The sequence below is a fragment of the Solanum dulcamara genome, chromosome 8, assembly GCF_947179165.1.
Source record: "Solanum dulcamara chromosome 8, daSolDulc1.2, whole genome shotgun sequence".
In the NCBI taxonomy this organism is placed as follows: Eukaryota; Viridiplantae; Streptophyta; class Magnoliopsida; order Solanales; family Solanaceae; genus Solanum; species Solanum dulcamara.
The window spans coordinates 70,352,954-70,478,509 of NC_077244.1; the positions used below are offsets into that span (position 1 = coordinate 70,352,954).

General features: G+C 33.0%; 12 protein-coding genes across 21 annotated transcripts; 9 read left to right on the forward strand and 3 right to left on the reverse strand.

Annotated features, from left to right (window-relative positions):
• Positions 1–277: 277 nt before the first annotated feature.
• LOC129901527 (phosphoethanolamine N-methyltransferase 1-like) lies at positions 278–5,030 on the forward strand. The gene is made up of 12 exons (XM_055976732.1): positions 278–455; positions 799–920; positions 1,606–1,743; positions 1,918–2,055; positions 2,457–2,600; positions 2,981–3,091; positions 3,181–3,322; positions 3,563–3,843; positions 4,012–4,173; positions 4,269–4,322; positions 4,546–4,620; positions 4,730–5,030. The coding sequence occupies exons 1-12, from the start codon at positions 446–448 to the stop codon at positions 4,826–4,828; spliced, it is 1,476 nt and encodes a 491-aa protein (XP_055832707.1). The 5' UTR covers positions 278–445; the 3' UTR covers positions 4,829–5,030.
• A 2,144-nt stretch (positions 5,031–7,174) lies between these two features.
• Positions 7,175–7,905, forward strand: LOC129899412 (calcium-binding allergen Ole e 8-like). The gene has a single exon (XM_055974373.1). It carries the CDS (start codon positions 7,285–7,287, stop codon positions 7,744–7,746), a length of 462 nt encoding a protein of 153 aa, XP_055830348.1. The 5' UTR covers positions 7,175–7,284; the 3' UTR covers positions 7,747–7,905.
• Positions 7,906–15,612: 7,707 nt separating this feature from the next.
• Positions 15,613–20,934, reverse strand: LOC129901121 (uncharacterized). Of its 5 annotated transcripts, none has more exons than XR_008769762.1 (11): positions 20,764–20,934; positions 20,594–20,663; positions 20,429–20,496; positions 19,978–20,039; positions 19,550–19,631; positions 19,198–19,431; positions 17,974–18,102; positions 17,829–17,890; positions 17,630–17,746; positions 16,559–16,670; positions 15,613–15,763 (listed from the first exon to the last, which is right to left on the reverse strand). XR_008769762.1 is itself a non-coding variant. In XM_055976241.1 (10 exons), exons 1-9 carry the CDS (start codon positions 20,812–20,814, stop codon positions 17,641–17,643), a joined length of 864 nt encoding a protein of 287 aa, XP_055832216.1. In that variant the 5' UTR covers positions 20,815–20,934; the 3' UTR covers positions 16,373–16,670; positions 17,630–17,640. The 5 variants fall into 5 exon arrangements, 1 of the variants encoding a protein (XP_055832216.1); XR_008769760.1 differs by having other exon boundaries at positions 15,613–15,770; XR_008769761.1 differs by having other exon boundaries at positions 16,554–16,670.
• A 373-nt stretch (positions 20,935–21,307) lies between these two features.
• LOC129898632 (probable serine/threonine-protein kinase SIS8) lies at positions 21,308–32,334 on the reverse strand. Of its 2 annotated transcripts, none has more exons than XM_055973254.1 (14): positions 31,083–32,334; positions 29,536–29,973; positions 27,959–28,059; positions 25,866–26,842; positions 25,539–25,757; positions 25,401–25,441; positions 24,373–24,441; positions 24,047–24,147; positions 23,809–23,887; positions 23,614–23,712; positions 23,453–23,521; positions 22,377–22,426; positions 22,022–22,198; positions 21,308–21,740 (listed from the first exon to the last, which is right to left on the reverse strand). In XM_055973254.1, the coding sequence occupies exons 1-14, from the start codon at positions 31,560–31,562 to the stop codon at positions 21,590–21,592; spliced, it is 3,051 nt and encodes a 1,016-aa protein (XP_055829229.1). In that variant the 5' UTR covers positions 31,563–32,334; the 3' UTR covers positions 21,308–21,589. The 2 variants fall into 2 exon arrangements, with proteins under 2 accessions (XP_055829229.1, XP_055829230.1); XM_055973255.1 differs by having other exon boundaries at positions 29,536–29,992; positions 31,083–31,169.
• A 4,780-nt stretch (positions 32,335–37,114) lies between these two features.
• LOC129901119 (mitogen-activated protein kinase 9-like) lies at positions 37,115–43,477 on the forward strand. The gene is made up of 11 exons (XM_055976239.1): positions 37,115–37,612; positions 38,437–38,845; positions 38,931–39,058; positions 39,155–39,214; positions 40,719–40,868; positions 41,085–41,240; positions 41,352–41,489; positions 41,573–41,649; positions 42,057–42,158; positions 42,486–42,726; positions 42,996–43,477. Exons 1-11 carry the CDS (start codon positions 37,328–37,330, stop codon positions 43,035–43,037), a joined length of 1,788 nt encoding a protein of 595 aa, XP_055832214.1. The 5' UTR covers positions 37,115–37,327; the 3' UTR covers positions 43,038–43,477.
• Positions 43,478–45,412: 1,935 nt separating this feature from the next.
• LOC129898655 (nuclear/nucleolar GTPase 2-like) lies at positions 45,413–53,480 on the forward strand. Its single transcript, XM_055973280.1, has 11 exons — positions 45,413–45,780; positions 47,574–47,707; positions 47,927–48,056; positions 48,175–48,332; positions 48,841–48,942; positions 49,102–49,206; positions 49,367–49,495; positions 50,019–50,159; positions 51,731–51,831; positions 52,110–52,167; positions 52,909–53,480. The coding sequence occupies exons 1-11, from the start codon at positions 45,549–45,551 to the stop codon at positions 53,179–53,181; spliced, it is 1,563 nt and encodes a 520-aa protein (XP_055829255.1). The 5' UTR covers positions 45,413–45,548; the 3' UTR covers positions 53,182–53,480.
• Positions 53,481–55,514: 2,034 nt separating this feature from the next.
• On the forward strand, positions 55,515–58,329 carry LOC129898656 (uncharacterized GPI-anchored protein At4g28100-like). The gene is made up of 2 exons (XM_055973281.1): positions 55,515–56,387; positions 57,780–58,329. Exons 1-2 carry the CDS (start codon positions 55,722–55,724, stop codon positions 58,128–58,130), a joined length of 1,017 nt encoding a protein of 338 aa, XP_055829256.1. The 5' UTR covers positions 55,515–55,721; the 3' UTR covers positions 58,131–58,329.
• Positions 58,330–66,881: 8,552 nt separating this feature from the next.
• On the forward strand, positions 66,882–69,338 carry LOC129899071 (guanine nucleotide-binding protein subunit beta-like protein). Its single transcript, XM_055973861.1, has 2 exons — positions 66,882–67,872; positions 69,064–69,338. Exons 1-2 carry the CDS (start codon positions 66,994–66,996, stop codon positions 69,163–69,165), a joined length of 981 nt encoding a protein of 326 aa, XP_055829836.1. The 5' UTR covers positions 66,882–66,993; the 3' UTR covers positions 69,166–69,338.
• Positions 69,339–70,900: 1,562 nt separating this feature from the next.
• LOC129898837 (uncharacterized) lies at positions 70,901–84,846 on the forward strand. 5 transcript variants are annotated; one of them, XM_055973529.1, is made up of 19 exons: positions 70,901–71,006; positions 72,214–72,255; positions 72,431–72,505; positions 73,468–73,533; positions 74,582–74,734; positions 75,424–75,535; positions 77,443–77,488; positions 77,612–77,683; positions 78,994–79,056; positions 79,267–79,421; positions 79,507–79,571; positions 80,380–80,530; positions 80,954–81,059; positions 81,144–81,279; positions 83,264–83,328; positions 83,434–83,598; positions 84,001–84,073; positions 84,166–84,246; positions 84,456–84,846. In XM_055973529.1, exons 1-18 carry the CDS (start codon positions 71,003–71,005, stop codon positions 84,222–84,224), a joined length of 1,608 nt encoding a protein of 535 aa, XP_055829504.1. In that variant the 5' UTR covers positions 70,901–71,002; the 3' UTR covers positions 84,225–84,246; positions 84,456–84,846. The 5 variants fall into 5 exon arrangements, with proteins under 5 accessions (XP_055829504.1, XP_055829505.1, XP_055829506.1 ...); XM_055973530.1 differs by having other exon boundaries at positions 84,166–84,233; XM_055973531.1 differs by having other exon boundaries at positions 72,434–72,505.
• Positions 84,847–85,420: 574 nt separating this feature from the next.
• LOC129898840 (uncharacterized) lies at positions 85,421–87,529 on the forward strand. The gene is made up of 4 exons (XM_055973536.1): positions 85,421–85,710; positions 85,973–86,155; positions 86,257–86,316; positions 87,068–87,529. Exons 1-4 carry the CDS (start codon positions 85,501–85,503, stop codon positions 87,362–87,364), a joined length of 750 nt encoding a protein of 249 aa, XP_055829511.1. The 5' UTR covers positions 85,421–85,500; the 3' UTR covers positions 87,365–87,529.
• Positions 87,530–87,790: 261 nt separating this feature from the next.
• Positions 87,791–88,936, reverse strand: LOC129898839 (probable glutathione S-transferase). The gene is made up of 2 exons (XM_055973534.1): positions 88,521–88,936; positions 87,791–88,316 (listed from the first exon to the last, which is right to left on the reverse strand). The coding sequence occupies exons 1-2, from the start codon at positions 88,908–88,910 to the stop codon at positions 87,951–87,953; spliced, it is 756 nt and encodes a 251-aa protein (XP_055829509.1). The 5' UTR covers positions 88,911–88,936; the 3' UTR covers positions 87,791–87,950.
• A 26,859-nt stretch (positions 88,937–115,795) lies between these two features.
• Positions 115,796–116,408, forward strand: LOC129899613 (non-specific lipid-transfer protein 2-like). Its single transcript, XM_055974625.1, has one exon. It carries the CDS (start codon positions 115,899–115,901, stop codon positions 116,181–116,183), a length of 285 nt encoding a protein of 94 aa, XP_055830600.1. The 5' UTR covers positions 115,796–115,898; the 3' UTR covers positions 116,184–116,408.
• The last annotated feature ends 9,148 nt before the right edge of the window (positions 116,409–125,556 follow it).

Below are 125,556 nucleotides of genomic sequence, written 5' to 3' on the forward strand. Positions count from 1 at the left end.
TTGCTTATGATTCATGGAAGCTGAATTTTACCCATTTTCAACCGTACTAACGAAATTAGGATTATAAAAGATATTTAAAATTTAATATATATTTATAAAATATTATTTTAATTTTAATTTATATGATGATACTAGATTGAATACAAAAATAAAAACTGAAAAAAAAATAATTAAAAATTCAATAAGTTGTAACTAATTTACAAACAACAAAAACTATCAGCAGGGTTGTCTTTTCAATGCTTTTGTCGTGGTCTATAAAGTGGGAAAGCCACTGCGAAGCAAATTGCTTAACATATTTTGGTTTATTATTTGATGCATCAGAGAGGTAGAATTAGTAATTGTAAATCAAGGTCCTTTTCTAGATCTCGCCTTGCTGTTGAAGGCTGTTAATTGAAACATCCATTTCTGCAAATTGAAACATCACTAGCTTCTATCAAATATATATATGGCTCCAGGTAATAATAACTTCTGCACGACACAATACACGCACTTCAACATGATATCAGAATGTTTAAAAGTTCTTGAGTTCCGACGTGGAAAGCACAAAAATTGCAATAAATAGTATATATTAATTAAAAATCTTAAAAATTAAATTCATAAAACTTAAATGCTGGATCCGCTTCTGTTTTGCTAGTGAAATAGTCATATCGTGCATAAAGGAAGTGTTGTGAATCGAAATAAAGTAAATGTGTCATCTATCTAATTGAATGTTTTTAGATGAGAGAGTGCACACAATTTAACTTGTTTGTTTGAATTGGAAATTTGCTGATGTTTTGAATATGAATGTGTTGTGTGTAGAGGTAGGAAAAGAACGTGAGATTCAAAAGAATTATTGGATGGAGCAAACTGCTGAACTCAATTTGGAGGCAATGATGCTTGATTCTGAAGCATCAGATCTTGATAAACAGGATAGGCCTGAGGTATATGTTTCTGCTTTTTCTGTATAATTGTTTCCATATTCCTTGTTAATGTTATAATTTCATATACGTAATTTGAGTATGAAACCTTATTAATAGCAATTATTTGGTACACTAAGTGTGGGGGTGCACTAAGCTTCTGCTATGCTTGGGGTTTGGGGAAGGCCTAATCATAAGTGTCTATTGTACATAGTCTTATCCTGAATTTCTCGCTTATCCTGAATTTCTGCGAGAGGCAAGTGTTTATCCTCTATGCTAGACATAAATCCTGGATCAAGATTGACTATCTATTACTTTCTCATGCCTGTAACTAGGGAGCTTCTTTTTCATTCGATAAACTGTTGTAGAATAGCGATGGTTAACTAGCCAGCAAATAAAGAAGAAGAAATAACACAAGGATTTAAGGAAGTTCTGTCAAGCCTACATCCTCGAGGCAGAAGTAGCAAGAGTTTTCCGCTATGAAAAAAAAGAAACAGTATATCAGATCCCCAATTACAATCCACTTTAAATACCCCAAGTGTTTCCTAAACCTGCAGGGTTCCAAAAAATAGATGAAAACATAATAGGTTCCGGATTCAAGTCATGTGACAGGGCTCACATTTTATTATAGTTCATTTTGTGAATTCATAAGATTTGCCGTCAGAAAATGTATAGGCCAATTCACTCAAATATTGAGATTTGTCATTAGGTGCTTTCACTGCTTCCATCGTATGAAGGGAAATCGGTGTTGGAATTGGGTGCTGGTATTGGCCGTTTCACAGGGGACTTAGCCGAGAAGGCTGGGGAGCTTGTAGCAGTGGACTTTATTGAAGAAGTGATTAAGAAGGTTTGTAGCATATTTCCTTTGGAACGTTTGAATTTTCTGTTTATGTTATATGAACCTGTAAATGAGTTGGTTCTAAAAGATTCACTTGTTGTTGCTTCATGTTCAATAAATGGTGACAAATCTAGTGAATGGATTTTCATATACTTGCTTATCTATTTATTTGCTTCCTTGTAGAATGAGAGCATCAACGGGCACCACAAGAATGTCAAGTTTATGTGTGCTGATGTGACTTTACCAGATTTGACCTTTTTACCTGAATCGATGGATTTGATATTTTCTAACTGGCTACTGATGTATCTTTCTGACGAAGAGGTAATTTTTCCTGCTTCCGATAACTTCTGTCGCAGTGTCTGCATCTAACAGTGACATGCATATATCATCATCAAAATGCAGCCTCTATGCCAGATCATGCTTGCGGTAAGATAGCTGAAAATAAATAATGTGCAATAGGTTATAACGTGCAATAATCCACCACCATCCAAAAGTTTTTGGAACTGGAAGTATCATCCCTTTAGAAAACTGGAGAATTTGTATGAAAATTTTCCGAACAAGCCTACATTCTTAGACTACTTTCCAAATGTAGATAGGAGCATCTATTATGGATGATGATTATGGTAAAATGAATTTCTTACTTGCTCTTCAAACATTTGACTGTGTTGTTGTGGTTGTTGTACTAATTAACATTTTAAACTACTTTATTCCATTTTTTGCAGGTTCAGGACCTTGCGGAGAGAATGGTCAAATGGTTGAAAGTTGGTGGCTATATATTTTTTAGAGAGACATGCTTTCATCAATCAGGAGATCACAAGGGAAAGAACAATTCAATCCACTATCGAGAGCCTAGATTTTATACAAAGGTCATCCTAAAAAGATTTTTTTTTTCTTTCACACTCAAAAATTAACGCATGAGTGACTAGGGCTTTACATTAATTCTGTGTGAATTGTGATCTTCTTTTTTTCTAGTAAATTTGCCTGAAAAGAAAACATTTTTCGGGGAAATCCTTGATAAACAAATTTATTTATGCAAATATATGAAGAATTTCACATTAAGTTTCTAGCTGTATAGTGCATTGAAAGTTAAGGATGAAAACTCAATTACCAGTTTGTCTAGTAATGTTTCCATTCAATTCCTTGCTTTAAGACAACATAAAAGATCACTCCAAAGTAGTCACAAGAGTTTTCTTTGCTCAGCTTAAACTACTCGAGTCTGTTGTTTGATTATCTTCTTGACCATTAGGTTTTCCAAGAATGTAATTTAAAGGATGATGCTGGAAAATCATATGAACTTTCTCTCATCGGTTACAAGTGCATTGAAACTTATGTAAAAAACAAATGGAATCAAAATGAGGTATGACTTTGCAATCGTCCTTACTCTTCTGTTAGTTATTATTCACCTAACAATTAAATCAATGTGTTCTTGCTGCTTGCAACTTTCAGATTTGCTGGATATGGCAGAAGGTTCGTTCTGAGGATGACAGGGGATTCCAGCATTTCTTGGACACTATTCAGTACAAGTCTAATGGCATACTGCGATATGAACGTGTCTTCGGGCCAGGCTTTGTGAGCACAGGAGGAATTGGTATGGCTCTTTCCCTATTCAAGTCCCTAACTGCATTTATGTCACTTCATGTAATATGCTATAGGATCTTTAATTTGTTTCTCTGGATTATCAATCATTGTGGTGAGGACTTGTGCACCTGGTTCTCTGAACAAATCTATTTGCAAGTATTGTTCTTGTTATGGTTCCGTCCTTCCACAAACATTAATTTAGTACAGCATTTATCTGCTATTCGGTTATTCTGTATTTGTTCTTGAACAGACACCACCAAAGAATTCGTTGCCATGTTGGATCTTCAGCCTGGCGAAAAAGTCCTTGATGTTGGTTGTGGTATCGGCGGAGGTGACTTTTACATGGCTGAGAAGTATGATGTTCATGTTGTCGGCATTGATCTCTCAGTTAACATGATCTCATTGGCTTTTGAACGTGCTATTGGTCGCAAATGTGCGGTTGAATTTGAGGTTGCTGATTGCACAGTGAAAACATATCCTGAAGGATCATTCGATGTGATATACAGCCGGGACACTATCCTTCACATCCAGGTAACTAGCAGTCTTTTCTATACAACATCTCATTTCCTTTACTTGGTTATTCTGTATCTGCTCTAAAGTTATATGTTTTACTCATCTTATTTTGATAGCCATCTTCAACATTACATTGCCACATTTCTTTTTTGCCCTAACGGTTGAATAATTATCGAGTGCTTTCAGGACAAACCTGCATTATTCAGATCTTTCTATAAGTGGCTGAAGCCTGGAGGCAGAGTCCTCATAAGTGATTATTGTAAAAAGGCAGGACCAGCATCCGAAGAATTTGCAGGTTATATCAAACAAAGAAGTTACGATTTACATGATGTTGAAGCATATGGACAGGTAAACATTTATCCCATACAATTAATGTGTCTCAATCCTCCTTTTTGCTAGTGTTTTTTTGAATGACAATGCTACTCTATAATTTCACAATACAGATGCTCAGAGATGCTGGTTTCAACGAAGTTATTGCTGAGGATCGAACTGAACAGGTATGTTTTTCTTTCTTTGTTTTGGATTTAAGTTATACACACTGACAGTATAAAGATTTGTTACACTATCATCATAGTTTTCGTTAGGTTATTAATTACTTATATAGACCTGATTGTGTAAATAGTTTTACATCACATTTGAGCTTAAAACTCTTAATTCCATTGCGTGCTTCGCTTGGAAGACACTGATATGAACCTAAAATGTCTATTACTTGCCTTGCAGTTCATGGAAGTTCTCCAGAAAGAGTTAGATACTGTCGAGAATGAAAGAGAGTCATTTATCCAGGAATTTTCTGAAGTGAGTGCAATGTCATAGAGTATTATACACCTAATTTAATGAAATGTCTAATGATTGGTGATGTATGATTAATTCATCTCATTTTATTTTTGATTTTTTGCCTATACAGCAAGACTACAATGATATAGTTGGAGGTTGGAAGGCCAAGCTAATCAGGAGTTCATCTGGTGAGCAAACATGGGGTTTGTTCTTTGCCAAGAAAAATTGATTTGTGTTCATTGTTGAGTTGTTTGATTGAAGCTAATAAAAATCATTTAAGTTAGATGTTGTAATGATTCCTACACTCGAGATCCCACTTGTGGGATTATCTGGGTATGTTGTTGTAATGATTAATATATTGTCAGTTTAACTTAATCTGGGAGTTACTTTAAATTGTATTAGAGATTAATAATACCATCATTCATGCCTTTTCCAGTACTATTCAATAGTATTCATATATAAGCATTGGGAACCCCAATTTTTTTCTTAGAGCTTGGCGTTGTTGTTGGAGGCCAAAAACACTTATTTTGAGACAAAAACACTTTTTTTTAAAAAATAAAATATTTAACTAATCAATAAAACTGTTTTTAATTGGAAGCAGAAGCAAATTCTTTTCTTTTGGGGAAGAAGCTAAAAAATTCTGCTTCTTAAAAAAAAGCAGAAGTAGAAAATTATTTTTTCAAGACCAAACTATTCTTGTCATATATACATATTTACCAATATATCTCTTACATTTATTTATTATTGTGGTGAATTTTTGTATGTGATGATTTTAATATTATATCAATATTTAATTTATTTTTATATTTACAACAACAACAACAACCCAGTGAAATTTCAGAATATGGGGTCTTGGGAGGGTAAAATGTATGCAGACCTTACTCCTACCAAGGCATTTATTTTTATGTTTATCTATATATAATATTGATTGAAAATTTGAATATGTACATTTTAATTTAATAAAAATAAAATAAAATTAAAAAATTTATAAAATATATTTAAATAATTTATTTTTATAAAAAATAATCTTAATATTAGAAGTGCATTGATACTTCTATTTTTTCATAATTTGACTCTCAAGAGTACTTTTTAAAAAAATTAACCAAACATAATATGCTTATTAAAAGCAATGAATTAACCAAACACAAATACTTATTTTTTCAAAAACACTTTTCTAAAAAGCCATTTTAAAAAAAAACATTTCTAAGAATAAACATTTTTTAACAGCAATGCCAAACGAGCTCTAAATCTGCCTGTCTATACTATGGATCTAATCTATCACAATTTAAAAATTAATTCAAGGGGTGAGCAATCTTTTTATAAAGAAAGAAATAATTTGTTCCTCTATCAATATTATATGCAATTCTTAATATATTTTTTGCACGCTCAAAACTAAATATTTAAAACATGAACAATATAAACATGACAACACAATATTGAGCAAATCAAGAATATGAATAAGTCTAATTCTAATATAATGAGAACAAATTAATTTTCAAAAGTTTATCTCAGAAAACAAAAAATATCTAAAATTATAAGAAGATAACAAATTTCCTTCACATGAAGTATGATATTTTCTCTAGTACTGCGTGAATACGGTAGTGAACTGCTTCACTTTTAATTAAAGATCTTAAATTTAAATTTTAAGTATAAAAAATTTTTCTTTCCAAACATCATACTGCTAATTTAAATTTGCGAAGTTCAACAAACTTTAAACACCAAATAAAAAATCAAAAAAAATTATGAAATCGTCGAAAGTTAGTCGGTTTCGTCAAAACAAAAAAGGCCACAGCCCACAACACGTCCTACACGCGCCTCACTAGCTCCGTACACGCCTTTCACTCGCTTCCAACTTTATCACATAGAGCCCGTTTGGATGGGCTTAAAAAAAATAACTTTTATGTATGAAGTGCTTTTAGAACTTTAAATGTTGAAAGTTATTTTTATAAATAAGCAATTGAGTGTTTGGATAAAAGTGCTTAAATGAGGAAAATTATATGAATTTTAGGGTTAAAAAAATAAAAAGGGTAGTTTGGGAATTTAATTAAAATATAAGGGATATAAAAGTAATTTCCATGGTCAAAGAAAATGACTTTAAGCACTTAGGAAAAAAAAGTTAGAAATCCTAACTTTTCATTTTTGACTTAAGAACTTCCTGGCTTAAAGTTAACATTAGGCAAACACGTCCAAAAGCTGAAAAGGGGTTTTAAGTTGATTTTGACCAACTTAAAGTCAATTCAAACGGACTCATAGCCCCACCCTCTCCCATCCCACAATTGCGGGAAATTAAAATAAATTTATAAAAATAATAATATATTTAATATAATTTCACAAATAACTTTAAATAAAATAGGATGTTCTGATATTTTATTCTAAATTTTATGGAATAAAAATGTTTTTTACAGTTTCTCAGCAAAAAAATAATGTAATCAAAACACTAAAATAAGATTTAAAAAGCAACATGTAATAAAAAATTTAATAAAAAAAATACTACTATTAAATTAAATAGCAAATTTAATCCGTTGGCTTCAACTGGTCACGAGTAATCAGCTCTCTCTCTCTAACCCTGCACCTCTCATTCTCTCTCTATATCACTCGCTATATAAATCCTCCTCGTAAATCTCCCTCCATTCGTGTAACGTCTTCTCTCAATTTTATTCATTTTTTCATATACAATAGGAAAAAATGGCTACCGAAGGTACTCCCTGTGTTTACCTTCAAGACATGGAAGAAGTGAAAAAAGTATTTGAGCGTTTCGACGCCAACGGCGACGGCCTGATCTCCGGGGACGAACTTTCCGGTGTACTGAAAGCGCTAGGATCTGACACTTCGCCGGACGAAGTTGCGCGTATGATGGACGAAATTGATACCGACAAGGACGGTTGCATTAACATAGATGAATTTGCAGAGTTTTGCAAAAACGACGATTCCGTCGACGGCGGCGCTAAGGAACTGAAGGAGGCGTTTGATCTTTACGATCAGGACCATAACGGAAGGATTTCAGCTACTGAGCTTCATCAGATCCTGAACCGTTTGGGCCAGAATTGTACCATTGAGGATTGTACCAAAATGATCACGTCTGTTGATGCTAACGGTGACGGTTACGTTTGCTTTGAAGAGTTTAAGAAGATGATGGGTAATAAATAAACCTTCTTCTTTATGTTAAGTTTTTTAGTTATTTAAATGGCTGATAACGGTGAGGTACACCGGATTTTGGTGGGGCCTCTTGTAGTGTATAAATTTTTGGTCTAATAAATGGTAAGACCTTAGCTTTCGATCGGTTTTAATCCATTATATTTTCTATTCTATTCGTTTCAATTTACGAGATATTTTCGTTTCCAATTATTAATCGGTGAGCTTTTATTGAACAACTTGAAGCTTGAAAAAATGATACTATCTTCGCCTGCCTAGATTAATATTTTACTAAAAATGTTTGTCTCATATTACTTGATTACTTACTAAATTAAAGTGGAATTAATTAAAGTTTTCTTATTTTACCCTTATAATTAATATGACATTTTGAATATATGCAATTTTTAATACTAATTATTATTATACTCTATGTATATTGCATTGATATAGATAAAGAGCAAAATGATAAATTTTTTTAATATATTAATAATTTTTTAATCACCATGTAAAGTTGAAAGTGTCCATTAGATGATCAAGCCTCTCACGCTCCATTAATATATCATTATGCTAAGTCAACTAAAAATATTTAAATGATACAAAATTTAGATCATTTATTTCATTCGATGTTTGATATTTATATTTAAAAAATTGATTAATTTGAAAGCGTACATTGTAGGATTCATTTCAAAGAATAATGTTCCTAACCAAAAAAAAATTTATATCCAAATTTTAAATCCAAAATTACCTTAACTTATATCGGTGAAGTTCACTTACTTTTTAAAATAAAATCATGAAAGATACTTCATATCAAATTAGAAACTATTACAAGTCACAAGTGGATTATTACAATAACCACAAGTTGAGTTAGAAGCTATAGACACCAATGGCGTAAAATAGTAGTAAAAGCTAACACTATATTATTGCTATTAAAGTATTAATAGTAGCAAGTTGAGGCTGAATAAGTCGTTGCTTGACCACCTTCATTGTTCAAGTATTATATAATTTTTTAGTTTAATATCATGGAAAACTTTCAAAAATAGCAAAAATTTGAAAGATAATTAGGCTCATTAGCTATAGCTTATCTAATTCCATTTCATAGCTATAGTTTCAGTTGCTATGTCAATTTTCGTTTGTATATCTTGCTGCATTATACAAATTGGATTTTTTCCGTTTGTATATCTCGCTATACATTATACAAATTGAATTTTCAGGAAGATTGTATATTCAAATACAAATTTGCTTTAGAGATTTATATATCAGCCCCTAAATTCGCTTTTATACCAATACAAACCTTTAGAGATTAGTATATGTGCCTCCACAGATTTGTATATGAGCTTCGAAATATACAAATATAAAAAATAATACAAATTTATTTTAGAGATTTGTATATTCGTTTTCAAATTTGTATATGAGCCCCAAATTTGTCTAATAGCAAATTTTATTAAACTGTAGCCAATTTACGTAATTTTTTGAAACTATAATTATATTAAATAATATATTAGTAATGTTTGCCAATTCACGTAATTTTCCCTACATACATAAAATATCTCTTTTATTTTTTCTAATAAGTTTTTATAATTGCAGGCAAAAAATGAATGACCTTTTGCTTACAAACCCTTTTTATGAATTTTTGTGACACTTCAATAAAATTGATTGATTGTACCAAAATAATTATAACCTCAAAATTACAAGAAAGGCTTCAATTTAACCAAAGATCAACGAAGCATTCACCAACTCACGAAGCAAAAACGGAAATCATAAATTATTTCCTCCGGCTCATTTTAACTATGTTTTAGCTCCAAAAAATAACTATAACCTCAAAATTACAAAAGTATTTACCTTTATTAAATCGGGGCAACTTAAAGAGCAGCTAAAATAGGACGAACAGCTACTAAATTTCCTTGTTTACACTTTGAGTAATTCATACTAAATTTTTTTGTGGTCCAATTATTTCCTTATTCATACTTTCCTTCTAATTAATTTATGCGTTTAACACATACCCTTAAGGTAAATATCGATTCCATCTTTTTCATTCAAAAAATGAATCTTCAGCATAAGAATCAAAAACTTGTTCTTACACCTAGAAAAAGTCTTAGAGTTGTCGAGGATAAAACATTAGTCAAGATAGAGCCACCAAATTTTCACATTTTAACTCAAACACCGATAAAAAAGAATGTCTATCCAGTAAAGAAAAATGTCTCTCCTTTAAAGAAGAATTAAAATCCAGCCAAAAAAATTCAAACATTTGTCATGAAGATTGTGTCGATGGTGAAGAAAATCTCAACTTCTTCAAACCAAACGGGGCTAAAACGGAAGAGCTATTAAAATTTTGATTTCAATTTTGTAGATCAATAAAACAAAAAAAGCCAAAGAATGTTTTGAGGGAATAGTCTTCAAAACCATCGAGAAAAAGATCTAGTTCAATATTGAAAGAGGATTCTAAAAATTCCAAGTCAAAAAAGGTCGAACGTATTGTGAAGTATTTTTAATAAATTATTTTTAAAAAAATATTTCTTTTTTTATGTATACAATGATATGAAATTGGCATGAAATTGATACGAAATTAATAGACTTTATTTATTGACTGTGATTTCTGTATTAACATGAAAATGACTTTATTTTGGTGTACTGTGTGTATATGCAAAAAGATACTAGTATGAAATTATTATAATGTGTGTATTATTTGGTACGAAATTAGTATGAAATTATTATAATGTGTGTATTACTTGGATGAAATTGTTATAACTTGTGTGTATTATTTATTATGAAATTGATATGAAACAGCATCGAAAGTCTTTATTATGAAATTGGTGTATACTATGTGTTTGTAATTAGCATGAAGTTGGTATAAATTTCATACTATGTATACTATTATCATGTGTATATTTTTTAGTATGAAATTGTTACAACATGTGTAATTGGTATGAAATTGAAGATTCATATTCTGCATACTGTTATAATGTATGTATTATTTGGTATGAAATTGACATGAATGAGATTTACATTGATGCAAAATACCAAGGTACGGCACAATGCTCTGGCAATATGGAACATACAAGATCAGTGAGAGCGCAATTAGTGAGAGCGAAGTAACCGATACTGTTGCTAGAAAATTTGATGGACCACGCTTAACAAAACAACAGGCTCCGAATACCACTAATTATCCTACATCAAGACCCTTGAAATCATTTGCCAGATAAAGGATCGGCTCATATCTTCCTTCTTTTTTTCTTTAAAAATTTAGAATGCTATAAATTTTTTGCTTCAGTTTTTGACATTAAATAACATATATTATGTTTTTGTTTTATTAGTATTACTATGCAGTATACTAAATATTTTAGTGTCATTTGATTTATGTATAATATTTGGAATAAAGCTTAGCAATTAATTTTATAAAATTGAAATTCAATTACATATAAAATACACCTACAATTCTAACTGGATATCAATTGCATACAATTGCGCAGACTTTTGTACAGTGAGAAAAGACAAAAAAAAATATCACATTTATATCAATTTCATACCAAATTAAAATACACCGTGAACAGACTATAAATAACACAATGTACCAATTTCATATCAAATTCGTATAATATTTTAATGAACGATTCTTCCAAACAAATCACATTTGATAGACCACGCATGTCAAAAGAACATGCTCCGAACACCACTAATTATCTTACACCAAGACCCTTGAAATCATTTGTCAGATAGATGATCAGCTCAAAGAAAAATTCTTTCAAAAATGATAAGAACGAAATCAGAAAAAATGATCGAGAGAGAAGACAACCAAGACGATTGAAAAAAAATTTATTTCATAAAAGCAAATAACAAATTGAGTAAACTGATTTAAGTAATTTAAGGAATACAAATATCTAATTAGTTATAGTCTCCTTATTAGATGTCAATTACTATAAATTATCTTTTCCATTTATAATTGGTTAGAGTGATTTAAGGAAGATAAATAATTAATACATTTATTACTTTGTTATTTTCTAATACGTTTTTTCATTATTTTATTATATTAAAAAATTGTTATAAATTGTTAGTATTTTACTATTAGTACTTGAAAGATAAAAAATTATATTATAGCTAGTAATAAACTATCTTATAAATGTCATTTATGAAATTTTCACTTCGTTTATTGGTACTTTAGGATTCTATGTAGTTTGTTTTATTTTAGCTAGCATTCAAATTATGGAAGAATTGCAACTAGTTTGTTTTCTTGCAAGTTGAAGTTTCGAGAGTATCAAATATACGTATACATGTTGATTTTAATTTCTTTTCCAATCAAGTCATAGAATTAATTAATTTTAATTTGTGAATTATTAAACGTATAATTAAGGATCAAAGGTCTAGTCATCATCTATTTCCTTGTTTTCATACCTTATTAGTTTAATGTACGTAATTTACATGTATGTATCACACTAATTAATAAAAATATATAAATGAAGAATGAAATTATTAAAACATAGGACGTTAAAATAAATGTTACATATATTTAAATAAATATTATATCTCAAATATATTATTATTTATTGTACTTCAACTGATCTTCTTTTATAAATGATTTGTTGATTCTGTTATTTTTCATAATATATATAAAATTAAATTTTAATTAATTTGAAATTCTTAAATATTAGAATAACGAACATTGTTTAAAAGATCTAAATCTAAAAGTTTAAAATTACCACATAAATAAAAGGGAAGGCGACACCTTCCTCTAGAAAAGACAACTTCATGTCGAATAGAAAGGAGATCATTTACATGTAGAAAAATGTTAATTGGATAGAGTCCACAATTAATATCGTCGTAAATAACAAATATATTTATAAATAGCATCATAAATAAATAATTAAAATGAGATCTAACAACCACTCCCCCTCTCCAACATGGTAAGGTCCCACAAAATTGTTTTTTGCTTTTAGTAAAAAAGAAAAAGACAAGCAATTTTCTGAATAGTTCCATAAATATTTTGAAGTTTGACTATTTAAATTAAGGAAAAATTATCTAAAATATATATTTTATTTTATTATATTCTTTAAAAAAAATTATCATTTAAATAAATTTAAAATAAATCACTCATCTTTCACTGATACATCCCTATCTCCCTCTCGAATACATACCTCTCCTCTCTGCTACATCCCCTTCTCAAATACACCCCTCCCCTATATATCCAGATGTCCTATCTCCTGATACATTCCTCCTCTCACAGATACATCTCTTTCATGTGTATCCGAAAGTTCAGCAATGTATTCGAAATCCATAAATTTTAAGGAATTTTTGTAATTTGGAAAAGAGTAGGGAAATAATGTAATTAAGAGCCCGTTGGATTGGCTTATAAGTTGCTGAAAATAACTTTTTTTTAGTGTTTGACTGGCCAGCTTAGAACCATTTTGTGTTTAAAATAAGTCTAAGGCATGTTTGGCGTAATTTATCTAAAGCAGCTTATAGGCTGAAAGAAACCTATAAGCCAAAAAAAGAAGAAGTTGAACTACCCTTTATAATTTACTACAAATTTACCCTTAATTTTGACGGAGAAACACAAATCAAATGCACGATAAAAATATATTCAAATAGAGATATATTTAAACTACTTGTAATAATCCCGTAAATATAATACTGGATGTGCCAAGTCGAAGAGCCCATCTTCATGCGTAAAGTCCGTTAAGAGGATCCTAATTTTCTTAGAACTCAGGAGAGTTTGATCTTAGGATAAAATCAGCTGTGAGTACCATTATCCTATATTGTAAATTTTAATTATTGGAAGTGTCAATCTATGTTTATTTATAAAACTAAATTATCACAGGTTGGTTAGTATTAGAGTAACCTTCATATGGATGTGTTTTTAATGTATTCAGATTTAGAACAAGCTTTAAGGGTGACATTTTCATCTAAGAAAAAAAGTGAAGTTGCGTTTTAGCTTTTAAGTTGTAGGCCTAATTTAGAAGATGTTTTCTCTTTTATTGTATATTGGAATACTTCCAAGTGACTTTTGCTATCAGTTTTACTTTCAGTGCTTAGTTGTCCGTGCATCGAGTTCGTTTTATCAAATGTGAAGGAATGGTAAATTATAAATCACCTTGATATTAAGTAAAAGAAATATCAGATGAAGTATCACAGTAATTGCCTTCTAACTCTTTGACCAGCACTTCAGATTTCAGGCCTTATTTTGGGAAGAACGGCAGGCTCTGCAGTTTTTGAGATCCTCTGTTTGCTAATAACAGTAAGCTTCTTTTAATCCTTTAGATAGAACTTAGTCTAAAGGATTACTTCTTTAATAAGGAAGGGCTTACATAGTGAATCTTGTGAATTTTTTAAGAAAGATTTTGGATTAAGAGAAGACATGTTTAATTCAATCATAATTTGGATCAGTTAATGTAATTGCATTCCATCTCATTTTGTATAGCTTTATTCTACACATACTCTTTGTTCCAAAAAATTATAGTTACATCCATACTAGGTAGAAACTTGTAAATAAGGTAGGAAAACATTAGAAGTATGTTTAGTCTGATTTGATTTATAGAATAGAAATTTTGTTGGGTGTGGAGGCAAATGGGAGAACAGTTTGATAAACAGCTATGAGCCTTTTAAGAACGCCTTGTCAATTATATGACAACAACTAACAAGTTGAATCACTTCTCATTGGATACTCTTATGCCAACTGTATGAGAATGCCATGGATGTGTATTTATGTTACAAGGGTGGAACTTGTTAAGAATATTTTGACACGTAGAGGTTTAATAGTCTTTGCATACAAAAGAGATTATAGGAAAGTTTAGATGCTGTTAGTGACTTACTATTATCTTTACCTCTTTTAACGTTTCATATTTTTTATTTGTTGTCTACATATTTTGACTATTTTCATCAAAATAGTTTTCAGTGGGAGGTAATATATTGAGAGTACACACTTGAGATGGACTTCCATCATTTCCAAAAAGCAGACATTATATTGTAAGTTTAAATGAAAGATAATTTGAGACTGTCTAAAATAGACTTTTATTAACTTATTGAAGAACCTATAATTGACATGTTGGTACACTTTCTACTAATTTTTATCCATACATAGATTTCTTTTTTTCATTTGAAATTGATTGTCAATTTGTCGTCTTCTTTTTCTTTTTTCCCAAGAAAGAGGCTGTCAATTTGTCACTAACTATACGAGGGTCTATTCGTTAAATTTTCTCCAACAAAATTTATGTGCAATAGTGGAAACAGATGTATGTTTGTACTTTATAACTTCTCTTACATTCATTTTCACCCTTAGCTCAATCTATACTACTTTAGTTGATTGTTTTATTTTTTTGGTCTTTGAAGGTACTTCAAAACTCTTCCTTTAGAGATTTGGTTTGTGGAATAGTTATCATTGGCTATTGAGATGGAGAGTATGTCTCCAGCTCATTTGTATTGATCAATCAAGATGATTCAAATAATCTATATCTTTTTCAGATACTATGTGTATGGTATTTAAATATGATTCTATTGGACAATGTATTTTATGTTTTCTACACATTATGGATAATAGTGTCCTATTAAGCACAATAATAATGTAAATAGAAGTCTTTTTCGTAGGTATTTATTTGTCACGTCACAAATCAGACCTTCCTATAATGGTAGTATAACTTACAATAATGGTTCCAACAACCTGAGAGTTGTATTTTCAATTTCATATTAGTATTGACAGTTATATTGCAACAATTTGAAAAGAGCTAGCCCAAATGTTGGGCACGGGCAATGGTCTATCTAGTAATAATAATAAGTTTCTGAAGGGTATAAAAGTGGATGAAATAAATCCCTAGTGCTCTTAACAATTAATTATTAGCAGAATGGCGCAGAGAGATATAGAAGGTGTAGCAGTTCGCTGTGTATTGGTTTGCCAGCATGCCTTTGTAGAAATATTTGTATTCGTATTCATGTGATACCTTGCATTCAATCCACCACCAACTTGTTTATCTCATAACTTAAATTTATGCGTCAAAATAGCTGCAATTGCAAATCTGGTGCGAAACGGCCTCATCTTCCTTTGGCAGTGCTGCAGACTGAGAAAGTATGAATGGAAGATCAATTATTTTGCTTTAACTTTTTTGTTGGTTTAATTGATTTTTATATAATAGTTTATCTCTTTTATTTTGTTTCAGTCTTTAAATTGTGCAAGAGTTACAATTTAATTAGGTTTTGTCCTTGTTCTTAATTTCTTGAACGCACCCCTTTGGCAATGATAAACCAGTGCAATCACTAACTACTTATGCAGTAGTCTAGTTATAAGGGTGTGTTTGGCATCGAGGAAAAAAAAATATTATTTTTTTTCATATTTGGTTAGTCAAAATGTTATGATTTTTTTTAGAGGAAAACATTTACTTTCATACCAAATACATCCCAAATATTTATTAGAGTGAGTTTGATGATGGCCTCATAGCCTCGTGTGACGGGAGAAGGGGTACCCTCGTCTGGCACTCTTGAGTTCATTTAAGCATAATGTTCAAATTCTAGATCCGCCTCTATTCTTAGGAGATGTTAATATAATTACTTTGGACATCAACCTCGTCAATAAGCCAAGTTTGTGCACTAAAATTGAGTTATTATTGTACTAGGCAGTAGGACAAGAAGAGGGAAAATTATCAAATTAAATAACACTAAAAAGCACATGAATTTTTTAAAGATTCTTGCTAAGTATTTGTTGATCAAAACACACAAGAATAAACAATATGAACTAAAAAGATGAAATCAAAAAGAACTAAACTGTTGTGTGTAGTTGAGAATCCAATTGTAACTCAAGAGTGTAGTTGAGAATTCAATTGTAACTCAGTGGACAGAGTTGTTACCTTACCAGTACACACGCGTTGAGCAAGGTGATACAATATTACACGGGCCAGATACTGAAAAATTAACCAGTCGTCATCCTCATTTTCCATTCAGTATTGCCTCATCGCTGGCCAGTTCTGTACCTCGCAAAGGATATTCAATTTTCATAAGGAGGTCATCTACATAATGGTGAATGTAGCAAATAATTAAGCAAAATCAGATGTACAGGCACCAGATTACTGAGTTCAATGGATGCATGTTCAAGTTGAAACAAGATAAAGTATATCAAAGGATCAAGAGTTCTCTTCTCAAGATATTGAAAAGAGAAAATAAACAGGATTTTGGATTTTGTAGAAGACATATTAAGAGAGAATCTCCATTAGTTAGACTTAGATCCCTTTTGTATGGTTGGCATATCCTAATGAATAAGAAAAAACCAAGAACGACAATTGAACCTCACTCTACTACAAGCCAATTTGCCTCGACCACATTTCTCACGGCCTCACCTCTTTATGCAACCATAAAAACGAAATCTAAGAAGCAAATTATGCATGAAAGATAGAGCAAGGTAAAGGAGAGAAAGGGGGCAAAGAGGCAAGTGGCACAAGAAAAGAGGGAGGAGATGAATGGGGTGATAGGTCGTTGAAGCCGCCTTTTATGGCTGAATAGACTGATAGATGTTCTTGCCACTATTTCCCTACCCTTTTTCTGCTAGAACAGATATGTGCAACAGCAAAACTAGTTCAGGAAAATATTCTGTCTTGTCAACACTCATTAGCTTTCTGTTTCTTTCAATCTCTATCATGTGATATGCTTTCTGAACTTATCCCAGTGTAAGACAAAGACCAAATATATTGCGGAAAAAAAAATTATCAGTCATTGGCAACTCAAGAATATTTAGGTTGAATCTAATGACTATAAAATTTGAGGATCTTTCCTCAAATTGTAAAGCACTTGAAGTCACCTTTCCTCAAGTTCAAAATGAATGCTTTCCCTTAAGTGAACAATAAAAACCTTAAGAATCATATAACAAATAAAGTTGCGGAAAAATTGAGATAGATGAAAAAATTTATTTAGTAGGAGATTGAAATTTTACCAGCTTAGCTCTTATTGGGAAAGATTGCGACTGTACAGAGGAAACTCAAAAAGGAATAGAGTTTTGAACCATGAAGGAAGCTTTCCATATAATCCAGGGGGCAGCAGAATGAGAGGGCTGAAACAATCATTCTTAAAAGTCATTGTTACCATCTTTAATCTACAATCAGGGAAACTCCAGTGAGAAATTATGAGCTGACCTTGTTTTATCCTTGTATATTATATATTCAGCCACATTTCCATATTTCTTGTCTGCTGATTCCTATTAAAAGTACACTTAAAATGATATAAGGTCATGCTAGAACGGGTATGTAAGAGATAGAAGCAACAAGTCAATGATAGCACCTCAAGCAAGGGAATGCCACTAACGAAGAGCAGCAACAATGTTAAGAATACTGGTCCAAGCACAACAAGCCATTCAGCACCCTTCAGCACTGGTGTTGATGCCACAAATATTCCCCACCATAGAAAGATCTGAAGAAAATATAACCAAGAAATAAAGATCTCAAGAATCCAAATAAGCATTCCATACTTCTCATGTGAAACACAAGACTTGTCATGTGGAAAACCTGAATTACATTGATAGCCAAAATTGAAAAATCTTACTATTGATTTGCCTCCCTCTAACCAAACCAAAAATACTCTATCCTCTCGACTTCTGTGCATATAAGAACATAGGTAGAGTGATGCATGCAACCACCATTTAATATGAATATTTATTCAAGAAATGCACCAGCAACCTACCGATTCACCAAGATATATTTGGAACTCCTGTTAACTTTTGTCTTATTTATTTTCTCTCCTGCCTCGGATCATTTTGCATAATAAGACTCCTTACCCATCCCCTGCTCACCAAAAGAAGTGGTATATCAACACTCAAGGGAATAAACACATCACGAAAAGGTAATCAAAAGTTGTGTGATGGAAACCGATGAGCTGTAAGCTTCATAATTTTACTTGTGCACAGCACTGTGTAATATGACAACTTGTTTCTATGAATTCGTATTACTCCTATCGTCCCCCATTACTAGTCCTATGTTGATACTTGATTGGGTAGAAACTTGAAATATATAGTACTCCAAAGAATGTAATATATAGTAGAGCTGAAAATTACTATACAGGAAGATTTAGATGTAGCATGTAATTTTAATCTAAAGCATAAAAGGGGCAGCTCGATGCACAAAGCATCCCGCGGTAGCAGGGTCTGGAGAAGGGCCGCACCCCAAAGAGTGTGGCGTAAACAGTCTACCCTAATGCAAGTGCATCTAAATCTAAAGCATATGAAGGGAAAATACTTCTATTTAACAAAAATGGACATCATATTGCTACTAACCAGAAAGGGAAATAGCACCTCAACTTTTGAGTGACGGGAATATGTTTTTATGAAGACAAGTAGGATTATATAGGGATCAAAACCTCCTATGTACCAATGTAATGCTTGTGCATGCACTGATCCTCAACACAGAAGCAAATGACTTTTCTATCAAGCATGTTCAGTCCCCAGGATATCAAATTCAGAATACTTTCTATATATCACAGCAATATAAAAGAGAGGATTGAAAGTATAACCTCGCCAAAATAGTTTGGATGACGTGAATACTTCCAAAGTCCAACATTGCACCACTTTCCTCTGTTCTCTGGGGAGTTTTTGAATGCCAACTTTTGTTGGTCAGCTGTAATCTCAACTAAAATTCCAATAGACCACATAATCCAACCAATGATGTCTACCGCCTGAAGATATGGCTGGTGGTCACTTGCATTAACAACTGTTACCGGTAAACTCACAGTCCATACCCAGATTGCCTGTAATGTAAATTAAACTGTGATTCACATTAAGTGAGAAAAATCTTATCTTGCTGTAAGCAAAAGCTCACGATATGCAAGATAATTTGGTATATTGGTTTGGAAAAGGAAAATGAACCTGAAATATCCAAAATATTGCCAGTTTCCAAAGATTATCACGCTTATCATCAAAACGTCTATCCTCGCCCCATTGTAATATCCTGATTAGAACAAAAAAGGAAAACCGCTGTAAGATATGTTAAAAACATTCCCCTCTAGCTTTTCTACTGAACACAATAATTTTGTCATCAAGCAAACTGAAATATCATATCACTTTTGCAAGATTGAACCTTCTTATTGTCTCTAAGCATAGTGTTGTTTCAAAATTGTACAGAGTGCAACATTAATGTTACAAGAAGAGAACGATACACATAGAACTAGAGCATGAAAACAATGTCTTTTATGAGTCTGGAATTATAAGAAAGAACAAGAATCTATTATGGGAAGACAATTGTCCCCTATCTCGAACATACTAACACATGACATGCTATAGATGGATAGTTTTACCTCATTAATAGAAATAGCCCCAGTCGAAGGCCCCATATCACGACAAACACAGACAAGACCACCTGAAAGAAGAAGCAAAATTGGCTTTAAATTTTGCATCCGCCTCTTTAACTCAACAATAAACTTTGGGCATGCTTTATTATCTAATTAAGTTCATTCTTAATCCAAACATGCACACCAATACGTGCAGCAAAAACTTAAAAACTCGAACAATTGACTTCTTTAGAACAAGAAAATTCTCAAAGTGAAGCATGGAAATGCTAGTTGAAAGCAAAATTCCTATCTTAACTGATTGAAAGGTACATGGGACAAAGAAGAAAGGGAGGCTTCTTTTTATTCTCTTGAAAGAGCAAGTAGTGGCAAAGTCCTTTCTGGAATTACTTAACACACACCAAAAGTAACTTGAACCAAATTCAACACTGTGAAATCAGAAAGTGAGGAAAAAACTTACCTGTCGAAAATTCCATGAACCCTTTAGTATCAAAGTTAATAATGCAAGCACAATGAAATTTGTACCTCCTGTGTGCACATGAAAAAATATGACATACAGTACTATTAGTAATTACTGTTAATTTGATTTGAGAAGAATTGGAGGGAAATAAGAGGTTGTTGTTACCGGCGAAGTCGGTAACTTTATCAAACTTGAGGAGTGCTGTGATTATAAAAAAGATTAATTGGTAAACCACCTGACAACACACAACAACAACAACAACAAAAGAGCTGATTAATAATTTGTTTGTGAGGAAGAAAGAAAGCAAAACAAAAAAAAGAGCTGATTTTGCTTACTGTAACAATGGCGGTTAGTCCCAAAAAATGGGAGTCGATAACTGTCCCCATTCACACACAATTCCTTTCTCTTTGCTTTTTTTTTTTATCATACTATATTTGACCATGTTCTGAATATGTACTACGTCATCACTAGTATTGTCCTCTGGTTTGTGTGGTTTAGAATTTTGTTGTGGAATTTTTCAACCTTTTGACTCACATTTATTATTCCTTTTCTTGTTTATCTATCCATCTAGTACATCAATTTTGAATCCTTCCTTCAAATTATATATATATATATGCTACAAGTCATAGGGCGGCTATGGATGTAGTTGTATGAGTAGAAGGGTTAACTGAATTCCGCATTTTCATCGTCAAAGTATAATTCTGTATAACAATTATATTAAGACGCTTAAAATTGAATTCATAAAGTTTAGATCCTGAATTCATCCTTGAATAATCTAATGTTTTGTCCATCTCAAGAGTTATATTTGAGGTTTCAATAACAGTTACAAAATCTAAATGATGACCTAAAAGTTAAAAACATAAATCAGATATGCCAGAGTTACTGTTGAAGAAAAGAACTTGAACTTCTATTAAGCAACTCTCTCTTTTTTTTAATTACAAAAGAGAGAATCAACATGAATACACAAAGATACACAATTTTGAGGGCTGGGGAAACACTGCCAATAATACTAAAAGGATGAAACAAAAGAATCACAATTGGCTTAAATATGAAGTATTATGTGATTTGTCAGGTTCTTTGAGGTCTTCCTTCAGCTTCTTGTGCTCAAATTTGAACCTGTCTTATCCAACGAAAAATACACGTCTATTTACGCTTTCAATACTAACCCTGCTCTGCGGTTGGATCTTCTAAGATTCGCGATGGCTGACTTCTGGCAACCGGTGGTTTTGGTGCATGAGAACTAGTAATAGGCTTTTGTAGTGGTTTCAAAGCAGCCATTATATCGGCAAATGAAGGCCGTAACTTTGGATCTCTGCACGTACAAAAAATACAATCAATCATTCAACCAACTATGCCTCAATAACAAATTAGTTGAGGTCGGCTATATGAACCATTCTGTTGTATTATAACCAGCAGGAGGCCTGACCAAAATTTAGAAGTAGAGAACAAAAGATAATGAAGAATCTATCTACAAGTCATCTATGTTGCTCGGACCCTCCAAAAATGCATAACTTTAATTTTGAGGATCCAACACACATTCGATAGTATATTTGAAGAATCTGAGCAACATAGAAAGTAAGTGACTTCACTCACGTTTGCCAGCATTTCCTGATAATGTCTGCAATAGCCGGATCCATGTCCTCTGGTATGTCAAGACGGCGGTGCTGAAACCCCACAGCACCAACGACTTGCATCGGGTTCATTCCTCCCCACGGTTGCTGTAAAGTACAAAGCTCCCAGAGTATGACACCGAAGCTATATACATCACATCTGCAGGGGACAATTGATAATCCAATGTCATCAATCATATACATCACACACTCAATGAATCTTTTTGTGAAACTGTCGCCCTATATTGACTGGAAAGTTTTAATTTTTGGCTTTCTATAATCACACTACTGCATCATTATTCAACATTTTCAGTTGGGTATTACGCTTTTGGACATACTTTTCATTTGAAGGTTCATTTCTCAGCACTTCTGGAGCCATCCACTCTGCCTGAGAAACAAAATGACTAGAAGAATTATGAGATCGGATGTGGAGAAGTGGAAAACCACTACATATGGCAAGCATAGAAAACAACCAAACATTTCACACTTCAAAAGTAAACAAAACACTTAAAAGATCTGTAAACAAGCATAAAAAAGACGAACAGTGCCCAAACTGCACTAATAACCAAAAATTTTATACCTTGCGTGTAAACTTAACTCAGAAAGAAAAAAATATCACTATGCTACACCTCCACATATCTAATGGAAAATGGTCTACTACTGCTACTGTTAACTTTCTATCCTCAATATTGCAATCATTTTGTGTGCACAAAGCTTAATTACACAGGTCCTCCATGTTAACACCAAATAGTACTGCTTTGTTTCTCATCAAAATTGGCACATTCACCAATCACTAAGATGAGCAAATATATTCCAGTAAAGAAGCTAATTCCCTTGAAATATCTGAAGAATGAATAACTTTCAACTCTATTGCAATGATCAATAAAACAGCATAAACAATATCAAAACAGAAACTAGTATTGTTCTAGGAGAATGCACCATGTGCATAACCAAGGTCTTTTTTTGGGCAAATCTGAAATCAAGTTTTAAAAGAAAACTACAACATAGAATTGGAAGCCGAGATACTCTTCCCTGAAAAGGTAAACACCTCATGAAGTTATTTTTTCGAACCATAGATCATAGCAACAACATTTTTGAAGGAGAAACATGGCAATCAAAACATCTTCAAAGGACAGCGAGTATTAGGACCAATAAGCAATAGCATTGACCATATCTTCTCCAAGGGACAATAAAAAATGACGTACGGCGGATTAGCCAGTATGCAGGACAGAAGCATTACAAATTACATTGACCAAGGTTCCACAAAGAAATATCCAGCAAGGTTGGAACAAAATATCAACCATCATTAGATGTCAAACTATATTGGCAAGACCAATAGATCTAAGAATGTAAGGAGCATGCTTATATTGACGATCGTACAGAAAAAGAATTAGACTTCAACCATCCTGCTTACCGTCCCAGCAGTTGACCTGGAAGAAAGAAATGTGCTGTGCTTCATTCTTGACAGTCCAAAATCACATACCTAGAGTCAGAAAAATCAAAACACATCACATGGATCCTTAGTGAAAAGCAAGAAGCAAAATTCCCTAGATTTAAGAGTAAAAGGAAGTCCACCTTCACAACCCAGTTCTTATCTACTAGGAGATTTGGAGACTTCAAATCTCGGTGAACTATCATTGGAGTGCAGTTGTGTAGATAGTTCATCCCTCGAGCCTGTTAGTTTAGTACAGCATATTCACCAGAAAGTCACAAACTAATACAGAAGGCTTGAACATATGGAGAAAATAAAAATGAAAAAGTCGAGCATACAGCATCAAGAGCCATCCTCAATCTTCTGCGTTCATCTAACTGATTGTTGGGTCGATGGATTAATCTGTACAAACTACCTCTGCAGATCAAAAAATATTTTGAATTCAAGTAATCATTACCAAGTTTTAGTTCAGATTTCCAAGATAACATACAACAGCCACTTCATATTAACTGACGACCATAAAAGTGAAGTATATCTTAGTTATCTATAAATTTCAGCCCATAGCTTTTAACATACCTATGAAGAAACTCAGTAACAATTGAAAGATGTGGAGAACGAGTGACAGCTCCCATGAATAGAACAACATTTGGATGCCTGAGCCTTTTCATGATCCGCACCTTGCAAGCCACAGATGAAAAAAAGTGACAAGCTGTTTATTTTTCTGATAACTTGAAATTTTGATAATTATGCATTTGATGAAAACAATAACTTCATTCAAGATTTTTCCATCAGCTTTTAAAATTTGGTCAAGAGTAAGATCTCTGAGGACATGATAATAGTTTCAGAGATTGTAATATTTAAGAACACTGATAGTGGCCTATGTTAGTCAAGAAGGGCAATACCTCACTTCTAAACTCTTCAAGGGATTCACCAGTTATATCTTGATCCAGGAACTTCTTTACAGCAACTTCCTGAAAATAAGAAGGCTTAATCTATTTGTCTTAATTCAAGTTGAAGAAAATAAGGAATTCTTAAGTGCAATTTATTTGTTTCCATTTATAGTTGATTGCAGTAAGTAATGAATGAATATAAGAAGCTAGGGTAAAAGATTACGTGTATGCAACAAATGTTTTGACCCAGAACCAGACATGTTCAGCAAATAACTCAGCAGTTAAATTAGCAGAGACATCATCATACCAGATTTGAAGTACGGAAATTTAGGCCAATCCTCAAGTGTAAACAGTGTCTAGAATGTAATGGAAAAGTGATTCACAAGGGAGTTTTCAAAAGAGGCATGAGACTCCCTAGAATTTATGAAAAAGAAGAGGGAAAACAAGCAAATGATACAGATTGTATATTCACTGCAAACAAGTATACAACATATTCTAACAAATGTGCATTATACATATTAAACCAAGATTACAAAGTATACCTATAACACACTCATCCTTCTTTTTCCATATATAAACATAAACAACCAAGCCTAATTTCACAAGTGGATCTGGGGAGAGTAGTGTGTACACAAACCATACCTACCTTGGAAGGTAGAGAGGCTGCTTTCAATAGACCTTCAGCTCAAGGATAAGCATTTCAAAGTAGTTCAATAAAAGAAAATAACGGGAGTGAAGAAGCCATGGCAATAAACAGACTCATTCTTCTTTTCCATTTTAGCAAATTATGCGAAATAATCACATACATTAATAAGTTTACAAAAAGAACAAGGAATCTTCGTATTATTAAGTTCTTGAATATTTGACCGACAAATCGAATCAGTTAGATTTAAGTTGCAATCGATCTAGTTATTTAGCTAGATAAAAAAGAAAGCTCGGCTTTTTATGCATGAAGGAAAAAGATACCACTTAAAACTTCTTTAGAACAAACCCAAGATAAATAAAAAGAAACCCAACTGGCACAAGGATAATGAACTCACAGTTCCATGCCACTCTCCACGATAGACCTCTCCATAAGATCCTAAAACATAGAAATTATGAGAAGTGTCAGATTATGGAGTCTAAATCACCTACACCAAAGAACCTTCAGGTCTGGTAAAATGCAATGCAGGTTATACCAAGTCCGATACGCTCACCCAAGGCGATATCCTCCCACAGAATCTCACAATCTGCTACATCATCAAGTATCACATCTGATTTAGCACTATCATTACTGGTTGACCTATCTGATATTCTTTCACCCTCTGAAGTTGCTCCTGCTACCTCATGCTCTTGATGACCACATCCCTGTTGCTCAGAAACAGCAGTATCTGCATCTCCATCAACTCTTTCACAGTCTAAATGATTAAGGAATACATCAGATTAACTGGACAAGGGCACATGTCTCCAAGCTTTCATTTTATTGCCAAGAAGGAACAACCAATTCGTTAACAAGTTGGACATACCTCCTTGTGCCTCACATTGCTTACTGACTGCTGCAGTTGTTGCTACCACTGCTGCAGCTGTGGCTGTGGCAGCAGCTGCTAGAGGGAGGTCCGCATGAGGGTTAGTCTTGACAGCAGCAACTACCATCGAAGAGGCAACAGCAGCTGCAGCGGCGGCGGCAGCAGCAGCAACAGGCACTTTTTTCATATGTTTTGGTGTAGCTACTTCAGACTGTCCAGAAACTTGTTGTTCACCAACTTCTCTCACATCTGGCTGAGGTTCCAATGATCCACGTGCATTGCCCTTAGAGTATGGACCGTGATAAGGCAGAGGGGGTAAGAAGCGAGCTCGATTCTTATCAGATTGACCCCTCATTTTCTGGAACTCATCTCTTTCCTCTAGCCTGGATTTTCCCTCTAATTGTTCTGGATAGATCTCAGCAAACAGGTTTGGTGGTGCAATAACTCCACTCTCAAGTAAAACAGTGTGCAGTTTTTGAGCTAGCTGTGGATTTTCTTTGGCAGCATCAATCATGTATTGCGAAGCATCCTTTACTTTCATTCTGTGTGCAGCTGGGGAGCTAACACCTTCCGTCCAGGAAGGAGATCTTGCATGTGTAAAAGCAGACCTTGCATGCCCAGCTCTAGAAGAAGTTTCCTGTCCTTGCTCCTTAGTACTGAGAGCCTTCGTAAAATCATGGAAGGTATTATAAGATTCTTTCTCCACTTTTACCTGCAGTTCTGAATTACCAGAAGTGGGAGATTCATTTCCTGAAATAGTGCTTTCCGCAAACCTTGATCTCTTGTCTGCCGTTCCACAGTCTGAATGATCTTCCAATGAAGAAGCAACCCCACTACTATAGGAACCTGGATGAGAATCAACATCTTTGGAGGATGGACTGATGGAGGGAATAGATTCTTCATAGTCTCCATGCACTCCAGATGTGTCGGATGGAATAAGTGTTCCGGGGGCTGCCATCAAATCGACAATATACTCCCTGCAAATGTATCATCTACTTTGAATTACAACAACAACAACAACATACCCAGTGAAATCCCACAAGTGGGGTCTGGGGAGGGTAGGCTGTTTCCAAAAGACCATCGGCTCATCATCTACTTTGAATTGAAAACAGAAAAAGATAATTCCAGCAGAAGAAATTATTCCTGCAACAACTTATCTCAAACAATGTATCAACAAATCTCTGCAGCATACAAACAGCAGACTAATTTAAGACCATAAAATGCTGCAAATTGTGAACGAAATACGAAAAATAAATTCACATTCCAAATTAATTACTATACATATTTTCTTGAAATGTTTTATCAACATCTTAAAATTTGAACAGTATGATTGTCATTGTTGTCAAAGACATGCTTCAGGGGTGCTTAAGCCCTTTAGTGATGCAGGACAAGCTGCACACAATGCCTGGCGGGTGATGGTTTAGTGAAAGCGCTAAGGTGTGCGCCTTAAACCAGCCAACCAACAGCTTTTTTAAAGTTTAGGTTAATTTATGAGCCTCAGAGGCCTGGCGCAAAACAGTAGATGTAGCTTGTGAGACAATATATTAGTAATTATTAAGGAAACTTTAATGAGCACTTTAGCAATTGTGAATAGGAACTCCAGAATTATCTATAAGAAAACTAGTCGCTAGTGAGAAACTTTAAAAAGTATCTTGCATGTGATCAGAAACTTAAGATCGATATAAATATTTTGATTGACATGTTTTTTACTTCATATAATTCACTTCATTGCACTTCCTTATCAAGTTACCTACTAATATTATTGGTGTTTGTATTTATAGTTTTTCTTTTCAATAATGTATATCTTCTTTTATTGCAGTCTGTGCGTTTTTTTGGTTAAAGCATGTGTGATGTGCCTTAAGTAGCTCCTACCTTGGCCCTTTGCTACTACGTTTCATGTTTGATAAGGCCAATGCTTTCTCTGACTAAGCCACAAGATGTAATTGTGCAATGCAAACCAACCAAGGAAGAATATCCAAGAAAAGTGCAAATTCTGACCAAGTTTCAATATGTATACCCCACAGAGAGAACATAAAAGAAAAAGATTGCATCTATAGCATGAAGAAAAGAAGGTAAAGTGAAATAGCAGCAACCTTCCGTCGATCTTTGTATAGTTCATTGCAACATCATCTGAACCTGTATACTGCTTTCCTTTTACTAATCGGCAAGGGATCCCCACACTATCAGCTAAAACCTAAATAATTTTCAGAAGCAAAAAAACAAATGAACATTATAATCAAAGCATAGCAAATGAAAGGGTAAGGTTAATCATTAGCAAGCGAAAGAGCAAGTGCTCAAAATAAAATAAGAGTAGTGATTAGAAGATTACAGTGGACAAAGAAAAGCTCCATTGAAATGACTAATGCTTTAAACCAAAATAAAGACTATGGACAAGTAACACCATACAGAGAGAATTAATTGACATCTACAAAAAGGATCAAAGAGAACAATAAGGAGTTGTTTGGTTTGAATACAAGTTATGCTAGGATAAATTATGTTGGGATTAGTTATGCAAGGATTAGTTATCCTTGAATTATTTCTTATTGACTGATTGGTTTGTTGTACTAAAAATAATATCCATTGCATACTTCCTAAAAATAAGTTGTTGCTTATAAAAATACCCTCTACCTTATTTAACTTTTTGTATATATTTTTTTTGGTAGAGCTTTAGTTATTCATTCTTAAAAAAAAAAAAAAACTCCACTTTGTTTAACTTAATTATTTTTATGTATGAATTCTCATGAATTTTCTTTGAGTTCAACTATGTGCTAATTTTGGAGGTGTCAATATTCCACTCTAAAAAGAACATATGGCGTGATCACAAAACTTTTTTACATATCACATTTACTATAAAACTATGGAAATCAAAATATACAAATTAATTACTTCATCAGTTCTTAACGTAACTTCAGCCTTAAGAAAGTAGGGGTTAGTAAAATCATCTAATTAAAAAATCAATTAATTGGCTATACTTTTCCTTCTTTCTCCTATTTATTTGGAGTAGTGAATTTAAAAATGAATAAATTTGTACAATTATAGGTGGAGAATATTTTGGTGATTGGACACAGCTTTTGTGGAGGGTAATTTTGTCATTTAATAAGTTTATCCCATGACAAATTATGATGGGATTATTATACCACCCAAGGGGAGGGATAACTTATCCTGGTACTAATTATTAATCCCTGGATAAGCTATCCAGGACTTGCCAACCAAACAACAACAAATTAAGTGGCACCATAATTTTATCCCATGACTATTTATTGTTATCCTTCACACCAACGACCCCTAAGGTACAAACACAGAAGCAATGGATGCAGAATACTCACAAGTAGTTGGAAAGATCAATAACTTGGGGACAAATACTGGAGTTAATTCAGACTAGAACTGAACCATCCCTCCGCTGACGTTCTGCCAAAATGAGTTTACAGTTTTATATGACATTCCCCATCCACAGAATTTCCCTTATTTAAATAGTCATACACATTCCGAGTCTTAGCCAACTATACAAGTAAATGAGGCTTTGGAAGTGAGATGAGGATAATAAGGTATCTCATGCATTTTCATTGTCAACAAGCAAGATATAGTACATTATGAGAAAGCTAAAACATCCATCACAATCTAATTATAATCAAATACTGCTGTAGGTTTTGAAGTCCAAAATGCTTAGTACCTTGAATAACAGTGCACGGTGACGAGCCAATCCAATGGTCAAAGAACCAAGAGGCAAAACCATACTCCCTAGAGTTGCCTTTAGATTATAACTAAGACTTCTCCATGCAAGCAACATGCTGTCCGGATCCACAACTGGGCCCCCCATGTGGTCGGAAACTAGCACAGCAAGCTTATGTACCAAACTGCTGGCTGAAAAATCCATGAGTTTTGACCTCTCCTCAACAGCAATCTCTAGAGCTCTCTGTTCAAGTTTCAACAACTTGGAGTCTGCAGCTTTACTGACAAGGATAGCTTCCCAACTGATATAATCTGATACTTCCGTTCTTTGCAGATCAATGAGGGAGGGCATTTTTGAGGAATTGGACTCCATGAGGACACCGTACAGATCATAAAATCCATCCAGGATCTTGTCATCATAGCTTAGAGCATTGTAATTCTGTGAAGCATTGATAAATCTATAATATGAGATATGTCATGTGTTAGAAATGAATAAAGACTAGAAAAGGGAAATATTTGCACAAAGAGAAACTAATCTGATGAAGCAATATAGCAACTTATAAAACCACAAAGTCAATCCCTCTATATTTGAGATAATGTATCTGTCTAATATACCTTCTTTCTGATTGTTTAAGACGGATGGCCTATTGATACCTCTTTAACACCAGACAGGAATATTTTAAAAAATAGAAACCGGAAAATATGTGCATTGCAATGAGCCAATGACTATGATATCTAGATGGCAAAATATATATCATCATTGCCAGTGTTTCCTCTCCCGCAATTTTAAGCTTATCCCATTCTAATTATTTCACAATTTCTAGACCAATAATGTCAGTAGAGGTTGTACTTGACATCTCTCTCTCCTAAACTATATCCATCGCATCTTATACTCATTGATCACTTAATTCCTCAGTCAAGCTAAAATTGGATTTTTCCCACTATCTTCAGCACAGCATTTTGGGTTCTCACATTTCCAGTGACTTCTACCTCCCACCAAGACAAGCAGCGGGTAACTCTCCCTACCAAGGCTTAGGTAGATGAGAAGAAATCACCTAGTGTTTTTTTGTCTTTGTTGGGATTTGAACCTGATCATGTAAAAGTTCATCCCCCAATCAGCTTGAGGCCATCCCCGGACTTAGAAGATGAAATCTGACAATCTAAGTGCTTAATTCAGCATTAGGATTAATGAATCTAATAACTAACACCTTGAGGAAAGGCAAATACAATCAACAGCAAGACACAACTACCAGTACCATTATACTACAATGCTGGAATTCTAAACGCTGAATTTGATAAACAACTAAATCAGTAGATGCCTGTTCAGCAGTGGTCAACCAAAATCCATAAAAAGATACAAACTTCAAAATGCACACGTGACTTATCTCAGCAAGGTAAGTCAGATCTATAAAGGATTAAATGACATGGCCATTTTTATTTTTTTTGGTGAAATAAAATCCATTACAATAAATACCTAAAAGATAACCGAGCTGCAAAGTAAGCTAAGAGTTGTGATATGGATGGAATCAAATAGACAGACGAACATACCCAATACCGATATGCTACAACTTCTGCTGGAGCATTCTCTGCGGCAGAAGAGCCTAAACTAATCTGCTTAACAGCCTCAATTTGAACTGCCTCAGGGTCTTCCTTCGCGCTCAACTCTAGAGCTAACTGAATTTGATACTCCTCTGCTACACCAGGATCCCTAGAGCTGCTAGACTCTGAATCACACTGTACAGCATCCGTGCCACCAATACTCACAGAGTCAGAATGTTCCATTCTATTCCCTCTACTCACGTTTGAGGAAGGCGGGGGACTAGGACTATGCCTATTTGTAACTGAATTTAACCATCCTGAAATTGATGAAAAAGGTTTATTATCAGACCCATGATAGCTTCTGGAGCTTGAATGCCTTTCAGGTGATGAAACATCACTCATTCTCTTGTTCCTTGAGGAGGATGTTGACCCTTCTAAATCATCTGATTGATTGGACCCAATATGAAGTTTCTTGAGAAAATTTTTCATTGTTGTATTTCACTAAACCACAATACTTAGCAGTAATAAAGAAATAAAAACACACTTTTAAAAGAAATGGATCTCGAGCTAACTAACTCCAAAAACTAGCTCAGGATAGGAGTGTAGACCAAGTCCATATACGGAGACCACCCATCTCATTAAGGACGTGGAACTTTTTCATTCTCCAACACTCTCCATTGTCGCTCTCCAATCATGAATCACAGTTACAAATCACATACCTTAAGACCTGTAATAACAAGAACTGCAGTGTTTAAGCTCTTCCCAAAAAGTTGACCAAATCAAATCCAAGAACCTAAGTTTGCTTCATTTCTGAAGAGACTCTAGTTGTCACTTCCCTCCTGAACAGCAAAAAAAACACAATCTTGAAGACAAATCAAGAATTCAGCCTAAAAATACCCAGGAAACACAAAACCAAACTACAATCTTTTTCAAGATTGTTCCTTTATCCCTTAAACAACTAGAACAAACCAAGAAAAGGGTACCAAAATGCAATGAAGATGTAGAAAATGGACAAAAAGAAGAACGACTAAATGTGCATAGTCGAAATAAATGTGTCCATTAAAGTGAAAAGGGGTTCAGTGGTCGGTTTTGGAAAGGGTGGGGTGAGGAGCAAAAACCAACAAGTGGGAGTGGGGAAATAGGACCTCAATAATCAAAAAATGACCCACTTGGGTTTTCTGAGGTACTAGCTTAAAGTTGCTGCCATGAGACATTATATCACGAGTTCAAGTTTTAAAAATATTTTTTGATAAAAATATAAAATAAGATTGTGTATAATAGATTTTGTGGTAGGACTGCATGAGTTTTAGTATATCGAACTGTCTTTTCTGTTATCACTACACCTACCAATATTCCCAGGAATTTCATGGTCTCAGAAAAACAAAGAAATGGGTACAAGGAAGAGTATTTTGCTGGAAAAAAAATGGAAAAAATAAAATAAAATTGGCTGCTTTGGATCTCTATCTTTTACACACAGACTACTCGATGGTGAATGGCTATTGGTCTGTTTTTGGCTCCCGACAAAGTACTAGAAGTTTGCAATTATGAGAATGGCTATAAGTGGTTAATTTGCTGTAAGCCTGTAACTACATGGAGTAGAATATTTGAAAAAAGAAACTTTCTTTTTTCTTGACTAAACATAATTTATTTATTTCTTACTTGTTCATTTCAGTTAAATTAATTTAATAAAATACGTCTTTAAAATTATGTTAAATCAAGATATATAGACCAAGTCATATAAAACGGGAGTAGTAGGACAATCTCATTACGTTTTCTATAAATGAATGGGCAAAATTGGACGAACCTCCTTTTAGGGATAGTGCAACAACACTTTTTGTTAGTATAATTATTTCCAGCTAGATAATTAGTGGTTAGGAGAATACAAATAACCTAGTTGAATTTTTTATGTTTCCCTGAAAATTAATTGTGTGTTACAATATTTGATTGTACGTCATTTTTTTATAAAGAAAATGAAAAAGTTTTAACAATATATTCAGTGAATTCCACTTAATGAGTCCGGAGAGAATAGAGTGTATGCAAATTTTATTATTACTTCGTGAATGTAAATGTAGAGAGATTATTTTCGAAAGACTTTCCAATCAATTGCATCAAATCAGAAAATAATGCAATCTTCTTTATGTTCCTATGTTGTCTATTTCTTCTCATAATTTAATTTCTTGAAATGATATAAATGATAAGTAGAAACTTAGGAAAGACAATATGAAAGTGACATCTTCTTAATTAATTTACCACAAATAAAGATGTTCTATTTATTTATTTTTCTATTAAGATGAGCTGTAATTGTGAAAGTAGTGTGTGTGGTTTGTAAATGCCCAAAAAATATTAAAGAAACAAAACTTCTTGAAATATATATATGAGAATGATTTATTTTTTTCTGTGGTATATATGTGGTTTTGTGGAGCTTTCTTCTTGTAGTTCACTTGCTACTTTGAACAGACTTTTCCCTAAAAAGCTTATAAGGCTGAATAAGCTTTGTCCCGTTTGTTTTTTTAATCCAAAACTTAGGATATGAGGAAAAAAGTGCCTTATCTGGATAACAACCAGAGTCTGATACTCTCTTTTCCTTCTATAATCCTACTATACTTGTAAGAACCTTTAATCCAATGATTAAAAAGAATCAATCACCGAAGAAAAATATTCAGTGATTATTCTTACAGTTCCATACATTTTTTCTAGTGGTCAATTAATTCAGTGAAAAAATCATATTTTATAGCATAAATCTCCTACTGATTCGCGATTGAATTCACCAGACTACACCTTTGATGTCTTTTATTTTTTTTTATGGTTCTCATGCGCATTATAGTGTCTGATACTCATATTGAAATACGACTAGACAACACACATGCGATTAATTTTTATTATTATTATTGAAAAAAGAATAAATAAGTCTTGTTCTTATTAACCTAGGGAGATAGAATTAAAGATATGATTCATCACATATATTTATACATCTTTTTATTTATTCTTATCGAAAAAATTTATTATACATATAATAAAAAAATACTTTTTAAAAATAATTTATATTTAAAATTCGAACTCGAAATTACAACGAATGAACAACCCAAATTCAAACATAATAATTGTTTCCTCGTGAAGTATTAAATTACACTTTAGGACCTATTATTTGGACGGCTGAAGTTTGTGTCAATTGGGACACAGTTACCTACTTCATCCATTTAAGTCCATGCGACGACATTTTCATTTTATTGTTTATTCCAAAAGGTTTTTTGATAACTTTTTAAATTTAAAAATAATTTAGTTTGACTTTTCTATTTTATCTTTAACGACAAAAATGTTATAATATGCTTAAGATTAAAAAATTTATAATCACATAAATGTAATGACATAATTAAGATTCATTGAGTTCCCATACTAATTAGGAAAGAGAATTATTCATCTTCATACTATATTGATTAAATCTCATTTACTGAGTTAATCTTTTATGATGAGTTAGATTTACGTGGTTAGTTTCTTTATCATGATATTAAAGTCAAACTCATTTCAATTCATAATTTATTTGATTGGACCCCATCTTATATTGTTCACGCTCCAGGAGTTCAATTCCAGATATACTAAAAGTGTTGAGTTCTCATATCTACTAGAAATTAAAGGATATTATTAATCTCCTCATGTAATAATATAATATATACTTAAAGATAAGCATTCGTGGTGATGGAACATTATATTGTTGGAAGGTGTATCATATTTTTGAGGAGATAAGATTCATGCATGGTGCGACTGAAACAAATTAAAGAGAGAATATTAGAGAGGGAAATAATTGTATACAAGGAAATGTTTGGTTCCCAAAAGGCAAAAGTAAAGTTATGGTGACCCTCTAAAAAAAAAGGAAATAAGGTATTGAGATGAAGATGCACCCCAATATTCCAAAAGAGAGATGCACTCAAGAATGAGAAGATTGAATATACATATATACCGTTTTAAGGAATAAGAAATCGTTCATGGTGAAACAACAGATCTTAATACTTCCTCAGTTTAAATTTGTTTGACCTATTTTAATTTGGCATGAAATTTAAGAAAATAGAGAAAAATTTTGAATCTTGTGATCTTAAAAATACTAACATGTTATTTTCATCTTGTGGTATTAAACATATCATGTGGAAAATTGGAAATAAAGAATTGTTAAAAAGGGAAAAAGTCATTATTTTTAACCGATTTTAAAAAGAAAGTAAGTCAAACAAATTAAAACAAACGGAATATATATCTCATGGTTGGGAATATAGTTATACTATTTAAATTTCTATCTTGATATGAATTTCATATTAATTTTGAAGTGTTTGCACTGATTGGTCCTGTTTGAGGTGATTTTTATTTTTTGTTCTTAAATATGATGGTCTTTAAATTTTGTCTCTGTCGCTCATTTAGTGAACATTTGTGGATCAAAGTACTCTTACTCATGACCTAATTAATTTGACATAAATTTAGAGCTCTAATTTGCATGCTCGACATAAGTTTTGTGGGAATGAAGTTATGCGACATAAGTTGTGTAGTATTGCTGACCTAATTCGCTTGACATAAGTTTAGAGAATTTTTTCTTCTTGCGATATAAGTTGTGTAGGAATTAAGTTATGTTTCTTACCACACAACTCATGAATTCTGAAATTGATCTTTTACATATTACAACATAAGTTCTATAAGAATTAAATTATGCAATACGACATAACGTGATATGCATTATAAAACATAACATGTTGGTATATTATGATATGAAAATATAAACTAATGGCCAACGAACAACTATTTGCCATTTCTATGTCAAGAGTATTTTCAGCCATTTTCCTTTATCTTTTACTTAAATGATTGTAGGACAAAATTAAAGATCACCTCAAAATAGGACATTTGTGCAAGTGACCCATTAAACTTTACGTGTGAACAAGTTCAAACGGATCTTTTGGGCTTCAAATATTGCCATTGTGGTATAGGTCCAAGAAAGGGCCCATGCTAGAAAAGGAAAGAGAGAAAAAAAGTACAGCAATATAACCTTACATTTTAGTTTCAACAAATCTAAGCACACATTATTTAACTTTTTAGGAAAATTTATAAAGAGAAGACTGTCACATAAATTAGGACGAAGAGTAATGGATTTCGACTTTTGTTTTGACATTATATTGCCAGGCAGAAAACATAATGCATAGTTCACAAACTATTATGTTAGCTATAAAATGAGCTATGTTTGCAAATGATTGACACTTGACACTCGTATATTTTAATTTTATATAGACAAGTGGATAAACTAAACAACATCGTGCTTAATTAATCATGATTAAAAAATGTGACATTAATCAATATGTAAGTAACATGAACTAGAGAATGTGCCATGACATGACTATGTTATTATCAATGTTTAATGATCGGATTTGGGAACCTAAGGAGAAATATTTATTAGTAACATATTCTCTTTATTTTAATTTATGTGATATAGTTAAAATTTTGAGATTCAAACGTCTAAACTTTAACCGTTAATTTAAACATAGAAGCTTTAAACTTTTTTTTTTATATATTTTAAAATTATGAAAAGAAATTATGAATCACAATAATTAACAACTTAAAATATTTAAACGACATATAAAAAAAGTTTCAATCGGTAAAAAAACCCTGATCGATCAAAATCACGCTGAGATAGAAAAAATATTAATATTATATGCGTATTATGTACACACCTCTTAAATCTTAATCTTAAATACAATAATTACTAGTCAAACTTATGTACCATTTTCAATTAAGCAACTATTTTTTATGTGACTTTTAAATTTTTAGTCTATTTAAGAAAATAAATAAATTTAACTAACTCTTTAATTTCAATTTTTTCATATATATTTAAATATCACAATATTTCTGGCGAGATATATAAAGTTACACCAACAAGAATTGTGATAAAGTGAATTTCCCCTGTACGTAGGACTTTCCGATTTGAATTCTAATTTAGTCAAATTTCAATAGGTCCGGAATATCGAATTAAAAAAAATATATATATAATACCTAGCCTTTTTTTACTCTTTCCTTTGTTTACTACTACGCTGTCTCCTCCCCCACTATCTTTGCACAACACCAAGAATTTCGGAAGAAACCGCTGTACCTTGTGGTGGCAAGAGAGAGAAAAAGACATATTAGCGTGGAATGCTGAGATCTTGTGGTGGGAAATCAAGAATCAACACGACAGATTAGGGGAACTCAAAAAAAAAAAGAAAAAAAAAGAGAAGAGGTAGTAGTAGTATATGGGGGGTGGTAGTACATTTGTGGACGGAGTTCGTCGTTTGTTTCATCGTCGTTCCAGTACTACTACTACTATTACTACTAATGTTCATAGCAATGCAGAACCGATCTTGAATAATCTTGAAAAACCCATCAAGATTTTTGACTCACAATACCAAGAAGAAGAAGAAGAAGGACGTACGATTATTGAAGACTTTGGCATTTCGGGTCTTAAGCTTATAAGAGTTCCCAAAAGGGTTGATTTCCCTTTTTCATCTGCTTCTTATCCAATGGATCCTCACGAAAAGGTCTCATTTTTGCATCCTCTTTATTGATTTTTTGCTGCTTCTTTTTTTTGCTTTTTGATGTTGCATGGAGTTGATTAAGTTTAGCCGTCATTTTACTGCTCAAGCTGATGCAGAATGATCTTGTTGATGTCTGTTTTTCATGTATGTGTAAACATATTCGTTTCCCAGTTGAGAATTTGGTTGATATCTGTAGAAAATATCCCTAAAAAGGATGAGGGAATGTAAAGCTTACAACTTTACTCATTTGGATGTCTGTGTCTGTGTTAAATTATAGTCTTTGCTATCTTTCAAATTAAATCTCAGAGAAAAATGAGTTCTTTTTTCAGACTATTTGGAAAAGCTTTATTTAAGCTGAGTTTCTATTGGAAACCACCTTTCTATCTTTAAGAGTTAGGCGTAAGGTGTGCGCATACTCTACCCTCCCTAGACAAGTGGGATTACACCGGGTATGTCATATGTTGTTGTTGTTGGAAAAATGAGTTCTTGCTACCAATGGCCAGTGTTTTAAAGACTTGGATCTGTTAGATTTTTTCTAGAGACCAACCGGATTTGTTTTGCTTATATGAGGTTTATGTTCTCAGCATCAGTTCTGTGGTGTATATTGTTCTTTCTATATTGTATATTTATTTCCTAGCACATAAAGTGGCCTTAGATAAATACAATACGAGTAATATTTTGCAGAGTACTGTTCCATCGCATATTAGTGCCTTGTAATCTTTTAATCTCTATGTAGACTTACATGGGTAGGGAGAGGGGAAGATGCAGCCGTTTCATACTGCAGATATCAATTATGTATTTGTTTTGACTTGGATATTGTTATTCAGAACTCACAGGAGGCAGAGTTCTTCACAGAATATGGAGAAGCAAGCAGATACCAAATTCAGGAAGTTATTGGCAAGGGTAGCTATGGGGTTGTGGCCTCTGCTGTTGATACCAAAACTGGAGAAAGAGTTGCTATCAAGAAGATTAATGACGTGTTTGAGCATGTCTCTGATGCCACTAGAATTTTAAGAGAAATCAAGCTTCTTCGGCTACTACGCCATCCTGATATCGTAGAAATAAAGCACATAATGTTACCCCCTTCTCGGCGAGAGTTTAAAGATATTTATGTCGTCTTTGAATTGATGGAGTCTGACCTTCACCAGGTTATTAAGGCCAATGATGATCTTACACCTGAGCATTATCAGTTTTTCCTATACCAGCTTATGCGTGGATTAAAATATATTCACACTGGTTTGTTTTTTATACAAGTTAAAACCTTCTCTTTGACATCTCTATATAATGGAGAAGCTAACTTTTCCTCGGGACCTCTTAACAGCAAACGTTTTCCATCGAGATTTAAAGCCGAAGAATATCCTTGCTAACGCTGACTGTAAATTGAAGATTTGTGACTTTGGGCTTGCTCGTGTATCATTTAATGACACACCGTCAGCTATTTTCTGGACTGTATGTTTGATCTCTACAGGACTTCTCTTTTCTCGTTTCTTTTGTACTCAAATTTGCGAGTGATTTCTGATATACTTGTGGGTTGATGTATTTAAGGACTATGTTGCTACCCGATGGTATCGTGCTCCTGAGCTATGTGGCTCTTTTTTCTCTAAGGTAACTTAGCTTTATCATTGACATCCACAGTTTAATTGTTAATTCCAGTCTCCAAACATGCAATTACTGCAACGGCACTTATGTTACGCATAAGTATAATGCATTGTGGTCAATGATACTCTTTATACTCTCTTTTCTCCTGTATTGGTTTTGTCTGAGAATTTCTTGGTTGTATGTCACTCTGTTTCTGTCTTGAGAGAATACTGGAACAATTATAGATTGAACAATATTTTCATTTACATAGTTTTGTGGCTGATACAGAATGATGTCATAATCTGTTTTCGTATAAGTGTCTGCTGGGCGTTTATTGACTTATCAGCCTTCTTCAGAATTTACTCGCAAACTAGTATTGTTTGATTACAAGGTTCATGATCAGGTGATGGATCACTTGATTTCAAATACTTAGAGGTTGGTGGCTTGAGAGGGAGAGGAAGCATGTCTAGGTACACAAAAAGATCGATCTTGACAAGATGTAAAAACCACACTATTGTGAGATTGATAACGTCACTTGTTCTCCCTATTCGGTACTTCATTTGGCTGGGAGAATGTTCAAGTTGAGGATTTAAATTGTTTGTTGTATTCAAGTTCTATCTGTATGGAGTCATAGTTTCATTAGAAGTGGAAGGCAATTGGATTGGTGGGGAGCTTATTGTTGGAAAAAGTAATCACCGCTGGCCGACAATTTGGCTTCAAGAGCTTAATAGTAGATTTATGCTTTAAATTGGATGAAAGATGAGAGTTCCTTGTTTACAGTATCCCAGTACCTAGACATTCAACTTGCAGTTATGAGAAAGTGGGAGGGTTACTAGTTCATCTCAAGTAATCAATGAAAGTAAAAGGACTGTCATGAGCATCAATCTCTCAATCTAGTTCAATACTCAGTAACTTTGTGATGTGAACATGCTGTGCAGCTTTCTCTCTTCAAAGGTCCCGCAACAGCAAATGAACATATTCGGGCTGGTGGTTGTAAATATGTCAGGTTTCAATGTTAGAATACAAACATATATATCTTTTTTATTGTGGGGGCAGAGAAAAATCTCTTGGAACAGAACCTGCTTGCAAAACAGATAGTTAGGGCAGTGTTTTGAGGGGGTTTCCCAGTTTCTAGCGCAAGAAATATTTTATTCCTTTATGTGTGGGAACATTTAGCCTAAGACCGTTAATGTTCCGAGTATGCAAATGTATTTTCGGTGATCGCAGTGTCTTAAAAAGTTTTGATAATCTGGGAAGTGCTCTTTTGCTTTATACACTTGAAAAATGATGTGGATTTTGTTTTCCCACTATTTCAAAATCAAGGGTTTGTTACTTGAGAACAAAAAGAAACGAGGCGTTTCTTTCCAGTACAATGATGTCTAAACCGTTAAATTTGATGACATGATTTCACTGTGAAGCAACTATATCATATAATATATGTTGAGAGTTTACTTGTGTTCTTGACATATCTGTATAGATTGATTTACTTATGATGTTACATGTACTATCACTGAGAGTTCTCTATTTGCAGTACACTCCTGCTATTGATATTTGGAGCATAGGATGCATATTTGCAGAAATGCTCACTGGAAAACCATTATTTCCTGGAAAGAATGTAGTGCATCAATTAGACCTTATGACTGATTTGCTAGGAACACCTCCTCCTGAAACCGTTGCAAAGGTTAATTCTCTCATTACATACTTCTCTTTCTCTGTTAATGTTCAATCGGATTAGCATCATTTGGATAATAAGATGTCTTTGTTACTTGCTAGTAAGAACATCAGAGAACAAAGGTTAAGACAAAAGGAGTAGTGGCTGAGAGGTCTCAGTAAATCACGTTTTACGTCCCACTCTAGTTTTTCCTGTTTTACTAAAGAAATTCTACTGAACTGGCAGATTAGAAATGAAAAGGCAAGACGATACCTCAGTAACATGCGGAAAAAACCACCGGTTCCATATTCACAAAAATTTCCGTTCGCTGATCCTTTGGCTTTGCGCCTACTTGAACGCATGCTTGCATTTGACCCTAAAGATCGACCATCTGCAGAGGAGGTAATAAAGTAAACTGAAGAAATTTTCATATTGTTTTATCTACCAAAGAAAATCTTGACTCTGATAATGTGACAAGACTTCATCTCATGCATTTGTGATTTTGTTTTCAAGGCGTTGGCTGATCCTTATTTCCGTAATTTGTCGAATGTGGACCGTGAACCGTCTACTCACCCAATATCAAAGCTTGAGTTTGAATTTGAGAGGAGAAAGTTGGCAAAAGAAGATGTTAGAGAACTCATTTATCGGGAGGTACAGTTTTCTCCATTTTGGTGGCTCCCTTTTACATGGAACGAAGTAACTGATTAATTTCTAAACTTGTTCTGTGCAAACAGATTTTAGAATATCATCCTCAGATGCTTCAGGAGTATCTTCGTGGCGGAGATCAGACTAGTGGGTTTATGTACCCAAGGTTAGGAGCCACCTAAATCTTGCTCCACATAATTTATGTTCTTTTCTAATACAGTAACTTTTTTCTGCCTCATTTCCTTGCATTAAAAGCTGATTATTTAGTTTAGTTAGAAAAAAGAACTGCTTGTCTTTTGGTTTCTTCCAGTGGTCAAAAACTATAATGTATCCTTGGAGGGCATTGACAACTCTTTTCAAAATGGAAGAAACCTCAAGATAATATACAAAAGAATTTTCTTTCCTTCAAGGCCTGCGCCAGCTAATTCACAATATATATGTTGTGTTTGTGTGTTGTGTATATGTATGTATCTGCTTCTACTATGTGTACATATTGCACTAAATATTTTGTAAGACTCTTTGAGAAATACTTTTTGATTGTCAATTGATGGTCTTTCTTTTGTGTCAATTTAGTGGTGTGGATCGGTTCAAGCGACAATTTGCACATCTTGAGGAGCATTATGGTAAAGGTGAACGAAGCACTCCACTTCAGAGGCAGCATGCTTCCTTGCCTAGGTGTGAACTCTATACTGTTCTTTTTCTCTGGGTGGTAAAGGTTGTTCTTCTAAATTAGAAGTCATTTTTCTGGAGAAAATATGGACATTTGAATACTCGTCCGATTTAAGCAGGCCTTATTTTTGTGCACTTATTTAATAAACGATTGGTTCTAAACAGAAAGTGTTGTAGGTTGATGCGATTTACTTTAAAAGCTGTGTGTGTTCCCTGAACAAGGTTAATTTTGAGTGTATAGCAAGTGCTTTAGCAAATCTGATTTTGTGGTTATACGCATACAACTTTAGTCAAGGTACTAACTTGGTCTCTTTTCGAATACTCTCATCTTAGAGAGCGAGTTCCTGCACCAAAAGATGAAGCCTCTTCCCAAAACATTGATTTTGAAAAACGAACTTCAGCATCTGTTGCTTCGACTCTAGACAGCCCACCAGGGCAGTCTGAGGGATCAGAGAACTCAGATGCTAATGTACAAAATGGACCAAACAAAGCAAATTATAGTGCTCGTAGCTTGCTGAAGAGTGCTAGTATCAGTGCTTCAAAGTGCGTGGTAGTTAAAAGAAGAAATACAGAGGTATCTTTTATCCCTTTTCTCTCGCTTACTTTTTGGTGACTGCTTCTATACTATTTGTTGAATATAATGACATTCAGTCAGTCAACCATGAAGAATTGTTTTCATTGTAAAAGGAATAAAAGGAAAAAGGTGATGCTCGTTCCAATAATGACGACTCAATAGAACGCCTGCAAATATCCTTGCTTAAAACCAAAAGGCCATTGTTCCTGCATTTTTTTGTCATTTTATTGATCTAAAAGGTTGACACATTATTCGTAATGTTCTGATAGGAAGAGCCAATTAAAGAGCAAAGCGAGGACGTTGATGGTTAGCTCAAAAAGTTGCTGCTCTTTATGCCTAATTTATCACCAGCATACTCTGTAGATCTGATCACCAGCCATTGACCCTTCCATCGGGGTAATATGCTTCCATCACACCCACTTCATGCACGGGGCTGCCCTTCAGTAGATTTGACGTTCTTGATCATGTACTCTATTATGTATCTCCTTGTCCTGTAAATCATAAGCTTTTTTGGACTTCAAATATTTGAAGTTTACTACTGCATTTCAGGCAGAATGCTAACAGTTAGGTTTTCAGTTGCTATTTGTACTGTGAATTTTATTTCACATAGAAGGAAAAGAAAATGTTCTCCAGCTATTTGCGGATTGGAGATTATATTTTTATATTTTTTGTATACTATAGTTACTTGTGACAAGTTGAAGTTTGTAATGACTTGACATGGAAAATACAATGCCTAAGTTCTATCCCTTGAGGGATATCCTCTTTTTATGATCTTTTGTTCATTTCATCGTCAAATACACTATGCCTATATCCTAGTTGAACTGATTTCGAAGGCAATTTGTGCAGGGAAAAACTCATAAATCTTCCCTAGAAATGTAACTTTTTATCCTCTTTTTGAGACAAATAGTTGAAGAAGGAATGTGGATTTTCAGATGAAGTGGGGCAGATATAGGTGATAAAGAGGCTCGTGAGGATCTCCAATTATTGAGTTCATTGCTCTCCCAAAGGACTATGTGATCTGCTTAAAAATCTATGTCATGTCATTTTCCACGTTATACGACAAAGACATTTTTTGTACAAACTTATTAATATGGTAAACGGAATGTTGTAACTAGTATGAAATTTATGACCAGCAAATGTTGTAGTTGCGTGTTAAGTATCTGGCTGGATAAATAAATGTTTGGATTTTTGCGATTATTTTTTAAGACGGGTCGTAAAGTTTCGTTCTTCGTTCCGTCGTCGACCCTATCTATGTTTCTATGATGGCCCAAGAACACGCCCATTCTTCAGTCGTAGAGAGACTTTCAGTTGACAAAAAGCTCGAACGTAATTGACTTTTTTCTTAACAACTGCAGGAAAAAAAAAATCCGATCCAATTTATCGTAATCGATTAGTTAACATGTTGGTTAACCGTATTCTGAAACACGGAAAAAAATCTTTGATATTTTCAGTATGAAGTGCTTGCATTGGGGAGTCCACAAGTTCAAGTACTAGGAATGGAGCCACCCTTGGTATAGAAAGCTTTTTACCAATGTAAATTCGGAATAGAACGCTTCACTCTTCACAGTAAGACTTCCTAACCTGAAACTAAATTAATCCGGTCTTAAAAAAATGAATCACCTCCTCAAAATATTAGATTAAAAGTTACAAAAGGATTTGAGTTTTCGAAAAATATGTATTGGTTAGATAATCAGTGACATAAACTGATGGGTGTTGAGAGCACATTGATGTATAAGAGAAGTATATATATCTACTAATTAAATAGTAGGTCATAATCATATTATTACTAGTTTACTATACAAAATCACTGAACCTCTCCTAGATCGCCGACTTGGCATTACTGCCTCTTCTTCTTTGTGGAGTGTCTACTCCAATCCGGTCGAGACCCTAAGTTTGTTCTTCATACATCAAACGGAGATGGCGAAGAGGAAAGAAAGATTGGTGAATCTATTGGAAAAGCCAAAGCATTCCTTGGACAGCAATAGGGATGTTAGCGCAGCCAAAAATGACCGTAGTGCCGCCACTGTGCGGCGGCTCGCGATGTATAATATTAGGCTGAAGCGAAATCCTTAGGGTCACATAATAAAGCATGACTTACAATCAAAGGAACTGCCATCAACAAGGATACAATCAGATCGTCGTTGGTTTGGTATGTTCCAAAAAGTTTCACACTTTTCACTTCTATGTTCTAACTAATTACAAAATATAATCTTTTTCTTCCCAACAAAGATAATTTGTAGTACGTCTTGTAGTTTGTGTTTCTGAAGATTAATTTAACAAAATAACTTAATTTGGTTTTTGAAATGTAGTAGCATTTTATAGTAGTATATTTATTCGTATTTATGGTTTGCTATCTTCAATTATTTAAGAAAAACAATCAAAACAGCTCACTATTATTTGACAAAAAATGAATATTATAGCTATTATTCTAGAAAAAGATATTAAAAAGCTAATATAAATTATATTCATTAATCAAAATAATATTAAACTTGTACTAATTGTACCACCCTTAAACAAATATATTAACCTTGAGACAAAAACAAAGTATAATCCCAAAAGCAGGATTTGAGGAAATATATTGTACTATTTTGTGAAACTCAATCATAGTATACCAAAAGCATAAATAAGCTAAAGTTAGAGTACTTAACTGTAATTTTCGAAACCAACAATTTTACCCATTGAAAACCTAGGTTTTAGCTCATAAGCGAGCTCTGTCAAGATCCCTAGATCGCCGACTTGGCATTACTGCCTCTTCTTCTTTGTGGAGTGTCTACTCCAAACCGGCGGAGACCCTAAGTTTGTTCTTCGTACATCAAACGGAGATGGCGAAGAAGAAAGAAAGATCGGTGAATGTATCGGGAAAGCCAAAGCATTCCTTGGACAGCAATAGGGATGTTAGCGCAGCCAAAAATGGCCGTAGTGCCGCCACTGTGCGGCGGCTCAAGATGTACAATACTAGGCCGAAGCGAAATCCTCAGGGTCACATAATAAAGCATGACTTACAATCAAAGGAACTGCCATCAACAAGGATACAACCAGATCGTCGTTGGTTTGGTATGTTCCGAAAAGTTTCACACTTTTCACTTCTATGTTCTAACTAATTACAAAATATAATCTTTTGCTTGCCAGCAAAGATAATTTGTAGTACGTCTTGTAGTTTGTGTTTCTGAAGATTAATTTAACAAAATGACTTAATTTGGCTGCTGAAATGTAGTAGCATTGGCACTGGTTTTTTCTTAGATCATGTACTCTATTATGTATCTCCTTGTACTGTAAATCATAAGCTTTTTTGGACTTCAAATATTTGAAGTTTACTACTGCATTTCAGGCAGAATGCTAACAGTTAGGTTTTCAGTTGCTATTTGTACTGTGAATTTTATTTCACATAGCAGGAAAAGAAAATGTTCTCCAGCTATTTGCGGATTGGAGATTATATTTTTATATTTTTTGTATACTATAGTTACTTGTGACAAGTTGAAGTTTGTAATGACTTGACATGGAAAATACAATGCCTAAGTTCTATCCCTTGAGGGATATCCTCTTTTTATGATCTTTTGTTCATTTCATCGTCAAATACACTATGCCTATATCCTAGTTGAACTGATTTCGAAGGCAATTGTTTCCCCCTCTTTTGTTTTCGTTTTTCCAAAAACGATTTGGTGTGGGGAGGGAAAGTGTCACATAAGTTTCCCCATTCCCGAGTGACCTTCCCGGGCCGAGGCCCCCCTCAATGGGTTCTAATTCTAAGAAGGGGGGCAGTGCCCTGAATCTTTGTGCAGGGAAAAACTCATAAATCTCCCCTAGAAATGTAACTTTTTATCCTCTTTTTGAGACAAATAGTTGAAGAAGGAATGTGGATTTTCAGATGAAGTGGGGCAGATATAGGTGATAAAGAGGCTCGTGAGGATCTCCAATTATTGAGTTCATTGCTCTCCCAAAGGACCATGTGATCTGCTTAAAAATCTATGTCATGTCATTTTCCACCTTACACGACAAGGCATTTTTTGTACAAACTTATTAATATGGTAAACAGAATGTTGTAACTAGTATGAAATTTATGACCAGCAAATGTTGTAGTTGGGTGTTAAGTATCTCAAGTTCAAGTCCTAGGAATGGAGCCACCCTTGGTATAGAAAGCTTTTTACCAATGTAAATTCGGAATAGAACGCTTCACTCTTCAAAGTAGGACTTCCTAACCTGAAACTAAATTAATCCGGCCTTAAAGAAATGAATCTCCTCCTCAAAATATTAGATTAAAAGTTACAAAAGGATTTGAGTTTTCGAAAAATATGTATTGCTTAGATAATCAGTGACATAAACTGATAGACAGTGGTGGGTGTTGAGAGCACATTGATGTATAAGGGAAGTATATATATCTACCAATTAAATAGCAGGTCATAATCATAATATTACTAGTTTACTACACAAAACATGTTGTTTCTTTGTCCCCTTCACTTGTTTTTTCATTCAGTCATAAACTTGTACATGCCAAAGATAGGCGCCATCACTAGTAAATGTTTCAAATAGAAAAATAAAAATCAATTCCCTCTCGTGTTTTAAAAATTCATACTAGTACTGTAGTTCTTGTAGTTTGTGTTTCTGAAGATTAATTTAACAAAATGACTTAATTTGGTTGCTGAAATGTAGTAGCATTGGCACTGGTTTAGGGGGGAAGTGTTAATACCGTTATAGATTGAGTATTATTGTTGAAATTCAGCTGAAATTTTGGATTTTTACTGTTAAAAATATCATCTCTGGTCAGTTAATGCTTCTTTTGTGTATGGACAAATTGTGGCTGAACTATGTTCAAAATAATTGAATCTGGAATTGATTTTCCGACTTCACAGGTAATACTCGTGTGGTCAACCAGAAGGAACTGGAGTTCTTTAGAGAAGAGCTCCAAACTCGGCTTTCCAGTAACTACAATGTTATATTAAAAGAAAGGAAGTTGCCAATGTCCCTTTTAAATGATCATCAGAAGGTATGGAGGGTACTTTTCCCTTGGCCTTAACATTTAACTACTTGTTCTTTTGTTCCTGCTGAATCAAGCTGAATCTCCTAACTCAGCTCACTGTTAATGCGCACACATTTTTGTATGACTTGTGTTTTTAGTATAACTTGGCAAATTGAGGCTAAATCTTGCTGCTTTTTGCTTGATTCTGTTTGCTAATTTTGTTCTCTTTTTCTCTTTTAATGAAAGCAAGTAAAAGTTCATCTTCTTGACAATGAGCCTTTCGTTGATGCCTTTGGACCAAAAACAAAGAGGAAACGCCCCAAACTTATGGCATTAGATTATGAAGCTCTAGCTAAGAAGGCTGATGTGTCTCAAGGTATGTATTGAGAAGTATCTCCTCACTGCTAAAAATTCATGTAAAAGTTGCTCTTTGTTTGCTTAAGCACTTAAGTAGCTGTTTACTTCAACAAAACTTGGTTTTGAATTTTTGGCAGATGATTTTGAAGACAAACATGGTGCTAGCACCTCCATGGATGAAAATGTAGATGGATTCAGAGATCTTGTCAGGCACACAATGTTTGAGAAAGGACAAAGTAAACGAATTTGGAGCGAGCTTTACAAAGTCATAGACTCTTCTGATGTCGTTGTTCAGGTTTGTTTCGTGGCTTTAAACTCCTGTTATTTCTAATATCTAAAATGGAGGATGTTATTTGTCGTTGATGTTCTTCGAACTAAAAGCTTTTCTGGTGAAAAATGCAAATTTCACTTGTAGCCAAGTGTAAAACAACCACATCGTACCAGGCTCAACTTGTCTGCACTGATTTTTTCCTTGTTGGTTATTTGGTGGACCCATGAAGTTCCAGTTAGTGTAGAAGATTGAATGTCGTTCTTAGAGAATCGTGTTATGTTGTAGATTCTATACTTCGTGGTCTGCTGCTTAATTACAAGATAGTTCCCCAGTATTAAGAAAATTGTTGACCTTATTCAAAACAACATAATAGATGGGATATTTTAGATGAAAGGGATAATGCTGGCAACAACCAGAGTGTAACGTTCTGATGTAGTTTTCTCTGTCTGACTAAGGCGGAGAGTATAGGATATTTTAGATGAAAGGGATAATGCTGGCAGTCGTAGCTTACTGTGGTTAACCTGGATTGCAGGTTCTTGATGCCAGAGACCCCTGTGGTACAAGGTGCTACCATTTGGAGAAACATTTGAAAGAAAATTGCAAGCATAAACATATGGTCCTTTTGCTTAATAAGGTTTGCTATTTTTATCAACATAATAGACAGTTTTTCTTAATTATATATTTCCGTTTCCCCCTTCGGCCTCTCCCTCTTCAAGCCGTATTTGCTTCTTTTTTGGGCGTCAGTTTTAACTTCAGGACTTGTCCCAATTGATAATTTCTTCTGCCTATATAGTGTGATTTGGTCCCTGCTTGGACAACAAAGGGATGGCTTAGAGTGCTCTCCAAGGAATATCCAACTTTGGCATTTCATGCGAGTGTCACCAAGTCCTTTGGAAAGGTATCTTGTAGTATTTCTGGTCTTGCCCCACCTCTGAATACAGACATACACTCAAGCACCATAGTGGTGTGTAAAATTATGGCTAATTGTGCATCCATGTGCTTTTGCCTCTTGTGGGTAACTTTTTTATGTTACTTATTTTGTTTTCTTCTGTGTTCAGGGTTCTCTTTTGTCAGTGCTGAGACAATTTGCTCGATTAAAGAGCGATAAGCAAGCAATCTCTGTTGGTTTTGTAGGCTATCCCAATGTTGGCAAGTCATCAGTTATTAATACATTGCGCACAAAGAATGTAAGTTTTTCCATATATTCTTCTACCTTTTCCAGGCTATTGTAATCTTCTTTGCTCTTTTATTTCTGTACTGAGACAGTTTGCAATTTGTCTCCTTGAGAATCGTTTTTTCCGTCATACTTCTTTGTTAGACATGATTGGTAAATTGCACAATTTGTAACTTCACTTTTTGCTCTATCTTAATTTGATTCTTTGCCTGATATAATTCTTCATTGTGATAAATTGTGATTGTCATTCAAGCTGTTCCCAAATTTGATTTTAGCTTATCAAGTGATGCTGCTTTTAAAAAGATCATGCTGGATGAGTAAACTTTATGTTCCAGAATCCAGACTAAATTCTCGAGTATCAGATATTTATACAGCTCTAGAACTTGATGGCAGTTGCTTTTTCTTGTCACCTGTACTTGGCTTCTAAAAAGTCAAATCTTGTGAAATGAAATCTCACTTTGAGTACTATGCTCAGACAACCACATACATTTTGATTTGGTAGTGGAACTAACCTTTGCTCCTTTCCTTTGGAATAGGTTTGCAAGGTGGCTCCTATCCCAGGAGAGACTAAAGTGTGGCAGTACATTACACTCACAAAGAGGATCTTCTTGATTGACTGTCCTGGTGTAGTCTATCAGAATCATGACTCCGAAACAGATATAGTCTTGAAGGGCGTGGTATGTTTCTTCTTCTTTACTTTATTGGGCTTGTGCTTGTAACTTGTCAAAGTCGAGCTATAATTCTTGGTTTCTTTTTTTTTTAGGGAAAAGGGTCAAATATGCCTCTGAACTTTGCAAAAATGTCTAGATATACCCTCCGTTTGTAGTTTAGCTCACTCACGCCCTCGCTGTCTACATTTTAGCACATATATACCCTTTCCAGCGTTAGTTGCTTTGTTGGAAAATAACTAGCTCTTATTTTTATATTACACTTGCAATTGCCAAATCCTCATTTAGTTGACACATGACATTTATATTAAATAATAAATGCAACCAGTTTAATATTTTAGAATATCCAACCCATCATTTTAAATTCGACCCAAAATATTCCCTTTAACCCATTATCTTCAAAAGCCCTAAATTGGGTCATTTCTTCTCCACCAAATCCTCCAATCCTCTTCATTTCTCCATAAAAAATGAAGAGGATTGGAGGATTTGGTGGGGAAGAAATGACCCAATTTAGGGCTTTTGATGATAATGGGTTAAAAGAATTTTTTTGGGTCGGATTTAAGATCATGGGTCGGATATTCTAAAATATTAAAATGGTTGAATTTAGTATTTAATATAAATGCCGTGTGTCAATTAAATGAGGATTTGACAATTCCAAGTGTAATATAAAAAAAGAAAGAAAAAGAGCTAGTTATTTTCCAACTAACGCTGAAAGGGGTATATATGCGCTAAAATGTAGACGGCGAGGGCATGAGTGAGCTAAACTACAAATGGAGGGTATATTTAGACAGGAGCATATTTGACCCTTTTCCCTTTTTTTTAACCTATTGCTTTACTTTTAGTTTCTCTTGTTGATTTAAGGCATAGGTGGCCTGATGTTGCCTAGATAATCTTGCTTGCAAAATTTATGGTTCTCAATAGAGAAAAATACCAGAGATGTGTTCTTACAGGGATTTGAGATCAAATATCCTACTGTGTTCATTTTTTTAAAGTACTTTTATTTAGTTTTCCTGATTGCGCTTATTGTTGGCATTTTTTGAATTAAAAATTTGGTCATGAATTTTAATTTAGGCTACTAGGACAGCACTTCTAAGACTGGCATACAAAGGATCATCTCATATAGTTATGATGTCATGAATACATTTGGATAGGGGAAGATGAGAACCAAATCAATTGCAGTCATGCTGTTGTATGGATGCTGTCTTCCCCACTTTGGAACTTAGATGACATTGCTCCAAAAGAGGTCCTGCTCGAGCTATTAAGGAGGGAGAGGAGTTTTGAGCTGCCTGAACTCTAGTCCAAACTTGCTAAGAGTTGTGCTATAATTCTGTTTCCAGTTGGATATGTAATACACCATGAACTGGGATGTACTAGTATCAATAAAGAAAGATTTATCATCTATTACCTTAATAAAAGAATTGAAAGATTTATCATCATGTTGTATAAGATATCTTCCCTTCATTACAGATTCCTATGCCTCCACTCTCAGTTGATGTAATATCTTCTTTGTCTATTTCCTCTATGGTGTAAGCATTAGGTTCTTTGACTGACTTCCTCAAAATTTGGGGTTCTATCTCCAGGTACGAGTGACAAACCTGCCTGATGCTTCTGAACACATTGGCGAAGTGCTGAATCGCGTTAAGAAGGAGCATCTTGAAAGAGCTTATAAGATAAAGAATTGGTAAATTTTCTTATCATTTGATTTTATTTGTAGATTTCCTTAAGTACTCAGCAGGACGTTCTTCTAGTTTGTTTACCCTGCTTCCTCGTAGATAGAAATGGAAACAGTGTAGTTGTATCTGCTTCATCATTTGTTCTATTATATATATGTACATCTGATCAATCATTTCACCTAGGAAAATGAGAATCGTGTATGTTTTCGGCAGTTTGTGTTGACACCCCCAAAAAATCCACATCTAGAATCTATCTTCTGCTTAAATGATTTTAGTGATATTCCAGGGTTGACGACAATGACTTTCTTCAACAGCTATGCAAGTCAACAGGCAAACTTCTGAAGGTAAATTGAAAATTTATAACTTGATAATAATATTTTGTGATATTTAACCTTTTGTCTCTCATGTATGATATGTTTTGTGATGTTTGTCAGCTCATATAGGACAATAACTTAAAATGATTCTTTTGATGTTCATTAGTTCATGTAGGACTAAGTGAAGCTCACTAGACGAACACTTGGTAGTCAAGATTAAAGTTATGTAGCAATTATTCTGTGCTATTGTTGGACAAAATAATTGAGAACTCAGTTGGCCTCTGATAGGTGTTAATTGTGAAGTAGCGCTTTCAGGTTGAGAAACGATTTTCTAAATGAGAAAAAAATCATAATGTTGCTTTGAACCGTACTGCCAGAATTGTGAACAGGGGGGGCGTGGGACGGAAAGGCAGAGTTAGATTATCCTCTTTGTTGCTTCAGTATTCTTTAGAGATAGCTGTCTGTAAAAAAGTGGATGTTGACACCATAGTTGCACCAGTTAAAAGAAATTGCATGATGTCAGTATTTTGGGTTACTGGGTCAAGGGAATCTCAACCTTGCATATATCTTTATTCTACGGGGATGTACGATAAAATCTATATTTGTTACCAACACGTTTAGGGATTGACATATTTGACCAATTGGGTTACAATTCAGCAATGTGCTTAACATCCTTCAACTGGGTGTAAACTTTTCTTTTATTTAATGCTTATGGTTGTCCACAGATTAGTGATAGACTATAATTGATATAATCTTGTTTGTGCTATCCAGGGAGGCGAACCTGACTATAAGACTGCTGCCAAGATGATTCTCCATGATTGGCAAAGAGGCAAAATTCCTTTCTTTGTTCCACCTCCAAAGCTGGACGATGACGCCTCTGATGAGCAAAGTGAAGTTGCCTCTGAGGCAGACAGAGTCGTGGATGACGATCAGGCCACCGCTGCTCTAAAAGCTATTGCTGACGTTGTTTCATCACAACAACTGAAAGAAGTTCCTGTTCAGGAGGAACTATTCAGTAAGGCTGAATTGTTGGGTGAAAATTGAAATGGGCGATCGGATCATCTTTTAGACTTGTAATGGTTGTAGCACCCTCAAAGTCAGCAGCCATTGCACAGTTCTAAAATTGAGTTTTTCTATATCATTCTTATATCTTTAATTAAGGTCCATGGCTTTCCAAGAGTTTTTTTAGTCCTAGTAGAGATTGATATGCATGTCGAAAATATAGATGTCTCATATTTTGTTTTAATGTTTATTTCGAATTTTGTTTTGTATACGGTAATGAATTGGTATGGGCTTGAATGAAAATGATTCATATTGTCAATCCCAACTTAGTTAAGATAAAAGCTTGTTCCCTTTTTATATGAGGTATACGATATTTTGTCCATCTAACTATTCTTTTCAAGTTTTTATACTATGACACATGACATGACCCGCTATTTGATCATTCAAAAAGGGGAGGAATTTAGTCATAGTTGAAGTCTAAGTTTGAGACACATGGCTTTCTAAGTTATTGCGATGTATTCTCTTGGTTAGTTTCCGGACTCGTATGTTTTACTTTTCTGTGCCAATTAAATGATAACTTTTAAGTACACTTTACAAGACCCCTCTATTGTTATTTGGTAGGCATATGGACGAGCATTTCACTTAAAATTTTGATGGACGAGCATTTCACTTAAAATTTTGGTGGACTTGGAAGCCTATAAGTGGGGCCTCAATTTGAATGTATATTTACAAGCACAGGTACTTAATAATTATTTGTAGTACGTCTTGTAGTATATTTGAATGTATATTTACAAGCACAGGTACTTACAAGCAAAGATAATTTGTAGTACGTCTTGTAGTTTGTATTTTTGAAGATTAATTTAACAAAATGACTTAATTTGGTTCCTGAAATATAGTAGCATTGGCACTGGTTTAGGGGGGAAGTATTAATACCGGTATGGATTGAGTATTAATGTTGAAATTCAGCTGAAAATTTAGATTTTTACTGTTAAAAATATCATCTCTGGTCAATTAATGCTTCTTTTGTGTATGGACAAATTGTGGCTGAACTATGTTTAAAATAATTGAATTTGGAATTGATTTTCCGACTTCACAGGTAATACTCGTGTGGTCAACCAGAAGGAACTGGAGTTCTTTAGAGAAGAGCTCCAAACTCGGCTTTTCAGTAACTACAATGTTATATTAAAAGACGGGAAGTTGCCAATGTCCCTTTTAAATGATCATCAGAAGGTATGAAGGGTACTTTTTCCTTGGCCTTAACATTTAACTACTTGTTCTTTTGTTCCTGCTGAATCAAGCTGAATCTCCTAACTCAGCTCATTGTTAATGCGCACACATTTTTGTATGACTTGTGTTTGTAGTATAACTTGGCAAATTGAGGCTAAATCTTGCTGCTTTATGCTTGATTATGTTTGCTAATTTTGTTCTCTTTTTCTCTTTTAATTAAAGCAAGTAAAATTTCATATTCTTGACAATGAGCCTTCGTAGATGTCTTTGGACCAAAAACAAAGAGGAAACGCCCCGAACTTATGGCATTAGACTATGAAGCTCTAGCTAAGAAGAAAGAGAGGTTGGTGAATGTATCGGGAAAGTCAAAGCATTCCTTGGACAGAAATAAGGATGTTAGCGCAGCCAAAAATGGCCGTAGTGCCGCCACTGTGCGGCGGCTCAAGATGTACAATACTAGGCCGAAGCGAAATCCTCAGGGTCACATAATAAAGCATGACTTACAATCAAAGGAACTGTCATCAACAAGGATACAATCAGATCGTCGTTGGTTTGGTATAATTCAAAAAGTTTCACACTTTTCACTTTTATGTTCTAATTAATTACAAAATATAATCTTTTACTTGCCAGCAAAGATAATTTGTAGTACGTAATTAAACAACTATTATATTTACCAGCTGCTTTCACTTGCATGTCCTTTTAACGTGAGATACCCTCCCAATGAATTTGCAAATGATGACTAATAGTATATAAGTAGTTGACACAGTTCCATAGTTGCTTTAAAGCATATTCTAATTATACACCTACTAAACCTTACCAGAGTAACAAACAAACTTTGTCCAACTTGCCATACCCCACATTACTCGGCCATTATTCAGTCCCTTCTTTCAACACCATTCTTGGATTACTATTCTACATATTTAACGCTTGAGAATTTAAATTTTATAAATTTGAAACTTAAATTTTTTTGTAAATTATTGAATTCTAAACTAATAATATATTTATATTTAACGAATTTCATAAAATAAATACATAATTTAAGTTAAAATTATTGAATATAGCTGAACAAGTAATCAAGTCATACCTCCATCGTCTCTATACGTGAACAAAAAATATCTTAATAAAAAACGTGTTATCCTCTTTAGTGATTCTATCTGACATTAATACAAAATCAAATAGTGAATTTCACATAAGAAAAAAAAATCTAAGAGGACTATTGTCACTACTCCCTCATCACCACTACCAAATCACCACCACAAACCAAAGGGAAAAATAAGCTGCCATTTATAATCAATGGCCTCTCACTAAAGCTCCTCAAACTTCCATTTTTTCCCCTCATTCTGTAATTATAAGCTATGTTCCTCAACTGTTTCTCCTTCTTCTTCTTCTTTACTGTTTTCTACATCTGTACCAATCTAACTGTAATACCTGCCTTTCCAGTTTTACCCGAACCCGACCCGACCCAACCCAATCCCCAAACATTCTCGCTAGCCCCTTCACAGCCAGCAACAATCCCTGCTTTCCCAGAACAATCTAACTTCGACAGCTGTCCTCTGGACATACCAGAGGAGCTTTACAAAGGGATAAAATCATCCTGCAGGTCCAATAATCATTCGGGTCAAACAAACCCGACCCGTTGCTGCCCGGTTCTCGCTGCATGGCTCTACGCTGCCTACTCGAGAACCGCGCTACACAGAGCCATTGCAAAGTTCCCACAATACTCAACGCCCGTTGAAATGCCTGTGCTCCCTGATGATTCTGAGACTTGTGTGGATTCTTTTGGAAAGGCTTTGGAAAACAGGGGAATTGAGTTGGTGAAGCCGAATGACACTTGTGATATGGTTTATTGTTACTGTGGCGTTAGGCTGCATCCACTTAACTGCCCGGACAAATTCGCGGTGAATTCGCACGGAGAATTGGTTGGTGGTGAGAGTGTGAAGAGATTAGAGAGAGATTGTTTTAGCAGTAATGGATATGCTGGTATAGCTGGTTGCTCCAAATGCTTGAACACTCTTTATTTGGTAAGTGTTGTTTGGCTTGTATTTAGTAACAGAGTAAAAGAGCTGTTGTAATATATATGTTGAAATAGTCTGATACTTTTTTATGTAAGGCTTTTTCGTATGATTGCTTTCTTTATCATTTGAATTCTCTTGGTGAAAATCCTGGTTATGCTGCTGTTGTAGCTTGTCGGTATAGTCTAGGGGTCAACTGTTCGGAGTAAGAGTGAAAAGAACTAAAGAAGTTGCTTCAATGTGGAGGGGACTGGAAAGTTGTTTTTGAATTGAATTATGGTGTGTTTTGGGTTAATAACTTAATATATAATATCAATCAACTATACATCAATACAAAACTACTTGAGTCAGGCTATAGTACTAATTATTTAGGAGATTCATATTTATTGACTACTTGTATGCTAACATCAAGCTTCCATAACACATGATCCTCTTTCTTTAGTTGGATTTAAGACTGGTTTTGGGCGATGTTAGTAGATTAATGAAAGAACTTAGAAGAGAATTGATGCATGTAGTGTTTACTCTACTACAATATGCTCTAAAACTAATGACCAACAAGGACTTATGTTCGTTTGCCACACGCTTCCCTATATGGCATATTTATAAGATACACATTTATATGCTACCCCTGTGATTCATTAAGTTGTGTCGTGCCACTATTCCAGTGCAATTGTCTACACTAGGCATAGAAGATAGGTGATCAGTAGATATCACCAGCAGTTTGTCTTAGGTAGTCAAACTAGCATGAATTAAAGATCTGATCTGATATATACGGCATTGATAAATGTTACGCAAAGTGATTGTTTACAAAGCAACCTCTGGGTGATCAGTCGTTTTAAGGTTAGTATCCTACTCGTGACCGTGTGGAGATGCTCTTCTTTATGCCTTCTTTAGTTCCTGTGCTGTAGATGAACAAAACTTTATCTTGCAACTTCTTTTGGGGGCTGGAAAATGAATTAGAAAATAAAAGGTATCAAGTCTCATTGGAAATATTGGAGACTGTCGAACTGTGTTCACATAATGAACCTTTAGATGGTTCTGTTTAACCATTAGATTTCCATGAAAGCAATATGCAAAAGTTAAACCTTGCTGATACTTGGCTGGATTGTCTATATTAGGTGGGATACGATTCAATTATATTTGACAATAACCTTACTTAGTCCATATGTTATTTGCCCTGTGCTTTGATTAGTTGTCTCCTTTTATTAATTTTGCCATTAAACTTGTAATTTTCATCTAACCTTGGGGTCAACAGTAGCTCATGATTTCTGCTAGGAAGCATGTTGAAGAGGGTATTTTGTCAATAACGATCGAGCATATATGTCTAACCTGAGTAAAAAGTTTTGCACTATCAAGTGAAATATTTTGCTTATTCTCTAATAAGTTGAAATATATCTGCAGCTCAGTGACAGCAGATTGGAAGATACAAGCATAACAAATGATAGAAGTAGCAAATTGCACAGCAGGGGTTGCCAAATGATGGGTTTAACTTGGCTTCTTAATAAAAATACATCTGGTTATATTCATACAGTTTCTGCTGTTTTAAGGGCACTAATGATGAGCGAAGATGGTTCTGATCCTCAGTCGTGCACGCTTAACAGTGACGGCTTGCCACTTGCAGTCGACTCCTCAGATATCAACGATCAATCTTCTGCGACTTTTCTTCAGGCATCAGTTTACTGTTACCTCCTACCATTTGTTTTGGCATACATAAACTACATTGCATTGTTTTCAAAATTTTACTGTAGTTAATCTCCAAAAGACTTGTTGTTCCGTGTACTCGGAAAGTACTTCTGATTCAAATGTCACCTAGAGTAAATCCGTTCCTCTGTATTCATTGATTCAGGTTCGCGAAATTGTAATTAATTTTGGTTATGTAAGACTCTTGAGAAATGAATGGAGCCTTCATTTGTAAGAGTTAAAACTAACATGTATATTCATAATTTTATTAAGTAGTAGCTTTTTGCCCAAAGAAATTTCCTTTTTTTTGGAAAGGAAGGAATGCAGGGAATTTTGGCTTGGGGCACTGTTAGGCTCATCTCTCTGAGTCCGAGCGGTTGAACTCCTTTCTATCAATCAATCAATCAATAGTGATATCTCACTTGCTTTCAAATGCGATATGAGCTCTGCTAACTTCCTTTTTCTCGGGCCGACTTCATACATTCTTTTACTTATAGAAATAGTCATGCCAATCTTCTCGGTAAAGAAGAACTCTTTCGCACGATCTTAAGAGAGCCTAGTTCCTTCTCTCACTTTGGAAAGATTTTTCCGTATTTTCTTATGATGACCTGGTCGAGAGAGTAGCTCTTAATTTTCAATGACATGTTTTGAACTGCGAAAAACAATGCAGAAGTCCTGGTACTTTGTCGACTTTCAAAGTCATCCAATATGGATACTTCTGTGTACTATGGTTGGAAATTTGATAGTAGTATGAATTTTTCTTTATCTAACTTAAAATATGTTACAAGAGCTAGGGGTGGCAAATTCAATCCAAATCCATTTGATCCGTTCAAATTTTAATAGGTTAGGCATGAGGTATACTATTATAAATAGGCGAGTTTGGGCACAACCTATCTTAACTCATGACAAAAAACTAGCCCAGATTCAATTCATGAAACAACTCAAATTCAACCCATCACTATCATGCCTTCAACCCCAATAATTTGAAGAAAATAGCTCTGGTTTCTTTTGAACAGTATTTGAAGACTCCGGATCATGACCCTGACTCGGGACCTTACTCCCGATCCAAAATATGACCCGTGACCCGATATCAATACGGAATATGAATCTCGTCACGTCTCAAAATACGATACTGACAAACCTGGACCCGAGACTTGATCTAGAACAGAATTCAGAATTCGATCCTAACCACAACCTGACCCTCAACATGACTCTGACTCTGACTCGAGACCTGAGTCCTAAACTTAACCTGAACCTGGAAGTAATAGGTTCAGATAAACCCGATACCTCAAGGTTATATCCTTTTTTGCCTAAACTAATATTAACGCAAAATAAAAAGGGATAATTATTGTTATACCCCCTAAAAATGAAACTATTTACCATTGGATACCCCATTACTTTCATACCCCTTGTTTTTAACTATCTCGCGCATTTAATACCATGAGAGTATATAATATTCTCTGATGTTATCAAGCAGTTTCGCTGAATCACCGTCTCTTCCTTCTTGATACTATCAGAGTATAATATATTTTGATAATATCAAGAAGAAATTGCTTGATACCATCATAGTATAATATACTCTGATGGTATCAAAGAGGAACAAGGGAAGGGGCACTGGCATAAATACACGTTTGATACCATGAGAGTATATATATATTCTTATTATATCAAGAAGAAAGAGACAGTGCTTCAGCGAAACTGTTTGATACCATCAGAGTATATTATACTCTGATGGTATCAAAGAGGAACAGTGATGTTGACGTTAGCATGACGTCATACGCGAAATTAAAAGGGAAAAAAGTGAGGTAAGAGGGTAAATAGTTTAGGTTATGAGTCTATTAGGGATGAATAATTTGGATTGGATCCAAGGATAAATAGTTTCACAATTGATCTATTAGGTGTAATTTTCTAACATAAAAGAAAATAATTAAAATATGTAAAACTTGTTAAGGAGTAGTGAATGTCCATTTCCAGATCCACTAATTAGCAAGTTGACACGTTGCTCAACTTGTCTTCTCCTCTTATTACTATATATATGTGGTCATTCTTGGTATGTAAAAGAAAACAGAACACAAAGAAAGCATAATGTACACATACGGCAATTCCTCTCTTTCTCTCTTTTGTTTCTTTCTCTCACTATCTCCGTTTCTAATCATTTTGCAAAATTTATTTATTTTTATAACACGTTATAAATACGAGCCTCTGTCGCTTTGAGATATATTTTTAGAATGTAACAAAAAGGGTAAGAATTTTTTTTTTTAAAATGTCTAATATTTCAAAACTTGAATTTGTTGTTCTTAATATTTCTGGAAAAAACTACTCATCATGGGCACTTGATGCCAAAATTCATTTAGAATCGATGGGTCTGGCAGACACCATCAAAGATGAAAATATGGTATCTAGTCAAGACCGTGCAAAATCCATGATATTTCTCCGCCGCCATCTTGACGAGGGGCTAAAATTACGTGGAAAGTTTTATCACTATCTCATTTTGATCCACGTACCCGCACATGTGAGCAGGAGGTCCAGAAGATCATCCACTTACAGAAAATAGCAAATCAAATGTCAGATGCATTTACTGATTTGAAACGGATAACTAAGTCATATATCCCTACAGTAAATGTGCCTATCCGAATTGATGTCCCTAAATGACCATCTACTAGTATCATAACTTATGAATCTCAAACACGTTTGTAGCGTAGTAGACCATTGGGTTCAAAGGATAAAAATCCTAGAAATAAGAGCGTAAGGAATAATAAAGATGATACTACACAAGAATCTCCTCAATAAAGTCAAGATTTGAGTAATCTTGATATTCCTGAGGAAATCAGTGAACCTGAGACTCAAGTGAATGAAGAACTTTCAATAAGTTCTATCGGTGATGAGATAAATTTAGACCGATCAAAAATTACGGTGGATAATATTTTTGCATATAATATTGCAATTAACCTAATGCAAGATAGGGAAAGTCTTGAGCTTAAATCCATCGAAGAATGTCGACGTAGATGTGATTGGTCCGAATGACAAAAGGCAATTCAATTAGAATTAGACTCACTTGCTAAATGTGAGATTTTTGGACCTGTAGTCCAAACTTTTGAAGGTGTAAAACCAGTTGGCTATAAATGGGTTTTTGTGCGAAAACGAAATGAGAGAAATAAAATTGTAAGATACAAGACACGCTTTGTTGCACAAAGATTCTCTCAAAGACCCGGGGTCAACTATGAAGAAACATATTCACTTGTTATGGATGTAATAACATTTTGATATCTCATCAGTCTAGCTGTACATGAAAATCTTGAAATACATTTAATGGATATAGTTATAGCTTACCTTTATGGTTCACATGATAATGAAATTTACATGAAAATCGCAGAAGGATTAAAATTGCCTGAAGCATGTAATAAGTCTCGGGAGATGTACTCAATAAAACTACAAAGATCATTATATGGTCTAAAATAATCAGGACGTATGTGGTATAATCGCCTTAGTGAGTACTTAATAAATGAAGGCTATATAAATGATGTCATTTGTCCATGTATTTTCATTAAGAAAACGGAATCAGAGTTTGTTATACTCGCCGTTTATGTTGATGACATAAATCTTATTGATACTCCTGAAGAGGTCCAAAAGGCGATTGAATATCTAAAGAAAGAATTTGAAATGAAAGACCTTGGAAAGACAACTTTATTTAGGTCTGCAAATTGAACATTTAGCAGACGGGGTCTTTGTCCATCAATCTGCCTACACTGAAAAAATCTTAAAATGATTTTACATAGACAAAGCACATCCATTATGTACTCCAATGGTTGTTCGATCACTTGAAGTGGAAAAAGATCAATTTCGACCTCCAAAAGAGGATAAAGAAATTCTTGGTCCTGAAGTACCATATCTCTGTGCTATTATTGCACTTATGTATCTTGCTAACGCAACTAGGCATGATATAACATTTTCTGTCAATTTGCTAGCAAGGTATAGTTCATCCCCAACGCGAAGTCATTGGAACGGTATCAAACATATTTTGCGATACCCGAAGGGTACTATTGATATGGGTTTGTTTTATACTGACAAAGGTTGCGCAGACTTTATTGGTTGTGCAGATGTAGGTTATTTATCAGACCCACATAAAGATCGATCTCAGATAGGCTATCTATTTACATACGGAGGAACGGCTATATCATGGCGATCTACAAAGCAGTCTATTGTTGCTACTTCTTCAAATAATGCTGAAATAATAGCAATTCATGAAGCAAGTAAAGAATGTGTGTAACGCCCCTAATTATTTAAGCTAATTTTTGCATTAAAGTGGTTATTTCTTGATGATATGATCAACTGCTACTGACTCGAATTTTGTTACGAAAAAAAAAATGTTTTTGTTTAGCTATATTTTCGGGTGATCAGACTTGGGGAGGTCATAAACCCATTAGAATTTGGAAATTTGGGAAAATTCATAAAATAAAAGTTGTAGATAATTGAAATACCTTTCCAATCATAGGTCGTGGGATTATAGGAGACATCGGGATAAAAATTTATGGACGTTTTAACGCAGAAGGGTCAAGCAGGGTGATGATTTTGGGCCCAACCCGAATCCAAGTCGGGTCAGGCCCATTTTCTTTGACTTTTAAAGGATAAGTTCAGCTTATCTCTTCCATTTTTAGACCATAAGTTTCTAGAACATCATAGAGAAAGAGAGATCTTCTAGGCTAAGAAGCCATTTTTGACCCAAATTTGAGTCCCGAATTTCGAAACTCGTAAAGAAAAAGGCGTTGCACGTTACGTTGTCTTTACTTTGAGCTAAAAATCAGCTAGTAAGGAGTGTGTTGTCGTATTGCTGCACACCTAAGGTAAGATTGATGTTTTTTTTCTTGTTAACAAGCTTGTTTAGAGATTTAACGGTTTAAAACGGAGGAAGTAAGCGTTGTAAACTTGTTGTTTGCTCTGTTGAGACTTATGGATTTGGGGCTGTTTTGATTGGATTAAATGGGTGGAATTAGTTAAGTTATGATGAAGAATGATTGTTGATAATGTTGTTGATGTTGTTGATAAGTTGTTGTTGTCGAAATTGGGGGACTAAACTTTGTTTGCAAACCCATTTTTGAGATGGTACTGCTGTTAGTGCGTTGATGATATCTTTTTGTACAAAATGAGTTTTGTGTTGATTTCTTTTGGATTGGAAACTTAAGACATAGATCTAAATGTTTTGTGAAGGGAATAAAGTTCAGTTTTGCCGTTTTCAGGTTGCAAACTTAGATACAATCGGATAAGTGTGGCTGTCCAGATTCTCGTTTTTAAGTAGCTATTAGTATTTTGATGATATCTTTTTGTACAAAATGAATTTTGAGTTGATTTCTTTTGGGTTGCAAACTTAAGAAGTATATCTAAAAGTTTTATGAGGGGATAAAGTCCAGTTTTGCTGTTTTGAGTTTCGAAATTTAGATTCAAGCTGTGGTACTTGACTTTCCGAATTTACTGTTTTAGTAAGATAATTCGGGTCGAAACATTCTAGGCTTATTTGCAATAATAAATCTTGTTTTATGTCAATATTATGGATATTTTGGAAAGTTAAATAAGTTATTTAATAGTATTTTCAAGGTTGTTTATATCGTGTGCAAGTTGAGGAACTTGAGACATTTGATGGCCTACGGTTTGAACTTTTGAAGTCGTGTTGGATTGTTGTATGATAAAAGGCTGAGGTTTGTGTATAAACTCTTGTTACCTACTAATATATTGAAAGCCTATCTTGGTATGGTTGCTATTGTCTTAAAATATGTCTTGTCATATTGGTATCTTGGGAAATTTGCAAGACACTTGCTTAACTCGCCCACTTGTACGGATTGCTCGATCACTTGACATTCTTGTGGACCTTGTCCTTCTTGTGGCTGTGACTTTGTCACTATTGGTATGCCTCTTATTTCGGACCCTTTGCCATCTTGATTATGGATTTTTAGTTCGTCTTAAGTATGGAAGTTGTCCATTTTAAGTACGAATTAGGAAGCCATTTTTAATGTAGTTCTTGGTTCTCTTGATTATTGGGTCTTTACCCTTCTTGATACAGGGCTCCGGTCCTTCTTGATACTTGATCATGTTGGTGTGACGGCATGACGTACATATTGGGCGAAACTTGATGCTAAATCTTGTAAATATACTTCTATGAATTATTTACACTTAAGCTTTTACATTTAGAGCTTGATACTCATGATATAGTTGTTGCCTTGTTTTAATTATTATTGTACATTGGTGCGGGTCATGACTTGAAAAGAATATGGTGGAAACCCAAAGGCTTCAAACTTGTAGTTTTACACCACTAAGCTTTATGCTTAGCGATAGTTATTTCTATCGTAGGAAATGTCCGAGAAGAGGCTTGAGGTTGGCCATTGGAGATGAAGTTTTGGGAGCTTAAATGAAGATCACATTTGTATATAGGCATCTATATTTTACAGTATTTTGGGACGTGTATATGATTTATGGGTTGCTTGTATATTTGTATTTATGTACGTATTTCTGAGGGTTGTAACTTAAGGATGGTTGCTTGTTTTGTAAATTTTGGGGTATGTACATTTCTAAGTTTTATGAAGCACTAAATTTTTCCTTTGGAGTTGGAATATTTGAATGAAGCATAAATTATCGTAATACATGAATGTCTCGGAAGCTATTTTTTTAAAACTATTTTGAGAAGTCGCCTGTCCTAAATTGGAATTCTTATTTGATTTAATTGAGATGAAAAAAAAAAATTAGTTGGCGAACAACTTACACCTTTCACTATTTTTTTGGATTATATAAATGGGCCTTACGGAAAGTTATTTGTTTTTGTGTCACGAATTTAATATATATTTTTTTGTAGTAGCATCCTCCCTGGAGGGTCGCTACAATGTGTGTGGTTGAGAACGATGATATAGTTCATCAAAGAAAGATACGGCCTGAAAAATAATGTTAAAGTACCCACAGTTATATTCGAAGACAATGCCGTGTGCATAGCTCAATTAAAAGGTGGCTTCATAAAAGGAGACAGAACGAAACATATTTCACCAAAATTATTCTTCACACATGATCTTCAGAAGAATGGTGATATTGATGTACAACAAGTTCCCATTCAAGTGATAATCTTGCAGATTTATTCACAAAGGCATTACCAATATCAACTTTTGAGAAGCTGAGATATAAGGTTGGAATGCGTCTTCTCCAAAATATCAAATGAAGTTTTCATCAGGGGGAGTAAAATACGCGTTGCACTCTTTTTTCCTTAACCAAGATTTTGTCCCACTAGGTTTTTCTAATAAGGTTTTTAATGAGGCAGCACTCAAGGCGTATTACCAGATATGTGTACTTTTTTTCTTTCACTAGGCTTTTTTCTACTGAATTTTTCCTAATAAGGTTTTAATGAGGCACATTTTACGTGGACATCCAAGGGGGAGTGTTAAGGAGTAGTGAATGTCCATTTCTACATCCACTAATTAGCAAGTTGACAAGTTGCTCAACTTGTCTTCTCCTCCTATTACTATATATATATATGGTCATTCTTGACCATGCTGGTATGTAAAAGAAAACAGAACACAAAGAAAGCATAGTGTACACATATGGCAATTCCCCTCTTTCTCTCTTTTGTTTCTTTCTCTCACTATCTCTGTTTCTAATCATTTTGCAAAACTTATTTATTTTTATAACAAAACTCTACTTTCCTTTAAGTAAACCCAATTTTTAATAAGCACTAATTTATCAAACATCCTTAATTTTTAAAAATCCATCCCACTAGCTCCAAGGCTCCAACCAAACTAACCCTAGAATTTTGTTAGTATACGAGTTGAAAATGAAATTGAATAAGACCATGGTGTTTTTTTTCCTTTTTTCCTTTAAGTTTTAGGATTTTCTTCCCAGAAAATAGGGGTAACAAATAGGGAAAAATGAATATTAGAGTAATAAAAAATATCTAATAGTTTAAGTATGTAAATTAAGTTTGAAACTGATGAAATTCGGGATAAACATAAAAGTGATCACTATACTGAAGATGGGGGGAGATATGGTTGCTACTTAATAAAAAAGTACACATGAATCATCAAAGTCCTACAAATGAAGACTTGATCCTATCAAACATGTTTTCCTAGATAAAAGCCCACACAAGGGCCCAAACACAATAAGCCTACTCAAAAGATCTTTTTTTCTTCATATAGTATCACTGTCCTTGACTCCTTGTTCAGATGTGCTATGCAAGACGTTTAGTAGCCTCTGATTTGATCTTCTAACAGTAAGTCTTAGCCGCTAAATTGCAAACAATGCCAAATTTATGAGATTATTATTTTTAGAAAAAATTATTTAAATATATATTTTATTTTATTATAATCTCTAAAAAAATTTAGCAATTAAAAAAAAATTCAAACATACTCTCTCACTTATACATCACCTTCCCTTTCTCGGATACATCATTCCCCTCTTTGATACATCTCCCCCTTCTCGAATACATCCCTTGCCTACGTATCTGAATGCCCTAGCCCCTCTCTTTTATATCTCTATTCACTCTAGGATACATCCCTTTCCTCTGTATTCGAATGTGTACTGATATATCCGAAAGTCAAGTGATGTATTCGAAATTCATAAATTTTAAAAAAAATTTGTAATTTAAAAAAAATAAAAATAAAAAAATAATTAGCTCATAATACTATGATATTTATGTAAATTACACTTATTTTTATCGGTATAAAGGTACTAATGGGCCTCAGGAGAAGTTGGGTCTTTCATGCGTTAACAACCTGAAATTCAGTACCCAGACCCGTTTGCCTGCCTACCATTCACAGCACTCTAAAAAGCCCTAAAGTATTTTCCCCATATAAATACATCCGCATAAAACCCTAGCTTTCCTCTGCACTTTCATCTCCTCTAGTCTTCAGCCTCTCCGTTCTCTGCCACCAAAGGTGATTTCACGAACGGCCGCCCCCTATCTGATAAAATGTCGCAAGAATCACTAGTCCTCCGCGGCACCATGAGAGCCCACACTGATTGGGTCACCGCCATTGCAACCCCAATTGACAACTCCGACATGATTGTCACCTCCTCCAGGGATAAGTCCATCATCGTCTGGTCTTTGACCAAAGACGGCGCACAATACGGTGTCCCTCGCCGCCGCCTCACCGGACACGGCCATTTCGTTGAAGATGTCGTCTTGTCATCGGACGGTATGTTTGCACTCTCCGGTTCATGGGACGGTGAGCTCCGTTTATGGGATCTTCAAGCTGGTACCACTGCTCGTCGTTTCGTCGGACACACCAAGGATGTTCTCTCCGTTGCATTTTCTGTTGACAACCGTCAGATTGTCTCTGCTTCACGTGACAAGACCATCAAGCTCTGGAACACACTCGGTGAGTGCAAGTACACAATTCAGGAACAGGATTCACACTCTGATTGGGTTTCTTGTGTCCGTTTTAGCCCAAATAATCTTCAGCCTACTATTGTTTCTGGGTCATGGGATCGGACTGTGAAAATCTGGAATCTTACCAACTGTAAGCTGAGGTCAACTCTTGCTGGACACAGTGGGTACGTGAATACTGTGGCGGTGTCTCCAGATGGCTCGTTGTGTGCTAGTGGAGGAAAAGATGGAGTTATATTGCTATGGGATTTGGCTGAAGGGAAGAAACTGTATTCGCTTGATGCTGGGTCCATTATCCATACTCTCTGCTTTAGCCCCAATAGGTATTGGCTCTGTGCTGCTACTGAATCTAGTATTAAGATCTGGGATTTGGAGAGCAAAAGTATTGTGGTTGATCTTAAAGTTGATCTGAAACAAGAGAGTGAAATGTCGGGAACTGCTGCTACCGCTGCTAAAATCAAGGTTTGTTTAATCTTTTTTATATTAACATTATCTTGGATAAATGAATACCATGCTCCATCGACCTTCTTCTTCTTTCATATTGAGATTATTTAATTCCGTTATTGTATGAGTTAATTCTCTGAATTGATATGTTGTTGCTGTGTAAGAAAAAGTGTTTCCTTTAGGAAAATGTTCCAATGTTTGTTACTTTAAAAATCTTTAGATCCTTTTCCTTTCCAAATTAAAGTACACCAAAATGTTGAGTCATTTTACCTTTTGAATATCCCAACTGTTAGTCTATCTTGTGTCAATCAACATTTCGTCGTTATCAATATTTAACAACCAATTATCATATGGTAGCTACTTTTGCACTCATTCAAACACTAGAAAATGATCTAAAAATGATTTTCTAAGCGAACCCCATCTATCACAGGAGATGATTTACACTCCATTTGCAAACATAACGATGTGTGAGATTTGCTGTTAAACTTTTAAACTTAATAATTATAGTATAACATGTTCTATGACATGAGAAGCTTTGTAGTGAAACATTGCAGGATATGGAGCTTTCCAGCCTCTTATTTTTGTTTTTGGTCAGGAAATTGTAGTTGCCAACTATTGTTCTCCAAGTACTGATTTTTTAATGTATTGATGTTCTGATTTTTTAAGTTGTCGATAAAATGATGGAAGTTGGGATACATGGCTATAGTCTAAGTGATATTGCATGTTGTATTGGAGTGGGGTGGGTGAAATGGAGGTTCGTCCTCCGGGGTAAGGTCCTGGTTCGAAAACAATTCTTTTGAGTCGCGAGTCTATCAGTAACAACTTCTCTATCCTCACAAAGATGGGGTAAGGTTTGTGTACATCCTACCCCTCATACCCCATTTGTGAGATTACATATAAATTTGTCACTTGTGGTGTCGTAGATTTCCTTCTCTTTTTGATGGCTGAAGCATTTCTTTCTGCTGCTAATGGTACACTGTCTCTGTAAATGATAGACTTAACATGCTGTTAAATTTGGAAAGATATAATTGTTCCGATCGTTTTTCAGTTTTCAAGTCTATAACTTTGTACTGAACCGGGCTTCTGTTGACCTAGTTATTTGAATGTGATGTTGTAGATAATCAGAATGTGATATATTTCCGTTGTTGTGATGTGAATGGTGAATTACATAATAAGTGGATCTAATATAATTGCATCTAAATTCTCCAGGTCATATACTGCACCAGTTTGAGCTGGAGTGCTGATGGAAGCACTCTTTTCAGTGGCTATACAGATGGTCTGATTAGAGTTTGGGGAATTGGACGTTATTAGGGAAGAAGAGTACCCAGGGGAGACATTTGGCCATACTAAATTTAAGGCATTTAGATTTCTAAGATTCTCCCTGTTTTTCATTTTTATGAGGCCTCCACTGTTTCAGTTTTGAATTCTTATTTAGTATTTGTTACATGGATATCTTGCTATAAATCTAAGTTGTTTTTGTTTAATCTTTGGGTGTTTTGAGTTTCTTGCTGCTTGTTTGCCTCCATCTACATCAAATCTTCACTTCATCTGTCTCTTTGCTTGATGATTTTTTATGGTGGAGGAAAAGAGATGTCTCATTTTCCTTGTTTTATCCCGACTTTATTTCCTTGGTTAATGAACTCGCTTTAGCCCTTTCTTTGTTTCGAGCTTCAACGGGCAAAACAAGTCACATTTGTGATTTTATTTAATACCAATAAACCTGTACGCTTGATATCAACGAATTCTGATGGATTACAAGAATCATTTGCAAAATAATCTATACAAAAAAACTCATCTACTTTTCCCTAACCAATACAAGGATCCATAATAATTGATACGTGAAGATTATGTAATTGAGCAAATTAAAATGTTAACTAATATTTTCACGAATAGCTTAGACCATTTATGCAAAGTCTGTATTAGGGACTGAATTTGTCTCACAATTTAATAGATTGAATTGTTACACAATTGGCTTGCTTTTCAAATAATCCTATAAAAATAAATTTACACATTTACCAAGTGTTTGAAAATGCGTCTTTAACAATTGGAGTTATAAGAAACTATGACTAAACATGTCTCTTAAATGATATACAAGTTTTTCAAGGTCGTAAACTTTTTGGTTAATACTGACATTGCTATGGAACAATTTCAAATTTTGGATAGGATTTCTATAGAGGATGTATATATAGGTGAGAGGTGATTTTTCAAAAGTATCACGAAAAATATTTATATGACATAATTCTGGAGGACTTAAGTGAACTTTTATTTTGTTTTTCACAATTCACGATAGATAAATCATATATGAGAGATGAATTAATGAAATGAAATGTGACTGATAGTATAACATGTTTTATATGTGAGACATAAAATAAATCTACCGATCATTTATTCTTCCAACATGAGCTATCTACGTGATATCGTACAAACTCCTAAAGTAACAATATATCAACAATTTAACTATGAAATGAGAAAAGAAATTGACATGCATCGTGGTTGATGTAAATGGCAGAACTGCAGTTGCTCAAATGTTGAAAATGATATTGGTTGACACCATTTAAATTCCGTGGCAAGAAAGAAACTCAAAGATCTTCCAAACACGAGAAAGAAATAGAAAAACGATTACAAAAATGATAATCTAGGAATCAATTCGCAAAACAATCCTTCACGCAAAATTGATATAAAAAATATAAGTTTTTAATTAATATCAGGAGTCTGCTAAGTTGATGTAGATATGAGTTTGATTACTCATTACCAAAATTTTATGTTTATAAAAATCAAATGCATTGTACACAATACACATAGTGCTAAATATCTCACGTATACTTTTTTTTAAAAAAAATTATATTTATACATACATTTAATTTAAAAATAATTTTAAATTTTAAGAGCGAAAAATATTTTTTTACTTAAAAAATTGATCAAAGAAGGAAATTGTTTTTCAATGGAAAAAGAAAAAAAAAACACAATAGTTTGATAGGCCGGTTTAACATGTGAACCGATCCTAAAACCCCAGCTACGGTTTGAAGGAATGGTATAAAAATGAAGCGGGGCAGCATCTACCAATAGATTTTCATAAGCATAAAGCAGCCCTCGAATTTCTCTGTCACCGCAAGTAGAAACCCTACGCGTCCTCACTCAATTAACCGCCATGGGTATGTACCTATTCTCGCTGCTGATTTATATGTTATGTATCAGATCTTCACTTCTTCAATCGATTTTGTAATCTAGGGTTTATCATTGCTGTTAATCCATTATCATTTTGGCAGAATTTGTATACTGAGTTCGATTAGAAGCTATTTACTTTGACTAAAAATCGAATATCTGAGACTCTTATTTAATAACAACTCGATAATTGTGTAGTATTCATTTTCCCGAAGATTCAGTAAAAGACAATTGGCTCTTTGGAGTGTTCTAATGATAGAAATGTGTACTCTGATGATGTGATTTTTCATTGTTTGGTTACTTATCTGCTTTTTTTGTTCGTTTGTTGGATATTATACCCTTAGATTAATAATGGTGAACTCTGTATGTTTCATTTTATAGTTGTAATTTATTACTATTTGATTTTGGTTCAATGTGAATTAGTAAAAATAAAGGTTTCTCTTTGTAAAATTTTGACAGAAATCTTTTGTAAAACTAGTAAGTAGGTGATCCGTAGCTTAAATAGGAAGTTTCTTTTAATATTAGAGCAAAGGAAGTCCTGTACTTATAATAACAGTTTAATTGAATTAGTAGTTAGCAGTGATTGGGGTTAAATTGAATAATAAAGTCTACAACAACAACAACATATATAGTGTAATCCTACTTGTGAGTAATAAGGTCTATTTATCAATTATTATCTTGGCAAATCTTACTTTGTATCTTATCTATTATCATCACGAACTATATGGTTATAATATTTTTGTGCCATTCAACAACTATTCACTACCAGCATGATTTATTCCCTTTAATTTTCATTAAGTTTTTGTTCGTACAATGCATAGATAAGCAAGATATCAATTGAAATTTTGTTGAAGCAATTAGATTTAATGTGCTCAAACAAATAAGACAACAATTTACCATGATTAGTTTTCTCAAGTATTGGGTTCTAATATTACTAATAGCATGACAGATGTATGGTATCTACTTTATACTCAACTAAACAAAATGATATGTTCCAAAAGAAAATATTTTTTACAGAAACATGTCGGGTTTTCCATGGATAACATATTCCTCCATACCGAACTCACCCTCTACAGATAATAATGTCTGGTGATATTTTTTTTGTCCGGTGTTTTCTCCCATGTGATAATAACTTCTGAGATTGTTGGGGTCATATGGATTAATGGATGTCATACTTTTGGTTGTTTGTTGTGATAGATATTGAAGAGGACATCAAGGCGCTGCAGCTTGATTCATCTGGTATAACATTAATTATAGCAGTTTTATGATTTCTTGCATTCTTATTGCCACCTAGGCTTTATTAAGTAGTCATAGATCGTTTTCCACTTATAATTAAAGTTGACCATTAATGGCTTACATGTCTTTACCGTAAGGAAATATGGTTTTGAGTGTCTAATCTGTTGTTGAATGTCAGCAGAAGATGGTGCAATGGCCAACGTGGAAGATGGAAGACCCGATGAAGCTATAAAACATGATAAAGCTGATGGAGGTTTGTAGCAACTTCACTGATGTTCTTGCCCTGCTTGTTCTTTTGTGGCTATTTGCTTGAAATTTTCAGAAGTGGTTTCCTCATTGCTATGGCTGTGATGCGAGTATATTATTGCCAAGTCTATGATTTAAACTGGTTTGTAAAAAAATTTCTATGGTTATAATTGATCCCTCTCCCCCTCCGCTCCTCTCCCTCTCCAAGGATTTGTAATTATTACCCACATCATTGAAACTTCTTGTGGTTTAAAAGTAAGGCCTGTTGTTGTGTATATTGAGATGCTTCCTTGCTCCTTTGAGCCTGGGGGTCCATGTAAGACTTCTCTTCTTAGTTTTCCTTGTTGGACCCACATCATTGGAACTTCTTGTGGTTTAAAAGTAAGGCCTGTTGTTGTGTATATTGAGATGCTTCCTTGCTCCTGTGGGTCTCAGTGTCCATGTAAGACTTCTATTCTTTTGTTTTTCTGGTTGGGAGTTGCGTATTATTCCCGTAAATTGGAAAAGTTTTGAAAAATTGTTTTGCTGGTCATATATTTAGATGCGATCATGTAGTGTTACTGTTAACTTTGACATTGTCTTTTTCTAAATCTCATTTATTTGAGGGTGGTTCTTATAGGTATCTTTTGACAAGGTTAAGAGTCTTTCAAATCACTACTTTTAACTTTGAATGTTTATGCACACAAGAAACTGTCTACAGGAGTTCCAAATTCATGATTTTCGTAATTACTTATTTTTTCAACCATCCAAAGGAGAGAAATTGTTGCTTTTCTATATTTTAACTCGCAAAGGCTATTAGACTTTGTTATTATTTTCTGCTAAATATCTTTCTAAAATCTATTCTTTGATATCTTGTACATTTGTTCTTTCACATATGTACGTAGATATACTTTTTCCCTGCTTTCATGTCCTCCATTGATATTATTAGGAACATGCTGAATGACGTTTTGATTGTTTATTAAATGGTAGAGGATAGTGTTATGGAAGAAGAGAGGAAGACAGATGATGTTGAAAAACCTGATATGCCGGAAGATGGTAGGTAGATTCATGAACAGATTATGTATCATCTGGTTCTTGTTGAGCTCATTCCTTTTATGTTATTAAGTAATTCCTGTTGATCTGCTTGACTCGGGAATCTGCATCTATAAAGCTTTTTTTGGTCCTAGTTATTTTCTTGATTTTCATCTCCTCTTGATGGGAGGGTTTTTTGAGGTGACAGTTGGGAAAACAATCATGCTGAAATTAACTGAAGTGGTTCGTGTCATCTGCCCTGACATGGTGGCTTTATGTTGCAAAAAGATGTCAGTGTAATGGGGATTGATCCTTTTTCTTTTCACTCTATTCACAAAGAGTAATCTGGTGATAGCTTTACTGGTCAAAAGAGGGAGATCAGTTGCTACTTGTGCATCTCTCTCTGTCTCTCTGGGTTTTGCTCTGCAGAGAGAAGATATATTGGTTTCACAGCTTGGCAATTTTGTAGTCGCAGACATTGGTGTTTTGGTGATATTTTTTTTTTGCAATAGGTAACTTTGTATTCATGCAAAAGAACTCATCAAGAAACTGACGAGAAGTGATTTACAAACCTTCAGGGGGTGCCACTGCCACCATACTCAAAATCCAAAAACAAACTTTCAAAAATTTACAATTGGCCTAAAAACTCCACTAAGCTATCTACTTCCCCCACTAAATCTTGCTTACATCAAAAATACAAAAGACCAAGACATCTCATCTGGATCTTCTGTGAGCTGCTAACCTTTCCTTCATAACATGCTTATCTGGGGATGTGCCTCATTTTGGGTAGTATATCTATGAAAATTGACCTTGAGAGAATTCTTGTTGAGATCTTCAAGTAGCCACCCTTCAATGAGAGTTTTTCCTGACTTTCTTGTTTTTAAAGCACCTTATCTCTCTACGTTTTTACATTACTCATAGGGAATTTTGGTGTATTCAAGTAAGAAAAAGGAGAAAGGTTTGGTGTATTTAGAGTTTAGATTGTTTCGGTGAAAGATGATATTCTTTAGATTACTGAAACCATATTTTATTCAAACTGTTATGTAATTGTTTACTTTATTGATGGTATCAGAGTTGAGAGATGAAGATCATCCAGAGTTAAAGCCACAGCATGTCGAGTCAAAGGGCATCGCTGGAAAAGAAACTTCACCCTCGGAAGATATTCAGGTGGAGGTTGAAGTCAATAAAAAGAGGCACCTGAATGTGGTATTTATTGGTCATGTAGGTAAGTCATCCTTTTTTTATGTACTCTTTATCCACTTGATGCATGATGGTCATTGTGGTGAAGTTTGATGAGTACAAATCTTCCAAGTATTAAGAAGGGAAATAACACAAACAAAATAATATGCTAGAAGAGGAAATGGGAGTAGTAAATAATCGTTGGTACAATATTGTTTTCTTTTCTTTCTTCTTTTAAATTATTGTCTGGTACTGATATCGTTTTATCATTTAGGACTTATAGGTCTTGGCCATTTATTATTTCCACCACACCATTGTTTGGGGATCTTTCTTTATCAAGGGAAAGTTTTCTGCTCAAAATTGTATTTCGTCAGTGCGTTTGTTATCCTTTCTCCCCATTCCTGTTTTGGTAAAAATTTAGCTGTTGCTTGATAAAATGTCGGTGTGGCGTGGAAATAGAAATGGTGATGTTTGAGATTTTGGTTTAAAAAGGTAAGCTGTGTCCAACTTATTTAACTAGTAAAATCCATTTCTGCATGTGCAGTTTGTTGGATACAAAATCACTTTCTACTTATTTCAATTTTTTTTTTAAAGATGGCAAAATCACTTTCTTGTTTTTTATGTGAAAGTGTCTGTGACTTCCCAAAGCTGATGGGTAACTGGCAAGATGAGATCCAATTGTGTAACTGAGAAACATCATATATTATTACTTAGAGTTCTCCATATCACCTGCAGATGCTGGAAAGTCAACTATTGGAGGACAAATACTATTACTTAGTGGTCAAGTTGATGACCGTACTATACAGAAGTATGAGAAAGAAGCGAAGGATAAAAACAGAGAGAGCTGGTAAGGTTTTACTAGCTTACTATAGTCAAGATATGCTGTCAGTGCTCCTTAAGTGGTGGAACTTATGTATGGCTTTTGCATAATTCATTGTGGTCTCTTGGTTTGTGGGATAACCTGCGATACATTGTAAATATGAAGCTTGGTTTATCATGATTTTTTATATTATCTCATCAGTTAGATGAATTTTGGTTGTTGGAATCATAATCTACTAAGTACCAACGGCAAATGGACCACGACTCACCCAGAACACTAAATAAACTACTTGCATTGTCCACTCTTTTGAGGATCTCATCCAAGAAGTAGGTTATCTGCAATTTACACCTTACCATTATAAAAAAAGAAATAGGTTATCTGCAATTTTACTTGCAAATTGTGATAGTTTGCTTTCTGTGAATCTTTTGTTCAAGTGTGAATGACAAGAAGTGCAGCCACTGATGACAACAATGAGATATGATAATTGGAATCAAGGAAAAACTAGCTATGGTTTCACTTTTATATGATTTGTTAGGTTCACTAATTAGTAATTTAATTTTGGAATTAGAAATGTTCTAGTTTTAATTTACACGGCTCTTATGAAGTGATCTGATTGCTTTAGATCATTTTGTTTTTTTAGAAAGCATCGAGTATATTGTTGTTGTACAGTACTATGTGTGTGAATGTGTGTGGTGCTTTTTGCAATGCAGCTGTTGTATTGTAGCTCGTATGACCTTCTGACAGAGCAAAGTGCTGGGGGCCTGAAATGAAAAAATTGCATGTTATTGGTTGCTGTAATCCCTTTTCTTTTTCCTTTTCAACATTGGTTTTTGCTTTATTATTTTAGTTTGTCACTTGCAGAAATCAGTGTGTTCGGGTTAGTTTCGCTCTTAATAAGCTGCCATAGTTTCTGGAATTGGTTATATGGTTTGTGTCGGATTGTACAATCCTTATAAAGAACAAAGATACATTTTCGCTGGAATAATGTTTATTATGTTCTTTTGAATCATCATCACACCTCATTGCAAACTCTTCAATAACTCACCCTATAAAAAATCTTTTTAAGATCAGGAAATAAGACTATCATTTACCATCTAGAAACAGTTCCCTCAAAAATGTGATTGTGGCTAAAGGTTCTTTTTCTTTTTGATAAAAGTTGTTGTAGTTAAGATTCTCTTGCTACCATTAGCTTCTTTGGGTGAATATCGAAGATTTAGCCCATCTATTTGTCATTTTCTTGCATGTTGATAAATGAGTTGCTTCTCTTATGTCTGGTTAGCCTCATTATAGAGCTCAAGTTGTAGATGTTCATGTCCTATTTATTACAACCCAGTAGTGTTTATCGTCTCATGTTCAAGTTTAGGATATTGTGGGCATTTTTCTGTAAGAGTTCCATAACATGATTGATTTTTAATACAAGCAGCCATCTGCAATGCTGCCGGTGTTTTCCTTTTAATTGAAGTTAGAATTTGGTGGATGTGAAGTTGTACTATCAAAGATTGGTTCATTGTTACTGTTGGAACTTTTAAAGTTTCTGAGTTTGGATATGATACATTTGGTTACCAGTTCCTGTTAATTCTGATGAGGTTGGCATATTCCTAGAGTCCAACCGAGCTTTTTATCTGCGAGAGATGGTTTCAAGGACAGATAGATGCCTCATTCCTGTTTTTCTCGATTTCTTCAATCCTGAAGCTAGTTGCCTGTTAGTGTTGTTTGCATGGTTCCTGATAATTTAATACTTGATTATTCTTGAGATAGAATATCTCTTGATGCCGTCTTGTCAACTTTGAGTGCACAATTATCGATAATGAGTTTTGAAGAGGGTCCACAGCCAGTTTATTTTCCTGCATGTGGAATGATCCTCCACACCCCGTCTTTAATTAATTATTGCTTTTCCTTTTAGTTCTTAACTTCACTTTTCAATTGTCTTCTAGGTATATGGCCTATATTATGGATACAAATGAAGAGGAGAGGGTGAAGGTATTGTTGTATTTATTTATTTTTTACTTAAATTGGTATAGTACCTTATTTTTTTGGGTCTGGGATTGTGGGAGGAGCTTATGAGTGACATTGTGTTTTTCTTGGTTGCCACTTCCTTTTCAGGGAATAACAGTTGAAGTAGGAAGAGCACATTTTGAAACAGAGACGACAAGATTTACAATTCTTGATGCCCCGGTAACTTTTTATCCTCAATTCTTTCTCTGGTTTACCTTGTACAGCGAGAGGAAAGGTATGAGTATTAAGTGACGAGTTTATGTGCATGAGAGGTGCTGTTTGCCCCATGGGTTCAGTGATCTATAGAAAGTTTTCCTTTATCTAAAGCTGTGAGTCTCTCTACCATATTAGTGTTTTTGATACTATCTATTTTGTATTATTTAAAAATTGTTGGAAGCAACAGTACTTTAGTAATGCATCGAAGGGAGTGGCCTAGTGGGCACCGAAGTCTTAGGTTCAAATCCAACAGAGAGACACACTAGGTGGTTCACCACTGTCATTAAAAAAACAAAAAATAACTAGGTGGTTTCTTCCCATCTGTCCAAGCCTTGATGGACAGAATACACATTACCTATGTTGGTGGGAGGTAGCAGGTACCCCGTGTTATCAGCCTAGGTGCGTGCAAACTGGGCCGAACACCACAATTATTAAAAAAAATGCTTTAGTACTCTTACTAATGAGTGATAGCTTGGAATTTGAGGTTAGGAAAAAGTCCCATGCTGATCCTAAATCATAAATGAATCCCTTTTGCATCGTCTGAAAAGTGACGTTCATCTCCTCTTTTGCATTTTTTTGAGCTTGTCTTCAACAGTTTATCAAAGGTTCTAAATCTTCTTCTCTTTTGATTTACAATTTTGTCTTTTGAGCCTTTGATCCTATATCTACTACACGGCAAGAAGATGGTCGAAAAGCTTAGGACGAGGTTTAATTTTCTATTTTGTTAATGAAGCCATGTTAGAGTCTTAGAGAGCTTCTACTGATAGACTTATTGACACTAGGCTAATATTGGACTATTTTATGGGCTTATCTTTACGCCTAAAAAGAAATAATAAATAGTGATTCGAGATGTAACAAATAGTTTTGTAACAAACTTTCTTAAATATATTTGACGGCGGTGTCTGTGCCAACTTGCATGCACCTCGGTTGTTCCACGGAGTACATGCTACCTCCTCCTACTACTACAGGTGCCAGGTGCCAAGTAGCTCTGGTGGGAAGTATTAGAGAGATGTGAAGCAATCACCTTCTGTTGTTTGCCTCTTTTGGGATTTAGACTTGAGACTTCATGGTTCTCCTTCCATTTCATTCATTACTAAGCCACATCCTTGGTGTAAAGAAACAAAAATAATGACTATTATAAGTTGGTATTTACTAATATTCTGCCTGTAACAGCATGTAAATTGTGATTTTCTTGGTAATCTTGTCTATGTACTCTCTTCAACTTTTGCTTCTCTCTCACATCTACTTTTTTATTATGCTCCATTTGTTTCCAGGGTCATAAGAGCTATGTTCCCAATATGATCAGTGGAGCATCTCAAGCTGATATTGGTGTGCTGGTAAGAGCTATTGCCGTATATCTCTTAAGTCTTTCATTTTGTGTGAATCAACTCTTTACTTGGAAACGTTGAAGCCCGAATTATTGAGTTTTGAAACAAAATGGGTCCAAATATAGCGAATTGGACAGTGTGGATTCATATGAGAACTCCTACTAGGTTGGGATTGAGGCATAATAATTGTTGTTGATCATTGTCTGCTCTATTGTGAAGGTTATATCTGCTAGAAAGGGTGAATTTGAAACTGGATATGAAAGAGGTGGGCAGACACGTGAACATGTTCAACTGGCAAAGACCCTGGGGGTTACAAAGCTTATTATTGTTGTAAATAAGATGGACGATCCTACTGTCAACTGGTCTAAAGAAAGGTGATCTTCCGTCTACTATTTCAATTTTGTATTGTCATATCCTGTATATTCTAGCAACTAATCTTGATCCAGTTTATTCATGAAGGTATGATGAGATTGAGTCAAAAATGGTTCCATTCTTGAAATCATCAGGGTACAATGTCAAGAAAGGTAAAGAAGGATTATTTACTTGCAGATTGCTCTTTATTTGATGTCGTCTTGCTATTTTAATGTGTTAAAGTGATCTGTTATCTGAACCTGTTTACATACCCTCTCACTGAGCTTTTCATTTTGAATTTTTTTCTACATATAAGTGTTTAATCGTGCTTTTAGCCTTTTAGTATAAAGTTCTAGTCCACTAGGGTTTACTTGTTATTTCTCGAGCCACTTATCCACTCCTTGGTAAAATTACATTTTCAACATTACCTACATGTATTTTTTATGAAAAAGGAACTTTAGCTGCATGTTTTCATTCAAGCTGGCTGGCTAATTAAGTTGAAAGAAAAGAAGTAAAGTGATCATTCCCTCCGTTCCAATTTATGTGATCCTATTTTCTTTTTAATCTGTTTTGGAAAAAAACCCTTACATAATTTGGAAACAAATTTAACTTAAACGTCTCATTTTCCCTTGTTGACAAGATTTCATAGCCATACAAATGTTATGGCATATTTAAGTCCACAAGTTTCAAAAGTCTTATAAACAAAAATGTTATGGCATATTTAACACCACTAGTTTCCAAAATCTTCTTTCTTGAACTCCTGGCCTGGTCAAACAGTTGCACATAAAATAAAATAGAGTACCTTTTAAATATGTTTTAAGTGTCTGTTACTAGAGTCTTTTGGATGTACTTGTTTTTCATATTTATGTTCATATATTGTATGTAACTGTTAGCTGTTATTCTCTACTGTGTTTAAAAGATTCTACATATTAGCTAAGCTGCTGATGCTTGATTCATGTTCTTTTCGTGCTTGAATTTCAGATGTTCAATTCCTTCCGATCTCCGGGCTTTTCGGTTCAAATTTGAAAACTAGATTGGAGAAAAGTGTATGCCCATGGTGGAGTGGTCACTGCCTTTTTGAAGTCCTTGATGCTGTCGAAGTTCCACCTCGAGATCCTAATGGTCCATTGAGGTACTTCTTTCCCCATTCTGTCTATCCGGTGGCATCTTCCTATTTCTGTTTCCTTGCTCCACTCATATTTCCTAATTCCAACGGTAACCTTCTAGTTTTTTTTGCTCGACAATGTTTTAACCAATCACAATCCACAATCATTGAGGGGTGGTGGATGGTGGGGTGGTGGGGTGTTGGGGCACAACTAAAAAGTGTGGAACAAAATTAGAACCTAATCTTGAGAAGTAAAGGTGGGATGAAGGAGTAAGACTTGCAAGTTCTATTTGCAATATAGTTTTCATCTTTTATTTTCTATGCATCATTGCTCTTGTTTCGTTCACCGGATCATTAGCAAGGAATTCCTCCTATTTTTCTTTTCTCCTTATTCCCCTCTACACATATGCCAAGTTGTTTACTTATTTTCAATTTCCATTTTCTTTGCAGAATGCCTATTATTGACAAATTTAAAGACATGGGAACTGTTGTTATGGGTAAAATTGAGTCTGGAAGCATACGTGAGGGTGATAATCTACTGATTATGCCAAATAAGGTGCTATTTTTTTTACCTCAATTGCATCAAGTTTTGTGATTGATGGAATACTCAAGGAAATTCATCTCACGAGCTGATTTATAGGCTGCTGTAAAAGTTCTTGCCATATTCTGTGATGAAGACCGAGTAAGGCACGTTGGTCCCGGGGAAAATGTGCGTGTTAGGTTATCTGGAGTTGAGGAAGATGACCTTTTGTCAGGCTTTGTCTTGTGCAGTGTTGGTATGTTTTACCCAATTAAGCTATCTCCTTGTTATAATGAATTGACATTCATTATCTTCTTGATCTATGCTGATTATTTGTGATTGTTTCTACTGACCATGTGATGTAAGCAAATCGTATGTATCTGATGACATGTCATGAGAAGGAATATTGTTACATACAGTATAACATAACAGCTCATTTGTAATGGACTGCTGACTATGTTACCGTTTTATTTGCTAGGAAAAAAAGGCATAAAAAGTAGCCTTTTTTCACTTGGGTGTGCAAAGCAGTTAGTAGTCTGTACTTTTGCGAATATAAGAAGGGTGTTTTGTTTTTTGATGATGCTGTATATGTCAAAGTATAGGGAAATGAGCGACTCATCTCCTTCTACATGTAGCCTTACATTATAATTATGGTCCGTGATCTTTTCCATCTTCAGCACACATTGGGTGTTTTCAAGGACAGTACTTCCAGTGATAGAAGGTTGGGTATGAAGAAGTTGAGTTCAATTCAAGAAGTCAAAAGTTTTCTTTAATTTCATTTTTTTTTGGGTGTGGAGGAAATACCATGTTTTTTTTGCTAGTTGAATATCTTTTTGGGGTTCTTAAAGCACACTAGTTGCACACTAATCTAGAATTTTTAATTCCATCATGGTTTATTTTGATGAAGTTATTTGACTTACAAAAATTGTTTGAGGTTTTCTTCTTAGGAAAAAAGATGTGAGTATGGGAAATGGTTTCAAATGAACAAAAAGACGACTTTTGCTAAAGAGGAGAGTTCAAGTCAAGAAGTCAAAAGTTTTCTTTAATTTCAGTAATTATTTTTTTTTTGGTGTGAAGAGGAAATACCATGTTTTTTTGCTAGTTGAATATCTTTTTGGGGTTTTTAGAGCACACTAGTTGCACACTAATCTAGTATTTCTAATTCCTTCATGGTTTATTTCGATGAAGTTATTTGACTTGTCAAAATTGTTGAGGTTTTCTTCTATGCAAAAAAGATATTTAGGGAGTATTGGAAATAGTTTCAAATGAACAAAATATATAGATATTTAGGATTCTCATTGTCAAACCCAACTAGATTTGAATCAAGTCGTAGTATATTTCCTAGTCTATCCACATGCTCCCGTGTACCCTAAAACATATGGATTTTGGGCGTTGTAATCACATTCTTTCTGATGAATGAGGGTCAAATCTTGTTGACATAAGAAAGAAGCACAAAGTTAGTGCAGCAAAAAGAGTTACAGTTCATGTTAGTCCCTGATTATGTCAATAGTACCATTTACACCATTTTACAAAGATCAGTTGCACCAGTGAGCTAGCAAAGATAAATAAATACAATACTTATATTTAATTCTATATACGTTGGAGTCTCTCTCTGTCTAAACTGCCCACCATATTCAGCCTGTGGTTTGATCATATTTTTGTGGAGAATTTGTTAATTTTAGTCTTGAGACCAATTGCCAGATCAGTGTGCTCTGATGGTGCAAAAGATACAGCTTTTGACGGCACTTTATATAAGCAAGTAGGTTAGTTAGATATTGAGCTATTTGAAGCTGATATGTCTGATAATTAGAACAAGTCATGCAAATGAATAAGTTGTAGCTCTTATGTGTTCAAAGGAAAAAGCATTCAAACAAATAGGAAATGGTTGCAAGTGCAACTCATACAAAAATGTCTTGAGAGGTATTTGATTACAAACTAACATTGAGATGTAGTCCTTATCTGGGCAACACACACATTCAGTTGTAGCTGGTCTTGAGTTAGCTTGCATTTGTAGTCAATCGCTATGTACTCTGCAAACAAATACACAGTTACCAGTTTTTTAAGAAAAAGATGAAGAGGAAATTTTTTGACAAGGATAAGAGAGGAAATAATTTCTGTCTTGATTTAGTGAAAAATTCAAATGTGGTTTCATATTGTAATCTCAAGTTGGTTATGACTATCATTTTGTGATGGATAGCTTTCAAGCGTTCTTGTATTTCTAACAAGCTTACTATTTGCAGCAAAGCCAATACCTGCAGTTACCGAGTTTGTTGCACAGTTGCAGATCCTTGAGCTGTTGGACAATGTATGAATCCAACCCTAACTTAGCATTTCATTACCTCACTTGGATTCAAAATTGCACATGTGCACGTCCATGCAGTCTTCTGTAAATGGAATTTCATGTTGACAGGCTATTTTTACTGCTGGATACAAAGCTGTATTGCACGTCCATGCGGTTGTTGAGGAATGCGAGATTGTTGAACTGATGCAGCAGATTGATCTAAAAACAAAGAAACCTATGAAGAAAAAACCTCTATTTGTAAAGAATGGCGCTATTGTTTTATGCCGTGTTCAGGTTAGCTGTCTAATTGAATACATGTAGATTGGGAAGGCTTGGTTCTTAGATTGACTCTTATGGTTCTGTCTTCATATTTTTGAGTTACTTCAAGTAACATTTGAATTTGCAGAAGGTACAATTCTCGGGCAATGTTTGTGAATTCCTGTGTATCTTGAAACTGTTGAGTGTTTGCTTTATTGAGTGTAATTAATAGGGGTTATCACAATGTGTTCTGTGTTTAGTTCCACCTTTCTAACAGGGAATGATGAAGATTTTCTAGTTTGAGGCCAAAATCTTTTTTTCACCTTGAATTCCCTTGTCCTTTCAAGTTCACCTTTTTTTTTTTGGGTTGTTTTTAAAGCTAGATCCTTAAGTTTTGTCATGTGTTGGCATTTGAACCTCTTGAAACCATCATGCCAGGTGAATAATATGATATGTGTAGAGAAATTCTCCAACTTTGCACAACTTGGACGATTCACTCTTCGCACTGAAGGTAAGAAACCATTGTGTTTGTAACCTTAAATTTCTTGCTGTTTCTGTACATCACACGACATAGGAGGATCATAATTTCTGCCATTTGTACAGGGAAAACTGTTGCTGTGGGGAAAATTACTGCACTGCCTTCTGTTGCTGATAGTGCATAAACAACATAGGTAAACTCAAAAGGTTGACTTCTTACTTCCTTTGGTTGCTACTTGTCATAGAAGTTTTTTGGTTGACAAAAAAAACATGTTTTGAGTTGCGAGATTCTAGGAATTATCCAGTTTTGACCATTGATTTTCAGATGTGTAGTTTTGTGGACAGTTGCATTTGATGTCCAGTTTCAAGCCGATGATCACTGACACAGCCCTTTACTATTTGAATTGTGTTTTCAGAGGCAAGTTAAGTTGAGCATACAAGGTTTTCATTGCACCCTGCTAGAGAGAGAGCAGTGGCAACACAAACATGTGGTCTCTGCAGCATTTATTGCAACAGAAGCTGGTCCATTGTTCAGATACACATATGTTCATCAGTTTAGTGGAGATGTTCTCCATAGCATGATGTTGTTTCTGGTTTTTGTTATTTCCACCTCCATCCAATGATGTATTGTTATGTAGAATGATATCCAGTATGAGGTTATTTGGCTATTCACTTTTGCCATCATAACTTGAACAAAATTTTGGCATTGGAACTTGAGTTCATGCGAGCTGCACCTGTTATTCAAATTCTTGACCTTGACCTATATTTTTTGGACATTTTATAAAATTATGTTTTCTCATCTACAAATGGTATGTATCTTGCAGAACATATTATTACTGTATGTTAAATCAGCAAGCAAGCTTTCCTCTCGAGTCTTTTGGTATTAATCCTTGATTGTTGAGCTTGGGGTTATCTTTTTTTTGCTATACAGATGATTTGATCTTTGGTGTATAATGATTTTAGTGTTTAACTAAATTACTTTGTTTATGTAATAATTATTTATATTTAGTATTGCTTAATTGCTTTTAATTAAATTCACAATAGCTTTCTCGTGAATTATTCATGTACTAGGTGTTTGTATCTATCGAGATACATATGCTTTCAACAAATTTATTATTTTCAATTTTTTTTAAAAACAAACCAAACCAACAAATATGCTTTCAACAAATTTATTATTTTCAATTTTTTTTTAAAAACAAACCAAACCAACAATAAAACCGACGATTATTTTTCACATTAGGGATTTAAGAACTCAAGTGAGTATATACTGGAATCCATTTTGGTGGACCATCACTAATTTTACGTGTGTGAGAGAAAATGCAGAAATGATCAATTAAATTATACAAATAAATTAATTTACACATAAGGGATGTAGTATTGAGTTTGTGGGTTCACCATTTTATTTGGCTCAATAGATTTTCATTTCAATTAAGAGGAGAAATAACTAGAGCCACTTATGAGATGCTGCTGCTACAATCTTCTTCCTTCATCTCCTTGAATTTGGCTCTCAACCCCTCAATCTGCAATTTCCAAATCTCTTCTCATCACTCCAAATTACGAGCTCCTCTCAGATTATCGGCTCTTAAAACCAGAGCCACCCATGACGAACAGGATCAAAATTCTCAAGCTTCCATTCTCATTCAAGATGAAGAAAACAAACAACTCAACCAGGTATCCCTTCACTTTTTCTCCCTTTTCATGGATTTTAAGTAAGATTGCTGCAGAATGTGATGCTATATTAAGAGGATTTGTACTTTGATAATACTATATATGTTTTTTTTTCCCTTCAAAATTGTTCAATTCTAGAGCGAGAGTGAGAGTAGAGCTAGCTGTTGACTTATTTTGGCTTAATTTGCTAAGCAGTTTTTATTGGGCATTCACTTTCGTTTTCCTACTGGTTGTGTGAATTAGTGTGGGTAAAATTTTAATTTAGGAAGTTGAAGAGAGTGTAAGAGTACTGAAAAATGCTGCCAAAACAAGAAAGGTTCCATCAGAGGAGATCTTGGCTGCTTTCGCTGCGATCGAGAGAGCAAAAATTGATTCCTCCAGGTTTCTTGAAACTCTTGGTGGAACCAAATCGCCTGGGAGGACATGGATGCTCATTTTTACAGCTGAGGTTTCTAATTGATTTTTATTTTCTTTCCTTTTTAATGCTTTGATCAAGTATCCTATATATTGTCCAATACTTCATTTTAATTTGAAACTTTTTTATTGCAGAAAGGATTAGGACGAGGTAGATATTTCCCAATTACAGCCATACAGAGATTTGATGCAGCTGTAAGCTTTACTTATCTTTGTATCTGTCTCTTAACACTAATTATGGAAATTACTCTTAATTTCGAATATAAAACTACAGAATGTGTACATCCTGAATATGTTCTAAAGACGACTTAGACTAATGATTCGTATGGCCTTTTGGAGAAGAGCTAAATAATACTCTACTCTTAATGGAGTGATATAACCTTCTTGTGTCATGTAATGGCCGGCATAAATCCAGATTACAATTTCCTTCATGAACGAGTCAAAATAAGCAAGATTCTTACCATGGTAGAGAGATGATTAGATCAAATGAACGATCACATGGTTGCTTAAAGAAAATTGACTTGCATGTGAGAGTAAGGGGTGCTAGAGCAATGAACATGAATAACAGATCCTTTTGTTTATAATTGTGTAAACTGTTTGATGAGTAAAATCAAATAATTTGATCTCATAGACCTATATTTTAGCTAATTCTCATCAGCTGTAAATTGTGTATATGGTGATATAATGTTACACCGGGGATCTTCTGCAAAGTGACTAACTTAGTGTACATTTCCCTGCTCGAAACTTAAAATACAAGAGAAAAAGATAAACAAGTGCACGCCTCTTATATAAAATATTTGTTTGTGCTATATAAGCAACCTACATTCTCCCTTTATATATCTGCTTCCTTTAGTTGTTTAGATGATGCACTCCAATTTAACTGCAGAGTATAGATGCTTTCTTCTTTCAATCCTAAGATGAATGGTATGTTTGAATAAAATTTTAGGCAAAGAGGATTGAAAATGGTGTTTACCTGGGGCCTCTTGGATTCTTGACATTTGAAGGGCCGTTTTCATGGAAGAATAGGATTCTAGCTTTTGTATTTGAGAGGCTTCGGATAAAACTTGGACCATTCGATCCTTTTGATATCAGTATTAAGGGAAAAGATGAAAGAGAACCGAGCAATAAGGATAAGGATCCATTTTTCATCTGGTTTTACATTGACGAGGAAATAGCTGTTGCTCGAGGACGGAGTGGAGGGACAGCTTTCTGGGTCCGTTGTAGACGTGTCGGCTATTCTTGAAAGCTTTGTATGTATCTATAGTTTGACTCTCCCAATGCACATGACGTTGGATAGAAATACTAAACTGCTGAATTTGCGAAGTGTATGGTATATGTAAAGGAACTAGGAGAGATAATGTCAATATTATAGGAAGCATTCCCTTCCTTCACTGTTTCAGTTCTTTTACTAGCGTGTTAATAGGTCTTATTCTTATATTGAAAAATCTTTGTAAACTAGATTACAAGAGTATAGAATAAGTTTCTTAATGCATATTTTTGTGGCTTGTAGAAATAATACTATAGCAGCCTTATTTGGTTCAGACGTATTAGCAATGATGTTTGTTCAATCAAGATCATTGGTGGCACCAGTTTCATCTTAGTTCACACATCATCTGCTCTTGATGTTGCAAATGGGAAGGATTGTTTACATAAAGTTCTCACAGAAATATACGTAACAGCAACTTTAATATAAAACCACCAGAATAAAGATCGATTATCCTTACATAAACCTGAGGGAAAAAGCTTTAACAATAGATAAATAACAGTAGGAGTTGCACACAGAATCAGTGAGATATCACCACAACACTTAAACGATTATAACAGGAGACTCATGGTTTGTTTGCTGCTAGGGAACGCAAGTAGTTTAGACCACCTTGAAAGTAGTTGACTAGGTTCTCTTGTGGTGGCATGCTTTCGTGTATAATAGGAATCTTATTGAAGTTTTCAGTCCATTGATAGAGTGAAGGGAACTTCTCTGGATCAAGTAGCTTCATCTTTCCTACTTCCTCCATGGCACTGAGCCAAAGAGATTTCCAACCCATCACTAGATCCAGGTAGCCTATCTGCTCCCCGCCAAAAAACTTCTTGCCTTCAATCTGCTTCTCGATAAATGCATACAATTCTTGTATTGACTCTATAGCTTTTGCTTTTGCCTCTCCTTCAGCTTGCATTGCTTGCCATGATCCTATGACACACTGAAGGTGAAAATTAATAATCAGAAAGCTATCGCTTAGTCATTTGTTATTCTTGTGTATGATATTTTAACTTGGATAGCATGATTTCTTAACCAGTAACATATATCTGCTAGATTTTGTATGGCTTATAATTTGGAGGATTGGATTATGCCAAGAAAGAAAAACAAACTCTGATAAATGGTAAGTTTACAAAGAAAAAACTACCTTCTCATCAACAAATTTTGCCCAGAAACGAGCTGTAGCTCTTTCATGAGGATCCTGAGGCAGTAGAGAGTATCCTTTCCATGTTTCATCGATGTATTCGAGGATAACAAGTGATTCAACGACGGGTTTGTCATGGTGTAGTAGGACAGGGATCTTCTTGTGAACAGGGTTGGACTTGATGAGCAACTCACTCTTGTTCAATAAATCTTCTTGTACATATTCATAGGCAACTCCTTTGAGCTTCAAAGCCCATTCTACTCTGGTGCAAAATAGGCTTCCTGATGACCCTATCACCTTCACTTCTCCCATTCTTAATGGAAAATCTATACAACTGGTTGACTGATTCAATTTATTTGAATAGTCTGCTCTTACTCTCCAGTCTTTATGCATTCATATAGGGTCATGTCAATTAATGCTAGGAAGGTGCTATTGATGGAACCACAAATATATTAAAATAAATACAAGAAGATCTACAGGATTCATTTCTTCCATGAATTGAAAAATCTAACACGACTCATTCAAATTGTATTTTTTAATGTGACATCCTCAAAGTCATCCTACTGTCTTAATTAGGTGTTCATACTTAATATTCCTCCGGTATATTTTACTTGTCATGTTTGCTTTTGCACATCCTTTAAAGGTTACCTTAACTAAAAGGATAAATTGACCAAATTACCTTTATTAATTCTTTTACTCAATTTAATACTCTATTCGTTCATTTTTACTTCTCAAACTCCTTGAGAAATAATTAATAAAACGATAAGTTTGTTGGATTACTCTTTGAATATAATGAATTCAATGTTTTTGAAAATGCATTGGGAAATGACTATAGTTAACAATAGAAGTAAATTGAAAATTAAGTGATAAATTATTTTTTGATTTTTCAAATTGGACAAGTAAAATGTACCGGAGGGTGTATCTGATAGGCTGCTTCTCGTATTCACCATTTCTTGTTCTCAGCCTTTTCCTACTGTCATATTCTAACCCAGGGGTGACAATTGGGAGAGTTGGATCAAATTGAGTGGGTTATAATGGGTCAAGACAATAAAGGGTCAAGATTCAACTCAACTCAAATTTGCTTGGGTTAAAACGGGTTGGATAATGGGTTATAGATTGGGTCAAGATCCAATTCAACCCAATTTTTACTTAGTTTTAATTGTTTTATTTGTTCTTTTACAATATTTTAGTACATAATAAAATTATTTTTTCTTTATTATGGCTATATATAACATATTAAATTTTTTTTAAATAAAAATTTAAAAGTATTTTGATAAGATTTCTCTCGAGACCAATATTTAATGGGTTGAGCTAATAAATGAGTGGGTCAATAATCCATCCAAACTTAAATGGGTTGGATGGGTTGAATTTGATTTTGTCACCCCCTATTCTAACCATCAAGCACCAAAAATTATTTTGGTTGCATCAAAAAGAATAAAAAATGACATTTTTTACACATGTTTTCTCCGATAGTCCATTTGAAATACTTTATAAATTTAAGAGACTTTTGGATAATAAGACCGTTTCTTATGAATTTACTGAATATATTTCCGTCGTACTCAACACACCCAATGAATATACGTATTTTTGCAATTTGTTTATATATATTATACTGGACACCAAAATTTATTGGACTAAATCCTAAAGTTAATTCAATGCACAATGTTGCTTTGAAATTAGGAACAAATAAATAATGAAAAATGATATAATATACAGAAGATTTGTTCATTAGGAATCGTCAGATCGTTGGAAATGCAAAAAAATATTTATATCATGCATTCACTATCCATTTCACAATATAATATCATATTCTTTTATCTTTTTCAACATGTACTGACCGTGTACAATGTAAATTTTTAAGAGCTTTTCTTAATATTGTATGTCAAAACAGGGGAGAATGCCCTGTTTACAGCTCAAAAAATGTCATCTCCTAAAGTAATATGTCATGCCCACCGTCCTCCTTGTTTTCTTCATTTCGAATGAAACGAGTTCCTTGTGATATGTTGAATCTTCATTGAACTTCCATCAACATTTCAGATTGATCTTGAGGAAGAACGTCTCGGGGATCTCTTCTTGTTTGTTAGACAACTTGAGAAGACTATATAGTTAATCCCTTCTTGTGATCCATTTTAAAATTAATATGGTCATTGTACCTAAGAGTGTGGCCTAGCGGTCAATGAAGTGGGTTGAGAACCATGAGATCTCAGGTTCAAATTCTAACAAGGACAAAGACACTAGGTGATACTGATCTGTCCTATCCTTGGTAGACATGTATCCAAGAAAATAGTCGAGTTGCTTGAAAGATGACTCGGACACCATAGTTATCAGAAAAGAATATAAGGCGCGAAAGATGGCTAGCATTATTATCTTCAGCCGTGTCATTAGTGTCAATACACACACATGTAAATGTTGAGTTATTTATGTTGATACATTCTTCTTTTAATTTTGATTTTGAAAACAAAAGTTAATGTACTTTGGCATGAACTTTGCAAATCTTAATTAATACACACCCCTCATGTAACTCCCTTAAGTTGTATGTGAAGGAAACTCAAAATGGATGGATGATATTGCTTATGTTACTCGTGAGCTAAGACTTAGTAATGGTTGTAAAATAATAGAAAGTTTGGAGCACAAGAGTATCAATATTGGTATTGCTTTGCATTGTTCAAAATTCAATCCTTTACAAGTAAAAACTCCGATTTATTTGGCAACAAAGTAATACAATTAAAATCGTACTGTCACACATGAAGAGACATATCAGAAACCTAAAATATAATCTAATAAAAGTGTGCACTCTTTTGTCATTTACTCCTTTCTATATAAAAATAAAATAAAATAAAATGATCATACAATTATTCAAACTTTTTTTAATGAATGCACGAACATGTACAACATTGTCCCACCTTGAATGTTTCTTTATGCATCGAATTATGATACGTTTAGCTGTCCACTTTATAATCACAATAGAGAAAGTCGAAATTTATGCCCCACTTGCTTTTGACTACTACTATTATTTTGGTCTGTAAAATAGGCATTCAACACAAAAAGCTTGCCCTCATTGGATATATCCAATAATGTACTAATATATCAAAAAACATAACATTCCAATCTATAATAAAATTAAACTTATGATTTTTATCTTTAACCACATAGTTCTTCTATAACTTATATAAAATCATAGATTTTAAAAATAATTGATCTCGAATTATTAACTTATTTGAAGAATCAAACATAATCATATAAATTAAACATAATCATATAAATTGAAACGGACGGAAGAAAATGTTATATATGAAGCCTTACATATCTAGTTATTAGGTATGTAGGTAGGTAGAGTGAGGAATAGCAGAAATTGCAACTGTGTTTGGATATACTAGCTATGTTGACAAGTCGAAGCAGTACACTCTTTGCCTCTTTTGCTTTGGCACAAATCCCCATAAATTTGTCTCTTCAACATTGCTAGTTGCTAACAATTATCTCGTATTTTAAAAAAAATATTACTTTATTTATTATTTTTAAATATATCAAGAGAATATAATTACTTTTTTTTTGTTTTACTTTTAATATTAATTATATTTTTCTCAAATTATTTCTCGAGTCCTAAGACTATATATCAAATAGTAATATAAATATTATAATAAAATACTCATATTAATAATTGTTTTAAGTGTACCTGTCTAAAAGACAAGTAAAAAGAGTGAATGGAGGGAGTATTAATTCTTGTCCACACAAATTGAGCAACTAATATTCCACATTTCAATTCATGAGTGTTTCACTTCCCTTTCCTTATTATTCAGTCTTCACAATCATGTTCTTAGCTGAAATATCATCAAGAATAATGTACTTACATAGATGAAAAAGAACCTTAACAAGAAAAATGAAGTTCAATGCTCACTGAAAATAGCTTCACTTCTCAGCAGATTGTTTCACCAATACTCTTCTTCAGGTATGGAACTCTATGTAATGCCTTGTTTGGTAGTGTTTTCAATCTTTTTATATCTAATAGGGTAATATTCTTATTCTAATACATCCAACTCAGTACTCCTTTTATTTTAATACATTATATTCTTTTAATATAACAAATCAAATCGTCAATAAAAAATAATACTAAATCTCACATTTATAGACCCTACCAAACTACCCCTTAGTATTTGTGTGTTAGTGATTAGGTACAAGTAAATAAAGCATGAAGAACAAATAATTTAAACTTCTTACAAGTAGGGTTAGTAATCTGAACAGAAACCAGAGACAGTATATTTTTGTTTATAATGGATTAAAATACGCTATTCTTATTTTTATTTTTCTTAAATTTATGTCAAATCAGTCGCTGCAAATAGTTGGGTGTTTCATGAAAGAATTAATTATGAATAGTACTATTAATTAATGTAGGTTAATGATATGATAAGAAGTCATAATACAAGCTCTTCCGATTATTAATTGATTCATAGACGTGGAATTCTCCTCTTGTCCTACTTTGATTTGACATGTGAGGACGTACAATTCTCTCTTCTTCAGGTCTTTTCAAATATTCAAAATTCCTAATAATAATCCCAACTTATCACTCTTCAATTTATTATTCTTACTTTTAAAATTTATTTTTTAAATCTCAATATTAAAATTTTACTCATTTCTTTTTTTAAGGTAAATGTAGATTACAAGTAGAGAAACAAACTCTCACTAACAAGATAAATATTTAAGTAGACAAACAACTAATCTACTAAGATTTCTAAATGTTTAAGAGTTAACACCATCACACAAGATAAAAATATTTTAATGCATAATATACATTTTTTATTTAAAATTATAAAATTCTGAAGTCTATATATTCTTAAATTATGTGTTCAGTCAAAACTAAGACACATACAATTAATGTAATAAAGGGAGGATTTTTTTTATTAAAAAAAGTTAAAAATATACATATAATGTGGACAGAACTGCTCCATGAAAGAAAGAATCAAGAAAAAGAGGATAAAAACATATTACAGATCACCTGGTGGCCCCTTAGGGCTTGAGGGATGTGTGGTGCTTCTTTTTTTTTGAGTGGGGGGTGGGGTTTGTTTGATTGTTATTATTTGTTTGTTTTATTTTTGGCCTATAGAATGTGTGATGAATAAAGGATCTGAAATACACTGGAAAATCTGTAGATATGTGAATGGGGGACTTAAGGTACGGTTGAAAGGAATAAGTCTTTTTTGTTCATTCACTATAGGGAAAGTGACAATTTTTGTTCCCTAATATCAGCTATCATAAGCTAACGTTTTTATTTATTTGCACTTAATAAAAGTTTGAATTTTTGAACAAAATCTTAACACATATTGTTCAAAGATATTTTGTGTGAATAATTTTAGCTCACTCTGTGCACAACCACCAATCATCACTATTAATTAATCACTTAATTCCGTCATTATTGTCAATCATCAAATACTCTTTAATCATCACCACTAACACAATTAACTACTAGCATCAGCTAATTACTGTGCTATCATAACCACCACCATCAATATCAAGTACCTATTGTTACTATTAGAAACAAGGGTTTTTTCCACAAAGAATCTATGAGAAATGTATATTCTAAGTGTGTTGGCAGGTAATCACTTTCGGAATACAACCTCTCAAATTTAATTATGAAAAAAACCGTTTTGTCTAGTTGTAGTCCCAAAAGATTGGATAATATATAGCCAATAAGCTCTTTTAATATATACACTTAAATATAAGATCAACACACACATACTTCATTTATTAATATACTGACAGACCTTTTTATAATAATTATCATCTATATTTAATACAACAGTTAAATTTTCTTAGAAACATATTTTTGATATTACATTATACTATATATTAGTTTTTCATAACAACATTTTTGTTATTACGGTCAAAATATCCAGACAAGCAATGAAAGATTTGACTTGCATAATAAAGAGTCATCATTCTACAATAAAAAGTTTCTAATCCAAATTCTGATTGTTCCGAAAATTTCGGTCCAGTAAATTGACTAGAAAGAAAAAAAATACCAAACTGTCACATCTAGGGGTACATTATTTGGATTAAATCAAAAAATTAAATTAAATTAAATTGAATTTTAATTTGGATTGATTTTGGATTAATTATTTTTTTATTTGGTTTCGGATTTAAAAAAATAAAATTTGAAAAATCCAAAAGGCCGATATATATATAGATAGATAGATAGATAGATAGATAGACAGACATATATAATATTTAAGTTAAGAATTAAAGTTATGATTTTTATTAGGGTTAATAATGTACCGTTTTAGGACTAAGTCCAATTCACTGGCCATTATTATTTTCCTAAATTATAGGTATTAGGCTATAATATTTTTAAATTAGAGTTAGTTTCATTTGAAAATTTTATTATGATTTAGTTTAGATTTTGTGTTTGGACATCTATTGGTATAATTTAAGTTATTGTGTTTTAAAATTTTATTTATATTAGAAAGTATATTTAAGAGATTTAATATTATTACTTCTCCTTGTATATAATTTTTTTTTAAAATTTAGCATGCAAATTTAACATGAATTATGCTATTAATTATTGACATAACCGAATAGCCGAAAAAAATCAAATCGAAAAGAGAAAAATTGAACCAAACCAATTTTTTTTTTGATTTAAATTGGATTACACTTTTTCAAAACCGAAAATCAAAATATCAAAACTGAATAATACAAAACCGAACCGAAAAACCGAATACACACCCTATCACACCTACATAGCCTGAAATTCAGCCGGCAATCTTTAGGACTACTTTTAGCTGTTCAATTCTTATATATTGCCATCTTATATGGGATAAAGATGATTAATATCGAAATTAATTTTAGAATGAATTTATTTTATATTTAATTTGAATAAAATTGTAGAATAATTTATTTCAAAATTAATTTATCTCAGGATTGTAGGATTATTTTTATTTCAATCTCCAAAAAGAATTCCAAGACTGAGACAGTCGGTCTTCGAAAAATATATTATGGAAGAGAAATTTGTATACATTATCAATTTCATATCTACCAAATATATAACTAACTGACGAAAAAAAGTTAAGACTTTATCATATCTAGTTGAAATGATCCTTTCACCTTTTCTATCTATGATAGTTGGGGATTTAGCTAAGAAATCCGCTACCTAGTTAGCTTCCCTAAAATAAAATAATATGATATAACAATCTCAACATACTTTAGCAATAATTAGAGTGTGTGAGAATTTCATAATTGAAAAAGAAAAGAAAATTATTCACTCCATTACTTTTTAGTTGTCGTGATAAAATTTTATACGGCTTTAAAAAATAATAATTAGGAGTGTTGTTTGATTAATATACCCCATATTAATTCTTTAATCTTTATCTACTCCCTCTGTCCATCTTTGGTTGTCCAAATATATTAAAAATAAATGTCTAATAATACTTGTTCAATTTATGAAATCAAAAGATAATTACACTTAGTTCTATCCTTATCATTAATTAATAGTCCTTTTCCTCTTACATTTTTCAAGACATTATATTTATTATAGGGAAAAGGCTCAAATATGTCATCGAACTTTGAAAAAAGGTTCATCTATTCCATCCGTTAAAAGTTTGACTCACTTATGCCACTTCCGTTTGAGAAAAGGCTCATTCATTGAGATTTTTTTATTTTTGAAAAATAAATCTTTAGCTGAAATGGCTTTCAAATAGATTTTTTTTCCTCCCACATCGAAACAAGATGACATGAAAACAAAGTTTAAGTTTTGTAAGTGAAAAAACTTTTTCTAAAACTCATTTTTCAAACTTTAAATTTCATATCTCAATGAACTGTTGTCATGACATTATGAATTAATTGGTAAAAATAAGATGACATGCTCCAATCCTCTACAACAAGAGGCATTCTTATCAAAACTAATTCCTTGTATATGTAAGTGTCACTTATCAGACTCCTTGGAAATATATATATTTTCATCAGAACTTTTGGCTCTGCCACTGTGACTGCATGTCTTGGAAATGTTCAAAATTATTATTACTACCTTTGAACTTAATTAAAACACACACAGAGACCTAGAATACTAGTGATATTCCAATTACAGATAAAAGAATGAACTTTTATTTACTTAGCTCGCACAAAATAATGTACATCTTCCCCTATTTATATAAAATCTCACATCTCTTATCTTTAATTAGAATTATTAGAAATAACACAACTAACATATCTTTCATCCCATTAAATGTATAAGAGACTTAAGGGAGGAGAAATATATACAACATTTGACAACTTCCTGAGAATCAATTTAAGTATACCAATTATATGAGTGTTAAAGTAGTTACTATAACTACTAGCAAACAAACCAATCTCTTAGTCTCAGTTTTGTTTGTATTAATTACTATCTACAATTAACTAGGAATAGAACAGGCATAAATTGAAGATTTTGGTCCTTGTTTTTAACTTTTGAATCCAAAAATATATGTTGAATAATTTATTTTTTTTAATTACACTTTTATCTCTATTTATCACAAACAATTTGCTCTAAAGATGAAGAAAATTATTTACATGTGATGATAAGCCTAAATTTATCAATCTACCTTTTCTTCTTTTTGGTTTTATTTTTGTGTTTCTCAAAGATCTTGTGATGAATTGGCTTTTCATTTGTCTCACCAGATTGTTGTTTTGATTAAAGTTTGGCCTTGGTGGCCTAACAACATGTGAATACATTAACTCCTCAACATTACATGATCTTTTAGCCTTACCAACTCCATTATCATATACCCTAGGACCAATTCGTACCCACTTGTTTATGGGAACACATATATATCAATGACATCTAAAAGTAGCACAACCATAAAAAAAAATTAATTTTTTTTTTGTGTTAGCTCAAATTAGAGACCATCTTCCTTGGTCTAGGATTTAATGGATTAAACGTTTAAACCATTTGATGAACTCCAAGACAATAACATTATCCAAATTAAACCAACTTAGACTCATGAGGGGTCGTTTGATATTGAATGAGCAAGCTTATTTCATGTGATTATTTTAAATCCCACCATTTTAGAACAAATAATGGAATAAAATAATCTCAGAATACCTCAAACTCAAACATACAATAAAGTCAATAGTCCGAATTGTTATTCTTATCCCATATACCAAAGGATACTACCATCCAAAGTAAGATAAAGAGTAGGATTGTTTAATTACATGTTAAGTGCAGCTTAATAATATCCATTTCATCCCTCAAATGCATCCTTTGAGAAAAGCCAGGAGAGATTTGGATCGTCTATCAATAGCTGCAAAGACATACATAAACTCGCAGCAAAAAAAAATTAAGCATTAACAATAATCTGGTAAAACGTGGAGCAAGTGAGATCTATTTTTATATTTCCAAATAAAATTCGCAAAGCAAGAGATAATTTGGAGAAAGGAGTCTTCAATTATTGATAAGAATGATCCACATCGAACCAGGAAGATAACCATTAACGTGAATTAGGTCTAAAACCTAATTTAACATAAATTATGATCAATAGGCTTCCCGTTATGGAATGGGGAGGGGAAAGTAGCATATGTATCCATCTCCCTTGTGATTTGGGCATGTACATAAAATACACACGAAAATACGAGATAATAGTTTAAAGAAAAATATGAAAGAGGGTGAAGGTGATGACAGAAGCATAGAGAGCACAAATGAATAGAGATGCTGCTTTAATTTTGCTGCCCAAATTAGCATATCATCATTAGTGCTCTCTATCTTCTGTCAACAATTATCACCCTTTCTTCCTTCAATTTTTAATTATATACCCTAAAAATCAAACAGTTGAAGCAAAGACCAAAACTAAGGATGCAAATAGATTTTATTTTATTTTTGGTTGGAAGGCAGAAAGGGTGCTAGGGCTATATATTTGGGGATAGAAGAAATAGATATATTTGGGTTGTTTAACCTATTGAGTAGTAGCAGTGGAAATGGGTCTTTTTATAGGAAAAAATAGGAAGGAAGAGAAGATTCACGGAAAGGTTATTATTGGTAAAAAAGAAAAGAAAGTAAAAGGGTACTATGTGTACTATCCCAATTTTGTTATAACAGTCTTTCACGAGTAGTGTTTAGCTAAAAAGGAGAACCAAACATCCACTCCAACTTCTTAACCACCTCCACTTCAGTCATATCCTTTTTATGTCCACTTTGCTTTCGAATTCGAGTGTTTGAGTATAAAGTGTTTTAATTAATTACAAGGTGAAATTTTTAGAGTTAAAGGATATCATATGGAATGAAAAAACAAAAGCTGAATCATGCATTGTTGAGAATTTCCTAAGCTTATTTGAATTTACAAAATAATTTTATTTATTAATTGTGGTTTCTGAATGAATCAATTTGTATGCACATTGATAGTTGACTATATATGTGTACTCAAAAAGCATTTTATAACTAATAATAGTGTACGGAGTTTTGATTTATTATTAGTAATTATAGGTTTTTATTGGATTTATTTTTCAAATTTAGAAATTTATGTGAAATATTTAATAACTTGATTTATCCTAACAATAAGGTCAATTTTTTATTTGTTATTTCATACAATATTTTCTTATTTGTCGTGTTGTTGCTAAATCCACCCATTTCCCATTGGTTCTTTGATTCCATGGACCTTCGACTCTTATAGTGAGCTTATATATGCTACAACTATGGTAAGACGGGAAATTACTCCCTCTATTTATCCTATTTTAAGTGATATATATATATTTTTAGTAGGCGAAACTCATTGACAATCTTCTAAAGTTGATACGATTTTTCACTTAGACACCTCAAGTAAATCCTGTACATTTTGAACACCTAAGGCAAGGTCGAATTGTGTCATTTTGATACTTTTTGCTGACTTGACAACGTGTGTGATTTTCACTCCAAATAGGCACGTGAAAAAGCCTAAAAAGTCATATTTTTTTGTTTTCTTTTTATTTTTTATTATTTCCTCCTTCTTCTTCATCTTCTTTCTTCTTCTTCTTCATTCTTTTTTCTATCTTTTTTATTTAATATTCTACCATTAATGAATCTTTCACAATAATTATTTTGTTCATCGAAAAAAATGAAGACCACCACCATTCTCTAAGAATATGTGACATTTTCTTTTTGTATAAAATCAAAAATAAATTTTAAATTCTTCAAAAATCAGCCCAAAAAATATATTCATGAAAATTCATTTTCTTTTCAAGATTTTATCCCAACATGTTACTATATCAATGTAATTATAGATCTAACATATTAATCAAAGTTGACAAAAACAAAAGAAAGAAGAAAAAGTTCATCAAGAGAAGAAATAAAATCTGGGTTTCAATTTTTTTTTTTACTAATACTTCATTTTTTTGATCAACGATTATACAAATTTGTTAATGCTCTGTGCATTTCATTTACAAAAGTAAAAAGCTACCATTTTAGTCCATTAATTTTAGATTTTACCCATTCATTTTGTATTTTTTTCATTGCAATTCTTTTGGTTAACAACTATTAGCAATTTGGTGTATAATTATTGTGAGCTTCCTATTCTTGATTTCTATCCATGAACCTTAAATGAATTAATTTTTTTTTAAAAAAAAAAGTAAAAAGGTGGAGTGGATGATGGTCACTGGTGATGGATCTCTAATGGCTATGGCGGGGGAATTCTTGGGGAAGGAGAGATTGGGAAGGTAGGTGGGGTGGGGGTTTAGAAAATAGTTTGTTTTTTTTAAATGAAAAATAGTTTTTTCTTTACTTTTTTTAATAATTTATTTTTAACTATTATTTTATACCCAAATGTCACATGTCATCTTTTAATTAGTCATACACACACTTTATAATTTTAGTTGATTGTCAAAAAATGTCAAAATGACATGACCTAACATAAGGTGTCCAAAATGAACAAAGCCTAGTTGAAATGTCTAAGTGAAAGTTGATGTCAACTTTAAGGGGCCACCGATAGGTTCAACCTTTTTTAGTGTGTCTCAAAAAAATAATAATAATTTTTTATATTTAGAAGTAATTTATATTTATATATCTTATTTTATTCTTAATGTGATGATTTATTCAGATTATTGTTATATAATTATGATAAAAGCATATCAATATCGAGTGTTTATAATAAGTCAATATATGCATGTCATATATTTGATTATGAAGTTCTTTTATTTAATTATAATTCATTAACATATATTTTTTCTACATTAAAGCACTTAATCATAATAATATAGACAAGAGAGCATTGCTCGGATGATATTTATCTCTCGCTTTCAACCCTAAAATTGTGAGTTCGAGTCTTCAAGAGAGCAAAAAGTGAAAGCTCCTAAAGAGAAACTTTTAAAAAATAAATCATAACAACTTATACTAATTTAGTGTGACTACCTAATTTCCCTTTTGTCTTGAAAATGGCCATTGGTCTTCCCTGATTTTTATGGACCTCCATTCCCTTAGATGGAAGAAAGAGGGAGAAGCTCTTACCAAAATAGAGAAACAACAGCGTTCCCCTGTTTTTCATTGTTAATATTAAGGTACAAAAGTCAACTAATTTTCTTCTTCATTATGAAGTCCAGATTAACCTACTAGAAATTTTGATTTAAAATTTGATACATTAAAATATAGCCATAATTTAAGGAAAATTTTCTTATTAGGTACTTGAGTAATTTATGTAAAAAAAAAAGATAAAGGATTTAAATTTAGTAAAAATTGTATAAATTGAATTACGTCCATTATTTCTGTACAGTCCATTTCAGCCCAAATAAGTTTTAAACGAGACTTAACTCAATCCACTGTGACATGATTAAATTCGGTCCAATTACCTGCTTATTTGACATCCATTTTATGGGATATCAAATGGTAAGATTAGACTAAACTAGGGCAGCTTAAAATGGGTTATTTTGTTCAATTCTAATCATAAATAATGAATTATAATTCAATTTGTTCAATTCTAATCAAATTTATTTATTTTGTTTGTTTTTCTTATAATTTGTTTGATTACCTAATAATTTTCTTATTTACGATAACTCTATATTAATAACAATAATATAACTAGTATGATCTCATAAATAGCTTTAGAGAGAGTAAAATGTACTCAGGTTATATCTCTACCTTTGTTGGGTAGAAATGTCACTACCTAAAGACACTCGACTCAAGAAAAAATAAATTATACATGATAAAAAAAATATATATTAACAACAATATTGTAAAGATAGCCAAAATAAAAACAACAGTAATAATAAAAATGAAGAATAAGGTAACACTATCAAAATAATATTACTCAATATAAATGCTTTGACCTAAAACCATGCTCTAATTAACACTAGCAAAAAAAAAGTCACTCGACTACCTTCTAACGTCTCACTCTATAACACATACAAAATATTGACAAGATCAACTCTAATTTCAAATAACTATATTTACCCGTGAGAATTCCTACTAGAGGAGGTTAAAAAAAGAAAGTGCGGCGCAGTAATTAATTTAGTATAGTAAAGTAAAATGTAAAATAGTCCCCTTTTAGACTGACATGAATGGAGGGATAGTATCATATTTTCCAATCATTCAAGATCTTGGTTGTTATCAGTATCTTCTGAGTTTTGATCTTAATTGGTAAGTACACTTCAAGTTGAACCATTCACCTCCCACAAGTTCGTTTCCTCCTTCTAAAAGAAAAGATCCTTTTTTTGTTATTTGCATGAACTCGTGGGCATATCTTTCAAGATTTGTCACACTTTTTTTCTCCATTAATGCCCCCTTTTTTCACCATTCATGCCTTCTTTAAACTTGTAAAGAAATGATATCAAGGAGGATTGTCCAAGTCCATCTCCATTAGTCCATTCTCTAATAAATGTGTGACTTTAACCTAATCTAACACAACTAAAACGGATTATATTATAAAACACTATTTCTCGTGTTTTAATTTATTTATCTTACTTTTCTTTTTAATATATTTCAAATTTCATATTTAAGATCATAAAATTAAAGGATGTCTTGGTATAACGTGCTATATATCTTTAGTTTAAAATCAAAATTAATCAGACAAACAAATTAAAACGGAGGGAGTAGTATACCCAAGTTTTACATTGTCAATATATGATCTAATATGAGAAAAATTCTTTTTGCAAAAATATAATAAGGTTTGCATACATGCATCCTTTCCCTCCACAATATAATTTTACTTTGTGATATTCTGACTTTGTGATATGATTTAACATAAGAATTCTTTTCTGAAAGATGAAGATAAGGTGCAGTTGGTTGGTAGTAATATACCCTGTGTAAAGATCTTTAAAGGAAGGCAGCAAGTTGGGCGTGGGGGTGGGGAGTGGGGGGTTGGAGAGCTGATAGCCTGCAACAGAGCATGTGCATTCTATGGTATAGCGACCTACATGATATTAAGACTTCAACTCTTCAATAATTATTCTGACATGCCTTTCTATCTTTTGGCAATGCATTAATGTGCTAGTTTCTTTATCAACTTGTTGGAAAAGGAGGGCGTGTATGCAATATTATTTTTATCTTTAAAAAAATATAATTGGTTGTTTTTGATAAACCCTCAGTTCTAGTAAGCATATCAAAATTAAGTATATGGAAAGAAAATTCAATACTGAAGAAATGAGAAATCATGCTAAAGCCAAAGAAGAAGAGAACGGTGACAATAAGAAATAATACAGTAATTAAAGCAAAATAAATAACAGATAATTAATATTAATAATTTGAAAAATAAAAGTAAATGAATACGACAAATTAATTAAAATACACTATTACTATAAAAATTCTTTATTCTGAGAGAGCCTACAGTTAAATCCAAATTTTTTTATTGGTCCCTAATTAAAATAGAGGACTCTTAAGATTTGTGATTTATCTCTATATGATCTTTTTATATTGAGTAATATTCACCTAATTCACATGCTACTCGTGTTACAATTGTTTAATTATGTTCCAAGTTTAGAACTCTTGATCCTGTTTATATATAGTCAATGCTTCAAATTTTGACGACATTTGATGTCCCAAATAGAGGAACCACTAGAAATGACCTTTTCCATATCCTTCAAACTTACCATATACAGTAAAAACGCGAAATGACCTTTTCCACATCTTTTTACTTTACACATTAATAACCCTTCTCACACCTAAGATGGGACACTTGGAGTGTTTACTATTTAATATTGGCCCAACATCAAAAAATAATACATTGAGAATATAAATCTAACTCTAATATCATGATAAATGAATCTTGAATCTAATTCAATTGCTGAAAATTTACTCATAAATAAAGAATTATCCATAATCATATGAAAAGTTCAATTTTTTCTCATCCTACGGATGTGCAACACAACAATAACCATAGAAAGGAAAGTGCAATTAAGTTGCCAAGAAACATGGAGAAGCTAAGCTAAGCCAGAAATGTCAAAGCAATCATCGACACACATGTCTTATCCATCCAATTAAAGCCCATTTACCAGAAAAAAAAAAGTAGTGATCAATATGGGACATGTAAATGGGGCTGTGGACCGTTGATAATAACAAATATGAATAATATACTCTTTAAAAAATATATTCTAAATTAACGTGTCAAAACCCTACAGCTTAATTCAATCATCTTTGTCTCATACAGTGGGCCATGAGAATTGATACTGATGCATATTGTCTTTCCAATTTTGTCAAGTTTGAGCTTTGATGGGACTATATTAGCTTTGTTGCAAAGTGGTACATAGAACAATCTTACTACAACAAGGGTGTGATCACTTTTTGTGCCAATATCTAAACATATCAAAAAATGGAATATATATATATATATATATATATATATATGTATGATGAAATATGGTAGTGAACTATGTATATAGGCTATAAATATCTGTGACTATTTGTTTTATTCTGTACATACATGACAAATTAAAGAGGACTTATTCATGTGGACCAAAGTTTATCTAGTTGTCGATCGATCTATAGTTGATCTTGTTGTCGATTGGTTATCGGCTTGATATAGGATAACATTTCATGGTCCCCAAAAAAAAAGATTCAGTATATCATACTTCTCCGTTTCAAAATAAGCGGTGTCTTTAATTTTGATATATCTCTTAAGAAATTATTCGTTCCTAAAAAATAAAAAGTGCTTTTATTAATTTACTCCTAATAAATATTTTGAAATTTAGTAGTTTCTTGCATTGGCAAATATTTTGAACTTGTGGACTCTCAGTAACATTAGATATTTTATGTATATATTTTCTAAAATTGATATAATATTATCTATAAATGGTGCATTTGGTTGAAGATTAAGTTCTTAACCTAGAGGCTAGGGATCAACTCTGATCGCTTAATACATTTTTTTCCTTTTTCGTTTTATTGATGAACTCATATTTTAAAAATTTTGATTTTGACTTTATTTTTTTGTAATGTAAAATTTTCTTTATTTAAATAAGGATAAGTTGAAAGAAACACCACTTATTTTGAAATAAAATAAAATGACTAAAACACTACTTATTTTAGAAGAGTATTAGTCAGTAACAGTGCAAAAAAAAGGTTATATAAATTTTTTTGAATAAATAAACAAACAAACACGCAAAGTAAGCTAAAAAATCCAATGTTTATTAGATACATATAATATATATAAAAAAATTTAATTATATATATATATATATATTGTGTAATTTTTCAACAAAATAAATTAAAATAAACTCTTTTCACCCTCTGGCCAGCTCCGCCGACGATATTATTTGTGTATTCGAAAAGGAATCTGATTCAATTTTGTTTTGGTTTAGAAAAAAATAAAGAGGAGGGGAAAAGGCCGCAATTACTGTTGGAGCTTGGAAGTATGCTTTTATGACATGTCTATTTAATTCTCCTCAAATGTGGGGTTGGACGACCACTACCTATTTATTAAAATGCCGTCTAATGGTGAAACTCTTCTATTTTTTATAATAGATTTTAAATTCGAGTCTTGAATATGAAAAAAAATTATTATGAGAGTACTACTTTCGAATAGGCTCTTCAGTGCACGATTCGAATTTAATTGAGATTTTAATATAGATTTGAATATCGAGTACAAAAAAACAAAAAACATATATGTGGAATGGGTTATGTAAGGACATGTTTTCTCCTTTGCAAAATACTCGCGCAGTAATTTACATAAGTTTTATCCTATCTTTTTTAAATCTTTGATGGTAGTGGTGCTAATTAAGACTTAGACAAGTAGAAATAAGAGAAACTTTTTTTATATATATAAATAATGCTATTAGAAAAACATATTGTATGGTGTGTATATGATATATATTTAATTCTAAATAAAATCATGTAAATGCAATATACGATTTTATCTATATATATTTTCAAAGCAGAAGTTGGATGTATATCTATATATGTGAAGACATCAACTCTATGGGAGGTAAACTGTATGTAAGGTATGTAAAGTATATGAAAAATGTATGTTATATATGTATATGAGAACCAACACCTCCAGTATAATATTTATTTTATGCATGTCAGGTATTTATTGAGAGGGTATTCTCTGTTAGTTTAGATACGTGTTATTATGTATTTTCTATAAAAATACATAATATTATGATGTTGTATTTTTCTTAAAATACCACCGTCACATCAAGTAATTTCTCTAAAAGAATAAGTAATTTAAATGTTATCAAAAGCATAAATATTAATTACGCTAAAAAAATGCTTGTAGCTTACTATTCTGTCAGTTTTAAATTATAATTCTTCACATGACATGTTTAAAATTATAAGAATAAAAACTATTTTATATATATTTAATTTAAGATTATAAAATTCAAAAAAACGATTCATTTTAATAAATTCTATGTTAAATCAAAAACCAAATAAACAAATTAAGGAGTAACTTTTCACCTGTAATATTGTTAGAGAAACAAACTTGTAAATCTGTGATAGTGACATGTCATTGCTATGACTTCTCTAAAACAGTATGGATCATATTTTATAGAAGTGGTTGTTGAAAATATGTATGCATTTTCAGTGGTCTTTCTTTATTTTATTCTGACTAGGAGAAGTAATCAATTTCTAGTGTTAGACATGTCAAATTATTATCCTTCTGTTCCCACTAACAAACCATTATATATGTTGCTCCCTTTGTTCCCATTTTATATATTCCCCCGAATTCACATTAAGGGAGAAAGTAATATATAATCACATAAATAATATATTTAATTTATCACTTATTTAGATCATACTTTCCTCAAAATTGTACACAATCAAATATCATTTTAATAACATAGGACTTGAAAAATATCATTATCGAACAATGAAAATAATACTACTTTCATCTTAATTTATGAAAGAAGTGGCCTTTATGGCGATGGAGAGAAGTAAGACTGAGATGATTTGAACATGTGAAGAGGAGGTGCATTAACGCTTCGGTGAGGAGGTGTGAGAGGCTGGTGGTAAGGGATACGCAGAATGGTAGAAGTAAGTCAAAAAAATATTGAGAAGAGGTGATTAGACAGGTCATGACGCTACTTCAGATTATCGGAGACATGACTCTAGATAGAAAGGAGTGGAGGTCGCGTATTAGGGTAGAACATTAGTAAGGATAGAATGTTGTCTTGCCTTGCGAAGATTCTCTGTAGGTATTGTTATGTATTATTTATTGTATTTCGATTATCACACTATTTACTGATGTTACTGTTCTTTCTTGTAATCTTTACACTGCTTTGCATATTAATTGCTATACTTCTTCACTGTTTTCTTTTTTTTGTACTTGTGTTTATGCACCTGAGTCGAGGATCCATCGAAAACAGTCTCTCTACCTCCTCGAGTTAGTGATAAGGTTTTCGTATACTCTACCCTTCCACACCCATTTAGTGAGATTTCACTGAATATGTTATTGTTGCTGTTATTATTCATCTCAATTAATGTGAAATTTGTGGACATAATATTTTTTAAAAAGAAAACACCTTTGTGAAATTTGTAATTTAAAATAAACTAGTATTGAATTGGCTAATAATGTATTTTATTAATAATAAAAATAGAATTTAATAATTAGAAATTATTCTTAAAATATAAAAATTAGTTGTGATAATTCTTTGAGCGCCTCGAAAAATGGTCCAACAGTTTCTGTTGATTTGGCAGTGGCAGCAATTAGAGTGGTTGTCCCCACAGGACTGCCCAAACAGACTGCCGTTTTTGGACGAGATATTTTCTGAGTTTGATGCCTTTTTTAGCCTAAATATTAAGGATCCGTTTGGCGATAAATCTTAGTATTCACTTTTTTCGAAAATATTTGATCATGAAATTTTTAATTCAATTTGATATTGTATTTAAAATTTGAAGGGGAGTCTTGGAGGTCACATGTTCAAATCTTGAAAACAGTCTCTAGGTGCATCGGGCTGCCCTTTATTGTATTTAAAATTTGAAAAATAATTTATACAACTCGTTTCAAACTCACTTTTTACTTGTATTTAAGTACAAATAAATATGAATATTGTTTTAAATATTTTTTCTAAAAAATATAAGCAAACATAATTCTAAATTTAAAAACTTTAAATAAAATAAAAAAATATTTAAAATATATGAACAAACCCCAGCTTAATGCAAATGCTATTCATTTCACTTTGTTATTATTCTACTTTTCTCCTTCCAATATCTTTCCAATGGTCGTAATGTTCAGATTCTCCACAATTCTCATTTGACCCATTTTTGGGACCTCCATCGCGAAGTATTTTATTTGCAGTGTCCGGAGTATATCATTTGTTTTCTGCTCGCTTCGTTTTAATTTGTATGTCTAATGTTGATAGGATATAAAGTTTAAGAAAATAAATAGAATTTTTGAATTTTGTGCTCTTATATGTAGCAATATTTTTTAAAATTTTATAATCTTAAATATGTCACGTAAAATATTGAAATTAAAATTATGTCACCTTTGTAATTTTGCATCACTGCTATGAATTAATCACATTTGATTCTCTGTCAGTACTTGATGTCATATCGATATCATATAAGATTGAGCTTAATTCTCTGTTATACTCCGTCGGTATATTGATACCCTATCGGTATCATATAAGATTGGACTCTTTTTTTAAGAAATAAAAAATAAAACAATTAAGAGAAAATTATTAAAGTCATAATTTTATTTATTAAAATTTAAATTAGTAGAAAAATATATTCTTTGTGATACTCCATCGGTATATTGATATCATATCGGTATCATATAGGATTAGACTATTTTTTAAGAAATAAAAAATGAAACAATTAAGAGAAAATTATTAAAGTCATAATTTTATTTATTAAAATCTAAATTAGTAGAAAAATATATTCTTTGTGATACTCCGTCGGTATATTGATATCATATCGGTATCATATTGGATTGGACTATTTTTTAAGAAATAAAAAATAAAACAATTAAGAGAAAATTATTAAAATCATAATTCTATTTATTAAAATCTAACTTAGTAGAAAATATATTTTTTGTGAGACTCCGTCTGTATATTGATGTCATATCGATATCATATAGTGTGAGCGCTGACGTCAAAGCTCGACTTTTAAAATAAATTTATATTATTTTAAAATAAAAAAATGAATACTTTTCCTTTTTAGGGTATATGTCTTCTTTTCCCATATTTTTTTGGACATAAACAATCTTTTATCAAAATGGCAGTCAATAAGAATATACATTGTAATGTCTATATATATTTGATACATAAGAGTAGGCATATATATTTTTTATATGTATATATGTAATTATTTTGGATCGACCGCCCAGTAACTTTCCTTTAATTGTGATATACTAATTGGAATGATTATATTAGGTTGGCGTAGAGATGGTCTTTGTCATGTGGAAATTGGAAAATATCTCACAATCAAACTCCAATCTTTGATTTAGCTCAAAGGCACTGGGCTCTTCAACTGGATGAACCCAGTTTCTAAAGCCCATATATAAAGGGAGATTGACATATTTTAAAGCTAAAATTTACTTTGTAGCCAATTTTTGGTTTAGTTATTTAAGCTTACAAGTAATAACATTTGTAGCCAATTTTGCATTAAACACTTAAAATCATGCTGATAAAAGTATCCTTAGCATGCTGAGACACGCTTAAATGTTTTCAACACTTAAAATCATGCTGACACAAGCATAATATTTTCTCTTCTAAAATACACACTTGGCATAACAATTTTGCCCCTAAAATCACTCTATATTAGGCATAACTTCAAACGTAATAGTAACGTAATAATAAGAAGCAGAATCCAAAGTTAGATCACTTTCTTATACGTTATATTAATACATTGGGTAATATACATAAATCAGACTCCTTTAGTTAAACTAATAAATTGTTGGGTGTAAATAGAAATATAATTTCCTGCATTTTTAACATGTATGTGTATTTAGAGTTGGATTACTGTATGTATGTGCTACATTGAATATGTTCTTATCATTTGTATATATAGCTGAGGATGATTCCTTCGACGACAATTCTTCAAATTATGTATATCTGAAAGTTCGTCTATTCCTTCATAGTGTACGTGTATATCCAAATGTATATCTATTACTAAATATATATCATGTATAACTGGATGTATATATGTTAATTCACTAGATGTGTGTATATATATATATATATCATATTTTTTTATATTTACCCATCTAACTGAGTTGTATAAAGTCTTCGAATCTATCACTCAGAGGGAATCAACATATATTCCGAGCTTCTTTCTTAAGCGACTATAGTACTGAAAAATATATATATTTTTTTTTGGGGAAAAAAATAAAAATCTTCCTTAGTCCTGTGAAGATTGCTTAATATTATGCTCAAAATTCCATGTCACTGTGACTTCATCTATATTTATTAATTTAACATATGAAAACCTAACATATTGTTTCTATTAACAAAGAAGAAATCCAATTCTTTTTAATTCCAAATCAAGTTTATGTTGAGTCAACGAATATATATTTACAGTGTAAATGGTAAGTCTTGTAGCAAAAATATAAAATAATCTTTAACCAATATGCTAGATGAAAATTAAAAATTGCTAAATCAACCACTTCCAATAATTGAGAAAAAAAATACTTGCTCTTATTAGAAGAGCTAGCACGAAGTTGCTTATAATTATTTGTTGTGCCAAATACAATATATGTCAAATTCAAGGCATAGTGAACCAACATCGACCACCAGCTGCAGCTGCAATGAGGCGGCGGAGTTTACGTGTAAATTATGTCTATTATGTGTGTGTTGTCCATTGTCCATATTTTGTTGTTGTGTTAAGACACAATACAAGATTGTGAAACAAATGATCAAATGTAAGGTTTGCTGTGGATCGGAGAAAAAAATTCTGCCAGAATACTCTTCTGTTTCAGACATGGATATAATAGATTCTTCGAATAAGCTTGCAGGTCGTCGTCATAGCAAGAAGAAGATGAAGAATTGAATGTGGCATTTTTCTGAGTTGTTTGGCAAAATAAGAAATTTGTCTTGTTGTCTAGATTGATTTGAACACCTTGAATTATTGTTTGCATCGATATTTTTTCGAATGACCAATATACTTCCGTTTTCTTTTACTACATAAATGAATGATTGAATGATTCACGACAGACTTGATTTTGTTAGTCAAATGACTAAATTTCCTTCATATAAGGTTTGATCACTTTATCATCCTGGCATTAATCATCAAAAAGTTAAAACATATCGGTAGATTTATTTTGTTATAAAGTTTAGAAATATAAGTAAAGAATATTCTTAGATTAATTTTGTTATAAAATTTAGTTATAAGTAAAAAATACTTGGTTATTACAAGGGAATGGGATTCGAACCCATGCCTTTCGGACCAGTACCTGAAACTGGCGCCTTAGACCAACTCGGCCATCTTGACATGATTATTACAATACCATTTAATTATAGAAATCTTTCTCTAATTGGTTGAGTAAATCTAAATCTCTTTCTGAAATATTTATGTTTGTGAAATCCATTGTGTTAATATTTTGATTAAGTGGACAGCTCTCAAATTCATGTTGAAGGTTTGTCAAAATTAAGAACTAATACGAGACGATATTGCTAGTAACAAAGAATTTTAGCGATCCAAAAATACATTAGGGTGTAATTTTAAAAGGTTAATTTGAATATTTTCTTGCTCTATTCAAAATACTATCGTACATAATTGAGTAAGATGATTATTTAAAAACCCATTTACTTGAAGCAAAAAACCTTCTTTTCAATTATCACGTTAAGATTCTTTTTAATTAGTGTTCAAAACCCCTTTTAAAAAAATAGGGATATACACAAATTCTATAGTGTTAAGAGTTAATTACATTTTATTCCTATTCTTTTTCAAATTACTGAAACTCCTTAAATTTGATGGAATCTGGATACATTCCAAAACATCCTGATACATCGCATCTTGGCTTCTGATACATCCCTCAACATTCCGATACATTGTGTCTCGTTTCCGGATATATCACTCAACGTCCGGATACATTACGTAAAGTGATGTATCTGACCGATACATCGCGTAAACTGATGTATGTGATAATAGGAGAGAGTAGGGATTTTTGTAATTTTTTCAAATGATAGAAAATTTTAGAAAATATAATAAAATAAGTTGTGTATTTAGATAATTTTTTATTTAAAAAAAATGGTCAAGTTGGGCGGGACACGATTCAGTCTATTTTAGCCCAAATAACTTTTGGGTCAATTTTAATGTGACTCATTCATTAATTAAAGGGTTAATTTCAAATATATACAATAAAGTAATTAGTTTATATCAAATATAATTATGTTTAAGTAGTTCATATTTACAGCGTAAGTAATTAACATTATCCATTCTACTTTAAGGTATATAGTTGATCTCAGAAGATGATGGAAATGTTTGTTGATAAAAAGGGAAATTAAAAGAAGATCCTTTCAGAATACTAGAAGCAATTTGTTCAAAACTGTTTTATTAAAGATTGAACGATGGTTAAAATTGAGTGATAATATAAAAATTCTTTATACTATTAACTTAAACTCTTGAGTATTAAAAGTATGAGGTGCACTTTTCCTAGTAGACAAATTTATTGTCATTTGATAGCATAGGCCTACCACTCAAGAGTTGTCATAGTGGGTTGGTAAGTACCAAAAGTTGGGTTTTTTCATACTTACCTAATGCCCTTATTATGGTGCCATCACCAACAAGATGTTGTTCACACTTGTCTTTAGGAGTTTGATCGATGCACGGAAGCATGATATTAGTAACTAAAAAACGAGTATGTAAAATTATGGACAGATGGTGATCACTCATAGTGAATTGAAGTTGGTGTATCATACTCAATTTGACCAATTTCTAGGAGGGCACTAAAGTTGGTGTTTGGGAAAATCACATCTAAGAAGAAAGAATTGGTTTCAATCGACTAGAAGAGTTGCCTGAATTATAAATATTCTTCCGTTTCAATTCTAAGTTTGTGGGTTTTAATTATCAAGGGGTAAAAAGGTGTAGCTTTTAAGAAGAAGTAAATAAAAATGAAAATAATCAATTATTAATTCTCTACTGGATGAATTAATGTGGTATGAGAGTAAGTAAAAGTCTTTGAATTAATATTTTACTGTCACTAATAACTAAGTATGTTTTACCTACTGATCCTTTCCCAAAATACTTCTCACCTTTCACTTTTCAAAATTCAAATTTGATCAACACTTGAAGATGTTTTTTTTTTTATTATATTGATATGAAAAGAATATTTACGATATATAGTACTTTATATTTTGTATAGTATTCGAATATTTAAATTTTTATTTTAGAATATTGAATTATTCTAGTCTTATGAAGCTTTATAAATTAATTGGATTGACTTTCAAAAAGCAAAATATGACAATTATTTTGGGATTGAACGTGTAGAATTAAATCCATATGAGAGGCCTTAAAGAAATAAATAGAAATTTATTGTGTGGTAATATTAACAAAGCTATAAAATTATCGGAATCTTTGATAGGAAAGATTAATTTCCAATAACATGTTATGAAATTAATTAATTATGACAGAATATATATATATATATATATATATATAAAATAGGGAAGGTGAAAATGCCTATGTGTCAGCATTACCAAAAAAACAGACTTTACGTTAATTTAAAATCTAAAAAAAATAATTGCAAACACGAAAAAAAATTAAAAAAATACTAAATATCTAAATTACTATTACTTTGACTTTTTACCGTTTTTAAAAATTCAAATTTTACTAATAGTCAACTACAAATGCTCCTAAATCATAAGGACACATTAAAATAATAACTGAATTATCTACATTGGTAAAAAGAAATGCTCCTAAATCATAGGTATTTGAAATATCAAATAGTATATAATAAGATTATATCAAAAGAAAACTACCATATTTATATATATATATATATATTTCAAAACATATTACTATAGTTTAGACCTTTATATATATAACATAAATTAAGTAAGAGTAATGGTATACGTTAATTATTAATTTAAATTTGTTGCATAGAATGAAAAATTAAGTTAAAATCGTCCATGAAGAAAAATATTTATAAGAAAGAGTACCAAAAAAAAGACAAAAACTTATAATTGTTATTTTAATTTAATGATTAAATTTTCTTATATCTTTATTATTCTAACAAGAGGATAATATGAACGGGGTGAGAGTATTATGATTTTGAACAATTTGAAAAATTAAGTAAATTAAATGATGCTAAAAACTATTATTGTCAAATTTAGATAATAAATTAAGCTTGTATATTGATTTCTTTTCATAAGTTTTCTATTATATTCTAGGAAGGTTCTAAATGCTAACATTATCTCATTTAAACTTTACAATACTATTTTATAATAGATTAAATTTTGAAATTGTCAATAAATTAATATTGTGATTATGATTACTAGTTGTATACAAATAATTGCAATTATCATAACCGAAAGCAGGTTGCGCATGCCGCATGCTTCCCCCTCAATCCTTTATTTGTGCACTTAGGCTATTAAATTAAACAATAAAGAATACACGGGACACTCTCTCATTATGATTAAAGGCTTATATATTTTTCAAAATTATTTATTAGTAAGCCGTCTGAGCTGTATGAGGCAAAAACTCGCTGAGCTCCATCCCCACAGTAAGAATGCCACACAATATTTATTTTTGGGGGGTTAATGTTTTCAATGATGAATCAATCATTCATATGAGCTTAGTCTTCTCTTCTGTAATGGTTGGAGGGTGGGAAAAGGACACTCTTGAAGAAGGGTGAAAAATCATATATGAAAAACTTTTCACATATCATACTTATCTTGAAAAACTCAAAAGTAGAGTAGCTCACATAGAAATGTTGGCAAAGAAAGAGCTTTCACCAAAATTCTAACTTATTTGAAAATATTCGCCAAGGCCATTACCAACCACAGAATTACGTTCGAGATGTCAACTAGAAATCTCAATAAATCGCAAAAAGAATTAGATACACACATCAGAGTTTGGATAAAGAGGCAAATTCATTTAACAAGTGGAGATTTCAACATAGTATTAGTTAGATACTTTAGATAGATAGCTTGAATTAAAGAGTTCTTGGAACAAGCTCCCAAATATTTTCTCTATACATTAATTTAATTAAACTATCATCAGTTGCTTCCACAAAGAAGGGAGAAAACAATTTGTAAAATTATTTTGAAAACTTGTGTTATCAAGAGTTGCTTATTTCCTTCAAGGAGTTATAACTACTACCTCCTTCTCCCCCATTTTACTAATACTCATTTTATGGTGCTAATGTGGCAACATATTATTGACTATAATTCAAGAATCTCATCAGTTATAGTGGTCCAGCCCACTGCTAAACTTGAATTCCTGGGACTTACACCTGTTCATTATATAAAAATGATAAACTTTTGATTACATACGAGTTCGATCGAATTCACTAGTTTTTATGTTTATATTTGTTTTTATATTAAGAAATTCATTATATTTATATAAAACTCAATTTCAAAATTCAGTTACCAGCACCTGATGTTGCTATTCTAGAATTTAAAATTCATAAAGTTCAAATTCTGACTCCGCCTTTTGAATATACATATTTAGAAGTAGGTAATAAGCAGGGCAATATTTGGACAATGCACCAGGGCTGCACGCGTGTGTTGGTCCATGCTGAGATGAACTAATGACTTTGGTTATTGGGTAATTAAACATCATGCTCAGCTACTTTAATCAAACTTTTTTCTTAAATATTCTAAATTATACCAATGAGTCCAGGTATTTCGAAAACAATCTCTCTACCTTCACAAGATAAAAATAAAACTGTGTATAGTGTACACATCATCCTCTCCAGACCCACTAGTCAAATTACACCGACTAAATGTTGTTGTTATACCAATGCCTTCTCTATAAATTGAGCCATTGCTAAACCAACTGCAACTCATCCCAAAGTTTGTTCCTACAACTCTTTCTTTTGCTTCCATCTAAGCTAATTAACTAACCCCCTTCATTTACTAAGCAAACAATTGACAATGAAGAGAGAATCAAAACTTGTGCTTGTGACAATGCTAGTGCTTATGCTTCTTGCTGAAGCACACATCTCAGTTGCTGCAACATGTAGCCCAGTTCAGCTGAGCCCTTGCCTAGGTGCTATCAGATCATCATCACCACCATCAAAACTCTGCTGCAGCAAAATCAAGCAACAAAAGCCTTGTCTTTGCCAATACCTCAAGAACCCAACTCTGAAGAAGTATGTCAATTCCCCTGGTGCCAAGAAAGTCGCTCGATCTTGTGGGGTTCCATACCCCAAGTGTTAAAAACACTAAAATGATCATATACTATATATGTCACGAGAATCTATCTGCAATATCTCTCTGTTTTATCTACTTTATGCCAATTTTAGTACTCTCTGTCTACACCAGTTTTATACTAGGTGTTCTACTGTTTACATAAATAATAAAGTACTAAGTAGTAGTATTTATCTCATCTTGTCCATGTAATCTTGGCTGCGATTTACTTGGAATGCAGACGTATTATGATAAGGTCATTCTCTTATTGCTATGGAGATGATTAACGCGACAAAATATTGGCTCTATAACAATGTGCAGAAGGTGGGAATAAGATCCATCATATTAATTGTGTAGCCAAAACTGGAGCACAGCAAAAACAGAATAAGAGAACAATGAAACACAAACAAAGTGAAGAGCTTTTGAATCCACTTTTTTAAAAAAGACCTTTTTAAATATATAGTAGTTGGATCATTGAATTGACAATGAGAATTATAATCTCGAAATTATGGCATCGTGTTAAAAACTAATCATACTATTGTTAAAAACTAATCATTCTATTGATAAAACTAGGAACATATCATATTGGACTTGGTTTCCAACTTACTTCTACAAATTATACATATAAGCACTCTGATAGTCATTATTTGGACATTTCATTGAATAAACGATTGCTAACATGATAACATCTATGAATTCCAATTCTTTATTCTGCTCTGGGTCTAAAGACAACAGTTATAAAAAAACTGGAACAATTTGAGACTCCAAAATCAATGTACATCAAATATATTTGGTTTCGATCATCAAACAATTGCATCCTATCTAATGGAAGGACAAATTAAGCTCAAACATCTCTATTGACATATTTTCTAGTTGTTCTTCAAGATCAGCATTATGTAGTTATTTACATGTGAATGAAATCTGGCTATCTATCTCTTCCTTCTTGTTGTCACTGACACACTTACGACAGCAACAACTGTTCCAATTTAAACTACTTAGGGGATCGGCCGCGTGCAGGATCAACACATCTCTCTGATCTCTGCTCTGCAATAGTCTATGACATGCAACTTCCAATCCTCAATTCTTTAATTTATTGTCCAAGCTGCTCCTATAGTCCATTCTTGCTTTCTCAGAATGGCGAAGTTGCCTAGATTCTTTTCTTTCAATGTTTGGAGATAGTGTGTCCGAATAGTGGAGCCAAGTTTTTTTTATCACAATCTCGAGCTATAGAAACTTGCGGCCTACTACTTGGAGACGAAGACTTCTTTGTATGTTGACAATTACGGATCATCATTGAAGAATAGAGCTTCTCTATTTCTTTCTTCTGCTTTTTTGTCCGTTAGTTGGACTTAGGGTATTTTGTTCTTCAAGTAATTCTAGCAAACCTTGAGCTTGAAGAGAATAATGGGTTGAACTCGTCTTGTCAACTTAATATTAAGGCCAAATACATTTGAAAACTTATAAAAATCCACTAGTATAGGAGACAATTACTTAGATACACGCTAGTTTATAATATTATGAATCTTATCAGATTTTGAATTTTAAATACATATATCTAGGTGTTCAGATACGTCCAGATACATGTATCTCGAATACATAGGGTCAAAATTAAGTATAATTTGCTCTAGATACATTGTATCCAAGTGAATTCGCATGTATTTGGGATACACAGACAAATCTTGCTCGCCTCCCCTATATCTCCCTCTTCGCTCGCCACTCTCATATCTCGCTCGCGTATCTAGTATTTCATATACATGTATCTAGTGTGATTCATATGTATATGAGATACATGAATAAATCTCGTTCGTCTTTCTCCCTATCTTAGCATATATGGTAGCAAAAATATGTATATAAATGCATCTAACTTAAAATCATTAATTAGTGAGATAATATGTAATTATTTCAACTATAGAAAAAATTATTTAATATAATAAGAATGTTTGTGTAGTGAGGTAGTTTTTTCAACAAACAAACCCCTTCTACCCAAAAGTCAACCCAAAAAGTTGAAATCATTTAAATTTACAAATACAGTATTATCCCTTGTTTATATAGATGATTAAGGTGGATTCAAGGGGTTTATCCGAACATCCTCAACAGGGCGGGAAATTGGGTAAAGCTGGTGAAGCAACAATTTTAGGCTTCCAAATTGGGGGTGGGGTGGGGGGGCTTTTTAGCAATCATAACCTATGTATAGAATTATAGGAGTAGATTTTTAACTTTGAAAATATTGGTTACTTTTTGATCGAACGATAAAAATAAATCTAGGCGAAATTCATCGGTGGCCCCTTGAAGTTGGCACCAACTTTCACTTAGACACATAAATCAGGAGATGTTCATTTTAGACACTTTATGGTAAGGGTCGAATATTTTATTTTGACACTTTTTACACAGTTGGCAGCTCGCGTGTTTTCCACCTATCTGAGGCGCGTATAAGCTGTTTTTTAATCTGATTTGGCATCATACTTGGCCTATAACGGTAGTATCTCTCTCATCTATGTATTTATACCCTTTTTTCTTCAATTTTGCCCTAATTCTTAGCTTCTTTCTCTGATTTGAAAAATAAATCAGTTTTCTCTCTTCTTCTTTGTTTTTCTCTCTTTCATGTCAAGCTTCTCCTACACTTTCATGTCGAGCTTCTCCAACTCTTCCATGGCTTCTTTGGATGAATGTCGATATTGTAAATGTGGTAATGAAGCATTATTAAAGACTTCTTGGACCCAACTAAATTCAGGTCGTAGATTTTTTACTTGTAAACTTTCAAAGGTAAAGTAATTCTTTATTTTTCTTAAAGTTAATTATATAAAGGTTGTTGGCTTATAAGCTGCTTATAAGCTGTTTTCAGCTTTTTTAAAGTGTTTGGTTGGCCAACTTAAAGTCATTTTGTGCTTAAAATAAGCCCCAATAAATAGTTGAATTTATTTGGATGAACTTATTTTATAAGTTAAAAACAGCTTATAAGTCAAAAAAAAGTTGGTTTGTACCTACTTTTTTTAACTTATAAGTTGTTTTCAACTTATAAGCTGCTTAAAATAAGTCAATCAAAATACGTTAATAGTTAATTGTGGTCTTATAATTTTTTTTTCTGATTGATTTTGTAGAAAATGGGTGACTGTGATTTTTTTTATTGGTATAAAGATCAACACCCTCCTCAAGCAAAAAGGTGATCTTGGGTTTGTTGAACAAAGTCAAGGCTTTTGATGAAAAAATAAATCGAGCAAAAAATATATTTATTATTGGTGTCATCGCTATTGGGTTAGTAATGTTTGGAATATGGAGATTGAAACGTAATTGTTAAAATAAGAAATTACCAAACTATACATCTTTTATTATCAATACAAGATGTTATGTATCAACCACAATTCAGTTGAAAACTAATACAACAATCTTCAATGTATTAACCTTTAACCTGTCGAATATGTCGAATGGTTATGTATCAGTTATTCTCATGTATCAGATTTGAATTTAAGAGGAAAGTTTATGTATCAGATTCTCATGTATCAAGCTTTACTTCATCTAATACATCTACAACTTATATCAATACAAGATGTTATGTATCAACCACAATTCAGTTGAAAACTAATACAACAATCTTCAATGTATCAACTCTTAATCTGTCGAATATGTCGAATGGTTATGTATCAGTTATTCTCATGTATCAAATTCGAATTTAAGAGGAAAGTTTATGTATCAGATTCTCATGTATCAAGTTTTACTGCTTTTGATACATCTATAACCTATATCAATACAAGGTTACAATCCTCAAAAGTGTTTATTACATTACATAGCAAAAAGTTTTCAAAGCTGGTGCTGCTGTTACTTCTTCTTTTTGTTTGCCATTTGCTACAACTAGGAGGTAGTGACAGCATCTCTATTTCTCCATCTGAAGTCTTTAGGCTTAAAACCAAGGTCTATGCTTGTTGAGCTTGCATCCTTAAAATTTGAACTTGTTGGTAGAATTCTTTGATTTGAACTGACAGAAAAAGAGAAATCAAAATTAGTAAGTAAGCTACACATGTGAAGATTAGTATGTAACCAAAGGAGAAAACAACATACATTGAGTATTTGGGTTCCACTTGCACTTGTGAATATGCCAAATCCAACATTACTTGATCCACCGTATGATGACTTCTTTGTCCCCCCACTCTTGCAAAATCTTCTTCAGTTGCAACTCCTTCTCTTTTTTGTCCAATAATCTCTGTTCTCCTTTCCTCTCCCTTCCAAGTTTGATTTCTATTAGACCAAATATGTCTAGCACACCATCTAACTTCAGTATTTGGTAGCAGTTCATCAACAGCTGCATGAAAATCCTACAAAGAAAATAAAATGCAATTCAATACTTAATAAATAATTTAATAGCTTTAGCAAATGTAATAGGTAATTACCTTTTGCATATCTGTCATCACAGTAAGACCCTTTCCAGTACCTAACTGCAGGTCTTCTTTCAAGTAATTGATAAAAAAATTCCAACTATGCTTAGTTTTCTTATCTACAACTGCCCAGGTTATAGGAAACATCTAATTGTTTCCATTCTTGTCAACTGCTACTAGAAGTTCACCCTTGCAAGTACCCTTTAAGAAACATCTATCAAATCTTATTATTCTTCTACATCCTTCCTTCCACTCCCTTTTCAATGCATCCAAGCACATATAGAAGTATACAAACAAATTCTTTCCTGGTGCAGTTTCTCTATTCATTCTTAAAAAAAGAACTACCACGATTGGTCTGTTTTATAACCTCAGCATAATCACATAATCTTGCAAATTCCATATTTCAGTCACCCATAGATTCTCTAAGAATCATTAGCTTTGCCTTGTAACATATGGTCCTACCCACATACAATCCTAACTTCTCCCTACACAATTCTTGTATTTTTCGAATCTTTATAGATGATTGTTTAGTTATTTCATCCTTGAATTTGTTTGCTAGGAATTTACTTGTACACATTTTGTTCTTATTTGATGGAGAACACTTATGTATAGGATGATAGTTTTTGATCAAAAAGTTACTAGAATTTATATCAATTGAACCATAACACAACCATTTGCATTATTCTTTGAATTTACATTTAGCCCTCACTCTATGAGCTTCATTAGGCCTTAACTTAATCTGATAATTGTATTCTACTGCATAATTTGCCAGAGCCTTTCTAAATTATTTAGCATTTTCAAAAATCATTCCAAGTTCAAAAATAGCAACTTCACATTCAGCATCATACCTGACCTTTTTACTCTTCCTTCTTCCTGGTTGATCAACACCCCTAACAGCTTCTACATCTAGCATATCTGTGCTATTATCACTAGCACATTCTGAGCTATCAATATACTCTCCATCTCATCCTAATCTGCCAACATATCTATTCTTTTTATTTCTTCCAATATCTTCAAAGTCTCTATCAATACCAGCTTCACATACAGGTATTTCTTCAGGTACTTTCATTTTTCTCTTAGGATTAGGATTTCTTTTGTTCCTCCTTTCATATCTAAAGGATCTCAATTCTTCATCAACATCTGAACCATCTTCATCAGGAATGACATTTATATATGAGTCACTACTATGCAGATCTGACTCATTCACATCTAAAATATTCTCAGTATCATTCACATCTGAAACAGCCTCATTCTCCACATTTTCAACATCAACAGAGTCTGGCCATGCTAAAAGACCAACTGGAGTGGACAATTCCTCTAACTCATCAATTTCATGGACCACATAAACATGAAAGTCATCACCATCTATTAAGTCTTTCACATAGTCTAACAATATTGAATATCAGAAGTAACTTGGACAAATTCATTGTTAATTTTATTTTGACAGCAAAAATTCTTCACATTTGTGTACCCAAGGTCTTTAGTATATGAAAGAAACTAGATAAGGCTAAAATGATCTTTATCAATGGCAACGACAAATACATCTATTTCTCCTCTGTAAGTAGGGTTAGGGTCTGTGATAACATGACTTTCATGATGAAAACATGTCAATATATAGTCGTCCATATCTCAAAAAGAAGACCCCAACACAAGAAAAAACCCAAAAAGCTCCTTACTTTATCAGTACAATTCCCCCCCCCCCCCAAAAAAAAAACCTAGTTACAAAATGCGAAAATAGAGTGGAAACAACCAGAACATACAGCTTCTTCTTCAACAAATGAAACATGCAAACACAAGAAGTAGTTGATAGAAATATCAAAAAGCCTGGATTGAAGTTCACCCTTGCAATCTCCAACACTTGATTTCAACCTTTAAACCTGGAAATTGGCAACATAAACTAACATAACAGTTAGCACTAACTAAGAATTGAATGAAAATCAAGAAAGATTGAACTTTTCATATTCTTACCTAGGGTTTTGATCGGTGAACTGAAGAAGATGGGTTTTTGAACTGAAGAGAAAATGGAGTTGAAGATCAACTTTTGAGCATTTAAATTTAAAGCTAATATGACGTGTAAAGAAAACAGAGTTGGCATGATATAATTGGTCAACTAATTCATGTGGATGAAATTGTAATACACGCGTTTGAGTCCAACAACAGATTATTTAAAAAGTGTCAAGATGACACATTCGACCCTTACATAAGGTGTCTAAAATGAACATCTCCTGGTTTAGATGTCTAAGTGAAAATTGATGCCAACTTTAAGGGGCCACCGATGGATTTCGGCATAAATTTATTTAGGAAGAGTTATTACCATTTTATTATTTAATATGAAAAATTGATTTGACATTTACTTTTGACCTTTTTCATTTCTTGGATTATTTTTTTTACTTGTGCTTTTCCTTATTGTTTTGCTAACACACTTTTTCTTCTTATTTATTTAATAGCTAAATATTTTTTTTTTACTTTCCCATAGACATCTTTATATACAAAGTTGGTAATTGTTTTTTTAACTTTCTCCATTATTTCAATTGCTCAAAGATATAGTATACTTGAGTTCTATTATTTTCTAACAAAAAGAGGGTAAGAAAATATTGTGAGTGTTTGTGTATCATTTATTCTTTCTCAAACTTCAAGCTTTGAGACAAGTATTTTAAAGCATCAATTACAACATATCTTGAAATGTAGTCTTCAAGTTAATTATCAGGTTTCATCATTTCAACTTTCGAGTTTTATATTTCAACTTTTATCTTGTATTTGTTATTTTTGTTATTGTATTATAGGTATCTTTTAATTACTTTGTTAACACTTAAAATATATCAACAAGAAAATATGAATCTGACCATTCGAAAAAGAAAAAGAAAAATTGAAAATCTAATAGAATCTCAAAAAAGAGCCCTTGATAAATTTTTAACAAATAAATCCAAAAATATTAAAGAATCTATAAATATAGAAGAGCGTTCTCTAAATGAACAAATCACTAACCTCGTTGAGCTATATGATAATAAATTTCAAGAAGAAGGAGATGAAATTAGTGAAAAATCGGATAATTATTTACAATTTTGCATCTCAAAAGGCTAGAAAAATAGATTTTTAATTAAAAAATTAAGACCTCTCATTGAAGTTTTGCTTTACGCCACGGATAGTATTGAGCCGCCCCTCCCCATCGATTGAAAAATTACATTGTATATATAAGATCAAATTTGAATATTATGATTATATAACGTTAAATGAACCCCCTCAACACAATTGAAATGCATGTCTCAATGGTTCAAGGGGTTCAATTTGTCTTTGAGGTTGCGTGTTCAGTTCCCCCTAACAACATATTTTGAAGGGTTTTTTTGTCACTCCTTTTTCATTTTTAATGAACAACAATGAGCTTTCTCCATTTTTAGTTAGCGTACATTTATATGCATTTATTATTTGAATAGCTAGTTTTTTTTTTTGCCCAAGTATAAATAATAGATATAAAATATTATTAAAAGATTTTTTTCACATAATATTATGAAAAATATTTTAACTTCTCTCTTTTGATGCTTTCAATACTAGTTTAAAGCCCTAGCTACATTTTTATAATTTCTAATTGATTTTAATATTAACACACTTCGAAAAAATCACAATATGTATATCTCTCTTTGTATGTTTTATGTTTTATGTCACGTTTGTTTAAAATATTTTTATGTTTGATTAGTTTTATATATACAAGATTTTTTGTATTTTGTCAACTTTTACAATTTATGTTATCGAGTTATATAGATCATTCTTTTTTGCTTTATTTTTATCGTTCAACCTACAAATATTGATGTTGTTTAATACTTTTCAATTTTATCTTTTGTCGTTATTGAGCACTAAATATGTATTATAGTATTAATAATTCAATCTTTACATCTTTTTAAGAAGATATTATGTTTTTTGGAGTATTAATATGAAAGAAAAAAAGAGTTTAAAATAAAATAAAACACTGCAAAATTACAGTATGAACCACCTTTTTCTAACAGCTCCCATAGCCCAAAAACTATGGAAGCAGTTTGCTGATTTTGCAGGTGTACAAATTCATGAAGGACTACAGCAAAATATACAAGCATGGTGGGAAGCTACAAACAGGACCAAGCTTAAATTGGTATATCAGGCAATACCAACTGTGTTGATGTGGGAATTATGGAAAAGAAGGAATGAGAGAAGGCATGGGACAAACATGGATTTTGACAAGCTGATTAGACAGTGTACCAACACTGTGTATCAACTTGTGAAATCAAGATATCCATGGATCGATATTCCTAAAGATTGGGAAGGGATAATAAGAGTGCTAAACAATTACAAACCTCAGTTACACTATCATGCAATCAATTGGGAAAAATCAGAAAGGGAAAAGGTGAAGTGTAGCACAGATGGTGCAAGCAGAGGAAATTCAGGAGAGGGTGCTTATAGCTTCTGTATAAGGGATGAAAGTGGAAATTTAATATATGCAGAAGCAAGGAGAATAGGAATGGGTACAAACATGAAAGCTGAAACTGTGGCAATACTAAATGCTTTAAGGTATTGCAGGAATAATAACATACATGGAGCAAGATTGGAAACAGACTCAAGAGCAGTAACAAAAATAATAAAAAGGGATTGGAGAATACCATGGGAACAGGCAAAGGATATAGAAGAGATACAAGAGTTAATGGATACTACACATTCAAGCATCAAGCATAGCCAATAATTTAACAGACAGGTTGGCAAATGAGGCATACGAGTATGAAGAACTAATGCAAATACACAATTTCAGTCAACTTACAGAGAAGTGTAAATACATTATTAACACACATACCCACATTGAGAATCAAAACAAGGAGAATCAAGCTAGGGAAATATTAACATGATTTGACCCAAGATCAACAGGAAACACATCAGGGGATCTCACAATCATGATATATACAAGGCGATTTGTTTACACACAGGGAAAGACACACTTGGGAGATCTAAGCTAATTAGCCTAAACTATTTCAGCGTACAAAAAACATCACCAGCAAAAAACGAGGGTTCTCAATTCA

Coding starts and splice junctions, on each gene's coding strand:
- LOC129901527 (XM_055976732.1), top strand. Junction 1,744..1,917: donor TTGAAGAAGTGATTAAGAAG/GTTTGTAGCATA, acceptor GCTTCCTTGTAG/AATGAGAGCATCAACGGGCA. Junction 4,323..4,545: donor CTGAGGATCGAACTGAACAG/GTATGTTTTTCT, acceptor CTTGCCTTGCAG/TTCATGGAAGTTCTCCAGAA.
- LOC129899412 (XM_055974373.1), top strand. CDS start 7,285: ATGGCTACCGAAGGTACTCCCTGTGTTTACCTTCAAGACATGGAAGAA.
- LOC129901121 (XM_055976241.1), bottom strand. CDS start 20,814: ATGGGGACAGTTATCGACTCCCATTTTTTGGGACTAACCGCCATTGTT. Junction 20,497..20,593: donor TAAAGTTACCGACTTCGCCG/GTAACAACAACC, acceptor ATGTGCACACAG/GAGGTACAAATTTCATTGTG. Junction 18,103..19,197: donor ATCCAAACTATTTTGGCGAG/GTTATACTTTCA, acceptor TATTTTCTTCAG/ATCTTTCTATGGTGGGGAAT.
- LOC129898632 (XM_055973254.1), bottom strand. CDS start 31,562: ATGAAAAATTTTCTCAAGAAACTTCATATTGGGTCCAATCAATCAGAT. Junction 24,442..25,400: donor GTGGAGAGTGGCATGGAACT/GTGAGTTCATTA, acceptor TCTTATTTTCAG/GAAGTTGCTGTAAAGAAGTT. Junction 22,199..22,376: donor AATGAACCTTCAAATGAAAA/GTATGTCCAAAA, acceptor TGTCCCCTGCAG/ATGTGATGTATATAGCTTCG.
- LOC129901119 (XM_055976239.1), top strand. CDS start 37,328: ATGGGGGGTGGTAGTACATTTGTGGACGGAGTTCGTCGTTTGTTTCAT. Junction 39,059..39,154: donor CGTCAGCTATTTTCTGGACT/GTATGTTTGATC, acceptor GATGTATTTAAG/GACTATGTTGCTACCCGATG. Junction 41,490..41,572: donor GAGAACTCATTTATCGGGAG/GTACAGTTTTCT, acceptor CTGTGCAAACAG/ATTTTAGAATATCATCCTCA.
- LOC129898655 (XM_055973280.1), top strand. CDS start 45,549: ATGGCGAAGAAGAAAGAAAGATCGGTGAATGTATCGGGAAAGCCAAAG. Junction 48,943..49,101: donor TGGTCCTTTTGCTTAATAAG/GTTTGCTATTTT, acceptor CTGCCTATATAG/TGTGATTTGGTCCCTGCTTG. Junction 49,207..49,366: donor TCACCAAGTCCTTTGGAAAG/GTATCTTGTAGT, acceptor TTCTGTGTTCAG/GGTTCTCTTTTGTCAGTGCT.
- LOC129898656 (XM_055973281.1), top strand. CDS start 55,722: ATGTTCCTCAACTGTTTCTCCTTCTTCTTCTTCTTTACTGTTTTCTAC. Junction 56,388..57,779: donor GCTTGAACACTCTTTATTTG/GTAAGTGTTGTT, acceptor ATATATCTGCAG/CTCAGTGACAGCAGATTGGA.
- LOC129899071 (XM_055973861.1), top strand. CDS start 66,994: ATGTCGCAAGAATCACTAGTCCTCCGCGGCACCATGAGAGCCCACACT. Junction 67,873..69,063: donor CTACCGCTGCTAAAATCAAG/GTTTGTTTAATC, acceptor TAAATTCTCCAG/GTCATATACTGCACCAGTTT.
- LOC129898837 (XM_055973529.1), top strand. Junction 73,534..74,581: donor ACCTGATATGCCGGAAGATG/GTAGGTAGATTC, acceptor TGATGGTATCAG/AGTTGAGAGATGAAGATCAT. Junction 80,531..80,953: donor GATCCTAATGGTCCATTGAG/GTACTTCTTTCC, acceptor TTTTCTTTGCAG/AATGCCTATTATTGACAAAT.
- LOC129898840 (XM_055973536.1), top strand. CDS start 85,501: ATGCTGCTGCTACAATCTTCTTCCTTCATCTCCTTGAATTTGGCTCTC. Junction 86,156..86,256: donor TGCTCATTTTTACAGCTGAG/GTTTCTAATTGA, acceptor TTTTTATTGCAG/AAAGGATTAGGACGAGGTAG. Junction 86,317..87,067: donor TACAGAGATTTGATGCAGCT/GTAAGCTTTACT, acceptor ATAAAATTTTAG/GCAAAGAGGATTGAAAATGG.
- LOC129898839 (XM_055973534.1), bottom strand. CDS start 88,910: ATGCATAAAGACTGGAGAGTAAGAGCAGACTATTCAAATAAATTGAAT. Junction 88,317..88,520: donor CAAAATTTGTTGATGAGAAG/GTAGTTTTTTCT, acceptor TTTCACCTTCAG/TGTGTCATAGGATCATGGCA.
- LOC129899613 (XM_055974625.1), top strand. CDS start 115,899: ATGAAGAGAGAATCAAAACTTGTGCTTGTGACAATGCTAGTGCTTATG.